This window comes from the organism of the source record quoted next, unplaced genomic scaffold, assembly GCF_019419815.1.
Source record: "Pyrus x bretschneideri cultivar Hongxiangsu unplaced genomic scaffold, Pyrus_bretschneideri_v1 Contig45, whole genome shotgun sequence".
Taxonomy (NCBI): domain Eukaryota; kingdom Viridiplantae; phylum Streptophyta; class Magnoliopsida; order Rosales; family Rosaceae; genus Pyrus; species Pyrus x bretschneideri.
The window spans coordinates 3025278-3146749 of record NW_025999779.1 but is presented as its reverse complement, the minus strand read 5'-3'; the positions used below and the strand labels follow the sequence as shown (position 1 = coordinate 3146749).

At 38.5% G+C, this 121472-nt stretch overlaps 15 protein-coding genes and 2 pseudogenes across 22 annotated transcripts; 10 read left to right on the top strand and 7 right to left on the bottom strand.

Annotated features, from left to right (window-relative positions):
- Positions 1-3656: 3656 nt before the first annotated feature.
- On the bottom strand, positions 3657-6404 carry LOC103934508 (mitochondrial import inner membrane translocase subunit TIM14-1). The gene is made up of 3 exons (XM_009344261.3): positions 6246-6404; positions 5434-5612; positions 3657-4041 (listed from the first exon to the last, which is right to left on the bottom strand). The coding sequence occupies exons 1-3, from the start codon at positions 6246-6248 to the stop codon at positions 3885-3887; spliced, it is 339 nt and encodes a 112-aa protein (XP_009342536.1). The 5' UTR covers positions 6249-6404; the 3' UTR covers positions 3657-3884.
- A 1230-nt stretch (positions 6405-7634) lies between these two features.
- Positions 7635-11474, bottom strand: LOC103934517 (protein IQ-DOMAIN 2-like). Its single transcript, XM_048567642.1, is given in 7 exon segments — positions 7635-8635; positions 9251-9295; positions 9297-9371; positions 9782-10003; positions 10134-10469; positions 10560-10657; positions 11244-11474. Coding segments are annotated over 6 exon segments (1449 nt in total). The 5' UTR covers positions 10632-10657; positions 11244-11474; the 3' UTR covers positions 7635-7936.
- Positions 11475-20078: 8604 nt separating this feature from the next.
- LOC103934527 (beta-1,4-xylosyltransferase IRX9) lies at positions 20079-23729 on the bottom strand. Its single transcript, XM_009344280.3, has 3 exons — positions 22186-23729; positions 21155-21383; positions 20079-20796 (listed from the first exon to the last, which is right to left on the bottom strand). Exons 1-3 carry the CDS (start codon positions 22908-22910, stop codon positions 20647-20649), a joined length of 1104 nt encoding a protein of 367 aa, XP_009342555.1. The 5' UTR covers positions 22911-23729; the 3' UTR covers positions 20079-20646.
- A 3135-nt stretch (positions 23730-26864) lies between these two features.
- On the top strand, positions 26865-30280 carry LOC103935119 (pentatricopeptide repeat-containing protein At3g53360, mitochondrial-like). Its single transcript, XM_009344878.3, is given in 3 exon segments — positions 26865-27593; positions 27596-29164; positions 29167-30280. Coding segments are annotated over 3 exon segments (2271 nt in total). The 5' UTR covers positions 26865-27058; the 3' UTR covers positions 29334-30280.
- LOC103934538 (DEAD-box ATP-dependent RNA helicase 57) lies at positions 30113-34202 on the bottom strand. Its single transcript, XM_009344290.3, has 12 exons — positions 34024-34202; positions 33797-33938; positions 33582-33703; positions 33396-33487; positions 33150-33246; positions 32904-32984; positions 32589-32821; positions 32184-32378; positions 31992-32082; positions 31477-31599; positions 30957-31107; positions 30113-30529 (listed from the first exon to the last, which is right to left on the bottom strand). Exons 1-12 carry the CDS (start codon positions 34102-34104, stop codon positions 30321-30323), a joined length of 1617 nt encoding a protein of 538 aa, XP_009342565.2. The 5' UTR covers positions 34105-34202; the 3' UTR covers positions 30113-30320.
- A 1187-nt stretch (positions 34203-35389) lies between these two features.
- LOC103934549 (importin subunit alpha-9) lies at positions 35390-39963 on the bottom strand. The gene is made up of 11 exons (XM_009344304.3): positions 39775-39963; positions 39159-39378; positions 38835-38988; positions 38393-38495; positions 37928-38112; positions 37556-37635; positions 37267-37417; positions 36531-36612; positions 36378-36436; positions 35981-36295; positions 35390-35707 (listed from the first exon to the last, which is right to left on the bottom strand). Exons 1-11 carry the CDS (start codon positions 39824-39826, stop codon positions 35543-35545), a joined length of 1566 nt encoding a protein of 521 aa, XP_009342579.1. The 5' UTR covers positions 39827-39963; the 3' UTR covers positions 35390-35542.
- A 1523-nt stretch (positions 39964-41486) lies between these two features.
- Positions 41487-42438, top strand: LOC108867177 (probable NAD(P)H dehydrogenase (quinone) FQR1-like 2). Its single transcript, XM_048567548.1, has 2 exons — positions 41487-41590; positions 42213-42438. The coding sequence occupies exons 1-2, from the start codon at positions 41487-41489 to the stop codon at positions 42436-42438; spliced, it is 330 nt and encodes a 109-aa protein (XP_048423505.1).
- Positions 42439-46169: 3731 nt separating this feature from the next.
- Positions 46170-48228, top strand: LOC103934560 (lipid phosphate phosphatase gamma). The gene is made up of 2 exons (XM_009344314.3): positions 46170-47167; positions 47947-48228. Exon 1 carries the CDS (start codon positions 46480-46482, stop codon positions 47146-47148), a length of 669 nt encoding a protein of 222 aa, XP_009342589.1. The 5' UTR covers positions 46170-46479; the 3' UTR covers positions 47149-47167; positions 47947-48228.
- Positions 48229-48311: 83 nt separating this feature from the next.
- LOC103934569 lies at positions 48312-50857 on the top strand (annotated as a pseudogene).
- Positions 50858-53261: 2404 nt separating this feature from the next.
- On the top strand, positions 53262-55369 carry LOC125469807 (anamorsin homolog 2-like). Of its 4 annotated transcripts, none has more exons than XM_048567706.1 (6): positions 53262-53599; positions 54198-54288; positions 54410-54633; positions 54716-54765; positions 54876-54950; positions 55035-55369. In XM_048567706.1, exons 3-6 carry the CDS (start codon positions 54457-54459, stop codon positions 55201-55203), a joined length of 471 nt encoding a protein of 156 aa, XP_048423663.1. In that variant the 5' UTR covers positions 53262-53599; positions 54198-54288; positions 54410-54456; the 3' UTR covers positions 55204-55369. The 4 variants fall into 4 exon arrangements, with proteins under 4 accessions (XP_048423663.1, XP_048423664.1, XP_048423666.1 ...); XM_048567707.1 differs by having other exon boundaries at positions 53262-54288; positions 54410-54459; positions 54559-54633; XM_048567709.1 differs by having other exon boundaries at positions 53262-54288; positions 54410-54459; positions 54559-54633; positions 54712-54765.
- Positions 55370-69827: 14458 nt separating this feature from the next.
- Positions 69828-72350, top strand: LOC103935148. 3 transcript variants are annotated; one of them, XR_007252065.1, is made up of 3 exons: positions 69833-70452; positions 71284-71529; positions 72092-72350. XR_007252065.1 is itself a non-coding variant. In XM_048567686.1 (2 exons), exons 1-2 carry the CDS (start codon positions 70008-70010, stop codon positions 70928-70930), a joined length of 495 nt encoding a protein of 164 aa, XP_048423643.1. In that variant the 5' UTR covers positions 69828-70007; the 3' UTR covers positions 70931-71277. The 3 variants fall into 3 exon arrangements, 2 of the variants coding, with proteins under 2 accessions (XP_048423643.1, XP_048423642.1); XM_048567686.1 differs by lacking the exons at positions 71284-71529; positions 72092-72350 and adding an exon at positions 70881-71277 and having other exon boundaries at positions 69828-70452; XM_048567685.1 differs by lacking the exon at positions 72092-72350 and having other exon boundaries at positions 71284-71675.
- A 1076-nt stretch (positions 72351-73426) lies between these two features.
- Positions 73427-75818, top strand: LOC103934583. Of its 2 annotated transcripts, XM_048567684.1 has the most exons (2): positions 73427-75447; positions 75481-75818. In XM_048567684.1, the coding sequence occupies exons 1-2, from the start codon at positions 74687-74689 to the stop codon at positions 75656-75658; spliced, it is 939 nt and encodes a 312-aa protein (XP_048423641.1). In that variant the 5' UTR covers positions 73427-74686; the 3' UTR covers positions 75659-75818. The 2 variants fall into 2 exon arrangements, with proteins under 2 accessions (XP_048423641.1, XP_009342617.1); XM_009344342.3 differs by having other exon boundaries at positions 73427-75818.
- A 2099-nt stretch (positions 75819-77917) lies between these two features.
- Positions 77918-82377, top strand: LOC103935156 (annotated as a pseudogene).
- An 11004-nt stretch (positions 82378-93381) lies between these two features.
- On the top strand, positions 93382-95585 carry LOC103934593. Of its 2 annotated transcripts, none has more exons than XM_048567525.1 (4): positions 93382-93565; positions 93659-93689; positions 93794-93978; positions 95032-95090. In XM_048567525.1, the coding sequence occupies exons 1-4, from the start codon at positions 93404-93406 to the stop codon at positions 95065-95067; spliced, it is 414 nt and encodes a 137-aa protein (XP_048423482.1). In that variant the 5' UTR covers positions 93382-93403; the 3' UTR covers positions 95068-95090. The 2 variants fall into 2 exon arrangements, with proteins under 2 accessions (XP_048423482.1, XP_048423483.1); XM_048567526.1 differs by lacking the exon at positions 95032-95090 and adding an exon at positions 95304-95585 and having other exon boundaries at positions 93389-93565.
- A 9586-nt stretch (positions 95586-105171) lies between these two features.
- LOC103934608 (cell number regulator 8) lies at positions 105172-107571 on the top strand. Its single transcript, XM_009344367.3, has 3 exons — positions 105172-105594; positions 106565-106767; positions 107052-107571. Exons 1-3 carry the CDS (start codon positions 105282-105284, stop codon positions 107289-107291), a joined length of 756 nt encoding a protein of 251 aa, XP_009342642.2. The 5' UTR covers positions 105172-105281; the 3' UTR covers positions 107292-107571.
- Positions 107572-108626: 1055 nt separating this feature from the next.
- On the bottom strand, positions 108627-111578 carry LOC103934617 (DNA-binding protein S1FA). The gene is made up of 2 exons (XM_009344378.3): positions 111417-111578; positions 108627-109264 (listed from the first exon to the last, which is right to left on the bottom strand). Exons 1-2 carry the CDS (start codon positions 111450-111452, stop codon positions 109070-109072), a joined length of 231 nt encoding a protein of 76 aa, XP_009342653.1. The 5' UTR covers positions 111453-111578; the 3' UTR covers positions 108627-109069.
- A 7146-nt stretch (positions 111579-118724) lies between these two features.
- On the bottom strand, positions 118725-121265 carry LOC103934627 (L-type lectin-domain containing receptor kinase VIII.1-like). The gene is given in 2 exon segments (XM_009344387.3): positions 118725-120010; positions 120012-121265. Coding segments are annotated over 2 exon segments (2133 nt in total). The 5' UTR covers positions 120996-121265; the 3' UTR covers positions 118725-118861.
- Between the last annotated feature and the right edge of the window lie 207 nt (positions 121266-121472).

Genomic DNA, 121472 nt, shown 5'->3' with positions numbered 1-121472 from the left:
TAGAAATTGGTTTGACATCCAAAAAATTTGTACGTTTCAGCAAATCCAATGCATACTTTGCTTGATTGAGATGCATTTGTTGACCAAAATAATTAACTTCGACCCCCAAAAAATAATGGAGAGGACCTAAGTCCTTCATTGAGAATAAAGTACCCAATTTCTTGATCAATCTCGACATATGGCAAGGACTATTTCCTGTCAACAGGATGTCATCCACATAAATCAATAAAATCAAATAGACCCCACGGTGATTGAAAACAAATAAACTGTAATCACAAGTTGACCCGTGAAACCCTAATTGAAGAAGAAACTCTGAAAATCGATGGAACCACGCTCTAGGGGCTTGTTTCAAGCCATAGATGCTGCGTTGTAATTTACACACATGATTAGGATACTGCTGATCAACAAAGCCAGTAGGTTGCCGCATATATACATCCTCCTGTAAAAAGCCATGCAAAAAAGCATTTTGTACATCCAGTTGTCTTATGTGCCACCTTTTTGAAACTGCTAAACTGAGAACAAGTCGAATAGTGCTGTGCTTGACCACAGGACTAAAGGTCTCTGTGTAATCAATACCAGACTGTTGATGAAATCCATTGGCAACTAACCTGGCCTTGTGCCTCTCCACCGAGCCATCTGCCCTTTTTTTGATCTTGAACACCCATTTATTTGGCAACAGATTCATATTAGGATGATAAGGAACAAGTTTCCACGTACCACAACGTTGCAATGCATTAAACTCTTGGACCATGGCATCTCGCCATGCTTTAGTCTTGACTACCTGACTATAGCACGTGGGTTCAACAAAAGAAAAATCAGTAGAAACATGCAATGCATATTTAGGATTAGGTTTTAGTATTCCTGACTGCGAACGAGTTGTCATGCATTGCAATGGCTCAGAGGTCTGACTTATCTGAGTATGGGCATGATCTGAAGATGGTATGGGCGGATGTAAGGGTGGTTCAAAAACTTCTGCTTGCTCATTTAAATTAGGATGAGTGGAGATAGGGTTAGGTGAAGATAAGGTAGTTGGCGGGTTTGTAGGTAGTGATAGGTTTGGACTTTGTGGAGGGTTGGTCAATGCAGTGGCAGCGGGAATTGATTGAGGCAAGGTCACTAAGTTATGGGATGAAGACAGTGAGTTGGTGGAAGATATTAAAATAGGAAAAGTGAACAAAAGATCAGGGGATGTAGCAATACCTATTTGATCAACGTTTTCCAGTGGAGATGTGAGTTCCTTAAATGGAAATGAGTCCTCATCGAATAGAACATGGCGAGACAAATATATTCGCCTCGTGGACAAGTCCAAACATTTGGACCCTTGATGGTTCAGTGAGTATCCTAGAAATACACACGGTTTTGACTTGGGTTGAAGTTTATTTTGGGAATAAGGCACAAGCCAAGGAAAACACTTACAACCAAATACCTTAAACGTCTCATATTTGGGAAATTTGCCAAATAATTTTTCATATGGTGATTTATAGGACAAAATCCGAGTTGGCAGCTTGTTGATTAAATAAGTTGCTGTTAAACAAGCATCAGGCCAATATTTGTTTGAAATATGAGAATGAGAAAGCATGACAATACCAGTTTCGACAATGTGTCGATGTTTTCTTTCTGCAATACCATTTTGCTCAGGATGTTTGGGACATGAAAATCTTTGAGAAATTCCATGTTGTGCAAGAAAATTTTGAAAAACACAACTCTTATACTCTCCTCCTTCATCACACTGAAAATTTTTAATGGAAGTATTGAACAGATTTTCCACTTTAGATTTAAATGTGACAAATATTTCAAACACTTCAGACTTATTTTTAATGGGAAAGATCCAAGAGTATCGAGAATAGTCATCCACAAACAAGACATAATATTTAAAACCTTCATGTGAAACAACTGGAGAACACCAAACATCCGAATGTAAAATTGCAAAGGAAATTGGGAAACAGACTCAGAAGCACTAAAGGGGAGTTTATTACTCTTTCCTAATGGACATGATTGACAAAACATTGCATCAGAAGTACCATGAATTGGTACTCGCTTATTTGAAATTAAATACTTAATAATAGACGACGAAGGGTGACCAAGGCGTGAATGCCATTTTTGGGCCGAGACTCGGATGCCTACACACACTGAAATAGGGTAATTGAACTGTCCACCGCCACCAGAAAATGGATATAAGCCATTCTCACATCTCCCGTGGAAAAGCGTCTTCCGGGTCATGAGGTCCTTAACAAGAAAAAAAATGAGGAAAGATGATTAAATAACAATTACTATCTAGGGTAAACCTATGGGCAGAAATAATATTGGTGGAGGCAGTGGGACATCTTAGAATATTTTGTAATTCAAATGAGCAAGACGGAGTTTGAATTGTATTTGAACCAAGATGAGAGATAGAGAGACCAGTATCATTACCTACACCACCAACATTTTCATTACCATTATACTCTTTTGGATTGATCAAATTTTGAAGATCTGGAGTGACATGTGCATTAGCACCCGTGTCAAGCAACCACTGTCCATTAGATTGCTTGTTGATGGTGACCGGTGATGTTGCCATAGCAGTAAGTCTCTTGGCTGGAATGCGCCCTTCATATGCTACATTCATTCTTTGATAACAATCTAGGGCAGGATGCCCTTGTTTTCCACATATTTGACAAGTAAGTCTTTCACCTGTAGCCGTGAACTTCTCACCATTGCAAGCCGAGTTTAGCCGTTGATTATTACTGCGAGGAAAGAAACCTCGCTGGTTGGCAGCACCACCACCACGTGCAAACGGAGACACACCACGTCCATTACCTCGAAGTCGTCCACCACGACCTCTGGTAGTCACAAATGCATTTTTTGGTGGCTCCCGTCTTTTCTAACACTTCTCGATTCATTCTCCTAATTGATTTTTCTTCGGTGCCTACCAACACAGATCGTAATTCACTGTTGAATTGTATTCAAAGGCTAAAAAACAAATGAACAGTGACCATTAAATTTGGTCTAACGGTTCAAAAACATCGGCTCTCAATGCCTGTAGGTAACGAAGAAAAATTGCAACGAAGGAGATTATCACGAACCTTATTTGGCTTTCACACACTTTTTCTTTATTTTTGACCTTTGGATTGCATAAAACAAACTGAAACAACATACTTAATAACAAAGATGTGTGGCAAGCTAAAAATGTGTTTATTAATTCCCAAATCACAAATCTCCAACACATCATCCACCATCCCCGAATCACTCAAATATTCTACCTCACTCTCTTTAAAATTGACTCCTAGGTGTGTAATCAACAAGAAATGATTTTTACGCCCAACTTTTCATTCTACACACAAGGAAAATGATTATAAATAAAAAAGTAACACACATTTATATTATCACTTGCACCATCTTTCTAGTAGATATGAGACTCATATGCATTAACGGATCCTAAAAGACAAGAAGGACCCCAAAATTACAAAGAAAAATAGTTAAAGAGTAGAAAGTATCCCAACGTTATGGTTGTTTGGCCTTTAGTGAAGACGAGGGTTTGTAGTCTTTTCCACAACTTATTTTCCGTATTAAATAGATTGTTTAGGAAAGAAAATTATATTGACAGGCGTGTCACAGCAAAAAAATACGTGTCGTATTGGGGAGTTCGAGTTTTGAGGAGCAAAGCAAACTAGCAAAGATCCCAGAAATATGACTTCACTACTACAGAATTTTCACACGAAATTAAACGTACAAGAGTTCCAATTAGAACCAACTACAGGATCCTCAAATTATAATTTCACTGCTACAAAATCGTTCATATACGCCGAAAATTATTGATCCGAAACAAAGATAACACTCCTAAAACTCACTATGTGAAACCTTCGCAAGAATGGCATTGATGCAACGGAAAGGACAAGTTAATACAATTAAAATGCAGAGCCGGTGCCCTTGGTTCTTCCAAGCATCATTTCTTTAGCTTCGTTAATTTTGGATGCAAGGTAATGACTACCCCCTGCATCCGGATGGTTAGCAACCATCACCCTCCGATGTGCTTCCCGGATTTTGTCATTAGGAGTAGTCTCCCTGAGAAAAATACAAAATATATATACACGAACATCACGTATAGAGGATATAAGCAAAAGGATAATAAAACAGTATCCCACAGCTTGCACTTTTTCTCGGTCTTACAGCTCAAGACTTGCTCTAATTGAGCAGGACCAAGTGTGCATGGGTTGAGCTCATGTCAGGCGTAAAAGTTTGAAATTTTGACGAAAATATGAACTTCTGAGCACAATATCAAGACTTGGAAAATTCGCTGTATAACACAGCTTAAGCTACTGAAAACCGACAATAGGAAACATGCCAGCACTAGTTGAGCTTCCTGTCATTTACGCCAATGAAGAAATCTCTTGTGAAAATCAAAGGACCTAGAACAGATAACCAATTTTGTACTAGGCACCCACAAGCTCTCCAAAATTATAATTGAGCAGAACCTAAAATATTGGATGCTACTCAGCTAACCTCAAGGCTCAGGTATATACAGGGTTAAAACCACGGCTACGGTTAAAAGATCAGTGACAGGACAAACATTTTGATACATATATGCCTAAAGAAAAAAAAAAAGTAACAAATTTCGCAATTCTAAATAACCCAACTTTGGCTGCAAAGAAGGGTAAAAGGAATGAACCACAGCCTGCTGGCACATATTTGCTGCTGATCTAAGGTTAATTTTGTAATTCTAAGTAACAGACGAAACATTACTGTAGGGCTTTGATTAGATTGGTAAGGAGGGCACCCCAGGTATGTTATAGAAAGGGAAGGCAGAGGTAGTACTTTGAATGGTGAAAGACTAGGCTTAAGGATAGAGTTCCCTTCTTGATCTGGGTCAGAGGTTCCTCTTCCTGAGCCTCTTTCTTTGCATGTTCCCAAAGGCTATACCGCAATTCTTGGGCCCCTTTTTCTTTGCTCTTCCGGAACTGGTGCAGAAATTGATGGGCTTCGGTCCTTTGCTACCCAATTGTTTGGTAAACAGGAGCAATTCAAACAATGTAAAGAAGCCAGGGCCAAGGTTCTGAAAGAAGCAAGGAATACCAATAGGTACAATATGAAATAAAAAGACCCGGCTTCCACAACTACAACTAAGGGAGGAACTGCTAATTACATAGTGGGTTCTAAAATAAGCAATAAGCTCCTTCGGACATGCTTAAGGATTAACCAGTCCAACTACCAAATAGACCTAGCCTCATCCATTTATTATTTTCTATATATGTAAGGCAGTAGAGCTGCAATTGCTTGAAAAACTCCACACCCGAATAATAGACTCATATTTGAGGAAACATTAGCAACAGGAACATTTCAAAGAAATTTTTATGCAATCATCGCCATAATGTACATTAACCTGTCGCAATATAGTTTCCATGACTCAAATACAACATAGATTCATATATATTTCAAGAAGGGGCCAGTTGGTGGTACCTCACTCCAAGTATGAGAGCAGCTTCCCTTTTGGTCATGGTAGATTGAAAACCACCCTCATAGAATTTCCGCAGTCTAGCTGTCGGTGGTCTTGCTTTGAACGCTTGCCAAGCCTGAATGCTATACCTACCAGCATATGCAGCAGCAGCTACAGCAATTCCTCCTACCAACGGCGTGACCTGTTGCAAATCTTATACATAAGCTTCACCGGTAGCGTGTGCAGCAATGTCACAAGAAAAATAAAAAATAAAAAAGAAAACTATTTTGCAACTAGGGGCGGTTAACTCATCCTCGAAAAACAGAGTACATAGCTGTGAAATCAAACATAAAGGCTCAACTGTACAATCTTCTGTTGTTATATTCCGAGTTACACAAAGCATAAAATTCCCTACTCAAATATGGACAGTACCACACCTAAATTCTAACAATCAAAACGAGAAAAAAAAAAAAAAAAAAAAAACAAGAGACAGTGTTCAATGATCAACACCCACGATCCATAAAGATTAAAATTCTTAAAACTCCTCGCTCATTAGGCAATAAAAAGCAAATAATCTGAAAAAATAACTTATTTTTCAAATGTAGACAAAAGATCTAAATTTTTCAGCTCCCAAGCTTTTTCATCTGAATCCGAAGGTGTGTGTAGCTAATTGAGCCCTAATTACATCTAGAACAGACGCCAAACCCTTGCTTGGAATCACCCAGATAATCCCAATCTACAAATTACTTCCCTTTCGGATATGAAGAAATTTAGATTCGCATATCGAAACAAATATATACACAGAAAGATTGAGGATATTGGGAAGAGGACTCACCATTTGTGCAGCTCTTTCGAGATCGGAGAAACAGTTCCGTTAGGGCTCGGCCAAGCGCTAGGGTTTATGGTCTTTTCCTTTCGCGAGGTATTTCTTCGCAAAAAAAAAAAAAAAAAAAAGTTTAATGTTTTCGTGTTCGTTTGGCGGTTAAATAAACGTAAATATCTAATTACAAAACGAGAAGGCCGCCGACAACCACAAACCGAGCACTTGTAGAAGAAGCCAAAGGAAACTACTCGCCGTAAAAGGAAAGGACTTTTGTTTTGTTTGTTTTGTTTTTTTTTTTTTTTTTCGTATTTTAATATTTTGATTGGGTGATTTTTATTTTAGTATCCTCAAGAATCGTAAAATTTGTATTTTAATATCTAAAAATTTTTTCGTCTTAATTTCATACTTAAAGTTTGATTTTTATGACATTTTAATACTTTCGTTAGGTTTTCAGTTAAGTTATTCGTTAAGTGATGACGTGACATAACTTTGGCCACCACAGTTTTCACATGAATGTGAAATTGTCCAGTAAATCCAAGCCATTGGGTGATACTTCTTATTAGCAAATATGATGGCCCAAGGTTATGTCACATTATCACTTAGCGAAAGATTTAGCAGAAAACCTAATAGATGTATAAAACCATCATAAAAATCAAAGTTATTGAGACGAAAAAAACTAAGGGCGACGAAGTGCAAATTTTCACATTATTTGAGGGTAATAAAGTAACAATAACTCATTTTTATTTCATAAACATGAAGGTTTTTTTTTATTATTAGTATAAATGCGAAGGTTATAGATAATAACTTGGGCTACAAAATCATTTTGTTATTTTGAATCTCTAATAATGCTATTAATTGTCGAATATTGAACGGTTATATAAGGCATGTACGAGATTGCTCGGAAAATTTTAAAATGTTTATGTTTCATAGAAGTGTTTTTGGTAAAGCACATATTGGATGCTGCTTCAAAAAGCTTTTTCGAGAAGCACACATGCTTTTCTTTTTCAATTCACTCTGTATCACCTCCTTAGGTTTACTGAGATATATGAAATAAAAAAAAACGCGAGTCTTCTTTTAAAGTTTGTCTTAAAATTAGGAAACTAATCAACTAGGGCCTAGGTGATCCGATTCCCATTCCATACTACCATCTTCGAGTTTTTCGATTCCTTCGCTCCCAATTTTATTGTCATATGCACGTGTCATCCAGATGTCATTTGGATATCTGGGTTGGGACGTGTCAATTTTCTTTTCCAACTCTAACCATCAGCATAAACATACGATCAAATACTTCACACCCAGTTGTCACTTATTAGTGGCATGAACTAGTCTAACAATAATCCATAAATTAAATACATAATATATAAATTTTAATTTTAATCACCAATTCGAGGAAACAAGAAATTCAACACAACAATATCAGTCTTTTAAGAAATGGGTTCTGACAATGGCAAGGACCCGGATAAGAGATGTAATTATATCAGATACAAATAAACAAATATGAATAAATAACAACAAATTGCCCCATTGCTTGCATCACAAGCAAACTCCTGGGACTCAATTTTACCCCACACCACCAACTTTTCAGGAATAACAAATTAAAGAAATTAAACAATTCACAGATGCAATAAACCTTTATTTCTTTCTTTACCTTTTGGTCCATGAAACAGCTTTTCTTCCACTCTTCTTCTCTGTGCTGGAAATAATTAGCTTTCCACTCCAATATTGGTCGTTTTGTTTTCTGTAATTATACTGCTGTCAACCCTTGGTGGACCAGAATGCCGCCTTGGTCGAGCGGGTGAGGCTGGGAATGACAGCCGTTTCTTAGCTGACTCAGGCGGCGAGTCCTTCTCGGTGATCCCATTCTTCTCTGCTGGGCTCTGCAGCCTGGACTTAGCTCTTGCGGATTTAGTTGGTACCATGTAACTCGGAACTGCTGGAGAACTATCTAGGCTTTCGTCATCCCTCACTGAGGAGCCAGCAATGCTGTGCCTCCTAAACTGAGTTGATTGCACACTCACCATGCTTTTTGTGTCATCATCCGGCCCCCTACTTCCCCTTGGGCTTGCTGCTGGCTTTAACTTTCGAGCTACTTTCGAAGCTGGCCTGGAAGGAGTTGAAGGGGACCGGAACCCAGGATGGCTTGGCTTTTCACTGGCTATTGGGGATTGCTTGTCGGAATTCAGGAGGTAGCGAGCATAGGACTTATTAATTTCTCCAGCAGACATGCCGCGACTTGCACTCTTTACAGATGCATGGTCGTCTTGCATGTCTTTATCCGTCATGCCACGACTCTCCCAAGGCCGGGCAGCCATCCACCTTTCCAACCAGCTCCATCCCCAGGTGGGATTGCTTGGATCCATGAACATAGGGTTTACAGATTTTGTAGTATTCTTCCCATTTTTCTGTAGAGTGATCAAGAGGTTAGACCAAGAATGAGGCCCATTCAAGATTCAGGAAAACAGAGACCATGTACTTTATATTCGCTACATGTATTTTTTACATGTTTTATATCACACACACAACAGGACACGACCAATCAAACCACCCGCAGAAAAGGAAACTATGCAAAAGGAAACCAAGTTACTTTTTTTTCTTTTTATCAAACCAAAACCTAACCGTTGATTTTACAGACCTTAATGTAGCTCGGGTAGCTGCATTTATAAACTACCTCTATGTCACCTAATTTTACATGCACCATAACACTGGTGACCAAGCTTACACCTTTTAACTCCAAGTATAGAAACCGTGTGATAAAAGTAAAATTGACAACCTTGTTAACAATTATGAAAAGAAACAAGAAGTCAACAGGAGCTAGAGTAACTTCTCCTGAATATCGGGGAATTGCTTAGAATGATATGTGCGGTACTAAGTTTCAGGCTTGGATGAAAAAACCTAAAGGATAGCAAGGCTCATAACAATTCAAATAGCATAGTAACAAAATTAGTTGAATACATAGGCTACTCCTCCCTCATCTTTTCAATTCATTTATGTTATGTAAAAGAATAGATTTAGGATACCTGATGAGAAAATGCATAAGCAAGTGCTCTTTCCCTTCTCATCGCTTGCCTCATGTTTGCTTAATAGGTTAGCTTCAACTTGCTCCTTCGACTGTATGCTATCATCCCATTCATCCCCGAGCTGTATCAATTTTCAAAATGCGTTAACTGCTGAGATTCATCTAGATGAAAAGTTCCCTCAATTAAACTACAAATATAGAGCTGTTTGGGAATCTTTGATTTGATTTCAACCTTTGTAACTGTCCCATTTGACTTGGATGGGTCAACAACGCAATAATTCTAACTTGCATTTCTCGCACCAGCTCAAGACAAAACTTTGAACCCATAGTGTTTAGTTTATTCACAAAAGAAAGGTTTGGAAATTGAGTTCAAATAAAAATCTAGCCAATATGACTTGTCTCTTAAACAGCTCGTAGGATTTACAAATAATATGGAAATGAATTGAGAAATCCAAAGGAAAACAGGTTAGACTTTGTAACACACTGTAATTAGTAGTAAAGATTATAACACACTAAGAGTGATAAAACAGACCCGCAAAGTTTCAAGCTCTTTTGCATGTTTCAGTAGGAGTTGCCTTTGCAGAGCCTGATTCTCTTCTAACATCCTAATCCTCCTTGAACGTATCTGAGATTGCACACGAGATAGAGTCTGCATGCATCGGAGGGTATTTGTGGCTTGCCGTTTCACAACAGACCCCTCTATCAATGATTTCAGCCTAACCAGCCCTCTTAAAGCCCTCAATGCCCTTCTTGCCTGATGAGTTCAGAAATTAACTCAGGTTAATTTCAAAATATCAGGTTAAATTTTAGCATCCATTTGTAAACTTATGAACGCTGGCATCAAAGATGTCAAAGACCAAAACATAAAGTTCTATAAGCAATACCAAGTATCCTCGAAATGCGGTTTGAATTTTGATAGCTGCCACTTCCTCCCTTGATTTTCCAGCATAATGAGTAACTGTGGGAAGTCTGACGACCTCCACAGCCGCTTGAGTCGGAGGAGCCAGAGAAACCACAGGCTCAGCCACTGCAGTGGTGGAGACTGTGGTGGTGACTGGAACAGAGTAAGCATCACTATTCTGCTCATTCTCCGCATTGGTTAATTTCACCTCTTCTTGTGGCGGAAGAGGTGGCAATATAGTGGATGGTTGATAAGAGGTAGACTCGAATTCTGGGTACTTTTGCTTCCCAAACCATTTCTTTTTCGATTTATCTGATCTCTGGAAAAAAAAGTTACAAAAAACATCAGAGACTGGTAATGGAATATACAATAAAATACAATGTTAAGAGGAATTCGAATATCATCAAACCTGTTCCTTCTTTTCCTTGGAATCAGGGCTCAGAGCTTTCTTTACTGAAGAAAACCAACCTTTCTTCCCCATCTCCTTAACATTCCTCGAACTAATCCCTGTGAAAAACAAGTCAAACTTCACTTCCAAATTTCAATTGCATAGAATTATGACTGCATCTAATTCTACATATTATAAAATGTACAAGGCACATCCTTCAAAATCAGCATTTTAATGACCGAAAAAGTTATCGAACGAAATATAGGGAAACAAAAAAGGAAAGACAAATCAGCTAGATAATTAACTTTCCATGGCAACTTATAAGTTTTCTGCTAAATGCCAGTAAATTTAAGCAATCAAAGATGAAAACTATTTACCATCATCCAGTTCAACTAGCAACTGGGTAGTTTCAAAAGAAAAAATGGAAGAACACCCAGATGCCAAGATTGCCTATTTTTATCCAAAAAGAAAATTCACCACAATTATAAAGTCCAACTAGTAACTGGGTTATCTTCCAAATCAAATTTGCACACCACCCAGATGTTAAAAATTGCTTCTTTATCCAAAATTAGTAACCCAAATGCCAACGCTACACAAATCACAATGAAAAATCAACATTCAACAGCACCACATAGTGAATTCAAAATAACAAAAAGCTACAATGGGGGTGGTGTTTCCAAATTAACGAGCAAATCAGAGCATTACCCTGTAAACAAAAGTGGCAGATCTCAAATGGTAACTTCAAAGAGATTGGCCCTCCTCTTTCTCCTCTCCTCACTATTTTCCCACCAAACAAACAGAAAGTATTGCAAGAGCTTGAAGGGTACGAGCAACAGCCAATAGGGCTCCACTTGCCCTCCTGTCTTTCCCTTTGTAAAGGGCAAAGAAAAGCGAAAAATTCAGATCTTGACAAGGAAAATTTGAAGGATGCGGAAGAAGAATATGATATGAGGAAGACCAGCTGGGTTCTGCTAGTGTGGGTCCCTTTTTTCTCGGGTTGGCCAATCTGGGCCCAAGGATTTAAGAAATGGATTTTAATCTTGGCGTGTGTATGGACTAGATGCTCTGCCCTCCGACACTTCTCTTTCATTGATTGGTCCCTCACGGTAACGTCCCTTGACGGGAAATAGATCTTCTTCAGATTCCTTCCATCAAATCCTTCTATCAATCAATTCGAGTTTTTAAAATTTGATCCAACGACTATAAATAGGAGTTTACATTAAAGTTATAATAACTTTAACCGTTGGATCAAATTTCAAAGATCCGAATTAATTGATATGAATGATTTGGTGGAAGAGATTCGAAGACGATCTCCTTCCCTTGACGGTAACATTTAAGGATCCTACTGTAGGTAAATTTGACTCCTCGTCACCGTTAGTTTAGTTCTCTCGCTTCTCTCGCAAACAATATTTATCACGTCATGGTCTATACAAAAATATAAACCATTGTCAATTACTCGTGATAAAAAAGAATGTTGGGTGAAAATTAATAAAAAGAAATATGAACCATTGTCCAGTGCTGATGGTAAAAACATAAGGGAATGTTGGGTGGAAATTAGTCGAACTTTCGTTGTGTATGTAAATGCTCCACCGCTAAGGTTACATGTTTTCGAATCGTATTATGGATGTAAGTATAACGTTAAGTGAGATAACAAAACTGATCATAATTCAAGATTTTTTTTTTAATTTTCACGATAAAATAAGCAAAAAGTACCTCAAACGTAAATTGTATAAATGCCTTGACGACCAGTCTTCAAATAAATAAAGATATGCGGATGATGGGATTTATAGGCGAGCTGTTAGCATAGAGAGAGCAGTTTCTTTTCCTCTTTTGACAGTTTGCCCATTGAAACTCTAATACGTTAATGCGCACTATTGTAGACAAAAGCGAGAACGATTTTTCAGTGTAATCCTAAATTAAAATGAAAACTACCTCTCTTGATTTGATTAATATGATAATACGTATAGAATGTCATTAAACTATTCTTTCAAGGAGAATATTGTCATTAAACTATCATTAGTAAAGTTAGAAGATTTAGGAACTTAAACTTAATTAAACATGTTACGTGCAAATGGATGCGTTTAATTTTATCAAGTTATAATTTTTTTTTTAATTAAATTTGATTGCTAACCTTTCACATTTTGTTGCCACATATAAAATAGGAAATAAGATTAACGTACGTAACAAATTGTGGTTGCATGGTGAACGTCTCATGTGTTATTAGCAAACGCTAATTAAGATTTGAGAATGTTAATTGTGTTTGGTTCGAGTTTTTTTTATTATTATTTTTTTATTTTTTACAAACGATGTTATCTACACTAATGGGAAGGATGTGGGCTTCGTCTTACAATAGGCTAGCAATAATGTGGTTCAAATTCACTTTAGCACTGGACCGTATTGATAAGTGGCTAGTTTGCATTTTAATTGTTAGGAATTGGTTTTTGATATTTCTTAATAATAGTAGGAGTGGGTATAGCGTACTTCTTTAAACAGATTTATAAGTTAAGAGTCCAAAACTCTTACCCTAAATGAGTAATCTTCGTGTTTAAAACTCATAACTAATCAATTATTGAAGCAGGTTTAAGATTGGACCCCCATTTGCTTTTGATTTAATTAATTTGACTTAAAAAGTGAACTGTTTGTTAGCAACCCAACATGTTCATCATGCTGTATAACGCGTTTAAGGAAGAGCATCCAAATGCCTTGCATGTCTACTTTCAATTAAGCTGAACTAAAGTTGTAGTTGATTAGTATTGCGCAATAATATTATTTCTTTTCATTTGTAAGTAGGATATTTTAGGTTTGACTTATTTAAACGAAGAGCTTGAAATTAATTTGTTATGCTAACTTATTATGTTGCTTATTTCAAATCACCCACCATTTTATGTAAAATGTTATTGTTATATCAAACATTCTTTGCTATCCCTAACAGTACCAGTAAATTGTTGGTTCGACTTGGGTTGTCGATATTTCGTCTATGTGGAATGGGGATTTCTGCTCAGGTGAGTGTGTTTGATCATTTTGCTCGACTACTATTTTGTGATCTTCAAATAGAGAATTGTAATCTAATTGGGACTTTGAGAACTGTTTTTTTTGTTTTTTTAATTGGAAATTGATCAAAATATTAACCAGAGAAACTCACATAGGGCAAAAAGCCAACAAAGGCAAACAAACAGATCAAGCAACTAGGAGAGAGACATGGGGTACAAACAAACACACAAGACCTTGGAGTCAACCCAATATCTCAACATCAAAAGACTAGTTCGGCAGGCAGGCAAGGTTGTCATTGTTGAGAATGCCCACAAGTGAAGATGGGGGTCTTTCGACCCAAACGGTATCGCACATCTCCGCGCCAGAATAAGATGCCACATAGTCTGCCTCACAGTTTGCTGATCTTGGGACCCAAGACCAGTCGCAAGCATGGAAGGAATTCCTCAACGCACGAATACAGGATAGGATGAAGAATGCCTCCCAGTTGCAATCATCAATTTGGCCATTGAGGCAAGACACCACCTCTAACGAGTCAAATTTGATGATAATATCAGAGAAACCCCGCTGCAAGGCCAACATGCACCCCTCGAGGACCGCCCAGGCTTCTGCCGAACACACATTTGGGGCCCAAACCTCTTTGCGACTAATCACAATGCAGCAACCCTCTGAGTTTCTTACTACAATACCTGCAAATCCACTGGTCCGACCACCCACAAGGCTCTCCATCAATGATACGTCAACATGAATCCTTAGCTTATTCACGGAAGGAGGAGTCCAATTAGATGGCGAACACGGAGACCTTTTGCAAGGTAGGAGAGGAAAGGCCAACTTGGAGTAGGCATCCAAGAAGGAGGCAATTGCAACTCCCGTTGCATGGATAATTTGAGAAGAGGATAGGGTTATGTTGTTGAACACCCCATTACAGCGAGCCTTCTAAATGTTCCAGCATGTAAAAGCAATTATGGACAGAGATTTCATCCGTTCCTCCACAGAGCCAAGATCCGAACCCAAAAAACCCATAAGCCAGGCCTGCAGAGATGTTATGGACCCCCGATCCACACGATAGCACAACGGCCCACCAAACCAAACCCTTTTAACAAACGGGCAAATTAACAGAAGGTGTTCCATTAACTCTTCATGGGAATTACACAACAAGCATAATGGCGAAAAGGCACACTGCTTAACAAATAGACCTAGTCTTATAGCAAGCCCCTTCCTAAGGGCCCTCCATATAAAATTTTGATTTTTCTTTTTTTAGGGGGAGGGAGGGGGGACCTTCATACTCCATATACATTTCCACACCCTTGATTCAACAACATTAACTGCCAATGGAAGATAAGATCGAGCTTTAGCATTACGATCATGCAGCCACCTGTAGCCAAACTTAACCGAGTACCTACCTCTACGATTAGCAGCCCACACGAGCATGTCACACCTAGTGGGGTCACCAATAAGTGTATCCAGAATGGTTGCATGCTCCTTCAGAGATAGTAGCTTAATAATAAGATACACATATTGGTGACCCCACTAGATGTGACAGGCTCGTGTGGGTTGCTGAAGTCCCCAACAATTGAAGAAACAACAAGTGTGTCATCTGTTAAAGTCCCCAACAAAGGAGTGAGGTGCCCCGTTGGTAAGGTAGGAATCCATTTATCCACCCACACCTTAGTTTGTGCCTCGACCATAATTTGCCAATAAGAACTTTGGAGCAACAAGTCCCAGCCTGCAATGATACTTGACCAGGCCTATGAAGCCCTCCCACCTCTCTTGGCCTCCCCAAAAGACCCATTAGGAAAGTACCAGCCCTTAATAACTCTAGCCCAAAGAGAATTAGACTCATGGATTAGACGCCAACACTGTTTGCCAAGAAGGGCCAGGTTAAATTCTTTCAAATTTCGAAAGCCTAAACCTCTATCAATCTTAGCGTTACCCATAGTTTCCCAGCTAACCCAATGAATCCACCACTCCCCCTCTTTTTGACCCCACCAGAACCTTGCAATAGCGGCATTAATATCATTGCATATAGAGTCCGGAAAGAGGAAAACATTCATTGGTTAGGCAGGGACGACATGGGCTACCGATTTAATAAGAACCTCCATATGGCAAACACTCATAGCAACCCTCTAAGTTTCTTACTACAATACCTTCTTCCCTACTTTCCTTCCTTTTTCTCCCCTTGATTCATCTGTGTCCCTCCCTTTTCTCCCCTTTCTTTTCCATCACAGCCATCCATTTCTTTATTCATTTTCATCTCAACCACACACGTGGCAAAGCTTTTGTTCTAGAAAATTTGGATTCTTCTAAATGAGGGCATAATTATAAAAATGTCCCTAACTTTAAACGTTAATAACTCTTTCGTTATAATTTCATTTCACGAACGGTTTGCAACTACTCGTTCATGAGATCGAGCTCTATTCAAATATATAAATTGTGACCTTGAATGGTCTACGGACTTTAAATAATTAACTTACAAACTCCAAACTTCGTAACCAGTTTAATTTAAAACTGATCTCAAATATATTAATATAATTTCTTGAAAAGTAACATGAAATCTCAATAATACAATTACGTGAATTATAATGATTTCCCAATTCCATCTTCATAACAGTAAATCGATTTATTTTCGATTTTCTCCACGTATTCATAATTATGAATATCCAATTCATATATTTAAATTTTCCAGGGTATTGCAAGTTTAATTTAAAACTCAATTCAAATAAATTAATATAAATCTCACCAATACAAATACGTAAATTATAATAATTTTAGTAACAAAATTTTATAATTCCTCAATTAAATTTTCATAACCATAAATCGATTTATTTTCAATTTTCTCCACATATTCATAATTATGAATATTCTATTTCATATATTTAAATTTTCAGAGTATTACATGCATGGCTGAACACATAGACAACTTAAGACCATTAGAAGTCTCCTTAAGCTCAGCAAGCTATTTTAGATCCAATTTTATGGTTATCTCTGCTAGAATCAAACTTGGACACATGGAAGCCAGTACTCCATCTTCTGGCGCCTCGGTGCTTTGCTTCACGAAATTATCAGGATTAGATGAGTGCCTCATCTTTCTCGCAAGTGTTGATATGTCATCATTGTGACATATAGAGTACCTTACTCACTCTGGAACGGATCGACGGAATTAGTTGGCGTATTCAATGTTCCGGAGAGGTAGAAAATATGATCTCACATTTGCCCTAACTATGTCTTCAGAATACCTTAGATGTGTAGTTAGAGAAGATCACATTATCTAGTCCGGAGTGAAGTTAGCATTATTGAGGCTGGTTGGGTTATTCAGGGGATATTGTTCCTACCCTATATGACCTAGTGATAGTTGAAGAATTTTCATTTTGACATTAAGTGCTTGGCGTAGAGTACATGTCGTGATGGCTCTAAGAGATGCTGTCTGGGCGTTAATTCGCAGTGAAAAACACTTGGTGTTGTAAACAAGAATGGTTGAGGCGACTATTAAGCGACCTAGACAAGTGGAGTCAATAGTTATGCTTGACATCAATATTGAGGCATGCACAGACTCGATAGCCATCATTTCCAATAGTTTGTTAGGTCGCTTTATTTCATGTGCTCACCATGATTAGTCTTGGTAACATGTTTGCTTGAAGTAGTGGAGCGTGCACCCAATCCAATCCATCAATTGTGGTTTGGAAAATGACATGTGCCCCACGATCTTTGTTCCTCAAACGATACTTGGCTTATGAACAAGTCTTTTTTGAAATCACACATAAAAGCCCTTTCCTTTCTTTCTTTTTCTCTTTCTCTTTCTGCTCTCAATCTCTAACTAGAACTTTTGTCATTTTTTCTTTCTCGATTTGCTTCCTAAAATTCCCAAAATTTTTCTTCATTCATCCAAATTTTTCTACCCTTAATCAGATTCGATTGAATCTCTAAACTCCAAAGCCTTGACTATTTCCAAATCTCCACCCAAAACTGTCATCGTCTCAAGCAACTATAAGTGAATCGCTCTCATGACACATATAATGGGGGATGAAGCGGCACTTCAAAGGTTCATGGAGGCACACAAGGAAGTTCTGGGTGGTTGAAGCATTCGATTAGAGCGTTAAGGCTCTAGTATTTATGACAAATTGCCAAAATCAGAAATTTCGGAGCAATCTTACATTAGGATTCACCAATGGTACTTGAGCCTTAGGTTGAAGTTCCTAATAAGCGGGTTTGTGAATAAGGTTTTGATTCACTACAACCTTGCCTCTTTAATCCTATGCCAATTGCATATAAGGTCCTGAGTGGGTTTGAGAGACTCAAATCAATTTTGGAAAACTAGCATAGGACTTTTATAATTTCCAGCTTTGTACTTCCTTAAGCCGATCCCTGCGAGCTTTAGGTATTTCTTCCAGAGTTGTACTGTGGGTAAATGGAATCGTTATTGGGTCAAGAATTTTCCCACTAAGGACAAGCCTTATGATTTGAATATCTTGGTGGTTTTTAGGGCATGGGAAAGAGATATCCCTGGCCATCGAGTCAAGTTGACCCTGACTAAGTCAGTAACCACTCAAGATTCGGTAGATAAAGTTAGAGTCATTTGGCCGTCACCTTATTGATAAGGCATATTTAGTGATCCAAAGGTGCACAATGAGTGGCAATGTATGGTCCACCCTCATAGGGATAGGCTCGGCGATTTGGTGGAGGTGACTAAGAAGTATTCTGAGGTAGAAGTGTTGGAGATGATCAGGGACTACTCTCGAGTGACAAAAATAAAACCTTTTGAGCCCAAGACAGGCAAAAGGAAAACCTTGAGTCTGTGCCAGTAAATTATAGGGTGGAGAAGAAGAAGGCCATATTGAAGATGGTGGAAATTTTCAAAGTTGCTAATGTTTTTGAGATATCAATGAAGTTAAAGTCAATTAAGCATGTTGAAAGACTTGAGCAAGTGGTTTCTACAACTAATGACGTCAAGGCTCAGGATGAGCCTACAGAGAAGGAAAGACCCATCATCAAGAAGAAGATTCGTCATTGAAGGGCTAGTTGAGTAGTGACTGCGGAAGTTGAGCTCGAGGCTAAGAAGCTATTTGTAGAGGAGATGAAGGGACTTCAGCGTGGTTCCACTCCACCTTCACAAAAAAAATTTGGATGTGGAGGACTTCGCAGAAGCTGCTAAAGATACTTCTAGAGATACAACCGAGGGTAATGTTAAAGATGTTCTAAATGATGCTAAGAGTGTTGATGTTGATGTAGATGTTGCTAAGAAAGATGTTGTGGATAGTGTTGAGGGTGGCATCGGCAAAATGGTTAAAGATGATGCCACTCCGTTAGAGCATAAGGGGATATAAGTGGTCGAAGAGGGCGAACGAAATGAGGAACCAACCAGAGAATCCCAAATTTGTGAATATAGCACAGAGTATTCTGGAGGTATCCACTTTGTGCCCCGCCAACATGCCTAACGACGAAGTTCATTGTTGTCACGCTACACTTGAAAAGGCTCCGAATTTGGTCTTGAGCCCATTTTTGGAAAAAAAAACGTGTTGGCAGTGGACGCGAGTGGGCTGGACAACTTCACATTGCCTTTACAGTGATTAAGGTAGCCTACCTTCCTGGAGATCTAGCTTTAGCAAGGGATTAGAGGACCTACCTTTCTTGGGCTACATGGGCCGTTACTTGGTAAGAGTGTGTGTCTGACAACTTTCCTGTGAAAATTCCTAGAATCAAAGTGCCTTGGCTTGTCTTAAATTTGTAGGGAAATCTGTTCACTAAAGCAAAAAATGAGGAACTACGAAGCAAGATTCGGGAGTTGAAACAAACTATCGCTAAGCTTGAGAAAAATAATTCCTCCCTTACTGCCAAACAAGATCGCATTGCAATGCCCTCTTGGCTAAGTAGTCTTGAGTTTGAGTGCTGGAGGCTCGCCTTGGGCATATCTAAGTTCAAAGCAAAGGTTGGAAATCGAAGGTGAGCTCGTTCGACTCTATTCCAGATGGAAGAATCAAAGTCGGATTCATGAAAAAGAGATGGAGCTGCTTGCTTCTACGAAGAGGATGAGAGAGTTGGAGAGTCTAGATGTTACAAATCTAATTTAAAATGGAACAATGATTCTAAAGGTTATGAATATATAAGAGGAAAAGTACTTATGAGAGCCTTCATAGGTTAGACACATTGCTAGGAGGAAGGTTGTTCCAACAATTTTTGGTAGATTATTGTGCAACACTTTGAGAAGATCAATTGGATTACATTAGAAAAAAGATAAAAAAAAAAATAAAAAAAAAATTGAGAAGTGAGGTTTATAAAAGTATATATGATACACTTTCAAGGGGAGCTAATGATGCCAATAATGTAGGATAAAAAGAGATATTGCCTAGCTCATATACTGGACGCCCTACATAAATTACAAATGTGATCGCTCCGCCTCCCACTAGGTTCAGAAAATCAAAAACGAAGATGACATGTTATAAGACTACCGTAAAGTGTGTATTATAGTGTGAAAATGTACCGCTAAGTTCGAAGTTTTGTTATTAATAGTAAAAAGCTTGAGCTAGGTATTCAGCTTGAATTTTTTTTTTAGCTTAATGGAGCTCAACTCGTTGAAGGTCGACTCGTATAGAAAGTAAACCAAGCCTAATTTGATCTCAAAAAATATTAAACAAGCCAATCTTAAATATTGATATATGATTTGGCTCGACTTATTTATGGACGATATAAGTGAGTCCACAATTATGTTTTTTTTTTCCCAATATACAGTATACTTTGGGTCTACTCACGTCTCTTTATCTACTTGATTGTAATTAAGATTACTCAATGAAAGACCTCGTGCAATTATAAATGTTGTTTATCAAACTCAAACAATATGGTTTTGGTAGTATAAATATAAACACGTAAAAATAAAAAAAAATAAAAAAATAAGTGCAACAACCCTATTTTATTGTAAGTTGGGAAAGTTGCTATAAAATGGGAGAAAGGTAATTCGTATGATATGATGATTTAAGCCACTAACTTAAGTATACTGTCGGTGTAAATCTACTCCAAAAAATATAAAAAAAGACAAAAAAAAAAACTAATAAAATTACAAAGAATTACATGATAAAAGGAAAAAAAAAAAGATATAGTAATTTGTCTTTTTGGTTTGCCGCCGATGGAATTAATTTCCGTTTGTTGGTTGATTGATTTGGTATGGTCCTGCGGCATGAAAACGAAGACACCAAAGCATGATCTTGGAGCAGTCTTCTGGGGGGATTCCTTTCAGTTTTGTTTCGTCTTCAAGAACCACTTGCTTTACAAATTTGATCGTCTGTTGCCAAAACAGCAATTGTTAAACTCAAGAAATATATAAACATATCTTTAAACGCCTGCGTTTGTCTGTACTAATGTATAGATGTCACTAATAAACATATATTCAAAAGGCAAACAAGCATCCACATGCTTTTATAATTCAAATAAAAATTGAGAGAGAGTTACCTAAATATAGATATGATTAGTTTTGATATCGTATCAATTCAATAATCTTATTATCTTTGTAATTTCGGGCATGGTTTTATTTTTATTAGATTTGAATCAAGACGTTACCCTTACAAACATGATTCTACATATTCAGCAGTCATAACTTAAACATTGACGTCACACTATATGATAGGAGAAAATTTATGTACCTGATAGGAGCTTTGAAGAGATGAAGTGCGCCCCCACCTCTCGGGGTCCCAAAGAATTGAACTATTGAAAGCAAAACTTGAGATATGAATAGGAGGCCTAGTCTCAGTTTCATTGTTCATTTGCTTCAAATGCCATCCTATGACTTGTGAAGAATCACATACAGGTCCTTCAATGATCACCTTCTTTCTGTTTGCTTCAAGTAGTGCCATTGGCCATGTCCCAAAAACCCTGCAAATTAATATACAATTGAAACATGCATGTTTAATTAATAACACACACAAAAAGCAGTAGAAACAAATACTACTTTACAGAAGATTCTTCTTCAATAGATTTCTGTTTAGATATTACAAGAATGTATCCATTTATGTATAGTAATATAAAAATCAATAGTAAATTATATGTAGTGGTTTTTATTCAGAAATTTCGAATGAAAAACTATACTTATATAATAGTCACACCACACACGTAAACATGTATCAATTATTGATGCACGTATATCCCACTGCGAGATCTATGGTTGGTTTCAAACCTTAGAATTAGGAATAAGAATAGTGAGAAACTAGACACATGCACATTAGAATATGGGTGGTGCTATCCACACATTTTTTTTTTTTTTTTTAACCTTTTACACACCTTTATTAATTTATGTTCTTTGATCATCTTCAATTCATTTGCTCCGATGACCAAAAATTTATAAGAGTGTGTTGATAGTACCACCCTAGAATATAAGTTCAACAAAATTCACTAATCACAACCTTTTTAGTCCTAATAAGGGACACTTCTTCTTTTCCCCTTCCGGCAATCACAAGTTTCTTGGACACTACTCGAACTTCGAAACCTCCATCCCTTCAGATAAAGAACCATAAGTTCTTGCGTTCAAAGAAAGAAAGAAAATGTTTGAAATTTTCAAGATATCAAGATCCATTTCTAACAACATAATACTAGGCAAAATTAATAATACAACATAATGTTCGAAGTAAAATTTTTTAATCGAATGAGAAAAATAAGGAATTAAGGAACATTGACGTACTCAATTTCTCTGAGCTGGTCGAAGAAGCCAAGATCGTAAACATTAGAAAGCCCGGCAAAGTGAACAATCCCACTAATCCTGTGCTTCTCAATGTGCTTAAGAGCAATGTTCCTCTGGCGATCCCTTTCAGCTTCTGCGTCTGTGAAATTCTTTCTCGAAACCAAATGCCTGTACATAATCCCCGTTCCCCTCAGCAATTCCGACACTTCATTCGTCTCCGTTTTCGGCGCTACCACAACCCAAAGCAACGGCTGAGGAACCAACCTTAAAGTATTGGCCAGTCTTCTCAAAAACACACTTTTAAACTTAATGTCTTTCGTGCTTGTTGCTGTTGCAGTGACTATGATTATGAACCTTCTCGGTGTCATCACCTCGGGTTCTTTCTCTTCTTCCACTTCTTCATGTTGTGACATGAACCTCGTGTTTTCGGAGTACTTTTTATGCCTTGCAGGTTCTGCTGCTGCCGCCATTGACACATTCTGTGCCTCTGTAGCTATCAAACTTCTATTAATAGCATCCGGTACTTCTTGCGGTGGTTCTACTGACTGCAACGGAAAGTGCTGTGGTTTATTGGAGGAAACCGCGGCAGCGGTTCTAGCGGAAAATGAAGCCTTACCCGTTGGAGCAAAGCCTGAGAAGAACCCTATAACAAAACACATAGCAAAATGGACCGCTGCTTTCTTCCATAATTGAGCCCTCTTCTTTGTTCTTTCTGTGGTCCCCATTTCTTTGAAAAAGCTATTAAATTTGGTATTAGGGTTACTGAGTTTCGGTGGGTTTTGGTCAGTATAATATATGATGTCGGAATTTATGTGTAAAATTTTATATCAGTTTTGTTTTTACGAACAAAAGGAGTAAATTTCTTATAAAAAAAGAGAAGGAGCTAGCTAACTTGGTTATGATTGGTACTGGCAAACTCAAAAGCGCATTTGCTTTTGCTTTGAGGTGTTTCTTTAGGTGAGGAATTTGCTTTTTTAGGTTGTTGCTTCAAGTAAAAACGAGTTGGAAAGAAATCGGAAACTTTAGTTGCTGTCTTTGCACCAAATTGTTGTTGGGATAGAAACCCATCAACTAATTGGCGTCAAAATTCAACCGATTGCTAGGGTTTGTTTTGTAATTTGGAGTCAACCAAATTATATATAAAGAAAGGAACCAAAAAAAAAAAAAAAAAAGAACAGAGAACATGAAAGGGGATCAAAGGGCAAGAATTTTCAGAGTCCCCAAGCTATTTAATTAAGGATAAATACACTCAAATAGAACATGTTTAAATTTTACTTAAAGATAGAATTAGTGGGTAAGTTATCTCCACTGTTTAATTAAAGATGGTAATCGGTTTTATTTGTGTACGTATTGTGAAGACATAAATTAATCACTTCAAATAGGAGGAGGACGCACAGACAATATGCTCACTACGACGGTTTTTACCTTGACGTCAGGAGTAGACCACATAATGACCTAAGGGAAAAGGACATAGTCTGGCCTAAGGTATTTGGGCTTTTATGCCACTAATGCACCATGGAGTTTCCGGGCCACCCATGGTGCGGGCCATGGGCTCTACGAGCTGCCCATGACATATATTATAGGTTCACTAACTCTCCACAGTCTTTTCTTAGATATCTGGAAATTGCACTTTTACCAACAGGGATATTCAGAACTGCTAGATGGCAGGATTGCAGAGATTGTCGTGTATTCTACTACTTTTTTGACTTAGGCATTGGAAGATTGTTGGCAGACACCCTCCCTTTTTTAATGGCGTTTGTCAATTAGGCTAATGGTGTTTGTTCTCTTATAAGTAGAATTTCTTCAAATTAGCCATGTACAAAATTTGCATCCACAAGTATCTCTAACGTAATTGTGTTATTTTCATCCTACTTTATTCTATTTGATGATCATCAACACGAAGGCACACTACTACGTACTTTAGCATTCTGTTAATGAAATAAAGATATATGAACAACAATTTACACATGTTTGTTTCATTAGCATGAGACACTACAATAAAACTGTAATTCATTCTATACAAGTGTTTCTTCCGCAAGATTAACAAGAACATATTGTACACACATAACAGCCAAAATAAACGTGATGTTATGAGTCGTAAGAATTTTGAGTTTCACCATAATGTTCAAAAATCATATGTAAAGCTGATGATTGTTGAATGAAAGCAAAACTCAATTGCTCAAGGGCCTCTGATTAAGCTTAAGATTAGATATGAAAATTCTACCACGTACCCCGTTCCTGATACTTGAAGTAGCCATTAAACTGACACATCATCTCATTCCTTATATTTTGATCCAAGGCAACAAACATTGATGTCACTACACATTGACTACCATTGAAAAGGCTTCAAACTGGAATTTTTTTATTTTTTTTATTTTTTTATTTTTTGTGGTTAATAAACTTTCGGAAGATATATTTAAAATTTGAAAGAGTGAATGTTTTTCTGAGTGAGATTTAAATTAAATTTCAGAAGGCATATGTCACATTCCGATCTGGGTCCCTATCACATTTCGGGTTTGACTCTACTGTAGCACGATATTGTCTGCTTTGGGCCCCTACCACACCCTTACGGTTTTGTTTCTGGGAACTCACTCGAGAACTTCTCAGTGGATCACCCATCATGGGAATGCTCTTGCCCAAACTTGCTTAACTTCGAAGTTCCGATGGAACCCAAAGCCAGTGAACTCCCAAAAGGCCTCGTGCTAGGTAGATATAGGAATATACATATAAGGCTTACATGATCCACTCCCCTAGACGATGTGGGATATTACACATAGATGTAATTGATTTTTTATTTAAATATTTTTAATGAAAAGGTGTTGAGAATACCTTGTACAAACAATTAAGAGTAAGTTAGGTTACTCTCCATATTGCTAATTTATTTTGTTGTAGAACGTCAACTTTCTTCAAAAGGGCTTCACAAAACTAATTTTTAGTGAAAAGCACTTAATTAAATTTTGTTAAATAATAAGGCCAAAAACAACGGGTGATTGCAATATCATAAATAAGTTAAAATTAATTTGGAGGTAATGACAGCATCATAAATAAGTTGAAGTTTAGAACAATGACAGTTTTATAAACAAGTTGAAATTTGATGACAGGTATTTATTCATAACTAATTGTTTCTTAAGAACCAGTCATCAGTGCCGCAAAACTTTAGAAAATGACAATATTGCAACCGTCTATTATCATTATTATTAATAAAAGTTCATCAAGAGTTTTCATTAAAAATTAGTTTTGTGATGAGGCCATTTTCATTAGTTTTCTCAATTTAGGAGTGGTCAATTTTAGCTTAAAATTATTTGGTTCTCCATTTTTTCTACCTAAAAATCGAACAGGACCATATATGATGAATCTAACACCAAAATCCTGGCCTCCTCATCTCTTTCAGCCTCCCTCCTACATCTCATCTCTCTTAGTCCTTGCAACCTCCGCTCACACCTATAACACCATCCACTTTCTTTTGTACTTGAGGCCAAAAATATTTATATGAAACCCAACCATATGACACTTACCCGTATGTATAGGAGGAGCTCGAACATGAAAAGGCTGAAGCCTTGACAAGAAATTCAACTCTAATTTGGCATTTCGGAAAGTCACGCAAGGGTAGTAAATCTCTTTTCTTTTCATTTTTTTTTTTTTTTTGAAATTTTACAAGACGGATAACAAATTACTTGCCCAACAGTCATCAATGTCGGCGAAGTGAATTCTGGAGCCATATCATTCTTCCAATCCTGATAGTTTTACATAATCACCACCATGATAATCCAGAACAATGGATTTTGTGCCTCATTCTCAGATAAACAGCTTGCCCGTATCTACGGAGTAAATATTGCCCAAAATGTATACCTGCACGACACATGGCATCATGAACATGAGCTTTTGTTTTGGGATGAACAAGATTCATGGAGAAGATATGATGACTCGAAAGAGCTTAAGTATCAATACTGACCTAACGATAGATTAGATGGAAACGTGTAGAAGCATAGTAGATTATGATAAGACTAGACAAAGATGAATCACTTAAGAGCAAGTCCACCTCTACCAAATGAGCTGACCCAAAGTCGACTTTTCCAGCCTAGCCCACCAAAAACCCACTCCACCCCACCTAATAGGCTGGCCAAAGTGGAGACCAGCTTTGAGCCAAACACGTAATGGATTAAGCAAGAAATCGGGCCATTTGACGTCTGGCTGACGTCAGCCACGCAAACTCCCTTCTTTTTTTTTTTCACATTAGACGCGTTGGAAAACATGCTCGTGTGGGTGCGCATTGCCAACAGCTCGCAGAGGGGGGGCCCGCCATACATGCCCACTACAGGATACTAGGTGCGGGGATGCATGGTGGTTGGATTTCCAAGGGTAAAAAAATTTTGAAATTCAAACCTAATGGCTAATGACGTGGCACAATTTGGACCGTTCGATTTTCAGGTTTTTCAACCAAAAAACTTAAAAAAAAATGTTAGAAAATAATAATATTTTTTTATAAATAAAGAAAATGTCAGAAATTAAAAATAGAATTATTATTTTATAACAAAAATTAATAACATTTTAATAGGAATTGACTAGGCTAATTAATTTAGGAGTGGAGATACACTTTGTCAATCACTATTCATTACAGTCTGCTATTTATATGGGTGGATTGAATAGACTCTTGCCCAACTTGGTTTTTTCGGATGGAGTTGCTCTAATAGTATTATGATGTAACATATGAGAAGGCATACTTGAATGGAAATAATTCCTTTATTCTAAAATCCTTCCTGAGTTTGAGTGCTGTGCGAAAATCATTGTTCTTTTAAACAAAAGAGCGGCAGATGAGAAGAACGAACATCATAAGCCAAAAACAAACGGGTGAAATCTCTCTCCTCTGACCACGATGAAAAGATTAAAATCCCCACTACCGTTGACATTCCATAAGAGTCAACCAAGTCAATCTCCATCTCATTTACCAAAATTCAACAACGAACAGTTTAGCAACAACTACATAATCTCCTTGTGCAAGCAAAAGCTTTACAGAGAAGCCATTGAAGCATTTGAGTTTTTACAAGGTCAAACGAACTTCCCAATATTTCCCAGCACTTACACAAATTTGGTTTATGCTTGCTCGTCTTTGAGGTCTCTCGAATACGGCCGGAGAATCCATGGCCATATTTTGGCATCCAATTACCAGCCGGACATTGTTTTTCAGAATCATGTTCTCAACATGTATGGAAAATGTGGGTCGTTCGCGGAAGCACGCAAGGTTTTCGATGCAATGCCTGAAAGAAATGTTGTTTCTTGGACTTCACTGATTTCTGGGTACTCTCAGAATAGTCAAGAGGATAAAGCCATTGAATTGTATTTCCAAATGCTGAGGGCAGGTTGTGTTCCTGATCACTTCACCTTTGGAAGTGTCCTAAAAGCTTGTTCAGGTTTGCGAATGAACTGCTGGGGAGACAGCTGCATGCCCATGTTGTTAAATCAGAAACTGGTTCTCACCCTATAGCACAGAATGCCCTTACTTCAATGTACGCGAAGTTCGGTCTGATTGCAGATGCTTTTGATGTCTTTTCTCGTGTTCCGACAAAGGATTTGATTTCTTGGGGTTCGATGATTGCAGGGTTTTCCCAGCTTGGTTATGAAAAAGAAGCTTTGGATCACTTCAAAGACATGCTCTTTCAGGGTGCTTACCGGCCGAACGAGTTTATATTTGGGAGTGCTTTCAGTGCGTGTGGCGGCCTTCTTCAACCTGAATATGGAAAGCAGATACATGGGATGTGCATAAAATTTGGTTTGGGGAGAGACATCTTTGCTGGATGCTCCCTTTGTGACATGTATGCAAAATGTGGGCAATTGGAATCTGCAAGAACAGTGTTTTATCAGATAGACAGGCCCGATTTAGTGTCCTGGAATGCAATTATATCCGGGTTTTCGAATGCTGGAGATTCTAATGAAGCATTATCGTTCTTTTCTCAGATGCGGCATAAGGGACTGATCCCCGACGAAGTTAGTGTTCTCCCCATACTAACTGCTTGCACAAGCCCTTCAACACTCTATCAGGGTGAGCAGATCCACTCCTACATTATAAAGAGGGCCTTTGATTTTACTGTTATTGTATGCAACAGTTTGCTAACCATGTATGCTAAGTGTTCAAATCTCTATGATGCATTTCTTGTGTTTGAAGATATAAGAAATGACGCTGATTTAGTTACTTGGAATGCTATTATTAGTGCGTGCATGCAGCACAACCAGGCCGGGGAGGTTTTCAGATTACTAAATTTAATGCGTATTTCTGAAACTACGCCTGATCATATTACTTTGGGTAATTTGATTGGAGCATGTGCAAATATATCATCTCTAGAGGTTGGGAATCAGATTCATTGCTTTACTGTAAAAAGTGGGATTGTGCTTGATGTTACTGTCAGCAATGGATTAATTGACATGTATACAAAGTGCGGATCAATTGGAAGTGCGCAAAAGCTCTTCGGCTGGATGGAGGATCCAGATGTTGTCTCGTGGAGTAGTTTAATTGTGGGTTATGCTCAGTTTGGATATGGAGAGGAAGCTCTTGACCTTTTCAAAAGAATGATGGAATTGGGCATAAAACCCAATGAAGTTACACTGGTGGGTGTCCTTACTGCTTGCAGTCATATTGGACTGGTAGAAGAAGGATGGAAAATATATAAAACCATGGAATCCGAGCATGGGATTGTACCGACGATAGAGCATTGTTCTTGTATGGTTGACTTACTTGCTCGTTCCGGATGCTTACATGAAGCAGAGGCATTCATCAAGCAAATGGCATTTGAACCTGACGTTCTGGTATGGATGACTCTACTTGCTGCCTGCAGAACCCGTGGGAATGTTGAGATTGGAAAACGGGCAGCAGAGAATATACTAAAATTAGATCCTTCCCATTCTGCTGCTCTCGTGCTGCTTTGCAACATCCATGCTTCTTCTGGCAATTGGGATGATGTTGCCAGGTTGAGGAACTTGATGAGAGAAGGGACGTCAGGAAAGTCCCAGGGCAGAGCTGGATTGAGGTTAAGGATAGGGCCCATGTATTTTTTGTTGAAGATTGCCTGCATCCTGAGAGAGGTAAAATATATGCAATGCTAGAGGAGTTGTGGCTGCAGATGCTGGATGATGGTTATGACCCACTTCAGGCATAGGCTTTAAGTAAGAACGTCGAATTATTGTTTCCGGAACAAGGGGAATTGGATACCAGGATCTTCTGAACGTTCCTAGTCTAAAAAAGATAGCATCAGTCAGTCGTGATCTAAGACCCCAAGAAATGCTAAACTGCATTTCGATTGAAAGGCAGGGCGGCACAGCCCTCACCTTAGGGACTGGTTAAGGCTGCACAGCAGTAGAGAGCGTTAAGACCCTTAACATTGACTGAAGCAGTTGGATAAGAAGGCAGCGGTCTGCAGGGTAGTACGCAGCGGCAGTTTCAAGTTTCAACCATACAATGTCTACTCTAAGTCTGCATATCAAGAGGAAAACTTTTCTCGTTTGCAAAGTTGAAGGCATAAAACTATGAACTGCAAAACGATACTTCATGAGGTGACCGCATTTGAATTCCAGCAGGTAAAGTTATCATTGGAGTTACAAGTCCACAAAGACTTGCATTCTTTTGCCCTGTTGAATCGATAATTTTCGCTTGTATTGGTTCTTCTACAGCTGTTGAATTGACAATTTTCGCTCGTGTTGGGTACTTGCACCCAAAGGACAAGCTACCTTCAAAGGAGGATGTTTTCTTGTCAAGTTTTAGACGGCAGGGGCATACATTTGACTACAAAAGATCACATTAGCTTGGACTTGTGAACAGTTATGGACTTCTGAAACTAACTTGGACCATTCAGATGGATGCAAGTCGTCATTTCCCTCACATTCCCAACGATCAAGCTGGGTTACTAAATTATAAACAGCTTATTGATGGCTAGATTCATGATAAAGGAGCTTTGAGTTGTTTCATAAATTGAATGAAATAGATGTTAATTTGTTTTCGACATCAATTTGTAAATATCTTGTACATTTCGATCCGTACAGCATCCCAAACTCTTCAATTTGTAAATATAATTGATCCATAACAAATGGTTGCTTTGAGGACTTCCAATTCAAAATTGCAAAATCCGGTTGACGATATGACAATTGCTTCACTCCTTCTCATCTTTCGGTTGGGTTGATATAGATTCTCTTCGGGGTCGGTGCTTTTTCCACTTCTGTTTGCGCAAGGCCATGATCCAAGACGGAACTTCACAACCTGATGTTGACATCACATTAGCTATATTCCGAAGATATGGAATATCTTCCTCTGTGTAGAAAGTAATAGCTTCTCCACTCCTCCCTGCTCGTCCGCACCGACCTTCACAGAAAAATTACAAACAGATTCAGTGGCACCGTAAAATAATTCCCCAAAAACAAATTCAAATAGTTGTAGCAATAACGTGAAGTAGCCTTGCACTGCTTGTCTCGGGAAAAAGTGATACAATCAAGTGACTACTACATAAAACAACAGAAGTACTTCAATTTGATAAATAAATTCTACAAATTATGAAGTGATGGTTGAACCAACAAATAAGTCTTACGGAACAAACCCAAAAAGTATCATATTTGTTCGATAGCTTTCCAAATTAATCATCTACCAAATTTTCTATTAATACATTCTCATAAACCATATATGATATGTCTTCTATAGAATTCTTTTCTGAAAGAAACTACTGACCGTTGTAAATTTAACACATTCCATATTTCATGTACAACGTTACAATCATAGGGATGAGGAGACATACCAATCCTGTGAATGTACGCAGCTGCAGAATCTGGAAAATCATAATTAATTACACAGTTGACACCTTTGAAATCCATACCCCGAGCAATAACATCAGTGGCAATTAAAACCCATGTTTTCCCAGCTCTGAAGTCATCTACAGCATTTTCTCGCTGTATTCCAATTTATAATTAGTATAAAGATGGAAAAATTGTTCAAGTATAACGTATGTAACATGAGAAATCGAGCATGATATACAGTTACAAGTGACTAAACATTACACAGGCCCAAGTACTAGTAGTGGAATTCCAATGTAAAATGAAAATGCTAGAAAGAAAATGTCAAAATTCCAGTTCTTTCTTATTTTCATGCAAACCTCCTCGGGATACACAGATATTCAGGCCCAGCCTTTTTCACGATACCATGAAAACAAGTGCATAATCAGGTCTTAACATCAGTTACGGTTTTTTTTCCTTAATTATACACTTATGCCGAGCCATAGGATTAAGGCTGATCCTCTGATAACAGTGGGAATAAATTACCTGTGCTTGGAACATATCAGAATGTATGGCACCAACTCTTATGTTCTCAAACAAGAGTTCTCCGTAGAGTTCCTTAGCTCGCTCCTTGCTTTGTACAAAGATCAACACTGGTGGATTCAGACTCTACTAACAATATAAAACAATAACAAGAAATTGGTCAGCAAATAAAACTGACCCAGGTGAAAGTCTGGAATGTTAAACTGACAAAAGATATATGTCAAGTACGTGGATTAAATGATCTAATAATTGGTGGTTATTCAGTAACATTTGGTTAACTTCTACACAAAATTCCTCGTTTGGTCGTTATCTAGATCTTGTAGCTTTTTCAAAATTGCAAGGACGTACACTAGATAATAGCCTTATTCAATTAAAACTAGGTACAAAACCATATGAAGTGCCCTTGGAATACTATTGGATACACAATGAGGACTTGTATTTCATATCATAATTGAACTGGATCCTAAAGCAGTTATTTAGAAGAGGTTCTTAAAAGTAAAATGTTGCCTCTATCATACCTCCTTAAAGCTTTGACGAAGTGCTAACAGCTTCCCCTCTTCACTTCCAGCAAAGACCAATTTTTGCTTGATAGTCTCAGAAGCAGTATTTCTGTATGAAAACATATGAAGAAAAGATGCAAATCAATGGAACCACTGATGCAAGTCAAGGGAGCCACTCCATGATTTTCAACAAGATAAAGTCAAACTCACTTCCTGCCAATGATAACTCGAACAGCATCATGCATTATAGTGCGGGCAAGCTCCTCAACGAAATCAGGTAAAGTAGCACTAAACAAGGAGCGAATAATTGAAGGGTTTGAACATGCTTTGACCACAGAGTCAATCTGCTTTAACAAGCCAAGCTCAAATAGCTTATCAGACTCATCCAACACCAGATACTCAACCCTGTATAACACAAAATATTTAAGAGGAAACATAATCAATGTATCTGAAGTTTGTGTAGTGCTTCAAAGACTAACTAGTCTTGTTATTCATCAAATTCACTTCTTGAGCCATTTTGAAAATGATCATTTTGCCCCAAAATCTCATTTGTACACATTGATTTCTTGTTTCTACCAGCCTCTTTGAGTTTCTATGAACAAAAGATGAACACACCTGCTTAAATCAACCTTCTTTTTCCGGATAGCCAACCGTAACCGAAGTGGAGTAGAAATGAGTATATCACAGCGTATTTTTGAAAAATCTGCATTTCTTGCCAGGTCTTTAGTCATTAATTTGATGTAGAATTTATTTCCTTTTGCCATCTTTTTGCACTCTCTGGTTGTCTGAGCAGCTAATTCTCGTGTAGGACACAGAATAACAGCTCGGATGCCATCCTTAGATGTATTCTGGTTATATGGGAAAATTTTCATCAGAAAAGCTCAGCCATCAACATTTGCAGACAGAAACAGTTGAATGCATGAGCAATACCTTAAGTTTCATTAGCAAGGGACAAACAAAAGCAAGGGTTTTTCCAGATCCAGTCGGAGCACAAGCAAAGCATTCCCGACCCTAAAATAAAAACGATGACAAAGTCGATGAGAACATCTTTCAAAACCACATGTCAACCCATGCTGAAGTACTGCTGAAACTGAAGCCTTATAATAACCAGGTGATCTCTTACAAAACAACATAAACTTTACAAGAGTAGCAGATAGCATAGGTAAGAGACCATACAGATAAGAGGACTGGAATAGCCTGCCTTTGGATTGGCGTTGGTTCTTTAAATCCAAGTTCCGCCAAATTCTGAAGTAAATATGGCTCGCACCCATATCTAAAAATAACCAAAGATTAGCTCTCATTTCAATCATATTATCATACGCAATAGCAAGCTTATAAGCGAGAAAGCTTAGAAAATCTATTCAGCATTCATAGATATCCTACCTAAGAAACACTAAAATAAAAAGAAAATAAGGAATATACCTAGAGGTTAAGTCCGCAAAACTATCAAGCGGCGAAGGGACGTTATTCCCGTTCACATGAATGTTATACTTCTTTCGCAGCAGCGAATCCCGCTGAATCACAATGAAAAGTATAAATCCTTGAACTTTAATTTAAGCACAAGGAAATTAACGAACACGAAAAAGATGAAGGAACTAGAAGCAAAACCTCAAGTTGCCTATTTAACTCCTTCTTCTGCTCGGATAGTTCATTTCCAGGCTTCTCTTTCTCCGCTTTCGCTGCCTTCGCCATTTTTGAGGTCTTAAAGACACTAATCCCCTCCACACCCTCTATTCCATCACAAAATCAAACAAATCATTAGCAAAAATAAATCTCAGGGTTTCAACTGCATACAAATTCAACACCGAGAGCAATGAAATTACCAGAAACCTCCCCCTTCCGCTTCCTCTTCTTAACTGGCACCGCTTGCACCTCCTCCTCCGCCGCCACTTGCTCCATTGCAGATTCCGTAATTCCGAACAAGCTAGAATCTTCTACCACTTTCTCGCTCTCTATGTTCTTGTTCTGAATCAAATTTGAAAATTTAATTCAACAAAATAATAGAAGAATCGACACTGTGATATGCTTTTCTGAGAAAAAAGAATCGGACCTGGAATCTGGAGAAGTCCCTGGAGAACTTTTTCCGGTTGAAGTTGACGCCGGCGAACAAAAATGAAGTGCCTTCTTCCATGATTGGCGGCGGGTGACAGGCGGCGAATTGGCCAAGGTGAAGTGAAAGCTCTGTTACAATTTGCGGGTTTATGAGTCGCTCGTTAAACCCTCGGCTTTGCTCTTCCCCGCGAGTGCTAACATTAATCGCTGTTTTTGTCAATTACACGGACATCCTTTAACTTTTTGAAAATGATATCTCTGCCCCTAAATTTACTTTAAATTGCATTAACGTAATTTTAATTAGGGGTAATTTATTTCAATTTTTTCGGCACATTGATATATTTTACACTAAAAGAAGCAGGAAGTTTGGCTAAGTTGTAAAATGGGTAACCTAATTTGCTATCGAATTCACCATCCATGAAATTCGAATCTAAAACTTCTCACTTACAAATGAAGAAGAATACTACTAGATAGTAGTACTGAGTAACATGAGTAGTTTATTTGAATATTAGAGTTGAGTCAAGCTATAAAGATATATATATATATATATATATATGTGTGTGTGTGTGTGTGTGTGTGTATTAAGAAGGGGTATTGACTTTAGTTGGAAAGAAAATTGTTTTGTTAACCTTAGTTGAAGGAAACAACCTTGGTTGAAGAGGATAATTATTTCAATTAGTCGTTTTCCGAAAAAAAATAAATAAATAAAAATTCAATTAGTCTATTCTGGAAAATAAAATGATCATTAACCTATGTTGAAATATGAAAATATTTATTGACTTAGACCAGAATTTTTAATTTTTTTGGTTGGAACGGTTATGTTGCACGGACACGAGATGGCAAGTATACGACAATTAAAATAATATATGAATTCAATATGTATATATGTGTGTGTAGGGATGGATTCGTGATATTATTTTTTTTTTTTTACATAATTTTTGAACTAAGTTATGTCTGGATGAGTGACTTTCAAGTCTTAGAAAATTTAGACTACATGACGAAGAAATAGACTACAAAATGGCATTAAAATGCAACATGTGCTCATTGCAAAACCATGCATAAGGATTTTGTAAATGACTTCGTCTAAGACCCATTTTTGCAAATACAACTCGAGTAATTCCAACTCGAGAGGATGCCAACATTTTTTTTATTTTTTTATTTTTTATTTTACTTAAAGAATACAAAAGACAGCATTGTTTTGTAATTCCTGAATTTTTAACATTTTAAACAAAGAAGGTAGTGTAAAAAGAGAAAAATGTGTGCGATTATCATTTTCTTTTGGAACAATAAGAATTTCTATGGACAAAATTGTAAGAATTTCTTCAATCGTGTGAGAAAATTTTGGAATCTCTAAAATCAAAGGATAAATCATAAATTGTAATCGTTTTCCTCATATTTAACGAGAAACCCCTTCATCATCAAAACTTTACATCTCTTACAACAATTCATCATCCATGGCATACAAGCATGGAAAGATGCAAGATAAGAATCGTTGGAAACCCCATGCATCAGTCTGCCTATTCATCTAGCCCATAGTCCTCCCCAAAGTACTTATCCATCAGACTATTCGCCATATTTCGCAAGTCCTCGTTTTCATGAAACTGAAATCTTTCCATCGCTTCGATCCCATTTTCTTTCTCAACAAGCTTTGGGCCCTCACCGTTCGGCATCCCTCTCAAAACCTGCATGAACTAGCAATATAAGAACCACCACTTGTCTTCTTTTCTAAGAGAGGATTTATATTGTGGTTAAGTTGTCGAGGATTTTCATTACTCACTCGGGAGTGGCAAACTTTCATTTACGGTACACCATTTCATACCAATTTATGAAAACAATTGTACCTACTGAATCATTCAGTAGTCACATAACCAATTTTACTCTGAACCACATTCTGTAAACTCCTCCAAAAGTGAATCGTATAGTGGGAAGCCAATGCTTCATAGATGTTTGCTTACCAGTTCCGTGAATTGTAGCCCAAGTCTTGCAGCTTCAATATCAGCAGAGTTAACCAAATCAATGAAACCAGCAAGGCATCCTCGACCAACAAGTGAAACCAAGTGCTCCAGAATAAAGTTCGGTTTTCCATCACATTCTGTAGGTGAAATAGGAAGAACACAGAGGTTGCCTAGTACATATGCTACTTCCTTTCTTATATCAAATGGGGCTGTGGAAAGGAGGCGTAATAGCACTGGCACCGCATCACTTGAATATATTAACTGCTTGTGCTCTACAGAACCAGCCGCTATATTAGATAGCACCCAAGCTGCTTCCTACATTAATGTAAGTTGAACTTTGAATAAGCATGGGTGAGTAAAAGATCTATCTCATAACATTAGCGACAAGCTTATATACCTTCTTCAGGACCCGGTGCTCACTATTCAAGCATTTCACCAGGACTTCAATTATGTTTCCTGAAAATTTCATCATTAACATATAAATGAACTTGTCTTATAAATATGTGTTCAGAACAGTTACAGTTTCCCATCAAAGGGGTAATGGACTAGCCTGTGATTTCATGCGCAGGAACGATAAGAGCTTGGGTTGTCTGTGAATCACCAGCTATAAGGTTACCTAAACTTCTTAGCACCTAGACGGAACCCAATTGTCAGTACGATCCATATACTAGAAATATTAAAGCATCTCAAATCCATGTTTTAAACTTTTACAATGCCATCTCCTCATAAATGGATCAACTTAAGATGGTACATCATATATCACATGAACTCTGAAGATATGATACACGATAACTAAAGGATCACAGTTTTTGCTCAACAATGGAACCATGACATACTTCTCTAAATTCCCTTGTCAATCTCACAATAAGAAAGATAGAAGGGTATATACAAACATGTAGTATTTGATGTTCACCTCGATTTCATCATCAGGATAAATGTAGAAGCATCTTATAGGTCAAGAAACACATAGAATCTGGTTTTTCTATTGGGTTAGGGCAGGGTAGGGGATATTGGCACTCGACATACAACTCGCATGTGGTACAAAATTTCAAGAGAAATAGCCAGAGGGTAGGTTTCTGCAGTGGGAACAAGTACATCCATACAGATAACAAATAAAGCATAGCAAATGATAACTGGAACTAGTACAGCCATTAATCAAATAAAACAATCAAAAAGGTAAATTGTTATAACCTTCAATTTGATACATATAGTTGCTCCATGAGCTCTTATTGAAAGGAAGAGAAGGTCAATAAAGAACTTATGTATACTTTTAAATTCCACCTTACCGGAATAAGCAACTGCAAACTATTGGATGTTGCCAATCTCTCCACAAGCAGTTGAAGGACATCACTCTTCACTAGGATACTGGTGGCAAGATTTGAAAGGGCTGAGAGATACACAACCACCCATGCTACTTCAGTTGCTAACTCATCATCTCTGAATTCAAGAACAAGTTTATGGTACACTATCATCATAAAGAAAGGCAGTCCAAAATTTTAATGACAAGAAATCAAGATGACCAGAATTAACTATAGTGTAAATGTAATCTACTTAGATTGAAGAACCACAACTTACGCTTTTCTCAAGTGTCGAATAAGTGCATCCAATACCCCATCAACTCTAATGAGCTCCGTTGCAGCCTTTGGATTAGGTCCCTGCATATTTAGCAACTGAGGTTATGTTATAAGTTCTTCTCAAAGATGATGTATAAGTCCACATTGATGGTGGTACGTTACCAAGAACCAAAAGAAAACAAAGTGAAAAACGAAAAGAAAAACACACAATATTGGTGCAAAAGCAAGGGGCCCTGAATGTCACACTAATTTCCAGGTAAGAATGGTTACTCAGAAATGGGGCAAAGAGGCCACAGAAGTCCAAAAAGAGCTCGAATTGTGAAGAAAATGGCATGGTGCTATAAAATTGTTCATGAGGTGAATATTTTAGCACCTTGATTAGGTTTGATAGTGCCCAAGCAGCTGTTCGCACAGTTGAACCCTTGTTTGGAAGCATCATTCTTGCAAGAGGTAGTAATGCACCTTGAGATAGCAAAATACTTCTCAGCTCTTCCCCTTCACCAGCAACGTTTCCCAATGCCCATGCACATTGCTCAGCAACAGGCAGGGAACTTTTTTCTGCAAAAGACGTGCAACTATAGATGCAATATCAAAAGCAGCCATCTGATCAGACAGCTTAAAATTCTGCACTAAGTATTGCATGCCAATGTCTCACTTTGAAGTGGTACTTCAAAAGGTTAGGTGGTACCTTAAGCACTACCGACACCAATATCACATTACATATGCAAAGTATAGAGCCAAAAATTTTGATATAACATATCAGCAAAGATAAAGAAAATTAAACAGGAGAAAGTAATTGTTATTGCGATCTAAAAGGAGCACACAAGACATTACCAACCTCCAAGATGAGCAATAAGCAATGGTAAAGCGGGCAACAAAGCTTTTGTTTCCTCAGGTTTCCCTGCTGCTATGTTCGTGAGGCACCAAGCCGCCTCAAGCAACTGCATTATATTAAAAAAAAAAAGGTGAACGAGGCAGAATATATCCTTAATTCTTACTCAACAAGTTTCTTAATTCCAAATGATTTCTGAAAACATTCCCTGGCGTATGATACTTTAGTGACCAAACTCCATAGGTGTGTCTGATGGGTTTTTAGAAACCAGAAGTTCTGAAAGCTGCTAATTACTATGGAACCTAACAGAAAATAACATAAAAGTTCCTTCTTTCCCCTTTTTCCTTGAAATAAAGTTCCATACAAGCACTACTTATCAAGTCTATGCTAAATATACAAATTAGAATAATACCAAATGAAACCATATTATACAAAAGGTTGGCTCAACCTGCTCGTCTTGAGAGCCAAATGAAAGACATTGCACTAATAAAGGTATTACTCCAGCTTTAAGGGCAGCTTCAACAGGAGGGAATTCTGATCTTGACAGTAAGCGTCTGAGTTCACGAAGGGCACTCACCCTCTTTTCCAATGCACCTTTTCCCCTACAAAGTACACAACGACAATGGTGTTTAATGGGGTTGCTTTGAAGAAACCATTGAACGGTTTCATGTTTCATATCTTTCGATGAAGTGTTTCATGTTTTCACAAAATTGAGCCTGATGTTCCTCTAAAATTCTCACAGTATTTATGCAGACAAATTAAATTCACATACTGATATGCAACCGCAGACTTCAACCCTTCCACTGCTGAAGAAGTTTGAGCCTCCAAGATGGATTGCTCTTCATCAATGATCATTTCACTCTCAACCGTATCATCACTATCTCCGCTAATCCCCACTCTGCACAAGCGCTTCGCACGCACTAGCAACTCTCTTCTTTCCTTTCCTATAGAAACTGCTTGCTGCCGCCTTCGCTGTCCCGCAACAGTGGCAACTAAATTTTCCACACAATCAGCATTGTACACAGAACAACTAAATACAGCTCCAACAAAATTAACAAAAATTACAAGTAGTCCGCTCGCTCGCAAGATCAATGATAAAAAGTTCAAAACTTATGTATCTAATTAATTGTTAAGAGGTTTAGGACCTCAAAGAACAGAACCCAATTTAACTAATCCCCTCTTTGTTCTTCCTTAACATTTAATTGCTTGATTTTCCGTTTGGATGCCGAGAAAAAAAGCTGGGAAAATTAAAGAATCAAACACTGAATTGAACCGAACCCACAAACCACAGAGACCCAATACAGAATTCAACATAAATTCCATGAAAGTTTGATTTTCCAATCTATTTCCTTAATTTATGAGCAACCCAATAGCGTTGAAGAACTTACCCGAGGACTTGATAGGGTCTCTTCTATGGGAAGCCATACTCTCATCCGCCATTAGAGAGATAGAGAGTTCCGAAACTAGCTTAAAGCCTAGTAGCAGAGAAATGTGCAAATAACGAAAGTGGGGGTGGAAGGGATGGGCGAGGAGAAATGTACAAATTACACTGCTCTTCTGTAATAGGAAGGTTTGAGATTATTAGTCAATTTTTTTTGCATTTTTAATTAACTTTTTATAGTTTTTTAATAATAGCTGACGTCACTGTGATGTCGCATCATGGCTAGAGGGGCTTTTTTTGGGGATGGGCGAGGAGAGTGGGGGTGGAAGGGATTTTGTGGCCCATTACCAGGGGATGGGAGTGGGCTAGAGTTGCTCTTAGGTGGGTAAGGGCAAGACATGAGAGTTGTCCTTACTATTTATTCTAAAGTCTAAATAGGTTTTCGTATTTGGTTTTTTTTTTTTTTTTTTTTGGTGCAAGTCCACACGTTTAGAAATGACAAGAGCAAGGGCTTGTGGGTTTTAGGCAATTGGGCCGCCCTTGCCTGCCTTTTGACAAACTGGTGGAGTTACTCTTAGAGCATAGTAATTTGTTGTTGCTCGTGTAAAAATACATATCCCCTTTTGGTCAGTTTCGGTTTTAGTTTCAGACATTGAATCCATTGCTAATTAAGAGCTCGTTTAGATTTGCTTTTAAAATAATTGAAAACGTTTTTGATAAAAATGTTTTTGCAATCAATCCTTAGTAAAATCAAGTAAATCCTGGAAAAGCACTTAAAATGCTTCTTGGAATAGCACATAACAGGTGCTTCTTGCATAAAGCACTTAAAGTGCTTTTGGAACACAAAAACATTTTCTCTAAAAGCACTTTCAGCTATTTTAAAAGCACATCCAAACGAGTCATAACCCTGTGTGTTAAGGCAAACCTATGGAAATACCCCTTTATCAATGAAAAATAGACACAATGTAACTTTATTGCATTGGAAAAAAAAAACTATGTTGTGGACCCTCTTTTTAGTGGATTATCTTGGGAAAAGAATTAATATTTGTTTAATTCTTTTCAATTACTTTTAGTAATAATGAAACTATTTTGTTCGTAGGAACAAAAAGAAGCAGATCTATTCTACACCCAATAAGTACCAATACGCAATGGTAAGGGAGTTGATACCATTTTATATGAGTGAGTGCATATATATATATATATTTGTGTATCATTCAAAAGACTTATTTGTAATAATTTTCCTTTATTCATTTTGTCTTCTTTATCTTTTTTTATGAACTTAATCAATCTATGGATAAAATATGATAAAGGCCAATATAGGGCCTGTTTTGGGATTAAGGTTGATTAAAAAAAAAGCTACTATGAAAAAAAGCTAGAAGTTTTGGTGTTGGTAAACTTTGAAAAACAGCGTTGTTTCAAAGTTGAGGGTGAAAAAAAGCCCAAATCAGGAGATGACAAGAGCCTGCAATTTTTCGCTTCCAAAAGCAGCGTATTTTTCACCCAACACACGGTGAACAGTGTACAAGTTTAATGAAATTTGAATAACCCAAAACTGCCCTCCCTTTCCCTCACCTACGCTCTCACCTTTCCAGAGCTCTCTCGCACGTCTTCACCTCAAGCTCTCTCGCATAACCCGAACCAGAGCGATCTCTCTCGTCTCTCGTTCTCTCGTTCTCCAGGAATCTTTCTCAGTTAGTTGTTGGATTTTTCAAATTAGGGATGGGGAGATTTAGGAAAGAGGGGTGGGAAGAGCAAAGGGATGAGGGTATGGGTGATGGGAAAACAATTGGGGATGGAGGGTGGGGAAAAATTAATTGGGGAAGGTGATATGGTCTGTGGAAAAAATTAATTGGGAAAAAATTAATTGGGGAAAAAATTAGGGTTTGTGGAGGAAACAAAAAAAAATTGAGAGAGAAGTTTGATTACTTATGTATTCGTTTTTTTGAAGACATGTGTTAATTATTTGTGATATTTGATTTGTTTCTGTCCATTGTTCCATGATTGCTTGGTTTTTGGTTTTTCTCAGTGTGTTCTTATGCTGTCTGCATTATCTTTTTTGTGGTATGGTCTAAATTCTGAGTAGAGTTTCCTACTTTCAGTAGTTTGTGCACTCCTGAAGGCCGTCTTTTGGTGCAATCAGATTTTAATAAACAAAGTGAACAACATAATGCTAATTGAAAAAAAAAAACATGAAAACAAGAAAGAAAGGAACGGATGCATAAAGAAAATGTTATGCTATAGGATGCATAAAGCTTGTTTCTTTGTATGGTTATTTTAGTTTTGGGCTATTTGTCACAAACAATCTGAAGCAGAGGCACCTTGTTACTAATTACCGTAGTTTTATGGTATCGGATCCATCCTTCGGTTAAAGTTACTGCTCAGCCTTGAAAGGTGTAAATTGATTAGAAATTTTATTGAGACTTGTGTTCTGCTCTTTTGTCGCAGATGGACGACAATCACCCAACTAGCACACCACGGAATCCTGTTTGTTCCCGTTGGGTATACTTTTGGAGCTGGCATGTTTAAGATGGACTCTGTAAGAGGGGGTTCTCCGTATGGCGCTGGTGTCTTTGCTGGTGACGGCACAAGAGGCGCAAGTGAAACTGAGTTGGCTCTTGCAGAGCATCAGGGGAAGTATATGGCATCAGTAGTCAAGAAACTTGCCGCTTGATAGTGATTTCCGGATTTTAGCATATTTCTTTGCCATCATTTTCCTGTTCTGTTTGTCGATCTAAATGTATTCCTTCTATGATCGTTCTTGGCATTCTCTTGTTACCTATATTGATGTCAGTTCTTTCTTATGGCTTCACTTCGAGTTGTTATATATGTTCAAAAAGATGTAAAGGTTTTTAATTTGTTCTTTCCCTAATTGTTGTTCAATAATTTGTGAATTTGTGGGGTGTGTCATATTGTATACTTTCGGTTTGAAAACATGTAATTCAATTAGCACTTGACATATCAATAAAATTCGCACATTTGTTACGATTGGGGTTGATGAATACTGGTTGATACAAGGGTTGATAAAATTCGCACTTGACATACTGGTTGATACGGATGGGAAGGCACTGCACATGATAATCTAATTAGACTACTTTCAAGTACATTAACAATATTGTACTAATGAATCCTAGCTATTCACTCTAAAATATTTCTATTAAAGTAGTTTGTCATACTAATTAATATTTAAGATAAAGTTTATAAATATTTTTCTTCTAAAAATAAAATATATTTAGTAATTCACATTTATTTGTTAAGAAAATTAAATTAATAGTACATCTAGTAATATACCCTTTTTGATCATTTCACACAGTCACAGCTGTTTTATAAAAAAAGTTTACCAAACACTATGATACTGCTTTTTTTTTTTCCAAAAGCACTTTTACAAAAAAGTTTACCAAACACTTTGCTGGCTTTATTTTACAGCCGCTTATTCTCACAGTACAGCCGCTTATTCTCACAGCAGCTTTTTTTCAAAGCACAGCAATACCAAACCAAGCCTTAGTAGGACACTAAAGGCCCGTTTGTTTTGCTTCACTAGGTTTCACTAGACTAGACTGGACTAGCTTTTTGTCTAGTCCTGTGTTTGTTATCATGCAGGGCTAAGATTAATGAGATTAGCCTGGACTCGCTGGTACTAGCAGCGTCACTAGAGGTTCTTAGCTAGAGTCCCCAAAAACCATGGGACTAGCTAAGACCTGCTTCATTCCTCTGTCGCTTGTTTGCTTCCCTTCGCCAACTCCACCGAAAAACAGGTTTGATTTTCCCAAAAAGATGCTCGATGACTCTACCTTTGAATCACCACGCGCTTATTGCACATACATTAGGAAAGCCTGAACTTTAGCACCTTATGTCGTTGAATCGTCTACTCAACACACCAACTCCCCTAACAGGTCTCAAATCGCGGGGCTTCAGCTCTAAGAAGAGTCTGGGTTAGCCGGATTTGGGGCCCGGGAAGATAATAGTGAATTGACAAAAAAGCAAAAAAAAAAAAAAAAAAAAAAAGAAAGGAAAAACAAAATAGCTCAAGACTTTAGGTTATTCTTGAAGCTCAAGTGCAGGAGAATTAGAGCAAGTTTCTTCTTTTTCTGTGACTTGAGATATGAGGCAGAGAGGGAGAGGGTAAAGAAAAAGGAATAAGGGGACTGAGAAAATTGAGGAAACAGAGAGGTTTCTAGAATTAGAATAAATATTAATAAATATGAATTGAATGATATAATATTAGCCAACAGGATCCTCTCCAGATCCTTTTGGTAAGGATCATGGGGATCTATGAATCATGTCCGTTTATCGTACATAGTGTGGAAAATTTTTGTCAAGTACTGTTTATATTTATTTTTAAATAAAAATATTTAAAATAATTTCTGACCGCACGATGTACGATGAACAAACATGATTCACGGATCCCTGGATCCTCACAAAGAGGATCTGGTAAGGATCCAGACTCTAATATTAGAAATTATTATTATTCTATTTTTTAGTCCAACACTATGCCAAACACTTTACTAAATCAATCCAGCTTAGTCTAGTCTAAACCAGTCTAGGTTAGCCTCGAAAGCTAGTCTAATTCGAAATAGTTCAGTGTAACAAACACACCCTAAATCCATTGCTACGCTTTCACATTAAAGTGAGATATAGTACTTAATTTTCTTTTATTTAATGCCTATTGGTGTTCCAAGAGTACATTTTCGAAGGTCTTGGAGAGGAAGGTGCATTGTGGATTAACGTATAGTGCAACTTATTAGATTTATTGAGTCATTCTAATCAAATAACGGATTCAAATCATTTTATCGACATGAGTGTTTTATATCGAAAAAAAATTCCAACTATTTGTTTTGAAACCATTTCTGTCTTAACTTATTAACTAACATAGTAGTAGAAAGAATACCATGCTGCATCTGAACTTCAAACGGTTTAGCTTTAACCCTGTTAATGGTTTACATTATTGGTTGATAGAGAATCAAAGTAGATTTACCAATGAATCGCGAAATGCTATGGTTCTTCAATTTTTTTTTTCAGAAGAAATTCGCGGAATCATGCACCTTTTTTTCCGAGTTATAACGAAAAAATGCAGTTGGTCGTATCCAGCCTATTCTTGAAATAAACAACTCGCACACACTCCCTTTCCAAAAAAAATCAACACACCAAGCACTACGCTTAGATTTATTGGATTTGTTGCATTCAAGTAGTGGTCATGATGGACAACTACGTTCAAGATGCCTTCAAAAAGCTTTCTTCTCATCCGAAATCGCCTCCAAAAATCATGAGAAGAATATCTTAGACGTTCGATGAAATAATCTTTCATCATCTGGTCATGACACTATTCTCTATCACGCTGCACAAATGAATACCCTGTGACAGAACCACGATAGCTAGATTAAGCGAGTTTGCAAATTCGGCTTCTTCGTTGTTCATTTCTACATCTGCAGTTGCACGGCTTGCTTGGTATTTTGCCATCTGCATTGCCAAGCTACGCCTTTTTCTATCACCCATTGATGAGATATTGATAATTTTTAGGAAACAAAAACACTTTGAAAGTTGGAAGATTGGTGAATATGTTTTGTGAGGGTTAGACATTCAACATATGCTTATATAGAGGATGATTGAAGGTTTGAGTTTCATGTGTGTAGGTTTGTATTCATGTGTTTCATGTGTTTTTTATGCATTTGGTATGTGTTTCGTGTGTGTCATGTGTTTCATATGTTTGGTGTGTTCTACATCTCTATCATGTGTTTTGTATGTCATTCACATGTGTTTTGTATATGCTTCACATGTGTTCTGTGTGTATTGTGTGTTTCATGTATTTTGTGTTTATACATCTCTATCATGATTTTCATATTCTTCCATAGTGTTTCATGAGTTTCATGTATTGATTTAGTGATTTTTCAATATTTATCGGAATTTAAATATTTTTAGATTAAAATGTTCATAAAATTAATTTACGATACTCTACTTAATTTTTTTGTAAAGTTAATTAAAAAAAATTAGCCTAAATTCATTATTTAATAATTTGGGACTAAAATTTTAGGCCTGAAGAATTGGAGCAAAAAAGTTGTTTCTAGGCTAAAAATTTTAGGTTTTAGGCTAAGGGTTGGATATGGTATAAGGGGGTGGTGTGGACTTAGACTCACAATGGGCTAGTAATAATGTGTTTCAAACTCGTTTTTGGCGTGAATCGAATCTAAGACCTTTCACTTACAAATGAAGAGGCATAGGATTCAAACTCAAAATTCTTTCACACACCCCAAATTACTTCCCCCAAACCATTTAATTTTTTAATATTTTTTCTATCAAGTATTAGTGGTGTGCAGAAAATATTAAAAAATTAAAAAAAAGTGAGAAAAGTAGTTTAGGGTGTGAATATAATTCATCTTTTGGGATGCCTAAAGCTTCGCCGAAATGGTTCCTCCTTTATATATCGAATCATAGATAAAAGAAAGAACTTTGAGCGTCAACGGTTTCTTCAGCTTTCTGGAGAAACAAGCACAACATATCCACAACAAAAGCCAATTATCTTCGGTCGTCAACAATTCTCCAATCCCCACTTTCCCAACTCAATTCCGATCCCATTTCTCAACTCCCCACATCTCCCGCTCAGATTCACTCCAATTCAGATCCGGCGAGCCGCCATTTCTCAATCCCCAACCCCCATAACCTCGGATTCAATCCGGAACCCAAAACCCAGAAATCCTCCGCCTCTCCCGGCGTCTCCGCCATGGCTGAGCCGTCTCTCAAAGCCGTGACGCTGACCCACGTCCGGTACCAGAGAGGCGACCCACTGGGTCACTTCCTCGCTTGGATTTCCCTAATCCCAGTATTCATCAGCCTCGGCGGCTTCGTCTGCCACTTCTTCTTCCGTCGTGAGCTCCAAGGCATGTTCTTTGCCGTCGGCCTCTTAATCTCCCAGGTCATCAACGAACTCATCAAGGATTTCTTCCAGCAAGCTCGGCCGGAAACCTGCGCCCTGCTCGAGATGTGCGACTCACACGGATGGCCCTCGAGTCACTCGCAGTACATGTTCTTCTTTGCCACCTACTTTACTCTTCTGACTTACAAAGGGATTGGGCTCTCGGACACGACGAACAAGTGGGCTGTGATTTTTCCGCCATGGGTTTTAGCTCTGCTGACCATGTATTCGAGGGTTTATTTGGGTTACCACACGGTAGCTCAGGTGTTCGCGGGCTCGGCCCTCGGAGTTTTTCTGGGGGCGGTGTGGTTCTGGGTTGTGAATTCTGTGCTTTACCCGAGCTTTCCGATGATCGAAGAGAGCTGGTTTGGGAGGTATTTTTATATTAAGGACACTTCTCACATACCCAATGTGTTGAAGTTTGAGTATGATAATGCGCGAGAGGCGAGGGGCAAACTGGCTGCCAAGAGTATCTGATTGATGAAAGCGCATTCGGGTACGTGCGATGCAAACATTTCTGTTTGTTTTTTATTCCTGAATTGAGCTGTTGAGTTATACTTGAGATGCTACTCATGTTCGTTTGGTATATGTTTCGGTGAGCTATGATCGAATGGAATGTCAATACTTTATCGTAGTTTAGTGTTGCTTTTTGATTGTCGAATGGAATGTCACTACTTTGTCGTAGTTTAGTGTTGCTTTTATGATTGATTAGTTGATTGAGCAGTGATCGAGTACATTAGGGAAGGAATATTCTTGTTGATTGTTGAATAGAGGAAAGGGAACAGGGATATTGTAGGCTTCTTTCATTTGGTTGTAGCTATGGAGTCATGGACTGAGCTTGGATTTGTGTGGCTTCGTTGTGCTGTTAAAATTTCAACTGTAAACTGAGTCGGTTTTGGTGTTATTCATGACGAAATAAGTCTCAAAGGAGATGTTAGAGTCCTGAGGAAGTTGGAAACAGAAGTGTATATGGGAGAGCGGTCTTTATGAAAGGAAGTTATGACAATACACTAAGTAATTATATGTAATCTCCTATAGAAATCGTAACATCATATCTCAGTGCATGCCGAACCTGGGTTTTTTTATAGATGAGCTTCAGAGAACACCCCTGATGATGGTTGATATGTCTTGTTGTATTGATTTGTTTATGTGCTTAATCCTTTAGCCCTTTAGTTCCGAGGGTGCCTAGCCGCAAAGCTGGCATGAAATGCATATTTAGAGCTTAAAATTATTTGTAACTTAGTATTTAAATGCTCTTCTTTTCTTGTTTTCCAGGTAGGTTGCTCAAGATTTCCATCCAATTATTTGGACTTTGCTTGTATGGACGAGATATTATTCGCTTGGTATCGCTCAATTCGAAAAATAATTATACTTGGTATCGCTCAATTCTAAAAATAATTATACTAGAAGCCAGTTGGACGGATCGTATTTACACTGCTCTTCTGTAATAGGAAAGTTTGAGATTATTAATTACTTTATATTGACAATTGTTTACATGTTTGTTCAGCACACATATTCAATATAATTTTGCGTAAATTGCCAAGCACACTTTTCCAATTGCGTGGCTCGTGAATTTGTGAATGCTTTATGGTAACTTGTAGGCTCAACTACATTATGTCACTAATCAGCGGTCCTATTTGCGTGGTTTGTTTTCTTTGCATAAATCTTTACATAACTGGTTGTCTGGTAGGCATGCCCTGTGCACGATCTACTGCCACAATTGCTCAGATAGGCACAATTGCCGACATAGACATTTGTTTTAGATGAACCATCATGTCGAATAGGCACAAACGTTTGCAAGTGTCGGGTTTTGCAAGTGAGCAGAAGCCACATTCTGAGGTTATGGACACGGGTCTGTTGAAAGCATAACTCCAATCCGAACTGCGAAAACTTCCATGGTGCGTCGCGGAGACTGCTTGCTCAGAGGGATTTGAGTAAATCTTGCTCAGGTCAGTCTTGAGGTCATTATATTCTCTTGGAATAGGTTGATTTACCTTGACATAGTTTGCGTCAAAGTTGGAATCCCACCAATATAAGGAGACGAAAAAAAGAAACCTTGTGTAACACGTCAAAGAAAAACAAGGGGGTAATCTAAGAAACTTGTAATTAGCGGTTTCCCTATAAATATTACCCTTCTGCGCAGCAGCTATCTTCATCCACGTACGTACCCATCGAATTCCAGCCGGCCCTATCTCATTAGGCATGGAGGAGACACCGAAGAAACTGCTCATACTCTACGCAACTCAAACTGGAAACGCTGTAGAGGCCGCTGAGCGGGTGGGTCGTGAAGCCGAGCGCAGAGGCTGCTGCCCGGTCCACCTCCTTTCCATGGACCAATACAACGCTGGTTGCTTAGCTCAAGAGAAGGAGGGGGGCAGCAGAACTGTAGTAATTTTTGTTGTTTCAACCACAGGCCAGGGGGTTATTCCTGACACCATGAAAGGATTTTGGAATTTTCTTCTGCGGCGAAGCCTAAGCGGGCAATGGCTTCAAGGACTTCACTATGCTGTTTTCGGATTGGGTGATTCCGGTTACCAGAAGTTTAATTATGTTGCAAAAAGGCTTGACAGAAGACTTTTGCAGCTTGGGGCAACCCCTATCGTCGAAAGAGGTTTAGGAGATGAGCAGCACCCGTCAGGGTACGAAGCTGTTTTGGATCCTTGGATGACATCTTTGTGGAATATGTTGAATGAAATCCATCCCAACTACTACTTCCCAAATGGCCCAGAATTTTCTATACCAGATGACAAGGTTAAGGAGGCTCGACCGAAAATTCGGATTCTGTATCATGAAATCGACAAATTGGATTCACAATTCTCCGCCACTTCAGACTTGAATCATCAGGCTGCGTTGTTGCACATTGAAGGGCTCGCAAAATGTCTCCAGGAAAGTTCTCATCTCATGACGAGAATAAGCCGGACTGCTTTCTCAACTTGGTGAAAAATGAACCACTGACTAAATCATCAGGCAGTAAAGATGATAAAGAGGTGCATCACTTGGAATTTGAATTTGTTTCACCTGCTATTGAATACGATGTCGGTGACCTCCTTGAGGTTGTTCCCTGTCAAAACCCTGCTGCAATAGACGATTTCATACTTCGTTGTAATGTGGACCCTGAATCATTCATCACCGTCCATCCTTTGGACGCGGAGAACCAGCTTCTTGGTACTTGTACTATTACCGCTATCAAATTGAAAGCCTTTGTTGAATTGACAATGGATGTTGCATCTGCTTCTCCTCGACCCTATTTCTTTGAGGTAATGCGTATGTTTGCAACAGATGAACATGAAAAGGGAATACTTGAACATTTAGTGTCACCTGAAGGGAGAAGCGTTCTACACAAATACATTCATAAGGAACGGATGACAGTAAACGATGTACTGAAGAAGTTTCCCTCCGTTCAAATCCCCTTTGAATGGCTGGTACAGGTGGTTCCTCCTTTGAAACGAAGAGCTTTCTCCATCTCTTCGTCCCCTTCAGCTCACCCGAATCAAGTTCACTTAACAGTGACTGTCGCGTCATGGAGATCACCCCTTGGACGCAATTGCGCAGGTCTTTGCTCAAACTGGCTAGCAAGGCTTGATGCCAAACAAGAAGTTTATGTACCAGTGTGGTTTCGAAAAGGTTCCCTTCCTCCCCCACTGCCATCTCTTCCTCTCATTCTCATCGGACCTGGAACGGGGTGTGCACCTTTTCGTGGATTTGTGGAAGAAAGAGCCATACAAAGTTTGAATAGTACAAGAACTGCTCCAGTGATGTTCTTCCTTGGCTGCAGAAATAAAGACAAGGATTTTTTATACAAAGACTTTTGGTTATCTCATTCCGAAAATGGTGGGATTCTTTCGGAAGCAAAGGGTGGAGGGTTTTATGTTGCCTTCTCAAGGGACGACCAGTCACATAACAAGGTCTATGTGCAACATAGGATGCGGGAACATAGCAAAAGGGTGTATGATTTGTTGAGGCATGGAGGAGCTGCTATCTACGTTGCCGGTTCGGCTACAAAAATGCCGGCAGATGTATTATCTACATTCGAGGAAATTATTGCTCAAGAGAGTGGGCTTCCACAGGAATCAGCAGTGAGATGTCTTAAAGATATACAAGCTGCTGGCAAATACCATGTCGAAGCATGGAGTTAGTTGAGCATCGCTGCCACTGTCACTAGCTTTGAATTTGGGGAATTTTAATGAAAAGCGCCAGGTAGTATTCACTTTAACGAAAAATCATATTTTTATCCTAAAAAGTCAATCATGGTACTATTCACTTTACCTTTATTTTGTCTTATTGTTAAAACTCAAAGTTTTCAAACCATTTAGTTTTCCTTTGAATGTGTCATCCGTTGGCGGGAGTGCTATAGTATCACATTTTCCTTACAACTATTGAATAAAGTTGTGATTTTCATTTTTTGGTTAAACGTTAACTTAATCCTTATGATTAACATGATTTATTATGAGTCGTATATTTATTTGTTACAGTTGATTAACTAAATGACTCTAATTTTAATTGATTTATAATATGAGTGCTAAACTATGAATAATTCGCTTGCTACAACTGATTGAATGAACCATGTTGAATCAAAAGATTACAATCTTAAAACGTATTAGATGGTTAAATAAAGATGAAAATGTTCTCTAAAGAAAAAAAGAAAAAAAAAGGTTAATCAAATGTATGGATTAAAGCTGGATATTAGTTTTACCAATACAACGGTAAATTAAAAAGTACGTACTAAGGTTTACTGATATTTTTTATTATTCGTAGTTGAGAAATCTTATAAATAGCAAGAACATTATACTTTTGAGCGTAGTGACCGTTGTATGACTTATTTATCTAATCACATTCCTCTAGCACAAGAATATGTTTTAAGTTGAAAAATTGATGGGCCCATTTACACACTCTCATTATTATTTCCTCACATACTTGTTTTTCCAATATTACCCCTTCTTTCTCCTTCCCACTCTAACCTTTTTTTTTTTTTTTTTAAATTGTAACGGTATTCCACTATAAAGAAATAACAAAAGATTGAGTTAGGTCATACAATGAGTCTGCCACAAAATATTGAATTCCACACACATATATATTGTTACCTTACACTAATACTTGTCTCCTGGATGAGCTTTCTAAAACCCATAAAATGCCCTCCCTTAACTAAATTCTAAAGGTTTGTCAAAATAAAAAAATAATTAAAAAGAATAAAATTTGAAGTGCAAAATTTTATATACTAAGGAAAAAATTGTAAAATAAATAAAATACATAATGTACCCACATGGGTAGCTCGCAAAACTGGAGTAATTTCTCAAATACACATAGAACGTTATGTGGCGATGTTACCTTTTACTAACACATGCACTTGTTTTTTCATTATTGTAGCTTAAGGTGAGGCATATCAACATTGTTGTTCACCATTATTATAAATTAGCTACAGTAAAATTTCTAAAGTAAATTAAGTTGGGGCCAAACCAATTTTATAACTCACAGAAAAGGTGTAGTTAAAAATATTATTTATACTCTTTTATCTTTACTGAATGTTGTAATTCTTAAATAGGATTCGTGAGGATAACAATATGGAAATAACAAAAGTTTCATGCCTGAAGTTGTAAGCATACTTGAGAAGTTAGAAACATTTTGGTTTCAACAAAAAGGTGTCAATGTTGATGAAGTATACGTACCCACAAACTCCCAGATGTGACATCAACTTTAAAAACTAAAGTATTGTCCCAAACAACTTTAGAGAAATATTTTAGTTCATCTTAAAATTTTATTTGTAATATTGCATATCTTTTTACTCATTGACACTTATTACCATTTGGGGGCGTGTTTCTTTAAAATGGGGGCATTTTGATATAGATGCTTCGTTTTTTATTTCGTTGATTAAACATCTGTTATTTTTAAGAATTTGATTAAACATTTTATATCTTCTATAACTTTATTGGAGGTACGTTTAATTATATTTGTACTTTTAATATGTGTATATTTGATTTTACGATACATTTGGATTTCTAGCATATTTTGTTTATTGGTACATTAGAATCTGAACGTAACAAAATGATCAGTACGTTTATTTTCAACTGTACCACAAGTGTTAAACGGATTTTTTTTGTATAACCATACATAAAATTTTAACACACTAATGAATTTTCTTATGAAAGCATTAATGACTTCATTACTCTTTTTTTTTTTTTTGAGATAATGAGGAATTAGTTAATAATATTTTTAATAAAGCCAAATTAATAATTTTAATAAAGACACAAAATTCTACTTAGTCATACGGTTTAGTCGTGTTCTTTTTTATTTGTAAGTAAGAGATCTTATGTTCAATTCTCGTCAAAGACGAATTTGATATATTAAATAAATAGAAAAATGCTGAGTTAACAATTGACCAAAGCATCTTAATCAAAATTTGTACAGGAACATATGATTCATTCGCCCTACTATCCTCCTACGGAGCAATTCAAACTCTTAGTAAGGGTAGGCTAGGGCTCAGGCGACTTATTCTAACTTCCTACCAGGCTTACCATCTTAGTGCTATGGTATCAAACCAATCTAATGAGAAAAACAGAAACTTGTAAGTGGCTAAAAATAGTGTGTGTTAGTATAAGGAATTAATCACTAATAAGTTGTCATCTGAATCTTACACATTCTTTGTTAATTGAAAACATTTGGAAATTTCTTTTCCATTTTTTCTTTGTTTTTGATTTTTTGATTTTATTTTGAATTTTTTAATTTTTTGATTTTTTTGATTTTTTTTCGTGCAGTTCATTTTAAAAAAGCATAAATAAATAATTGGGCGCCAAGCCGCCAAGTAATAACAAAAGCAGAAGCCCACACCGCAATTCACAAATCAGAGAGTCGGAACCGGAAAATAAATTCACGATAAAAAGTAGCTTGGAGAAGAGAGCTTGAAGTCATGGCGAATCCGGCTTCGATCAAACCTGTGAGTCCAGCTTCGTTTTCTTTCTTTTCTCTTTGATCTTTCCTTTTCGATATTTGCCGCTGAAATTGCGTTTCGGTTCTTGCGATCTTGAGTTGATTTGTCGCTGAAATTTGAGTTTCTGTACTTGCGATCTTGAATTGATTCGTCACTGAATTTGATCTGTGCTTTAAATGTGTGCTGCTGCTGTTGATTCATCGCTGACATTTGCGTTTCGTTGCTAAAATATGATGCTGCATTGTATTATTTTTGAGTTGTAGTGTCGCACTAGATTGCGGTAATCTTCGAAGTTTGCTTAGGGTTTTGCTCTTCTCTGTTCTTATCTTGCATTCTATAATATAATTACTCTAGTATCACCGATGTTTTCCGTCGATCTTGAGGTCTTTGTTTGAGATCTTTGATTCTTGCAAGTTCGTGGAACTACGACGGCTGTGTTCGATTGAATGCAATTTCACCAACACGAATTTGAGTTTGATTCTTAGAGATAATGCTTGAATTAATTTGTGCGTTAGCGTTGATCATGGATTTGTTGAACATGTCCAATCGTGGTAGCTGCTAATTAGTCGATTTCATTTTAATTTGGTCTCTTCTTTTTATGTAGGTGGATTTGTAAAAAATTGAGTTAGAAGATGATGGTCTGATTGATGAGGATAGTTTGTTGACAGAGGAGGATAGGAAGAGACCGGTTCTACGTAAGGAATCGTGGTTCACAAATTATTTTTCTCTTTTTTTTTTGTGAATTTTTTCCAGAGTTTGTCAAAAAGTGGAGTCAAGTGTGATTTTCGCTCTGTACTGAGTAATGTGATTTTGCAGCTGTTGCAGTTACAATCCCAAGTAAACCACCTTGCAAGAAAGTAGAGATGGTAGTCTCCCACCCCAGTAGATTTGAACATTTGCAGCTCGCAATGTGGCAGTGCATTTTAAGTATATCTGCTCTTTTGTTTAATTTGTACAATCTGCAGTGTGGACTTGGGGATGCTTTTCGATGCTCTGCATGTCCTGTTAAGGGTATTCCTCCATTCATACTAGACAAGAAGGTATGGTTGGATTCAAATCAATCATTTTCTCCCACTGTCTCTCTGCCGCTTCTCATGGTAAATGTTTCTCGTTTGGAGGCAGGCTGTGCTGTTGATTTCACCAATTTCGAGAGGCATTGTGACTTTGAAAGAGTATGCACTGTTATTTCTGATAAATCTGCTTTTTAAGGACGTCTTCCGCTATTCCTTCCCTTCTGTTTGCTCTTTGTATTTCCCTTAAAGGCATAATCTGCATTCTGCAGTGCAAAAAAGAGGATGCTTTTCGTTGCTCTGTGTGTCCTTTTAAGGGTCTCCCTAGTTTGGAAACAGGCAATAAGGTATTTGTTGGATCAAACTCAATCCTTCCCTCCCCTGTCCCTCTCTTTGCCTCCGGTTTCATGTTTAATGTTTCCCTTTTCCAGGTACATTTGTCGGCCAAGTTCAGTGAACCAGACAGCTAGACTTGTTGGTGCCGTCTGCGGAATGAAGTTTTGGTACAGAATGGTCAACTATGTGATGTTGAATGGTCCCAGATACTACTACTATGTTGTAAATTCACTTTCCCAAATCAACAATTTTTACCGTAGATAATTGGTAGAAACATATCGTACATGTACTCAGGCGATAGAGATGTGGGCATGTATATAAATAAGCAGGCTTTTCAGGAGCAGGTGGTGTTGGATTTGCCCAGTTACATCTGTCGAGAATGGCTTTTGTATATGGTTCATGAATCTGTGAACGCTTTAAGTTTCTCTGAAAATCGTATTGCTTCACAGTTATCCTGTGTGCTTGACTACACTATTTCACTAATAACCAGTCATATTTGCACGTGTTCTGTTTTGTTTGCATAAATATTTACTTAACTGGTAGGCGTTACTTGTGCACACGAGCTCATACAGAAGAAAGATTCTTAGCTGCTACCGGTTGTATGTAGGTACGAAAGCCCTTGCTTGGATCAAGTGGTTCCCAAAGAATAAATTGGGGCTTAATGTTTTATAATCCTCAGATTCAATGCTATTTAATTGGGTACTTAATGTCGGAATCATGTACATGATGTCTGCTAAAACAGCCATGGATGAGACTCTAAGAATTGGGCAGGAGTAAAAATCTGAGTTTAATGTTTGGTATCGCCGCTTTTAACTTACTCGTTAGATGATCATTGTTCAAGACTCCAACCAACAACATAATTTGGACTGCCACATCTACGACCATGTCATGACTCCAACAAAGAGGAGTTTATCATCAAGGACTTAAACTATTTGGCATCATCTGGTGTACCCTTATCTCACTGATCGACTACTTGTCTTCTTTTTTCACCATATCTGCATCATCATACTCGGAACAGATACACTAAACTTTCCTTTAATGCAGTCATCTCCTTCATATATTCTAAGTTTCCCAACCACCAACAGAAGAGGAAGAGGAGGGTTGTCGTGGAAACTGTTTCCGTTGCCAGGTGAAGGACATCCAGGGTTGTGCCTTCTTTCATTAATTTTACCGGCTTCTCCACAAGGCTAAAAGAAACCTTGTGTAACACGTTAAAGAAAAACAAAGGGGAAATCTAGGGAGCTTGTAATTAGCAGCTTCCGTATAAATATTACCCTTTTGTGCAGCAGCTACCCTCATTCACGTACCTACTCTCGAATTCAAGCCCGCCCTATCTCATTAGACATGGAGAAGGATAGACCGAAGAAACTGCTCATACTCTACGCAACTCAAACCGGAAACGCTGTAGAGGCTGCTGAGCAGGTGGGTCGTGAAGCCGAGCGGCAGAGGCTGCTGCCCGGTCCACCTCCTTTCCATGAACAAGTACGACGCTGGTTGCTTAGCTCAAGAGGAGGGCAGCGGAACTGTGGCGGCCGATGCTAATGTAACCATTCCTATTTTAACAATTTAATCTTTCTATCGTGTAACAAAAGGGAATCTTAATGTATAATACATTACTTGCTGAATAAGAAATTTAAGTAATGTCAGAAGAAATTGACTAAATTAAGACCAATCATCCTTGGCGAAGTATGTGATAGGATTTTTAGTACCTACAAAGAGAAGGTTAAAATCATACAAAATACTTTAACACTATGTTTGGATGAGGGAAATAAACATAGAATTTTGGTAAAAGTTAGAATTTATAAATTGACATGCACCAATTCTCTTGTTTGGATTCATAAATATAGAAATTTAGAATTTCCGCGTGGAAAAAAAACTTGGAATTTGGGACCTCTAAATCCCAAGTTCAAATTCCATGTAAATAGGTGTCATTTCTCAATTTCTATGATTGATAGTTTAAAAATAATAAATTCTGTATTCAATTCCATGTAAACAAGGAAATTTACAAATTCTAGAAAATAAAATCTCGTCATTTCAATTTCCGTCATTTTTAAATTCCTTAATAATTTTAAATTTCTTCACCCAAACATAGTGTAAAGAGTACAAGGACGTTGTAGTATAGATGCTATTGCAAGGTCGTTCTCCACAAGGACTATTTAAATAATTTATGTAAAAACAATTCCTAATTAACTACTTAAAACTAAAAATTAAGAAAGGAGATTTTGAATTTGGGTAATATTAAAAACGAATTTTAATTAAAAACAAATAGTAATTTCGCCCAAAATTAATACGATTAAAAAAAAAGTTTTTAAATACCAATTTATAAAAGCACTAGAGTTTCTCCAACACCTAGCAATCCTATGTATTTTTACCAATTACTCATGAACTACACATGCCACTTTGAAGGTTAGGTTTTCCTAATATATATTCTACTTGGAACCTCCAACATAGAACGTATATCTAACATGCAATCTGTCCGGACATTCTGATCAAATATGAACATGAGAGACTCATTATGTTTTGTGAAAACCCTTTGAAAAACCATGCAACCCTTAAGACGTGATGTTCATCTTAAGTGAAATTACAATTATCAACCACAAGAAGCTAGCATCAATTTCATTGAACATTTCGACCAAAATTGCATCAAATTACTTTTCTAAAGATCCTAATGGTGATCAAGTATTAAGACAATTAGATAGTTTAAAACGGTGATCAACAATTCAAAGCATGCATGCAATCAATCATAAGCAATTAAATAAAAATTACATATTCATGCTAAGGCTCAAGGCTTTGCCATAGCAAAACGGATTAGTTACACATATGCATAATTAAAATCATAGAAAATATCATTATGAAGAAAAAGAATGAAAACACCTTAAAGTAAAAGTATGAAAATCTCTACGCTTGGCCAATTTCCTCTCTCAAAGAACACACAGAGAAGAACCACCAATAATAGGGCCGGCCAAGCTTATTTAACCTAGTAAAAATTAAATCCCCCTACCAAAAGGTCTTCCAATCAAACTAGGAAACTAAAATAACTAAAATAAAATAGGAAACATAACCCTAAATTAAATGGTAAAATTCGCCTAAAATCTGCATAGCCACGTTTTGGACCCATATCTGCTCCATAACCAGTCCAAAATAGCTGGATTTAAAGTTTGAAATATTCTGAACACTTCTCCAGAAGGCCACAAATCCATCACATATCATCTTGAGCTCCAAAAACGCAATTGAAACCCAGAAACGTCACTTTCCAGCACCGCTCACTGCTCTTTCCATAACCAGAAAATAACCGCTTGGTAGAAAAACCCCAAACTTTGATACGAACAAGCCAAGAGACACACGAACGTCCTCCAATTTGAATCACTCTAAAATTCGCCCGTTTGATCATATTTTGCTCCTGATGAAGTCAAATGTCCTATATTGAAAATATAAAGCGAAGTATCAAAATTCTATCAAAATAATTATCTAAACATACTAAGAGTAAGGTGAAATATATAATATGAAATTGACTCATCAGTATACCATCCCTATCTTCAACACATCATCTTCGCATTCTTTAAAAGTTCTTTCAAGCTCAGCCCTAGTCACCGCCATCTCTTCCTCTCATTCTCATTGGACCTGGAATTGGGTGTGCACCTTTTCATGGATTTGTGGAAGAAAGAGCCATACAAATTTTGAATGGTTCAAGAACTGCTCCAATGATGTTCTTCTTTGGCTGCAGAAACAAAGACAAGGATTTTTTATACAAAGACTTTCGGTTATCTCATTCCGAAAATGGTGGGATTCTTTCGGGAAGCAAAGGGTGGAGGGTTTTATGTTGCCTTCTCAAGAGACGACTGGTCACATAAGAAGGTCTATGTGCAACATACAATGTAGGAATATAGCAAAAGAGTGTATGATTTGTTGAGGCATGGAGGAGCTGCTGTATACGTTGCCTGTTTGTCTACAAAAATACCGGCAGATGTATTGTCTACATTCAAGGAAATTATTGCTAAAGAGAGTGGGCTTCCACAAGAATCAGCAGTGAGATATCCTAAAGATTTACAAGATGCTGGCAAATACCATGTCGAAGCATGGAGCTAGTTGAGCATCGATACTTGTACTGTACAAACTAACTTTAAATCCGTTGGCGTTCGACAACTATGTATAGGATCAAATTTTTCCGTACAACTAGTTGTGATGTTTTTTTGGGTTAAAAGCTAATAAACTCATGTTTATTAACCTTCATAATTCACAAACATTTCTTCCAGCTCACAAATGATCCAACTATTATTTGTAAGATATATTCTGAAATCATAAGTGTGGAGTAAAAAATAATCAAGAGGCGACATGTGGATTTTTGGGCAAAAAAGACAAAATTACCCTTGAGGAACATCAAAATTTCTATGCGCGAACAGTGGGCAAACATCCCACAATCAAGTCAAAAGTGTCCAAAATAGGTATTTATTCAAAACCTATTTCATCCGTCTTCTCCACAAGGGTAAACCCCAAAACATTCCTTTTAAATTATGTTAATTGGCTAATTAATGGATTTATTACCTATTTAATCTATTAATGGCCAATTAAACTACCAATTACACCCAAAAAACACACAAGAGGCCGGTCACCTTCTCTCCCAAGGGAACCGGCCATGCCTTATATATTCTACCTCATTTTCTCTAAAAAGCTAAGTTTTCACTCTTGCTAAACACTCAAAAATTCTCCAAACACTTTTCCCTCAAAAATCTGACTTTGGCATCTGAGGTTCTTCGGCCAAAGCACCCCCCCACCAAATTCATCGTGAGCGCGTAAGGTTTTTGGCCTTGACTTAAGGTGTTATTTGTTTTGTAGGTGCAATTTTGTCCAAGAACAAGGAGGAAGAAATTTGCATCCACAAATTGGTGCTTTCATTGAGAGTTGAGTCCAACACTTGTAGAAGACTCTCACATCCAAGGTTTTCTATTTTCTTGTCCATTTGTAGATTTTTTGTACATTCTTATTTTTAGAATTTTTTTATTTGCAAAAATTCGTTGGTAAAACATAAAAGAAAAGTACAATGGCAAGGAATTTGGAAACTTCAACGAACAAAAATTCCAATGTTCAAGAGATGGGACCACGGCGATCCACGAGGCTAAACATGAAAATAAGTGGAGCACCACCACCACCACAAGGCTCTACCATGGCAACCACTGCGGTGGCCACCACGGTAGCCACCCACGGCGAGGTCCATGGCGCCACCACCACGGCCCAAGCCGTGTCATCCAAGCTTGCTGTGCCATCTAAAGCCTATGGCACCAAGGCCACGGCCCAAGCCGTGTCATTCTAAGCCCAAGGCAAACCGGCCCGTTCCGCCTAAACCACACGAACCTAATGCGTTGCCAAACCGAGCCTAGCTTTGCACCCACGTGCGCCACACGCTGAGCAGCCCACTCTCGTGGCCCAACCTGCTTCCGTGGCCTTCCAAGTAGCCCAATTCGACCCAAGATTATCTCAACCATCCGAACCTACCATCGAGCCTGGGGCATTTTCACCATATTTCCTAGCGGATTTGACATTTCCCAACTCAAATCTCGCGCCCAGAGTTTACCACCCATCCATTGCTCAAGGAGGCACATTCCTTCCAAGCTCTTCTAATTCGAATGGGGAACAAAACTTGTCCCGACAAGTCATAGAGTTGACAAACGCCTTTGCACAACAGACAATCTTGGTGAATCAGCTCTTGCAACACACCAAGATCCAACATGCCCCAGACGAGGTGTCCTGGACTAAGACAAAGGTAGATGAGGAACTTTTCCACTAGCGTCCCAACAAGCAGTCACTCAACTAGCCACGAACCAAGCATTTGGGCAGCGTACACTCCTGATTAGGCCCCCGAGATAGCGTATACTCCTATATTAGCACACGGATGAGGGTGCACTCTTAACTAGGTCCGCGGGCAAGTATACATTCACGGTTGGGACCACACACCGATGATCAACATGAGCAGCCTTCCAGGCAAAACGTTCATTCACGGCTAGGCTCGTAATAAGCAACTTCCACATCTCATCGGAGTAGGCAGCGCGAAGGATGGAGAGAAGCAGTCACTGAATCCAGCTTGAGTTCAACTTGCAGCCTGCAAAGAATTCCCTTGCCTGCTAGGAATGGACCACATGAACCGCCACCGCGACATAAACAAGTCGAGAACATAGAAGAGCAGCCTAGACCAGCAGGTCAAGACCGGGGGTAGCCGAGAGCTCTGTTACTCTAACAAAGGCAAATCCAAGAAGAGGTAGAAAGACTTCTCAACGAACGAATGCATGATTTCCAATGCAACAAAGTGGCCAATGAAGCACTATGGTGAGATATGACCCATATGAGTAGGTCACCCTTCATGGACGAGATCGAGCAGGTAGAGCCTCCATGAAAGTTTAGCATGCCACACGTCACATCTTTCAAAGGAGATGGAGATCCAGAGGGGCACTTGAAGCACTACCGAAGCACTACCGAAGCACGATGGTCCTTTATCGGAACAACAATGCCTTTATGTGCAAAATATTCGCCACCACTCTACAAGGTGAGGCCCAAGATTGGTTTCACACCTTACCATCATGATCCATCCAGAATTTTGATGATCTTTTCTCGATCAAGAAAAAGTCCGACCACTTGTTCAACATGAAGAAAAAACCAAAGGAGTTGCTCCACGACTACGTAAAGAGGTTCAAAGCAGAGAAGGCAAAGATCGTCGGATGCGATGACTCAATAGTATGTGTAGCCTTCCAAAAAGGACTCCTAGCAGACCACCCACTGTTTTGAGAAATGATCATGAAAAAAGACTTAACTCTAGCAAATTCCTTATTTTTTTCTTGCTAAGGACCTCAAGACCCAGAAGACGCTTTTCCGAGGGAGATATGAAAATAGATTATACCCATTTCCAGGTGGCGGTGGATTGTCTAAGTATCTTGTTTCAGTGTTCATAGGAGTTAGAGTCTTAGGCCCATAAATGGCATTCCCATCTTGGTCACCATGCGTCCTCAATTATTAAGTTTTTATTTTCCAATAATCAAGTACCAAGTCTGGGTACTACAGATGTAACGTTTTGTGATTCTTGTCCTTTGGGCAAGAGTACAAAACTTCCTTCACAAGTCAAAGTCTGTGTCGAAATTTCCTTTGGAACTGTTACATTCTGATGTGTGGTGTTCACTAGTTATGTCAATTGAAGGTTTTCGTTACTATTTATTATTTGTGGATGATTATTCTTGCTATTCGTGGATTTTGCCCATGAAAAACAAATCTGAAGTGTTTGGGATTTTTGTTACATTCAAGGCACATGTTGAAAAGAAGCCACATATCGATAAAAAAGTAGTGTTATTCACACATTCTTTTTTACTTATTACACATTCATCTTCGTTCGATTCAGCGGCAAAAAATTAAAAAAAAGTGTGTGAGAAGTAAAATAAGTATGTGGATAACACAGCAAAAAAAAAAACACACACACACACACACACACAAAGCCACATTGTATAACTAATCAGTCATTGTTATTTAAGATTAATAAAGAAGTTTCTTAATAAAGGAATGAAGCATAAAATTCTTAACTCAACCGAAATGATTTAGTGGGTCTCCTTGGAAAGTAGCTCTTATCCAACTAGGGTTTAACATTTGTGTAAAAGTGTTTAATGCATCAATCAAAACTCTTCAATGTGATGAGGGCGCTAAGTATATATGTCATGTTTTTAAACAATTTCTTGTAACTGAGGGAATATCCCAACGTTTTTAATGCCCCAAACTTCCTGAGCAAAACAGAATTGCAGAAAGAAAACATCGTCACATAGTCGAAACTAGTGTTGTCATGCTTTCTCATGCTCGTAAGCATGATAAATATTGGTTTGTTGCTTGTTTGACAGCCACTTATATAATAGATTACCAACTAGAGTTTGGTCAAATGTCTCCCTGTATGAAAAGTTGTTTCAAAGAAAACCAAATTTTGAATCTTTTAAAGTTTTTGGCTCTAGATGTTTTCCTTGGTTGACACCATACGCATGGATAAAACTTAAACCCAAATCTAAGTCATGTGTCTTCTTAGGATACTCGTTGAATCATCAAGGATACAAGTGTCTGGATTTATCCATGAGATGAATTTATTTGTCTCGACATGTTTTATTCGATGATGACTCTTTTCCATTCAAGGAGCTTACATCTGTCAAGGAAAACGTCCACGATACAGGTAACTCACATATACCTGACCTTATTGTAACCTTTCCAAACTCAAACACTTCTCCACTACCGACTCCTCAAACCTTAGCCTCACCCATAGTCAATCATAAGCTTTCCACTAGATTACATGTGTCCTCCACCACAAATAGTCTCGCTGCACCTATAATACAACCTGATCCTTTTCCCAACTTTAGTGTACCGCTGTCTCCCTCAAATGAGCAAGAATTAGTGCCTTTAATTAATGTGAACCAGTCTCAGTCAATACCATCTACAATAGTTGATGCTTTAAATCATCCTTCACCTCCAGTACACTCAATGACAACTCGGTCCAAAGCTGGGGCCAAAAAGCCAAATCCTAAATATACTTTGCATGTTATTACTAACAAGAAAGTTTTTGAACCAACGTGTTTTGGCCAAACAATAAAACAAGGAATGGAGGACTGTGATGGCCCAGGAATTCAGTGCCTTGCAGCGGTGTGGCACTTGGAATCTTGTCCCTTATCATAGTGGCATGAATCTATTGCCAAACAAGTGGGTGTTTAAGATCAAACGACGTGCAGCTGGCTCGATTGAGAGACATAAGGTAAGGCTTGTGGCAAATGGTTTTCATCAGAAACCAGGGATCAATTACAAGGAGACCTTCAGTCCTGTTGTCAAGCATAGCACCATTAGACTTGTTTTAAGTCTTGCAGTTTCAAAGAAGTGGCATGTTCGACAGTTGGACGTCCAAAATGCATTTTTGCATGGGTATCTGAATGAGGATGTATATGTGAGACAACCATCGGGTTTCATTGATAAACATTATCCTAATCATGTTTGCAAACTCTAGCGAAGTTTATATGGATTAAAACATGCACCGAGGGCCTGGTTTCAGAGGTTATCTGATTTTTTTACTTCAATTGGGGTTCCAAGAGTCCATGTGTGATTACTCTCTGTTTTTAATCAAAGAGGAGTCTATTTGATCTTGTTAATAAATGTTGATGACACATTGCTCACAGGGAACAACAACACTAAAATGTCATGGTTAATCAAGAAGCTCAGCACGTTATTTTCCATGAAAGACTTCGGTCCATTAAGTTATTTCTTGGGTGTTGAAGTCACATATTTTGGTGATCACATGCATCTGACACAATCAAAGTATGCTCTTGATTTGTTGGAACACACAAATTTTACAAATGCCAAGCCTATTGCGACTCCAGCTCCTGCAAGAAATAAACTCAGTGTCTATGATGGTGAACCCTACAAGGATGAAGAACAGTATCGAAGCGACGTTGGTGCTTTACAATAATTATCTAGGTATGCCAGTTTATGCATTCACCCAAGGATATCCATTGGATGGCAATTAAACGTATATTACGTTACTTGAAGGCCACGTATGATCATGGTCTTGTATACAAGGCTGGTGGTGTACAACTACATGCTTTTTCAGATGCAGATTATGCGGGCAACCCAGATACACGCCACTCCATTGACGGTTTTTGTGTTTATTTGGGATCAAATTTAGTGTCATGGTCTTTGAAGAAACAGAAAAATGTCTCCAGGTCTAGTACAGAAGCCGAGTATAGGCAGCTTGCATACACTACCTCTGAGTTATCTTGGTTACGCTCATTGTTCAGAGACCTGCATTTGAATCTTCTCAGGCCTCAAACATGGTGTGATAATGTTTCCTCCATAGCCTTAGCTTCAAACCCAGTGTTCCACTCGCGCACGAAACATTTAGCAGTAGATTATCACTATGTCTGGGAGAAGGTGGTCCGTGGAGAGCTTTTGGTAAATTTTATTTGTTCCCAAGATCAGATTGCTGACCTATTTACAAAGGGTCTGTCTTCATCACGTTTCAAGTTCTTAGTGTCCAAGCTTCATGTGGTTGCTCGACCAGTCAGCTTGCGGGGGGATGTTAGACCAAGTCAGACTTTTCAAGCATCAAACTCTAGTTCAAACTCTTCAGTTGGGTATTCTAAAGTTCAACCGTTATCCAAGGACAAGTCTGTTAGGTCTAAGTTTGATAGCTCTGTATCATTTGAAATTCAAACTGTGCGTGTAAATGGGGTTTTTCAAAACCCTTCTGTAATCTGTTGACTGATATAAATACAAGCAATCCATCATTGTGTGGATATGCAAATTCAGCTGAAAACCTAAGGTCTTCTAAGTTTAACAGTGTTCAGGTTGCTAGTGTTTGTTTTGGTTGTTTTGTTGGGCTCAAAAGTCTGCTTCTGTAGAAAAAGGTATGTAGGCTAAAAATATATTGATACGTGAATGTGGAAAAAATGGAAGATAATGTTTTTTTTCTCATTATCTTTCTCTACAAGATTACAAGGATATATATACATGATACAAGTGTGTAGATAGGACAAGGTAGCCGTCCTAGTGTGTAGGTAGGACAAGGTAGGACGGTTGTAGGACGACTTGACGGTTGTAGGACGGCTAGTGTGTAGGTAGGACAAGGTAGGACGGCTGTAGGACGGCTAGTGTGTAGGTAGGACAAGGTAGGACGGCTGTAGGATGGTAGGACGGCTGTAGGACGGCTAGTATATTCCTTATTTGTCTAACACTCCCCCTCAAGTTGGAGAGTGGATGTCAAGAACTCCCAACTTGCGTAACATACCCGAAAACTTTTCTTTCCCAAGAGGTTTGGTAAACAAGTCTGCCAACTGTTGTGCCGTACCCACATGCTTGGTCTCTATTGTGCCATCTACAATCTTATCTCGTATAAAGTGACAATCCATCTCAATGTGACGAGTTCGTTCATGGAAAACAGGATTGGCAGCTATATGTAACGCTGCTTGATTATCACAAAATAAAATGGAAGGACCATCCAAAGGAATGTTCAAATCCTTCAACAAAAAACGAAGCCAAACTATCTCGCAACAAGCACCTGCCATGGCCCTATATTCCGCCTTTGCTGAAGAGAGCGAAACGGTTTTCTGTCGTTTCGTCCGCCAAGAAATCAAAGAACCGCCCAAGAATACACAATACCCAGTAGTCAAACGACGAGTGATAGGGCAACCTGCCCAATCAGAATCACAAAACGCAGTTAACTTGGTCTGGTTGTCAGAACGAAATAATAAACCTTGACCTGGAGTAGCCTTCAAATAACGAACAATACGAAGCGCAGCATTCATATGAGATATCCTTGGCTCGTGCATAAAACGGCTTAGAACATGCACAGAATAGGTGATATCCGGCCGAGTGATAGTGAGATATATTAACCGACCTACTAATCGTCGATACTTTTCAGGATCCTTGAGAAGTTCTCCTTTATCAGATAATTTTGTGTCATCCATAGGAAAAGCAATGGGTCGTGCTCCCAAAAAACCATAGTCCTTGAGAATCTCTAATGCATACTTGCGTTGAGAAATATAAATCCCTTGTTTGGAACGAGAAACCTCAATACCCAAAAAATATTTTAAATCACCAAGGTCTTTTATCCGAAAATGATCATGGAGAAAAGACTTCAGAGAATTAATGGCACTAGCATCATTGCCTGTAATCACAATATCATCCACATAAATGAGCAAAGCTGTGAAAGAAATACCAGACTTTTTAGTGAACAATGAATAGTCAGCTTTGGATTGTTGAAAACCGGCAGAAATGATGGCACTAGTGAATTTGGCAAACCATTGGCGAGAAGCCTGCTTAAGACCATAAAGTGACTTGTGAAGGCGATACACAAGATTCTCCCCCTGTCGCCGAAGACCAGGAGGAGGAGACATATAGATTTCTTCATGTAAGTCACCATGTAAGAAAGCATTATTAACATCAAGCTGATGAAGAGACCAAGACTGACTAGCAGCAAGAGCAAGAAGACAACGCATCGTAATCATCTTAGCAGTAGGAGAAAAAGTGTCATGATAATCAATACCTTCAGCCTGAGTGAAGCCTTTAGCAACCAAACGAGCTTTGTAGCGGTCAATAGAGCCGTCGGAATTGTGCTTGAGTTTGTACACCCACTTACAACCAATGAGAATTTTGCCAGGGGGCAAGGAAGTTAAAGTCCAAGTAACATTAGCATGTAAAGCTTGAAGCTCCTCAGTCATAGCACGTTGCCAATTGGGGTCAGTGGCAGCCTCGGCAAAGGAGGAAGGCTCCACAGTCCGACTGACAGAGTTAATGTAAGAAAAATGCCTGGGAGAGTAACGGTGATAAGAGAGAAAATTACAAAGTGGATATCGCGTACCTTGTGTAGAACCGGGTTGCGAAGTCGAAGATGGGTGGGATGGCAGAATCACCTGCGAGCAAACGTAGTCTTTTAAATAGGATGGAGGTTTATGGGCACGGGAAGAGGTGCGGGGAAGGGAGGAGTGGTAGGTAGTGGGGGGGTAGGGATGTCCGTGGGTAAAGGGGCATGGGGAGGAACGGGTAATGAGGCAGCAAGGGAATCTGTGGGAGGCGTGGAAGGGGAGGAAGGTGGAGGATGGTGAGGCGTCGGGGCAGGAAGGGGTGGGTTATATGTAAAGTCCAGAGGGGGTGGGATGGGTAGGGTAGGCGAAGAGGATGGGATAGGAGGGTGAGAAACGGCATAAGGGAAAGTAGTTTCGTGAAAGATGACGTCTCGACTAGTGAAAATGCAGTGATTGTCGAGATCGTAAAGGGTATAGGCCTTTTGTCCATGAGGATAACCGAGAAAAATGCAACGATGAGCCCGAGGGGAAAATTTGGTGGTGGGAGTGACAGAGGTGGCATATGCCAGACAACCAAAGACGCGGAAGTGGTCATAAGATGGGGTTTTCGAAAAGAGAACCTCAAATGGGGATTTATGATGGAGAAGACGGGTAGGGAGACGATTGATGAGATAAGTAGCGGTAAGAACACATTCCCCCCAAAACTTGATAGGAAGATGGGATTGAAAACGAAGGGCGCGAGCGGTTTCAAAAAGATGACGATGTTTTCTTTCAACAACGCGGGGTATAAACACAAGAAGTTTGTAAAAGCACCCCATGATCAGAGAAAAAACTACGAAGAGATAAAAATTCACCACCATTGTCAGTACGAATGCATTGGATGGTAGTGCGGAATTGGGTAGTGACATAAGCAAAAAAATCCTTAATTAATTGTTGAGTGTTGGATTTATGTTTCATGAGGAAGATCCACGTAAAGCGAGAAAAATCATCCACAATGGTTAAGAAATAATGAGCACCAGAAAGAGAAGATTGACGATTCGGGCCCCAAATATCACAATGAATTAAAGCAAAAGGGAAAGTTGATGAAATTGAACTCAAAAGAAAAGGTTGACGAGTTTGTTTTGCCAACGGACAAACATCACAAATATGACTAGAATCAAAAGTACAATTAAGAGAGCTAGATGCTAAAGCTTGCAAACGAGTGGAGGAGGGGTGACCAAGACGCCTATGCCAGAGGGAGGAGGGGATGGTAATGAAGTTGCAGAGAGGTTGACGGGTGGGGAGAGAAGAGGTAAGGGCCACAAGGTAATACAGATCGCCACGTCGCTTACCCACACCAATCATCGCCTTCGAAACCAAGTCCTGCAAAACACACCAAGAAGGAAAGAAGGTTATGGAACACGATAATCCATCTGTAAGTTTACCAACCGATAAAAGGTCCACTCGGAAATTAGGGACACATAAAACATCCTTCAAAGTAACTGATGAATTTAAAGGAAGAGTGCCGGTAAAAGTAATGGGAGCGGAAGCACCACTAGGCAAAGAAATAGGCGGCAAATGTGAAGGAGAACGATTAACCAAACATGAGGCGGAAGAAGTAATATGATCCGTAGCACCACTGTCAAGAATCCATTGACCATGACGAGAGGTGACAGGTAACAAACCTTGGGCAAAATCAGTAGTAAGCACGGCATTGGCCTGAGGAGGGGTGGTGGTGTCACGTAGAGCAGCTAGAACACGGGAGTGCTGCTCGGCAGAGAGGTCAGGCATGGCAAGCTGCAAGTCATGCAAAGTGGGCTGGGCCCCGTGCATTTGGTGGGTCGCTGGAGTAGAAGAGGAGGCGGGGGCCTGGGTGCCTTGCACGTGATGGGCCTGGGTGAAATTATGGGGCCGGGAAGCAGAAAACCGTGGCTGCCGGGGAGGACTTGAAGGTGCATGGCTGCGGGAAGAACTGGAAGCAGTGGCACGGCGCGGTGGTCGCCACGGTTGGCCATGGAGGGGATGGCCAACGGGATAGCCATGAAGTTTATGGCAGGTGTCTCGGGTATGATAATCAAAATTGCAGTAGGTGCAGTGGAGGGGAGGACGAGCAGAGGAGGGACGGGACGGGCCACGAACAGCCATGGGAACGGCAGAGAAAGCTGCCGAGAAAAAAAAATTAGGGCTAGGGTTATAAACCTGCTCTGTATACCATGTAGAAAAAGGTATGTAGGCTAAAAATATATTGATACGTGAATGTGGAAAAAATGGAAGAGAATGCTTTTTTTCTCATTATCTTTCTCTACAAGATTACAAGGATATATATACATGATACAAGTGTGTAGATAGGACAAGGTAGCCGTCCTAGTGTGTAGGTAGGACAAGGTAGGACGGCTGTAGGACGACTTGACGGTTGTAGGACTGCTAATGTGTAGGTAGGACAAGGTAGGACGGCTGTAGGACGGCTTGACGGCTGTAGAACGGCTAGTGTGTAGGTAGGACAAGGTAGGACGGCTGTAGGACGGCTTGACGGCTGTAGGACGGCTAGTATATTCCTTATTTGTCTAACAGCTTCGGCTTTTGTTTTGTTTTGCCAAACTCGACAGCGGACAGCCCGTAAAAGCAGGAAGCAAGTGGAGTACCAAAAATGTCCCCAGACTGAAAGCCCAACGCTCCTCGCGGCCGACGTCGTGGGTAGGTGTGACGCTGGATAAATAGGAGATTATAATGTCTTGCACTTGCAGAGAGAGATGCCATTTCTTCAGTTCCAGTGAGGACTGAAGTGCTTTTTCAATGTGGCAATTATTTGCCGCAGCTGTTGCGGCCTCCACCGGACTCCTCGCCGGAAAACACATCTTCTTCAAGCCCACCGCCGTTCCCGATCACAATTCGGAGCCTCCCCATCCAGACCCCAATAACCCCTCCTCCGCCTCGCCATTTCAGTCTCAGCCGCCTCCGTGGGAGATCAACGACTTCGAGGAGCAGCGAGAAGGGACCATCTTTAGGTTTTCGAGCGAGGCGGCGTCGGGTCAGGGCAGGAGTGGGACCCAGTTTTTGATGAGGATGAAAACCGGTTCAACCGGGTCGAAGAAGAAGAAAGGGGTTGATGCTGAGGCTGAGAGATCTAATGGTGTGGAACAGAGGAGGACTGCTAGGAGAGGGGTTGGTGTTTGCTTGAAGAGGAGGAAGACTGGGAAGAATGTAGCTGCTGCCAAATGTGGATCGTCTTCTTCCAAAGGTTAGTTTCGCGCTTTTCCCTTTCTTACTCGTTTCTGTTTGGTTGTTAAGAAAATCACGAGGCAAAAAAAATGGGGGTTCTACTAATTGACGTTGATCATAGAAAATTATGAACTTTTATGAATTATAATGCTGCTGATTGCTGAATCCTGTAAAATTGTGAGTATTTCGCCAACTTTTCGGAATTTAAATCGAATTAGGCATGCAAGAAGTAAATTATTGATGGAATTCGGTCCCAATTCCCAATTGTTTATGATATTTCAACATCAGTGTGCACAATGTAGGCCCTGGGTTGCTTGCTGGGTTTTTTTTAATTTGGGATTTTATGAAAAGCTTTCCTTTCGAAAAGTTTTTCTTGTTATGCTGATTGTATGTTATTGCAATTCTGGTTGCCATGTTCAGATAAGCTAATTGTACATGTTTCAGTAGGTTACATTCTGCAGGCTGGCAGCGCGCAACCTTGTACAAATTCTTACTGATGGTGCTTAGTGGTTCCAAATGGATAAAAAGGAGATGACTCAATCCAAATGATTAAGTGATCATAATTGTCAAGTGATCCTTGAAATTTGCTCCTGAAATCCTAATTAAGTAGAAAATCATCAAAGCATTCGATCTCATTTGTTGCAATTTTGACTCAACACATCCTTTAAGAACAAAATTTCTATCCAAGTTTTGATCAGCATTATTTTAGTAGGCTTCTAAGCTTTTCCTTGGGCTTGAACCTTCGAGGATTTTGTTAGTTTGGTTTTTTCAGTGTCACAGTCTACAAACATAATATTCGAGATTCTATGAGTTTAACATTTCAATTTACTTCTTGTTTTATACTCTTCAGATTCGACGTTTTTTAGTTGGGGGCTTAATGTTGGGATCATGTACGTGATGTCTGCTGGAAAAGTCCAATTTTACTGTATCTGAGGATGCGGAATGTGCTAGTAGTGTCCTTACGGAGGAGCAGGACCCACATTCCGAAGTAATGGACATGGATTAATTAGAAGCAGAACTTGAGTCTGAATTGCAAAGACTTACATGGTGCGCTACAAATACTCCTCGCCATGAGGGATTGAGTAATCTGAGTCAGGTCAGTTTTTAAAGGTCATTATATTTTCTTTGAATAGGTTGATTTAACTTACAGAGATGTGCCTTTATGCTGGTGCTATAATCTACAGCTGATAATCAAGTGTAGAATATACAATTTAGTAGTGTTTTGAAAATGTTTGGAAGCCAGTTTTGCGTTCTTAGTTAAATATAATGGATGCTGAACCAACAACTTTGTCCTAGTTATTTACCAAGAACAAAAGAACTACATACCTGTTGGATCGCACTATCTCCAAAACTAATCGCCGCTAAGAGTTCAAGTTACAAACTTCATAAATGACTTGATCATTTCGAGATATACGGATTGTAATTTTATTTTTTTTTGGGTCGACCAATGAACAGGCAAATGCCACTGTAAATGCGTAAATGGGGAACTTCACGTTCAAACTCTCCATATTATGATTAGATTATTTTTAGATATGAGGATTGTAATTTTGTTCATTTTGTTGGTCGACAAATGAAATGGCAAATGCTATTGTAATGCCTAAATGATGAAATTCACGTTATGCTGGCCTAACTGATTTTTCCCTTCTAATACCATTCAGGACATTGTCTCTGAAGTTACAGCTCAAGGGTTTCATGACCTAGAGGGACAGTGTTTCATTACTCAGGAGTTCCATGGAGTATTGCCAGCTCAACTAGATCAGAAACTATGCCATGTGCTCATCGAACAGCAGGAAAGCCAAATTGTGGAGCTGGAATCTGAACTGCATTCAGCCCAATCAAAACTCCAACACAAAGAAACTGAACTGGAAACATTGAAGGACTGTGTTAGACGCTTAACCGAGTTATCGGTTGGAAATGTCTCAGGCAAGACTTCATAATCACCTTTTAAGACCTCTCTCATTTTCGTTAGTTAAATTTTCTTGCTCTATTTGGTTCCACAGCACTCTAACGCAACATTGTTTCCCAGATGACGAAAACGAAACTAGCATTGGACGAGCAGACCACCAATTGGAATCACAACATGGAGGGATGTGAGTCAACAAAACCAACGGTTGGGATGAAAAGACCTATTGATTCCGAATCTTGAAGTTACCATGCTTGATGAAATTGTTTCGTAATAGGACTTAACATCCCGTTGTAGGTAAGTATCTCTCGTCGCATAGTGTCACATCCCGGTCCGGGGTCCACCACATCCTGGGCCCGCTTCACCATCGTAGCATAATATTGTCCGTTTTGGGCCCCGACTACGTCCTCACGATTTTGTTTCTGGGAACTCACACGAGAACTTCTCAGTGGGTCACCCATCATGGGATTGCTCTCGCGAGCTACTCGCTTAACTTCAGAGTTCCTATGGAACATGAAGTCAGTGAGCTCTCAAAAGGTCTCGTGCTAGGTAGGGATGAGAATATACATATAAGAATCACTCCTCTGGACGATGTGAGATCTTACCCATTAGAGCATGAATTTAGTAATTCACTAATTTTTATCGTCACGAGTGAGCCCTTTCAATCTAAATCATAGCAGCCCTACATTTCTTGTGCTGTATAACATGGCAATTGTTATTAGTACAGCTTGTGGCACCCTACATTTCCTGTGTTAATAGTCTGAAAACTATGCAGTTGCTTTTCTTGCATTCTGAAGGCACAGGTAATATCAAATTCTCATATGCTTATATATTTACCAAGTGATTTCTAAAATTGCCAGTTGACTTTCTTGCCATGCCTGTTTCTGAAACCCAGGTTGACTTTTTGTTTTCTTGTTGGGGCAAGGCCATGTAATTTACTGATCTAGTAGCCCCCAGTCACATGTGAAATTACTATATTGCACCTGGGAACTGTGTAAGTTGGTACGAACTGGGTAGGGCAGAGATGGGAAAGTAAAAAGTGTAGTGTGAGAGTATTGAAAACTCTAGTGGCGGTGGTGGTTGGAGAGGGAATTGATAGGAAAGTAGTGGAGCCATTCAGTGGCGTGTTGGGAGAATTTTCCTTTGCCTTTGCCTTTCCCTTTCATATCAAGGATGATTTATTTTGTGTGCGTTTCAGAGTCTCTCGCTAAAAGAGTAGTGTGGGGTGGTCGCGTTCGACACAATAATTACAATAAGTTTATGAAGGAGAACAACTTACATCAAATAGGTTCATTGTTATGTAACGTCTTTGTCTAATAATATATTGTCATGTGAAAAAAAATTTGCACATAACAATACATCATTGGACAAGAGACACCACATGGCAGGGAACTCGTTTCATGTAAGTCATTCTTTCTATGAATAAGAGAAATCTTATGCAATTGGGATACTAAGATGATGGTATTTCAAGTTTATCGTGTATTGCTAGTCTGCCAAGTGTTTTAACTAACTCACATAACATCGAGGGATTCGTTTGATATAGATACAATTTTGGCCTAATTGGATTTCTTTCTTTGTTTCAAAAGTGTTTGAGGGAAGGAATTTAGAGGTACTTTTCAATTAAATGGTTTCGAATGAGCAATTTTCTTGTGTTATTAATCTAAATTACGTAAGTACAAACTATAAAGGATGTGGAAAGGTTAAATTGCACAAATCCACCACATGGTTTTGTCGTAGATCAATATTACTTGCTCATGTGTTGACCCTTTGTGGTTAAGCTCGTTGTCAATCTCAATCAACTTCGAGCTTCACATCTAAATTCTCTCTAATTCAAACAAATATGTGCATTATTTACACAGATAAAAGGATTCTAATGACACTTTCTTCGCTAATAACACGGAAATGGATAAATGATCACCTAAAATTAAGTACGGATACTTCGAAACACCATATAATTTGAACTGAGAGTTGGATTCAACTTGATATTGGTCGAGCTTTAACTGTAATGATTTCTGCCTTGAAAAGTAGGCATATTATCAATCACCATTCAATCAGGAGCCAGTCCAAAACACCAAGCACCACCCTACCAAACAAAGCCTACAACCTCCTCGATTCATACAAAAATCTTTACAGTCCATTCACCCATCCGTGCAAAGATTAAAATACCAAATTCACACTCCCCAAAACAAAAGAAGCAAACAAAAGGAATTGAAAGCTAACACAGAGCTCTCCACAGTCACCCATTTTCCAAGAGAGAAAGACAGAAAGCTGCTTTCGTTCTTCTGAAAAGCCTGAGGAAACCAGACCCAAATCTATCGTTGATTCGGATTGTTATTCGGGTTGGACGGAAATGAAGCTCTCTGCAAAACCCATGTCGAGTCCGGGTCGGACGGACAAGTTCCCGCCGCCGTTGGTGAGGTTTCTGAGGACCAATGTCGGGAGCAGAAGCAGAGGCCGGTTGCGTTCGAGCCCAATGTTCGTGAGGAAGAAGAACACACCCGCCGTTGAAACACAAGAGCCGTCGTCTCCTAAAGTCACGTGCATGGGGCAAGTCCGAGTCCGGAGGTCCTCCAAGCAAGGCGGTTCGCGGCCCCGGCGAGCTAGAGGAACTACCGGAGCTCCTTCCCGACGGCGATCCAAATGGATGCGAACCGCCCTGTTTTCCCGCCATTTTCCCGGGAAAATCAAGGCCAAGTCTTTTCGACCCGTGTGGCGCAAATGGGTACCTTTTTTTCAACTGGGTTTTTGCAGAAAGGGAGAAGTCAAAAAGGACCCACCAAAGATTGAATCGAAATTTGAAGACCCAATTGAAGGTTGTTCAGATGGGGAAGATTTTAGCGAAGAACAAGGAGACCAAGAATTCGAAAGAAAAGCGAAAGCTTTCGTCGTTTCTCCTTCTTTGTCCACGCCGCCGAAGAACGCCTTGCTGTTAACCCGATGCAGATCTGCGCCTCACAGGTCGTCGTCTCTGGCGAGCAGATTTTTGGGTTCGCCGGTGAGAGCCGAGAAAACAGAGGAAGAACAGAAACCCACGTCGGAAAGGCAGTCGATTTCGGATGAGGAAGCGAGATTGGAGTCGGAGAGCGAAGAAAAGTTTGAATTTTTCAGGGAATTGGAGGGCGAAATTCGAGAAAGAATGGCGAAATCGGCGAGCATCGAAGATAAAGACGGAGACTTCGGCGGGTCGGGTCGGCCGCTGATACTGACAAGGTGTAAATCGGAGCCGGCGAGAACGGCGGCGGAGAAGCTCGACCCGGAGTTGGGTTTCTGGAAAACGAGAAGGTTGGGAATTGTTGATTCATGCTCACCGAGTGTTCTGTGATTAATTATTAGTTGTTAATTAGTCTCATTAGTGTTTAATTCGTTTTTTAATTTTTTGGTGGCTGAATTAATGAAAATTTATTGATGATAGTTGTCTGATACCATATTTACAGTGATTAAATATTGGAAGTGTGTATATTCACATCTATGGTCGCACGGAATCTATCCCTCTCCTCTGTAATTAGTCCTTAGTAAATATAAAAACCGCCGTATAGTGGTAGCTGAAAGTTGAAACAGTGAAATTGCTTTTGCTCTGTGTTTGTTATACCTAGCTTTCCGTTGAAAAAGCGACTTATATATATGAAACGGACTTATTGAAAGAGCATTTCAAATTGGACTTACCAAGAGCAACATAGCTTACTTACCTCTCTATCCAACTTAACTTTTTAAGAAAAATTAATTAAAATAGTTTAAAAACTTTGAGTTTTAACGTTAAGGACAAAATAAAGGGTAAAGTGAATTGTACCAAGATTGATTTTTTAGTGTAAAAATATGATTTTTCGTTAAAATGAACAGTATCAGAAATTTTTCGATAAAATTCTTTATTGTTCATTTAATGTCAATCCGCTTAATTTCTGAAAAATTTTCCGTTACTTTAATTGTCTGTTTAGCGTTCTTCCAGTTTTACTTGGCATATATCTTCGTTATTAAGACTCAAGAGTCATGAGCAGCCCCTCATGGTTGTCGTCATGGACAGCTTTACTTAATACCGTCTTTGGTGCCATTGAATTGAAAATTGAGTTCAGTTTCTGTTCTCGAATTTCTGAAAAGCGCTCTCATGGAACTGTTTTCAGTGTTTTCTTTTCTTTTTGTTTTCTTTTGTGGTAATGTAGGGGGCTTGAGTACTGTAATGCGTACCCATTGGATACTCTGACCTACTTTTTTATTTGGTGACGAGTTAAGCTCATATACTATTATTAGTTTCAGAAGGTGACTACTTCTGCATTTAATACATGTTTGCTTGGAAGTTGTTTTGCTACACTAAAATACTATACTTGGCGGATATTTTATACTCTCGAAATTTTAACCGTTAAATTTTTAGTATAGTGATCAAAATCTACTTGTCTTATACTTTGAACCGCTATAAAATCTTTTATGCATGGGTTGAATTTGCTTGTTCAAAACAAAAACACATTGAGGAGATAATAAGGGCTCCAATATATAGCTCGACTCGTAAATGTATGTGTGAAACATGAATTCAAACTTTGTATGTGAGAATCCAATGCAATGCGCTTGGTGCGCACGAAAGTACATCTTCTCGACCCAATGCATTGCGTTGACTCTTGTAAAGAAAAACATGAATTTCAAACTTTATGAATAAGAATCTAACTTAATGAGCTTTACTCATACAATACATTTTTTTTCACCTCATAACTGCTCGACTCACGTGATGAGTGTTATTAAAAGAACATGCATATATCTACTGCATGCCCTATGCTATGCCAAGAAAGGGTATGTGCGCACACAAAATCAAATTTTTCAAGCTTCAATTGTAAAATTTATACAACCAAGTGGTCGGAATAATATATATTTATCACTAATGATTAATCTAAGCTTCACTATTGTATAAATGGAGTGGGATGCCACGTCACAATAAACCTGTTTTATGTAAGTTGATTTCCATTACGATTTGTATGGACATAATATTGAGTCTACCACTAGCTATAAACCTTATGAACATAACGCGTATGAACATAATGCATCAATCTAGGGTCTAATTGTTTTTAGCCGCAAACTTAATAGATTGAGTTTGAATGACCCGCTAAACCCATTCGCTGCCAACTCTAGACTGAGATGATAGATTAGTCGGAGGATCACCTCCAGGCGTTGAAAAAATGACATAAGCGACCAGAGAATTTTCACCTTTCTTGTTTCTTCACATGCATTGTATTGTATTAAGTTTCAACTGAAAGGGATCCTCTTCGGATCCCTTTCTCCTAATCCACCAAATCAGGGAATTCGTGCCATTGAAAAATGATCCAACGGCTGAAGTTATTATAACTTTTAAAGTGGACCTCTATTTGTAACTGTTGAATCAAATTTCAATGACACGGATTCCCTGATTTAGTAGATTAGGAGGAAGGGACCCATAGAGGATCGCTTTCTAGTTTCAACTACTCACTTATGACATTCATTTCCAAAGTGGACATTCTTTTTCTGACTGGTCAACAGTTGCCAATTTATAAGGTCCTAGGTAGCTCAACTTTGTACTTCGAAAATTTTTCCCGCTCGTCGACTAGAACTGGAGTCTGAACGGATCATGACAGCCTTCTCAGCCCTCATCTTCTTCTTCTTCTCTCCCATTTCCGCTCTCGACTTTCCTTTCAACTTCATCTCCAACATCACCAATGGCACCGACCTCATCCTCATCAACGATGCCCAATTGGACGCCGTCGCCATCTTCCTCACAAACTACACCAATATGTACACCTTCAGCAGCGTCTTCCACCCAACCAAAATCCCCATGAACCCACTTCTAACTCCGGATCCGTAGCTTCATTCTCCACCTCCTTCGTCTTCTCCATTCTCCCGTAGAACGCCTCCACTCGGAGTCACCCCCCCCGCCCCGCGGACGCTCGTGGCAACCAATTCTTCGGCCTCTTCGCCAATGCTGCCATTCCCTTCATTGGCCCTCTACTCGCTGTCGAGTTCGACACGGATAAAAACATAAAATTTAACGACCCAAATGCGAACCACATCGGAATCCAACTCAACGACATCAAATCTGTAGTCATGGCCCCGACCGGGTACTATAGCTCAACCGGAGGATTCGTCCCAATCCAAATGCGTTCGGACCAAAATGTCCGGGCATAGATTGAATTCGACAAAACTAATTTCGAATCCAACATCACCGTCGCCCTTGCAAACATGTTACGGCCTTCTCTGCCGACGCTTACTTACAAGGATCCGAAGATTGTGAGTTACGTATCGGCCGAGATGTTTGTTGGTTTTTCAGCTTCCAAAGCAGAGTCGATTGAAACCTAGAGGGTTTTAGCTTGGAGTTTTACTGACGTCAGCGTTGCAAGAGAGATTGCCTCGATGAATCTTCCTGTTTTTCAGCTGGGTTCGTCGTATTCTTCCTTGTCAAATGTGGTGCTTGCTGGGATTGCAATCGGCTGTATTGGTTTTGTGTTGATTTTAGCATCAAGATTTTACTTGTATCAGCGGAAGAACACGACGGAAGTTGAAGAAATCGATGAGATTGAAGATTGGGAGCTGGAGTATTGGCTGCATAGATTCTCGAACGAGGAACTGAGCTAGGCCACTGGCGAGTTTTCAAACAATCAGCTTTTGGGTTCCCGCAGATTTGGGAAGGTTTACAAGGGGACTTTATCAAATGCCGCCGCAATTGCCGTCAAGTGCGTCAACCACAACTCGACGCAAGGGGTGAGGGAGTTCATGGCGAAGATCGCAAGCATGGGGCAGCTGTTGCACAAGAACTTGGTCCAAATGCGGGGTTGGTGCAGGAATGGAAACGAGTTAATGTTGGTGTACAATTATATGCCCAATGGGAGCCTCGATGGGTGGATTTTCGACAAGCCAAAGACTGTTATGGGGTGGGAGAAACGGCAACGCGTGGTGGCGGATGTGGCGAAAGGGCTGAATTATCTCCACCACAGGTGAACCAGATGGTTGTTCACAGAGACATCAAGTCGAGCAATATTTTGCTAGACGTGGAGATAAGAGGGAGGCTTGGGGATTTTGTGTGATACCCTATCCTAAATTTGTTGTATTTTATTGTATCGAACATATGAAATTACCAATTTGCCCTTGAGGCATGAACGTTGACTTTCATAGACGGCCTCAACGTAATGCATATTACTAATTTTCTTAGTTTATTCTTATCGTACTCATCGCCATGAACGCGTAGGCACAGACAGATTTGAATTTGAAGTTATAACGAAAATTTTACGTTACGAAACGTCGAACGTTTTTCGAATATTTCGTGTTTCATTTTTAGTGACCTAATTTTGTGAGCCAATGGGACCCACTTTGGATTTTTTTCCCCTTTTCCTTCCCCCTACTCGTGAGTCCCATTTCCCTCTATTATTTCTAAAAATATCTCCCTCTCTCTCTCAGCTCTCTCTTATTTCTCTTCTCTTTCTCTAACCTTCCATCTCCGGGAAGGCAACACACAAACAACAACGACAACACTCCCACCACCAACCAAACCAAGAGCACCACGAGCTTCGTTTCATCCTCACGAGCCCAGAACACCCAACCTCACCTTGAACTTCCTTTTTGGTCGTCGGGATAAAACTCAAGTCGGGCAGTGACCTTTCAAGCCATTTTCTGGCCAAACCATGAAAAATTAGCCAATGAAAAGGTACCAATCTCTTCGTCTCGTTTAGAAGTATGATTTTCGTTTTTGAATCACTTGATTTCGTTGAGTATTGAAGAAGTTATAAACTTTTAAAGTTTACCCAGTTTCCGGCGACCTCTGAGGCTTTCGAGCCATTTTCCAACCAAACCACAGCTAGTTAGCCATCAAGGAGGGTACCAATCTGTTTGTCTCATCCCGAGGTATGATTTTTGTTTTTGAATCACTCAATTTTGTTGAGTATTGACAAAGTTATGAACGTTTAAAGTTTACCTAGAAATCCGGCGAGTTCCCCAGTTTTCCCGCGGACCAGTCATCTTTCAGGCCATTTTCCAGCCATCTCCGGCAACCATTATGGCTTCCAAATAGATATAATCTTGTTCTACACTTTTCTAGCTTTGTTTTGATATATTATGGGTCGCATTTGATTAAGAAATGAGTGAGTTATGAAGTTTTGAAAATTGTCCAGATTTCCAACCAAAAACCCAGTTTTCCAGTGACCGGCATGACCCGACCCATTGACAGTTGACCCACTTTCGTTGACCTTTTGACCTGTCAACGTTGACTTTTGGTTGACTTTTTTGGGTTTCGGCCAGGACCCCTCCTAGACTAATTTCGACATCCTAATTCCAAATCCATGCTCTGTTTTCCTAAATTCAATCGTTTTAGTAGAGTTTTATTAATTGGTCCTTTTATGTGCTTAGGTGTGTTTGTTAGTGGAGACCCAGTCCTCTCTAATTTGAGTGGCTCTTCGGCGACGGAGTATCTATAAGTGGACCCTTTCCAAAAATGCATTATTTTACTACTAGAAATGCATACATGAAAAACATGATTTTATGATTATGTTTTATGAAACGTTTATGAGTAAATTGGATTTATGCGGTATGAAATATCATGCTTTATCAGATTTACGTTCTTTGAAAGATTTATGATTTTATACTATGAACATGGTTTATGATGATAATTTGAGCTAGAACGCTCCTATGAATTATGATATGATGTTTGAGCTATTGAGCTTCAATGAGATATATTTTGGAAATATTATGTTTATGATTTGTTGTGCTTATATATGCCTACGGGCGAATTATACTTATATATGGCTTTGGTCAGGTGATGAAGGGCCTACGGGTGAATGATACTTATATATGGCTTCGGTCGGGTGATGTAGGGCCTTTGGGCGAATGAAGATTTATATGTCTACGGGCAGGTGATGAAAGGCCTTCAGGCGAATGAAGATTTATATATGCCTTTGTTATACCACTATTAAGCACATTATATATGATATATGTTTTATGAAAGTTTTATGGCATGCTAGGGTATTTGGAAAACCTATTACTTGTTATGCTATATGAGTTTTCTAAACTGGGGGTTAGTACGTTGAAGAATAATTGTTTTAGTATTACATATATATAAACTTGGTCCACTCATTTTTTTGTTTTGCACCCCCTCTGAACTTAGAATTGAGGCATACAATCCTGACGTCAAGGCACTCTCGCATTGGTATCTTTGAGTCCTTTCGGTGTAGGACCCATTCCTCTCATAATCGCACTTTCTAATATTCCTTTCGCTTGTATTTCGAATTAGTAATATGCTTTGAACATGTTCATGCATTATCACTTTTAAATTGTTGGCAGTTGAATATTCTCCTTTGGTCCAGTGACCCGTACCTTGTTACTATTATTTTGTTAAGGTTTGCATTTGGATATTATATTGCGAGGTTACGTGCTACAATTATATGCATGTTTCACATGTTCTTAGTATATGCATTCATTAAATAGCTTGCGTCACCCCTTGGGTGTCATGACCATCCTGTTGTTCTTCGAACACCGGGATCGGAGCGTGTCATTTTGGGTTGGCGAAGCTGTACCGGCACAGGGAATTACCCAACGTGACACATGTTGTTGGGACGTTGGGGTACTTGGCACCTGAGTTTGCAACTGGGGCGATGCCCGCGGCGGCAAGTGATGTTTACAGTTTTGGCATGGTGTTGTTGGAGGTGGCGTGTGGAAGGAAGCCGATTATGATGAAGGCCGAGGAAGATGAGGTGGTGTTGATTGATTGGGTGAGGGGGTTGTATGCTAGAGGGAGGGTGGGCGAGGCGGCGGACTCGAGAATACAAGGGCAGTATGAGGCGAAGGAGATGGAGACCACTTTGAAGCTTGGGCTGGCTTGTTGCCATCCTGATCCTATGAGGAGGCCTAACATGAATGAAGTTGTTTCAGTTTTGGTTGGTGAGGCGACGGCCTCCATCACACCCGCCGTAATAGTTGTCTAAATTGGCAAGGGGTGATAATAGTATTGGCGGCGGAGACGGCAATAGTGATGATCAGTCTATGGAAGTGAAATCAGTGTCGGAAGTGGCACCACTAGTGCAAGGAGCATGTTGTTTACAAATTTGAAGCTCCAGAATGCTTTCTTGTTGTATTATACCAGCCTTGTTGTCATAAATTTGAAGCTCTAGAATTTGACATTAAAATATGCAGATTGGAAGTTTGGAATTCCGCATTAGTTTACATGTCACTTAAAAATGCTTCTACTTGTTTTGGATGATGGAACTGTTCTTTTCTCTTTTTATTTTTATTTTCACAAAGGTTTGAAGGCTTGGTTTCACAAAGAAGGTGTGTGCTAAAGTTTGCAGACGAAATTTACATAGCATCCTCTGCTCTGCATGTAGAAGCAAAGGCTTTGTTTTGTGGTTGCAAGTTAACCTCAGAAGTTTCAGTGCAAAAACTCTATTGAATCTGCTTCTCGACAGCTTTCAAAGAGCAAAGTGGGAGTTATTCCCTACCCTTTCCAGGATTATGGCGGTAAGCAATGGTTTCCGGTCGGTGTCGTGGCGCAGGGTTCCAAGAACAGCAGATGCTTTGCACCGATGGCAAGTCAAAGGATGCGAGGTGTAGTCTGGTATGACAGTTGGGGATGACAATTCTAACCATTAAACCCGACAACCATGGATAACTGCCCGAATGGATTGGATTTGGGTGTGAAAAACCATCTTCTTTGGTCAATGTCATTCCCAGAGATGGGTTGCCTTGTCCTCTATCTTGATAGGAACCATGTAGACCTAGGGTTGACGTTCTATAGCTAGACATCTTCCTCTTGTACCCTAGTTTTCTTCCTTGGTGGCTTAATGAATTATCCTATCCCTTGGACCAAAAAAAAAATTCAAATCATATATTGTTACTTCATGTATTGAGCAATTAGACATTAGACGGAAAAGGCCACAGGATTGGGATTTTTTAACCCTAGAATATATGTTTGGTGATTCAAATAACGATTCTTGTTGAGATTGAAAACAAAAGAGCCAAGGCCTTCTACATGCATTCAAATAGTCTAGCATGCGATTGATGAACCATGCTATACAATTTAATGGCAAATAAAATATAATAGGCTCTAGTACCATACAAGGTAAATACACTTAATGGCAAGCATGATCACAAAATACATAAATAGGCTCTAGTACCATGCTATACAATTTATATGATTTTTCTTTATAGTTTCGAAGTATTTATAGAACAAATTGTTGAAAATAAACTGATGGACAAATAAAATATAACTATGAACATTATTTTATTAAAACAGATTGTCGAGACGGCTACAATCGAATAACTACATCTTGGAGGGTGTATTCAATTGGAAATTTGAGAGATTTTAATAGATTTATAAATTCATGGATTTTTATGGAGTTTAATTGATTTGTAGAGATTCCACATAAAATTTTAATTCACTAAGTTTTATAGTTATATTTTATTTCTGCAACAACAATATAGGGCTTAGAAGTTCACTAAGTTTTTGAATTCGATCTCTGTTTTACTTCTCGTTGAAAAGCAGAATCAACTGTTGATGAAGAATCATCAAGCTTGACCTATTGGGATGACTGCTGTGCCTGAAGCACACTATAACACAAACAAACGCCCAAAACGCCAAAATAGACACGGTAGGGGCTGCCAAAAGCCATTTTGTCAAGGTCAACGAGCCAAGGCCCATCTAAAAGAGGAAACAGAGCCCAAAAGCGCCCTAACCTCTCTCGCAAAGCCCCAAACTTCAAGAATAAAAGTAAAGCACCTGAAACCATGGATACGGATATATGTTATCGCTGTGGTTCAAAAGACCATTGATCCCGTGTTTGCCGAGCTTCCCAGAAGGTTGTAGCTGAATATCAATCTCATCGTAAGAAGTTTGAATCAAACTTTGTGCAAGTGGATGAACCAGAAAGTACCAAGATGGAGGTTTCTGACCTTCAAGAGGCTATTACCTCTATGGAAGATTAGAATCTTAGACATTAACTATCTTTCTAGTTGAAATTTAGACAATGGGGCCGAATTCCACCTAGTGGTTGAACTCCCTTTTGGTTTTTGGTTTAAATTTTGAACAATTTTCCTTTTATGTGTGGATTATTTGTTGGTGATTTATTTTTGGATATTAAGTTTTTGATTAATTACCATCCTTGAATACTTAAAATTATTTTGAATGGATATTTGTTTTTAGAACTTTTATGCATATGACCGATTCAAATTAATTTTCATTCTAGGTATGACTAGTGGGAAAGTTAATTGTCTGGCAGATAGTGCAACCACGCACATCGTTTTGCGTAAACACATCTGTTTCACTAACTTCATACCTAAGAATGCACCTCTGACAACCCTCTTAAGCCCATCCAACCTGATCGAAGGATACGGTAAGGCATGTACAATGTTGTCCAATGGTACTATTTTGACCATTGATGAGGAACTTTATTCTCCACGTTCCAGAAGAACGTTGTAGAAAATGGACATTTAAGATAATAATTATCACACTCAAACCTATGTAGAAAATGAAGTTGAATTTTTGTGCATAACTTCTTACGAATATGGCCAGAAGCGTATTATAGAGAAGATGAAGCGTATCCCAAGTGATTTGTATACTACAACCATACGCCCCCTAGAAAGCCACTGTGTGGCCAGCCTTACCTCTGGGACTGCGCATGAAATTACACTTTGGCATGATCATTTAGGATACACTGGACAAACAGCGATGTGTCGTATCCTCAAATCAACACACGAGCATCTACTAACCTGAAGTTTAGGTTCGATTCAAAGAATCACAATTAAACTTGTTCTATAGGAAATCTTATTATTAAGCCTTCTTAGGACAAGATTCGTTCGAATCCTCATACTTTTCTACAAAGGATTCAGGGGGACATTTATGGACTGATTCACCCTCAATGCGAACCATTTAGATATTTTATGGTTTTGGTTGACACTTCCACATATTGGTCACACGTGTGCTTGTTGTCCATAAGGAACGCTACATTCTCCAAACTATTGGCTCAGGTTATCAAGCTCAGGGCTCACTACCCTGATTATCCTATCAAATCTATTCGATTGGATAATGCTAAAGAATTCACATCTAAAACTTTTGATGACTATTGCATATCGGTTGGGGTTGAAGTTAAACATCTTGTACCCCATGTTTACACCCAGAACGACATGGCAGAGGCATTCATTAAGCGCTTACAAATTATTGCTTGATCTTTGGCCATATGTACGAAGCTTTCGATTGCTGCTTGGGGCTATGCAATATTGGACGCAGCCATGTTCGTCCGCTTGAGGCCTGTTGCGACCCAACCATATAACCCCCTTCAGTTGGTTACCGGATACGAACTCGACATATTACATCTTCTTGTTTTTTGTTGTGCAGTCTATGTGCTAATTTCACCGCCCTTACGTACAAAAATGGGACCTCAGCGAAGGATGGGAATATATGTCGGATATGATTCACCTTCGATTATTCGTTACTTAGAACCTTTGATAGGCGATTTGTTTACCGCTCGTTTTGCGGATTGTCACTTCTATGAAACAATCTTCCCGTCATTAAGGGGAGATAAGAACGTCGACGTTCCTGATGAACGACGTAAATTATCGTGGAAAACTCCCACTTTGTGTCATTTAGATCCCCACACCGTTCAGTCTGAAACTGAATGCAATGCATATTAGATCTCCAGAGCATAGTTTAGAGCATGCTAGATGCTTTCACCGATCTAGCGCGAGTGACAAGATCACATATTCCAGCTGCGAATGTGCCTGCAAAGATAGAAGTACCAAATGTACGACGAACTTCCTTCCTGGAGGCCCGAGACACCAACTTTGGAAATCCACGTAAATTAGCGGCTAGCCAATCATCTGCCCTTACACAAAATCATGGCAGACCTCTTGGTTCAAAGGATTCACACCCCCGAAAGAGGAAACCCACGACACAGGCACCTGAAGAGCCTACCGTGAATCCCACTGTCGCCTACTCATTCTATCCAACTCATGAGGAAATTCTAGACTAGGAAAGCGTCCTTGAAGAGATGCATCCACCTCCTGAGAATCATGAGATTTCGGTCTATTATGCTAGCTTAGATGATGTGTAGTGTAGAAATGAGATGATCGTCGACGATGCAGTAGCTACTGAGATCATGTTGAGCGATGACATTGAACCCCGTTATGTTGATGAATGTCGACGCATAACTGATTGGTCAAATTGGAAAGAAGCAATCCAAGTCAAACTTGATTCGCTTGCGAAACGTAAGGTGTTTGGACCTGTAGCTCTTATTCCTCCACATATGAAGCCCGTTGGTTACAAGTGGGTTTTTGTTCGGAAGCGTAATGAAAAGAACAAAATTATGCGTTACAAAGCTCGTCTTGTTGTGCAAGGCTTCTCACAATGTCCCGGGATTGACTATGATGAAACTTATTCACCCCTTATGGATGTGATTACTTTTCGGTACTTTATCAGTTTGGTAGTTTTCAAAAAACTGAATATTCAACTAATGGACATAGTACCAACGTATCTCTATAGGGATCTTGATACGGAAATTTATATGAAACTTCCCAAAGGACTTACATTGACTGGATCAAATATTTCCAAACCTCAAAACACGCTCTCAATTTGGTTGAAGCGTTCACTCTACGGTTTGAAGCAATCTAGAAAAATGTCGTATAATCGTCTGAGTGAGTATTTGACTAGTCAGGGATAATGAATTATGCCCTTGTGTGTTCATTAAGAAGTCACATTTTGGTTTTGCGATTGTTGCTAGTATATGTCAATGACATGAACCTCATCAGAACTCCTGAATAGCTCGCGAGAACTTCCGCGCACCTGAAGTCGGAATTTGAGATGAAAGATCTAGGAAAGACTCGATACTGTCTCGGTCTTGAGATATAGCACCGTTCACATAGAATCTTAGTACATCAAACAATCTACACCCAGAAGGTGTTGCGCCACTTTAACGAGGATAAAGTGAAGCCATCGAGTACTCATATGGTCGTTTGATCGCTAGATGCAAAATGAGATCCCTTTCGTCCAAAGGAAGATGATGAACAAATTTTAGAGCCTGAAGTTCCTTACCTAAGTGCGATAGACGCTTTATTGTACTTAGCTTAATGCACTAGACCTGACATCTCCTTTGATATTAATCTTTTGGCAAGATACAGTAATGCATTTACACGCAGACACTAGACTAGTGTTAAAAACATTTTCCGCTACCTTAAAGGTGCTACGGATTTGGGCTTGTTCTATTCATATGGATCCTCGAGTGATGCCGCACCCATTTTCTCTCGAGTCAATTCTCGTCTTGTTGGTTATGCCGACGCAGGATAGTTATCTGATCCGCACAAGCACGCTCTCAAACAGGTTATGTCTTTACCGTTGGAGGCACCACAATCTCTTGGAGGTCAATTAAGCAGATCTTAGTTGCCACTTCGTCTAACCATTTTGAAATTATCACCTTACATGAAGCAACTCAGGAATGATTTTGGTTGAGAGTAGCTGTGAATCATATTCAAAGCTCATGCGATCTTTACCCCATTGTTGACATCTTGATGACGATCTATGAAGACAATGCAACATGCATTGAACAGCTCAAGAAGGGTTACATTAAAGGAGACAACACCAAGCACATTAAGCCGAAGTTCTTCTTCTTACATCAACAACAAGAGCATCATAAGATTGAAGTAATGCAAATCCATTCACAAGACAATCTAACTAACCTCTTCACCAAGTCAATACCGAAGGCGATGTTTTTGAAGCTTGTTCAAGGAATTATTATGCGTAAACTTTCTAAGTTGTAACATTGCTAGTTCTCTTTGAAATTTTGTCAAACTCAGGGGGAGTATCCTGAAGTATAGTTGCTTGATCTTAATGTACTCTTTTTCCCTACGATTAGGAGTATTTTTCCCACTGGGTTTTTGCTACCTAACTAGGTTTTAACAAGGTACCCATCTTGGGTTGATCATATCCCTGATGACGTCCCGTAGACGTTTCATTTGACTTGCAGTACTCACACATTTTTCTTTAGACTATGGATTTTGTCCCTACTCGGGTTTTTGCTATAACCATAGGTTTTCTTGTGAGACTTAATTCCTTATGCAAGTTCCTACCTCATTGAGAATAGCATGTTCCTAGAATCAGTGTCGACGAATCGACTTCCTCAACTTTCTCAACTTCTACAGGATGCCGAATCTACTTGAGTATTTACACACTCAAGGGGGAGTGTTGTAAACTTCTAGCTTAATTGTGATTGTATAAATTCTAAATTATATTTAATTCTAGTTATTCTTTCATATATTGACTTGTATTTCTTGGAAGAGAGGGATTTCTTCTCTCTTTTATTACTATAAATAAAGGTACTGCGTAGGGGAATAATATATCCTCTACACAACCCTATGAACACATCTGTCTTTATTCTCTCTGTACCGTCGGCCCCCTTTCCCTGTCAATTAAATATAAGCCACAACAAATCGTTGTTTCTAGGGATATGTTACCATTTTTTATTTGTTAATTATTACTCCATTTTTGAACGATGTGCCTTTGATATTTGATTTGATTTGATATATGATATCTGACTTTTTGCCATTGTCTATCAAATATGAGAAAGTATATAATTTATTTATCTAAAAATCAAGGAAAACTTTACTAATCATTGAGCAATGGATAAAGAAGGTGATATGCATACGTTCGTGGCAAAACCTCGTCCCCATTGACCAATCCGAAAACAATCATTTGGTGGAGTGAAGTGAAGTGAAGTGAAATGATAGACTTTGACACAAACATGCAAAGTAAGACGGACGCCACAAATTGAAGTGCAGATCTCTTGACTTAAAAAGGGTACACGCACGCACATAGTCTCCATGCTAGCTAGATGATCAAAGAACGAAGATACATGGAAGACGATGATATATAAATAGGTTCATATTAAAATACTAGATTAGAGAAATTATGTTTGCACGACGTTTTGTCTTTGGTGATTTGGAAGAAACCTCATTATATTCAATTTTTTAAATGAAAACAATCAATTTGTGATATGCACGTTGAAAGTACTAACATTGAAAAGCCATTGATAGAGAGCAAAGATGAACCACAAACTGCAGCAACAAGCAAATATCTTCTCTCTGTGTACATGCCTTATGCACTCCTCTTTATGGGGTAGGGTTTTGTGGTAGAATAATGTGTATAAGAGTGGGGCCTAAGCCTTATTTTATTGGTCAAAGTATTAGGTTTCTTGCTCATAGGGAAAGTCATAATACATATTTTTAGCACCGTCAAAATCCATGACCTAATAGGATAGATATCTTGTTAATTATTGATTTACTTAACCGTTAAATAATCTAAGATAATCAAATATTACTTCTTATTTTATATTCTTAATCAATTAGGGTTCTTGAATAGAGGTAAGCCAAATAAAACTCTTAAATGAATTAACCTCTACTCCAAAAGTAATAACTAAAAAAATTAGTAAAATAAATGGTGTTGCATCCTCAATTTCTTTCCAAATTTAGGTGTGATATCTTTTGAACCGTAATTTTATTGGAAAAAAAATATATTGTTAAAAAAGAAAAAGTAAAAGTAAATTACATTGCATTTACATACTGTTAGTTCGTACATATTGGTTGCAAAAATGTTCCTACGTGCCCTAAAATTTTAAATTCGAAAATTTTAATGAATTACAATTGATAGCCAAAGGACCCAGTCCCTTCCAGCCATGCATATAAGCCTAGCTGTTGTTGAAATATTGGACCCAACAAAACCAACAAAACACCCAGATCATACAAAACCTAACTTTACATTGGCATGTGGACGTGGTCTTCATATCATAAACCCCAAATACAATATTCTATTGTTTAAATACAACAAAAAACAAAGTCCACACATTGTGGTATAAATATAAAATATTTAATATATATATATATATATATATACTATTATTAAAAAAATCCTCATTGTCAACTTTTTTCTCTTTTTTTTTCCTATTTTGCCCTCACTTTTGATACACATTATTGACAAAAGGAGAGCAAAATAGTAATTTTGTACCTTTTGACAAAATGACAATCATATCCTTATTTTTCCTATTTTACCCTTTTTTTAATACTTATTTTTTCAGTTTTACCCTCACTGTTGATATACAATATTTACATTACTGATCATGATTTTATTTTAAAATGAAAAACCAAATTGTTGTTTCGTCCTCTTTTGATTGACAAAGAGAGTTTTGTTATATATAAGTTATAAGAGGAAGATAACTCAAATGAATTGAATAAAAAGACCGTAACCACAAACAATCCACCACTTATTATTTCAGTTTTTTGTTGTCAATATGATTGGGTTTTTTTTTTATTTTTTATTTTTATTTTTATTTTGTAAACTTGTCCATTCGTTTATATATTTTTTTAACGTATTATGCCAACTAATTATTGATCATGCATGAGAGTGACTTGAGCTTTCGTTGGCCAAATTATTTTCCTTTGATTCATTTTAAGGGGGCAAAAAAAGGCAACAAATCTAGGACCATTGTGTCGATGTGAAAAGCCAAAAGATTGGCTCTGCTTGCATGCCATGCAAAAAGATACACAAATTATACTAGAAATTATGTGCAAAAGGGTTTCTTTAATTTACTTCACATTACCTTTTGACAAAATGACAATCATATCCCTATTTTTCCTATTTTACTCTCTTTTTATACTTATTTTTCCAATTTTACCTTGACTTTTGATACACAATATTTACATTACTGGTAATGATTTTATTTTAAAATAAAAGGCCAAATTGTTCTTTCATCATCTTTTGATTGACAAAGAGAGTTTTGTTACATGTAGGTTATAAGAGGAAGACAATTCAAATCCCAAAGACTAGATTGAATAAGAAGAACGTAACCACAAACAATCCACCACTTATTATTTCAGTTTTCTATTGTCAATATGATTGGGTTTTTTTTTTTTTTTTTTTTTTTTTTTTGGTTTTGTAAGTAAACTTGTCCATTCGTTTATATATACTTTTTAACGTATTATGCCAACTAATTATTGATCATGCATGAAAGTGACTTGAGCTTTCGTTGGCCAAATTATTTTCCTTTGATTCATTTTATGGGGGCAAAAAAAGGCAACAAATCTAGGACCATTGTGTCAATGTGAAAAGCCAAAAGATTGGCTCTGCTTGCATGCCATGTAAAAAGATACACAAATTATACAAGAAATTATATGCAAAAGGGTTTCTTTAATTTACTTCACATTCCCATACGAATTTTATACTTGAGAAATTACGAGCAATGTGAAGTCCAGCCAGGACTAAATCTAAATGGGGTGTCCCCCAAATGGACGTTTGAATTATAACAAGACTTGGATGCTGAAGAATCAGCAGCCCCTCCTGCTGAGAGCCAATCACGGTTGGATATGTGTCCAAATTGTAATTTTTTTAATCACAACTTGAACACGTGTCGCGCCGTGATAGGCTCTCAGCAGGAGGGACTGCTGATTCTTTCAACAGCGAAGTTAAATCCTTTGAATTATAGACACATGCAATTGTCCCATCACAAAATTCAATTCTGCAAATTTATAAAATTAAAAGAGAAAAAGAACCAAATTAATACCAAAGTCACTGAAAAAAGAAATACTTCATTTGGTGGTTGATGATACTAAAATTTGATTGCATTCATTTGTTGCTTCTTGTATCAGAGTCGTCTCTAAGGATTAGGGGGTCCTGTTAAATGGTGTCCTTCTTGTAGAATTATTAGAGAGACGGGTCAAAGGTTCACTTCCAACAATACTGATATTATCCTTAACTTGGTAATTATCACCTGCACAATCCGTCAGTTGTGGAGTTTTATCACAAAAGGTCTCGATGTTAGTTGGAGTGGGGTTGAGATATTTAAACTCTTTTTTCTTATTGATATGGTGGATATGGGACATTTCAACACGCCCCCTCACATGAGACCCAATTAGTGGGCCACACGTGGAAGATCCACACATCGACAACCATATGGGGTCAAGGGGACTCACCCTATACACAGGGCCAAGAAACCCACCATCATTGTGCGGGGCCAAGGGACCCATCCATCACGTGGTAATACAGTACGAGCCCGCTCCCTGACTCTGATACCATGTAGAATTATTAGAGAGACGATCAAAAGGCCCACTTCCAACAACACTGATACTATCCCTAACTTGGTAATTACCACCTGCATAATCTGTCAGGTGTGGGGTTTTATCACAAAATGCCTCAGTGTTAGTTGGAATAGGGTTATGATATTTAAACTCTTCTTTTCTTATTGATACGGTTGATGTAGGACATTTCAACACTTCTTAATATAATCTTTTAAAAAGTACTGATAAATTTTTGTTTTAGACATTAAACAAGAGAAATGAAAAACACACACTCTTTTAGTCATGTTTGAGAAGCTAAAAATTTGTGTGAAAATCAACTGCCAATAAACAAATCTATTATGAAAACTAACACATCCTTTAAAACAAAAACTCATGATCAATTAAGAAACACTCAAGTCAAATTAATAATAACAGTAAAAACATAAAACACCTAAATTTACTATGTCAACTCAATCAACAATCGTGTTATAATATTTTTTAAATGCTTTACATGAACCGAATTGTTAGCATTTCAGTCCAAGTAATTGAACGATCTCATTTATTTGAGGATTCACTTAAGATCAGTATTATGAGTTATGGACTTATGAGAGACAAATATTCCATATTATTTTCCCTCTTAGGCGATTTTCTGTTTATTTATTATTGAAGAAATTATTTATTGTATAATATATCTGTGGGGTGCAAAAATATCGGGGACCCCTGTTCAACTGGGGGCCTCTGCAATGGTTCCTATTGCTCTCCCTCAAAGTCGGCACTATCTCGTACTTATCACGTCCACAAATTGGTCAATATAATCACTATCGAAGTGGCTAATAAAACCGGTACTGTTTTATCTTGGAAAAAGTTATGCATATGTAGTAGTACTCGACCCACACTAACATTAATGTCCAACCCAACACACCGATATCGGTACCTCGCAACTTATTGCTGTGTGGGAATTGGGATGGTGATGGTTTCAATTGTGAAAAGCTGATAAATAAATTAATCATAAATAATAATAATAATAATAAAAACTAAATCATATATCATGCGTTGCTTCTTTCGTGAACTCATTCTTCCCTTATATAAGTGCTCATTTTATGTTCTGACAGCCATATATTGGCATGAAAAATGGAGAAGCTCAAGAACTCTACAATCTTCACCACCTGCCTTTTTCTCTTCCTCCTTGCCACACCTTGCTTTTCCAAAGGTTTGAATCAAAAGAAAATAGTTTCCGCATGTGTTTTTTCTCCGTACATTCTTGTTTATTTCTGTCTTTTGATTTGTTCAATCTAAATATCAGAAATCAACAAGATGTATAAACGGAGAAAATGGTGAGTGGAATCACTCTCCTAAATTAATTTGAATTGTGTGGTAAAATGCTCATATGTAATTAAGTCTACTAATTTGTAAATTTTTTTGGTGGTTTGTGTTCTAGTAGGTGAATCGGATTTGATGGATACTGAGGTTTATGAAATCGATTATAGAGGTCCGGAGACTCACTCATCAGTTCCACCACCTGGTCACTCTCATGGGAAGAAGCGTTTGCCTTTGATCCACAAAGAAAATGCGATGGCAACCCCAAAACCTAAGAGCATTGAAGGTGCTAACATGGGAAGAAAGGTAAGAGCTCATGCACTTACATAGATTAGTTGGATTAGCTCTTTTAATTTTTATATCAAGTTCTTTTTGGGGCGAGTGATATTTTAATTAATCTAAGATAAATTATAGAGAGGAGGATTCAAATTTGAGTGAAAATTCAGAGCGCTGATTTAGCCAACTTGATTGATACCTGTCTTGCAGCACTTTTTAATTTAGGAGGTTTTAGGAATTAGTTTTATGGGAAAACATAAATATTGGATCACTTTGATTTCACAAGCTCCTTATATACTTTTAAAGGTAAAGTACAAAAAATGACCTTAACTATTGGTGCCACGACACTTTCATACTTTATCTTTTAAAATTGACAATGTCATACCTCATCTGTAGAATTTGGTCCAATGTTATACCTTCCGTTACTTGGCCGTTTACTTTTCAGTTAAATGCTGACATGGCTTGATTCGGGGCCCACTTTCTATTAAAAAATTAATAAACTATTATTAAAAACTAAAAAAATTATTTAATATTTTTTAAAGATTAAAAGAAAAGTATTAAAAAAAAAAAAAAAAAAAAACCCTCAGTAACCCCCCCCCTCCCCCCCCCCCCCCCCGCGAAGAAGAAAAGGAAGAAGAAGGAGGAGGAAGAAGAAGGAGAAGAAGAAGAAGGTCACGAAGGTTCCTAATTCCACCTCATTGGGATCTGGGTTTTTTTTTATTTATTTTTTAATTTTCTTCTTCTTCTTCTTCCTCCTCCTTCTTCCTCTTTCTTCTTTTGCAGATTTGGGTTTTCTTTTTTTTGTTCTTCTTCTTATTCTTCCTTCTTCTTCCTCCTTCTTTTCTTTTTTTTTTGGGTTGCAGGAAGGGGACAGGAAGGGGACTGGAAGGGAGAAGAAGATGAAGATGGGGAGAAGAGAGAGAAGAGGGGCGGAGGGGGGGGGAAGGGGTACGAACATAAGGGTTATATATATATATATATATATATATATATAATTTTAACTTTTTTTTATTATTTTAATATTTAAAAATTATTAAATGATTTTTTTTTAGTTTTTAATAATATTTATTAATTTTTTAATAGAAAGTGGGATCCAGATCAAGCCACGTCAGCATTTAACTGAAAAGTTAACGGCCAAGTAACGAAAGGTATAACATTGGACCAAATTCTAAAGATGAGGTATGACATTGTCAATTTTAAAAGATGAGGAATGAAATTGTCGTGACACCAATAGTTGAGGTAGTTTTTTGTACTTTATCCTAAAACTTTTGATAACTTAATTTGCATGATATTTTATGTTTTTATATAATTTTTTTTGTTTGTTCTGGACTCTTATGTTGTAATTTGCTTTGCAGGTGAAGAAAGTACATGGATGAAGATACTGATCTGGACAGTGTGAGTAGTGATAGTTTTGGTTCTCAATTTGGTCCCTTTTAGTATACATATCAATTCTAAATATGTATTAATATATAGATAAATACATATAGCAATCTTTAATTTATTACATGTTTTTATTGCCTTGTGTAAATGAAGGGCTTCAAGATCTTATATATGTTCAGAACAATGAATATATATTATCCTTGTGATTATCATTTATCACGCCTAAGAATTAAAGAAGTCAATCTATAGTTTATCAATCACATGTACTGGAATAGAATTCCTTCACAAATTTAGCAGGTGGTTTTGAGAAACTTTTTATTGTGATCGTTACACCATCATAGATAGATTAAAGGTCATGAACTATTACTAATTTCTGAAGCAACCCCCGCTGCTTGGTCCGGTTGATGGACTGGAAAGCACAACATTACGATAGTTGAATTTGGCAACTCATGTGAGGACTAGCGTGACATGTTTATATTTAGTGGACCTTGCTAAGTTTAAGCGGTATGACAGTTTAGGGTTATGGTTTGAGAATGCCAGTGGGATCGACATATATTATTAGATTTCTCTTATTTCCTGGGTTGGATGAACATTAATTTGCGTTACGGTTTGGTGCATATACCTGTAGAGCAATATATGCATAATGCATGTTGTGAGACACTGGTAATTTGGTAGCATGACTGCATTGCATCTGCATGATAGTAACACATAATTAATTACTACGATTCAGCAGTTGGATGCCGCTTGGGGAACCACAGGACTTGCAGCTAGTTCCTCCAAATTTAATGCTTCCCAATTTTCTCAACCTAGCTATTTAGAGCATCTAAGCAGCGCTAGGATCCGAACATTTTCGAGAGCACTTCTCTCTCTTCGAGAGCTTTTTCCGCCGTCTATGCGAGTCTCACTTCCGTTTCCGGTCTCCCTCTTGTCGTCGGCCCTAGCTATGACTAGGGTTGGTGGCAACCCCCTGTTTTTTCTTTTTCTTTTCTTGTTTTTGTGTTTTTCGCTGCTTTCATTCCCGGTCTCTTGTCCTCCATCCCCTATTCCTGTCAATTTTACCAATCTGAGCTCCAAACTCCGATTCCCTTTCGATCCTTCCATCTTCTTCTCTTCTCACTTTGTTTCCTTCCATCCTTCTCAGAACACTTCGCTCCCTTCCCTCACGAAACCACGTTGTGCACTCCCATCTCTTTACCAGGGTGTGTCACAGGTTTATTGGAAGGTGAGTAGAGCTCTGACTCGGGTGTTCGCATCCACCTCCTTCCTCGTCTTTGCCTTTATTGGCTCTGTCTCCGGTGGGTTGTGTTTTCCCATTGGATTCCTTGGTTTTGTGGGAGTGGCTTTTGTGGTGTTGTTTGCAGGGCGCTAGAGCAATGGTTTCCTTCCTTCCAAGGGTTTTGGTTGGTTGGTTCGCTAGGCGGCTGGTGATGGTGGCTTTGGAGATTTCCGACGACGGCGGTGACTGCACGGTTCTAGGGTGTTCTGGATGTGTCTATGTTTGTACTGGGCCCCACTTGTTCTTGTTTTGAGCTCTTTGGTGTGTGCTTTTGAGGTCCGATGTTTTGTTTTGTACTAGTTAGTGGATCTCTTTGTATCTTTGCTTGGCCTTTGGTCCTGGAATAAAATGTCTAGTTTTCCAAAAAAAAAAAAAAAAAAAGCTATTTAGAGCATCTTCAAAGAAGGTGAGTTTTTCAATGTGTCGGCAAAATAGGCCAGCACACTAAGTGACATAATACAAGTAGTTGAATATTTGAAAAAAAAAAATTCAATCACTTGTGTATGTCATTTAGTGTACCAGGCTGTATACTTGGCATACTGAATAATTTCTCCCAAAGATGTCAAATTTAAAATAGAAAATTTAAATTTGAAAGCCTATGTGGCACTTTTATCATTTTAAAGTTCTTTTCTCCACCAGATATATCAATAAACTATTATTTATTGCATTATATATCTTTTATACTTGTAATAAATATTTTTAAAACAAAAAATAAATAAAAATGATTAAAAAACATTTATTAATCAATTAAAAATGAATTTGAAGTTGTTGTCAATACAGGCCATACTACATAAAAATTGGAATTTTAGTTAAAAAACACTAATATTGTCTTCTTTACTGTTATTACTAATATGAACTTTTTGACATCTCATTTGAAAATGCTCTTTTTGACATCTCATTTGAAAATGCTCTTATAAAACTAGTCCACATTATATCCAATAAATATAATTGTACAAAAAAATATGTTTATATATTAAAAGAATAAAAATGGTGAATCCTTTGGCCCTTCACCACCTTTTGATCCATTTTTTTAGTAAGCAAGCATGGCATGCAACTGTTGAGAAAGAAAGTGAGTAAGCGATGGATTTTTTGGAGAATGATTTAAATAGAACAAACTCATCATTATATGGCATATTGATTTAATCAGGGCAGTCCTTGAGTTTTTTGGTCTTCGGAGTGAATGCTTAAAATGTTTTTTTTTCTTTTTCAAAACACGAATATCTATTAAAAATATATATTTGAAGAGAGGAACCCAGTCGAAGGTTTTTTTTTTTCTTTGGGGTGGGGGGGGGGGGGGTGGTTAAGCCCTTTCACACATATTATATTACTTGAAGAAGAAAAAACATACAACAGGGTGGCATAGTACCTAAAGCCCGACGATCAAAAGCAAAATCATATACAGCGACTCCAAACTCCTTGAAATGTCAACCTTTAAGAAAATTATCTAGAGAGGTTATCTTTAGGATAAGTGAGATTACTTTCTCTAATTGGCTTGTTTTCTACAAGTATTTCTCTCATTTATGCATTAAGATGATCCCAAACTCTTAGATCATAAATGTTTAAAGGGAATACATGTTTTGAAGATTTAATCTTTTCCTCTATATTCAAAATGGTCACACCTGCATTTTTCTCTACATTACCATCATTTTCATGATCATCAGACTCATCACCAACATTTTGTAACTCTTCACCAATATCACTTTCTATCAAATTTTCAACCGACTCATTCTTTATAGAAAAAAGATTATTAAGAGATTCTTTTAAATTGTCGGCAATTTATTTATCCTTTTCTTTTCATATTACCAGACCAACATATCAATTATCAATTTATCACGCATTTCAATTGTAGAAACGGAAATTTACCTGATAACAAACCAAGTTAGCAAACCATGAAACCAATGGCCAATATGAGATTTAGAAGAGAGGGATTTTGTAGTCGGACTGTGAAGCCTTAGAAGAGAGGGGTTTTGGTTGACATAGAGGAGTTTTGCAATTGCCAGTTGGAGCCTCGAACTCAGATGAGAAGGGGTGGTTTTGCAGTTGGAGGAGAGGGGTTTTGCTGTTTGGTCGGAGGGATTGGGAGTCGGGACTCTCAGATTTGGACCATTTGGTCGGTGAGAATCCTTGGATTGGGCTTGGGACCATTGGGTAGGTCGACAAACGATGGTGGCCAAGTGGTGGTGTCGCGAAGAAGACTCAAAGGCTCTGTATTTTCTCTCTTTATCTCAGCTGTAAAGGAAAATTACGTACTTTTTTTATAGACCTATATATCTGCTACTCCAATCAAATTCGGGCTCTAAACAGAGATGTTGTTCGCACTGGGCCAGGATGAGCCTCGATCTAGTAATGTATTGTAATCATATGTAAGTTTTCTCTTTTGTGGCATCGATTTCATTAAGTTTTACCATGCACATCAACAAGAGCCATGAGTAAGAAAGCTTTGACAAGGGAGACCAATCAATAGCATTACCTCTTACTAAATACATACAAGACTGTCTCTTAATATGTATCAAGATTCAAGAGGTGTTGAAGTTGTTGAGTTTTCTAGCCGTTAACTGATAGGGTTTACTGCTAGGGTTCCTAGTTTTTGGGTTGTTAATCACGTAGGAGTCCAATAATCCTTATACTTGAGGGACAAGTTGCATTTTCTTGTTTTGACGTAGTCTTTACCACGATTATAGGACTTGTAAAATCTTGGGCAATTTCTTTCATTTATGATCAAGTGTAAGGCTATTTAATAGCCATGATAATTGCTTTCCATCTAATAAGAATTTTCCCTGGTTTTTGTTAAGCTTTTGAACTTTGCATTACAGATTCTTTGCAAGTTTCTGGTTCCAACATCTAGTACCAGAGCCAAGTTACGGGGCCTGATCGAAAGCTTGCAACCTAGGTGATCGAGTGAAGAAACAAAACCATGGCGTCTAAGAATAGTTTCGTGCAACCAGCTATTCTAAGGCTTGGTGGACACTACGACCATTGGAGTATGTTAATGGAGAATTTCCTTCGTTCCAAAGAGTATTGGAACTTGGTGGAGGTTGGGATCACTACTGCAGGAGGAGGATCGGATTCCGGTGTAGCACAGAAGAAGACTTTAGATGAACTGAAGCTGAAGGATTTGACGGCCAAGAACTATTTGTTCCAAGCCATAGATCGGTCAATATTGGAGGCCATTCTGAAGAAGGACACGGTAAAGGACATATAGGACTCCTTGCAACAGAAATATCAAGGAATTGCACGTGTAAAACGTGCTCAATTGCAGGCTCTTCGCAAGAAGTTTGAGGTGCTGCACATGAAGAATGGAGAAATAGTCAATGACTATTTTGGAAGAACACTTGTCATAGCTAACAAGATGAGAACTCACGGAGAGAAGATGGATGATGTGCTGATCATCGAGAAAATTTTGAGGTCTATGACTTCGAAATACGACTATGTTGTCTGTTTGATTGAGGAATCGAATGACCTAGATATCATATTTATAGACGAACTCCAAGGTAGTCTTTTGGTGCACGAGCAAAGGATAAGCCGACATATGAAGGATGAACAGGCATTCCAAGTTACTCATGGAGTCCAGCAAGGAGGACGAGGTCGAGGAAGTTATCGAAGAAGAGGAAGAGGACGAGGACGAGGAAAGCTAGGGTTCGACAAGTCAACCCTAGAATGCTATAACTGTCATGAACTAGGGCACTTTCAGTGGGAGTGCCCTAAGAAACCTAAGGAAGAGAAGGCGAATTATGCGGAGACAAAGGAAGAGATGCTGTTGATGTCACTTGTGGAGTTCAAGGAGGCAACAATGGAGCACATATGGTTTCTTAACTCTGGGTGCAGCAATCATATGTGTGGCAAGAAAGACCTGTTTAGTGAGTTTGACATCAGTTTCAGAGAATCGGTGAAGCTTGGAAATGATTCAAGTTTGGCTGTGAAAGGCACGGGAAACATGCGAATGGAGGTGAATGGCATTATACATGTGATCACATGTGTGTTCTACGTGCCAGATTTGAAGAATAATTTGTTCAGTATCGGTCAATTGCAAGAGAAGGGACTTATAGTACTTATCCAACATGGAAGGTGCAGGATCTTTCACTTTGAGAGAGGTCTAATCATGGAGACTAAAATGAGTTATAATATAATGTTTGCAGTGTTGGCTCGATGTCCACCAAAGGAACAAAAATGTCTTTCGTCTCAAACCACTGATTAAGCACGACTTTGGCATTGTCGCTATGGGCCTTTTAGTTGGAATGGGCTTCAAGTACTTTAACAGAAGCAAATGGTGGAGGGATTACCTCAGTTCGCAGCCTCTCAAAGGGTGTGTGAAGATTGTTTGGTAGGCAGACAACGCCGAGATCCATTTCCCAACGAAAGTCTATGGAAAGCCTCCAAGGTACTTCAATTGGTGCATGCTGACATATGCGGACCAATTAACCCTATCTCAAACAGCAATAAAAGGTATCTTATCACCTTTATAGACGATTTCAGCAGAAAAACATGGGTTTACTTCTTGGTGGAGAAGTCAGAAGCATTAGGTATGTTCAAATCCTACAAAGCACGGGTAGAGAAAGAAACTGGGGCATTTATAAAAAGCCTGATGACAGATCGAGGAGGAGAATTCACCTCGCATGAGTTTGCAAATTTTTGTCAAGAGAATGAGATTCGTAGGCAATTAACTGCAGCCTATACCCCTCAACAGAACGGTGTGGCAGAAAAGAAGAATCGCACCATCATGAACATGGTGCGAAGCATGTTGCTAGCTAAGCAAATCCCCAAAACCTTTTGGCCTGAATCAATAAATTGGGCAGTACATGTGTTAAATCGATGCCCTACTCTTGTCGTCAGGAACAAGACACCTAAGGAGGCATAGAACAGACGCAAACCATCTGTGGATCATTTCAAAATTTTTGGATGCATTGGTCATGCTCACGTACCTGATAACAAAAGGGTGAAGCTCGATGCCAGGAGTTGTAAATGCATATTGCTTGGGGTAAGTGAGGAATCTAAGGCTTATCGATTGTTTGATCTTGTCTTATAGAAAATAATTATAAGCCGAGATGTTGTGTTTGAAGATGATCAACAATGAAGTTGGGATGACAATCACAAGGAAGTTATAGTGGCAGATCTCGAGTGGGATACTGATGAAGAAAATAGCACTCTAAGGGTGGTAAGTGATCCCGAGTCTGAAAGTAATGAAGTTATAGAAGAAACTGAAACTGAGTCTGATTACAATGGCTTGATGGTTGAAGAGGACAGTCAAATTAACGAAATCTCACCTCGCATGGGACGAACTCAAAGACCACCAATTTGGATGAGGGATTATGAAACAGGTCAGGGCTTATCTGATGAAGAAAATGATGGCATGGCTCACTTGGCATTATTCATTGATCAAGATCCTACAACCTTCGAAGATGCGATGAAGTCTGAGAAATGGAGACAAGCTATGAATCAGGAGATTCAAGCCATCGAGAAGAACAATATGTGGGAATTAATGAAGCTGCCACCAGGAGGAAAAACTATTGGAGTAAAGTGGGTGGATAAGTATAAAGCTCGACTAGTTGCTAAAGGTTACTGTTAACAATATGGGATCGACTATGCAGAGGTATTCGCATAATTACTCGTCTAGACACCATTCGAATGGTAATTTCTCTTGATGCGCAAAAGAACTAGGTAATCTATCAGCTTAATGTCAAGTCTGCATTTCTGCATGGGGAGATAGATGAAGAAGTGTTTGTTGATCAGCCACTCGGATATGAACAAAAGGGGCAGGAGTCAAAGGTGTATCGACTCAAAAAGGCTTTATATGGACTTAAGCAGGCCCCCCGAGCCTGGTATAGTCGTATATAGTCATATTTGATCAAGGAAGGATTCAACAAATGCCCTTATGGGCATACTTTGTTCATCAAGATAGCGGGGGGAGGTAAGATCTTGATAGTGTGCCTTTATGTTGATGATCTTATTTTCACTAGTAATGATGAAATAATGTTTGAACAATTTAAGAAGTCTATGATGTTTGAGTTCGACATGACTGACCTTGGAAAAATGAGATATTTCCTTGGTATTGAAGTAATACAAGGTTCTGATGGGATCTTATCGGTCAAAGAAAGTATGCTCAAGAGGTCTTTGAGAGGTTCAACATGGATCAGTGCAACCCAGTACTATATCCTGTGGTTCCTGGTTTCAAACTCATAAAGAATGAAGGAGGAATAGAAGTGGATAACACTGTTTACAAATAGATGGTAGGAAGCCTCATGTATCTAACAGCCACACGTCCCGATTTAATGTTCATTGTGAGTTTGATCAGTCGATACATGGAGTGTCCAACTGAGGCTCACTTGCAGGAAGCAAAAAGAGCTAATGTACGTTAAATGGACTGTTGATTTAGGGATACTCTACAAGAAGGGAATAAATGAGGAACTTATTGGGTACACCGATAGTGACTATGCAAGTGATCAAGATGATAGGAAGATCACCTTAGGTTATGTATTTATGATGAGTTCGGGTGTTTTTTTTGGTCCTCAAAGAAGCAGCCAGTAGTTACTTTATCCACTACTAAAGCAGAGTTCATAGCAGCAGCATCGAGTGCACGCCAAGTTGTTTGGTTAAGAAGGATCGTGAAGAGTATTAATTAGGAGCAATATAGTTAAACCTTGGTGTATTGCGATAATGTTTTTACTATCAAACTTTCAAGGAATCCTGTGATGCATCGTAGAAGCAAACATATTGATGTAAGGTTTCATTTCCTTCAAGACTTGGTCAAGAATGGAGTTTTAGAGTTGGTGCAATGTTCATCTCAAGAACAAGTTGCAGATGTCTTAACAAAACCACTAAAAGTCGATATGTTTCTGAAGATGTGAGATTTGCTGGGTGTTTGCAAGTTTCCAGGAGTAAACTGAATATCTGTGGTTCAGTTTAAGGGAGGATGTTGAAGTTGTTGAGTTTTCTAGCCGTTAACTGATAAGGTTTACTGCTAGGGTTCCTAGTTTTTAGGGTTGTTAATCACGTAGGAGTCCAATAATCCCTATACTTGAGGGACAAGTTGCATTTTCCTGTTTTGACGTAGTCTTTACCACGATTATAGGACCTATAAAATCATGGGCAGTTGCTTTCATTTCTATTCAAGTGTAAGGTTATTTAATAGCCATGATAATTGCTTTCCATCTAATAAGAATTCTCCCTGGTTTTTTGTAAGCTTTTGAACTTTGCATTACAGAAATTCTTTGCAAGTTTCTGGTTCTAACAAGAGGGTCAGTTGACAAAACAAACCCTAGCTAATATGCAGATATATATCAATTGTACTGAATAACAAGAAAACTATATGATGGTGATGTATCAAGCTCAAATATTAAAGGAAATCACTTTATCGAACTCTCTAATGTCGTTAGATTATTCATTACTATGCGGGAGAAATAACAATACCAAAGAAAATTTCACGTTGAATGAGTTGTCTGAAGGAATGATTCCTTCGTTTATAAACATTCATCATACCACTTCTAGAGGATTGTACAAGATAAGAAGATCTGGGATTACTCCTTAAACTTCGGTCGATATTCTGTTGCAAGTGGCGATAGACTTGGAGAGATGTTGAATCAACAAATTAGGGTAATGCATCAACTTGTGCAGATGGGCTTCCAACCTAGAGAACAGTTATTGTATGTTTGTAGCCTTCTATTTTTTTTTTTTAATACAATTTACTATTTTCCATCTTAATCCAACTATAATTTAACTTAATTGGTAAAATGTGGCCACGGGCACAGTGAAATTTCCCATAGCCTCTCTAGGCACAGAAGGAGTGAATAACTGTGGCTTGCCACTAGTTGACCTTAAATAAAAAAAATAAAAATAAATAAAAATAAAAGAAGAAGAGAGATTAGGAATATGAAACCCACCTCTTGTTAAACTTTAACTTTGCAGATTTTGGATTATCTAAAAAAAAACCAATCAAACTCAAATTAAGTATTTGTCATTTAGTATTATAGTCTAGTGTTATTTCATTCTACTTATAAGTTGGGGGGGGGGGGTGTTAGATTTAGTTTTCGTAGATGATGAGTTGGTCACCAAATTATTATCGTCAACCAACCTATTGTGTTTTTGTAGATTCAATTTTCGTAGATGACAAGCTTAACACCAAATATACATAATTGGTACTAAAAGAAAAAAAAGAAAAAAAAACCTAATACTAGTAATTATGATCTTCCAATGTAGAAAATTCTTTCTTAAATGAATTTAAAAGATGTCAAACTAATTCTTTAATCTGGATTTCACTAAAACAAAACATCTATTTGGATGATTTCTTCTTCCTTAAGGTACCCAAAATTCTTAACGTATTCGTTAAAACATCTATTACATACGCCGTCCGCTAGTTCTTTGCCATGCAATAGGATGGTAGTTGGAGATGGTGTACGTGGCAAGAATTTAAAACTGCATAAGGTTTATGACTCTAGAAGCTACCACAGCAGATCAAAACCACGTAACGGCGTAGACTGTGGTGTGACGTGGACGAACGTAAATTACAATTACGCTGTTGACGCGGTTTGGTCGATGGCTGCCGACGGGTTTGAGACGTATTGAGACAACACGTTTTGTCCCCCTTTCATTCCGTCGATCCAATTTTAGGGTTCAAAATTCAATCTATCTCTCTCTTTCTCTGCGATTCGATTTCTAGGGTTTCTGATTCTCTCTGTGATCAATCATGGCGAGCAACAACAGGGAGAATAATGTCCAGGAGGAATCGAACCCGCTTCTGGGCAAGCAATTCGAGGAGACCCAGAATGATACTGAGAAGCCCGCCAAGGCCTTGCCGGAGACTCAGTCGCCGGAGAAATCTCCCACGGAGATGGGGCATGTGAATGGCGGTGGTAATGGGTGCGCGTGGACCGCCGATGGGCTGCCGTTGGGGCACGGGAGCGTGATGGGTGAGCCCATGGGCCGGGCCCAGTGGGACTCCAGCCTCCTTGCCTGTCTTGGCCGCAATGATGAATTCTGTAGCAGCGATCTTGAAGTTTGTAAGTTTTTTCTTTTAGTTTTCTCGAATTAACGGTTTGGAATTGTGCAATGTTTGGATTTCTGTGTTGTATTGTAACCTCAGTAGCTTTGATTTCTTCGATTTTCAATGACATATTGGTTTAATTAGCTTTGATTTCTTCAATTTTCGATGTCAGATTGGTTTAATTGCCGTTGTGTATACGAAATTATGCTAAATTAGCTCAATAATTATCGCATGACATCTTTTCGATTAATTCTGCATTGCTATTTCTGTTTATTGGATTAGATATATACTATAATTAATGAAAATTTTAGAATTCAGTGGCTAGGTTCCTTGTGTTGAACGGTTTAAGCCACGCCTTTCTTGCTTAATAAAGAAGAGGGGGTTTTGCAAACTTTCTGGAATAGTTATGCATCTTCTTGATTACTATACGGACCCCAAGCGGTAGCATGAACCTGAATGGCCAGAATGTGTTCTTGGATGTACCATTCTGCAATTTGGTATTTGTTCTTGATGGATTACACTAGGAAATAGCTTTTTTTTTGTTTATTGTCTTGATGATTTTTCATCGATCATATGTCGTTACCTTGTTTTTTCTTTTTCTGTAATGGATACTCTTCAATTCTTATAGCTTAAGGTTTGTTGCTTAGCATTATATCAAAAACTGAAATTAATCTAGTCCCTAAATTTCAGAAAACATGAGTGGTTAATTAAAAGAAAGTGCTTGTTCAATATCTTTTGTTTGGGCCAAGACATTTAATTGAAGCAGGTAATGTGAAGAAACCTGTTAGTCAAGAAATCTCCAACTTATTTTCCCACCGGAAAATATAAAAATTGTGTGCCCACATGAAACACTAGGATAAAGGGTTGCTAATACTTGATAATAAGGGTTTGGGGCCATAAGATCATAGTATTCATAAATAAACTTTTCAGTGACCTCCTACGTGCTATGGACAATTTGCATGCTAACATTGATGTCATTTTGGTAGGTCTTCTTGGAAGTGTGGCTCCTTGTGTGTTGTATGGAAGTAATGCTGAGAGACTCGGATCTACTCCTGGGACATTTGCAAATCACTGTTTGCCTTACTCTGGTCTATATCTGATTGGAAACACCTTTTTCGGTTGGAACTTCCTTGCACCGTGGTTTTCATATCCTAGCCGTACTGCCATCCGCCGCAAGTTCAACCTAGAGGCAAGTTATATTTTCCCTTGCAAAATGTGTATGTAATTGTAGGTTAACTTTTGCTTATAATATAAACTTTTGCAATGCGTATGGGTTTTTTTGATCCAGTTATACTCTATTACCTTTGTTTTGTTTATGGCTTCGCAACGAATCTGATAATCATAACACAAAGTACGTTAGTTGTCCATCTCAAAGCATTACATAGAGAACAAATATATTGTTTTTTATAATCTTACCAGAGAATTCAGGAGTTAGTAAATGTGTGATTTTTATGATATTTTGGTGATGAGCAGGGAAGTTGTGAGGCACTTAATAGGTCATGTGGCTGCTGCGGAAGCTTTGTGGATGATGAGCAACAACAGGAACAGTGTGAGACTGCCTGTGATTTTGCAACTCATGTGTTCTGCCATCCATGTGCTCTATGCCAGGAAGGTCGTGAGATCCGTCGCAGGCTGCCTCATCCTGGTTTCAATGCGCAGCCAGTTCTGGTTATGATTCCTCCTGAGGAGCAGGGCATGGGCCGTGGAGCTTGAGAATTGAAAGCTTGTCCTTCCGGGACATTGGATGTTCGTACTTTGTATACGTAAGCGTGTTTTGATATCTGGAACTGTTGTTAACTGCATCGAGTTATCTGAACCGAACCACATCTTTTACTTTGGTTTTCGTAATCAAGTTTAAATAAGATAAAGATGAAAGTATAGACTTTTGTGTATATGTAACGTGTGATATCTGTGGACGTGCTTGTTCGTTGGATGCAGACTTTGATTGGAACTCCTTTTTACTGTTTGGATTCTAAAGGAAGCTATTTTTTTTTTTACCTACCTTGTGTGGTGTGATAATTAGTAAACGAAAACTTGAGTCGCCTCCGTAGCAACTGTCTGAATGCATTTCTTGCTCGCGAATTCATGGCAAAAACTCAAATGGGTATCCGTAGAATCCAAATGACCACAAGATTAAAAAGGTTTTTAACCCTTTTAGACAACTGTAATTTCTTTTACCGTGTGTTTGGATGATGGGAAAAAAAAAACAAAACAAAAAGGAAATCTTTGGGAGAGCTACTGGAGGTTGTCGAATGGTGACGGGGAGTGATGGTGAGCTGAATTGTTGTCGTCGTCGCCCGAGAGATTAGTAGCATTAACGAGGAGCTTGGGACTCAGTAGGGTGAAGACGACAACAATTCACAAAAGATAAAGTCTGCCCTTTCTTCTTGGCTAGCTGAAAGATTTAATGAGGAGCTCATAAATCAACCAAATATGAGTGTTCAGAGCTGGCTCCTCAGGTGTGCAAAAGGTGCCACCGCGTAGGCCCCCAAATTTTTATTACATGTGCATAGATGCCTGTAATATATATTTAAATGTACATGATAATTACAGTTCCAGCGCAAGTGGTTAAGAACCCCTACATGTCAGGGCTGGCCATGTGAGTGAGTGTTGGTGATTTGATGAAACCTGTGAAGAAACAAAGTGGTATAGACATCACAGAAACCAAGTCAGCATTTGATTGGTTTGAGTATAAGTCGACTCCTCATTGGAGTGAATCGCATTTCAATACTCATACCAAATGTGATATAGTAACAAGTTAAATGCTGCTATCTTGGAAGCAAAAGATAAGCCCATTCGGAGTTTGCTACAAAGCAACTACTCATACTTGATGCTTAGGATGGGTAATTGGGTATGGTTAAGAGAAACAGTTTGGAATATGCTTCCAAGCTCAATCTCAAAAGCCAATCTCAATTTCAAGTTACAACTCATGATGTTTGCTGCTTCTACATCACAAGCAAAATCTCACTCGGTCACAAACAAATTAGTTTTGTGTCCTTGATTTTCCAGTGAAAATGTTTACGAGGGAAATTGGAAGCTAAGTGGAAGTTCAAGGGAAAAATCAACAATTTACTCTAACAAGATATGAAGGAAAAGTTTAGGAGCAAACAAGTCCAAGTTCTGGATTACATCCTATCGTACGAAGAATTCTGCAATACAACCAAGCATTTGGTGGTTCCTTCCAAACATTTGGTAACAGATATCTTTCCAAGTTCTAACTATTCCTTCAACAAAGGAAAGGCTCAGTACAAATGGGAAATTGAAGAGATAAAACTGTTTTCAGTAACAGCATCTCACTCCCTGGTCTCTACGATGATACAGGGTTAACGTAACTTCCAACGTTCCAACTAAAGTTCAATCCCCTCGAGTATTAACGTAAATAAAGAAAAATACTTCTGAATCCCAAACACGTAAGGCGCTTGGAGAAACTTCTCAACACAACACTTGAAGACATGATGGAGAGCTGCAATAAAAAACCAAGTCTTTCTTATTTACTCTCCTGGAGCAGAGACGCCTTGCTTCAGCCTCTCCTTTTTCAGCTTCTTCTTGGACACTGGCTTCTTCTTCTTCGGGGGAAGAGTTCTCTGAGCATACACGTAAAGCGCGTAGTTTCCAACCAAGAAAAGCAGCAGCAGCCCAACAACAACAATCAACACTATCAATCCAGGGTTAAACCCTTTTGCATCCTGCACAATCACCACTGCAATTATATTTCGTGACAGATACTCATGCACAAACAGAGAAGATAAAACAAAATAGAGGGAAAATGTATACTACTGGAATCCACTGCTCAACATTTGCCTCAAGTAATCAACAGTCCCTAGCGACCACTGTAATTACTATTCATTCTCTCATTCAACCGGATATTTATAATCGCTTACCATATATGCTATAGAAGATGCAATAGCATCCAAGTTCCAGAATTAGGTTCACTTGAATTGAATTGTGTGATTTTGCAGGACATATCAAAATATGGTTCTGGGAACTGAACTTATGGAACCGGCCTATAGGGTTTTATCATTTTTATCATTTATTCCCTAATAGAATGTGAGAGATTACATTTTTATTAACCAGAAGCAGAAGATGAATTATTAGCAGGTTATCAAACCGAATACTCAGGGTACAAAAATGGTTTATTTTATGTCTACATAAAAAACTAGTGAAGATCACACTGGCTTAGTCCTGGTATTCCTTAAAAAAATTAAAAAACAAAGCGGTGTGTAATAAAATAGCTCAAAGAAATATAACAATTTTAAGACAGAGGCTAATTAGTAATGACCATAATCTCTGCCTGCTAGGAACCCATATTTTTGTAAGTTACTCTCTCTATTCCTTACAAATCCATATTAAATGCATAAATATATTATGCCTACAAACAAATTATAAGTGATTTGCAGGGAAAAATTACAAGTGTGAAGCTTATTTCACAGTTTCTTCGCTAATAAACAAAATCCAAACTAGAACAGAGCTTGTTTAAAGGACAGAATGAGATTCAATCCCAATAGGGTCTTAAATATGTGTAAATCAATTGGAAGAATTATTGACAAGCATGCATATATGAACCCACACAGGCTTTTTAGCCAAAATGGTCCCTGAGATTTTCATAACACATAACTTTGGTCCCTGAGATTTAAAATCAATGGAAGTGGTCCCTTGTCCACCATCCATTATTTTGGTCGTTCAGTTAAAAAAACTCCGTTAAGTGGTCCATGAACTTTTTAACGGAACGACCAAAATGATGGATAGTGGACAATCTCAGCAACCAAAGTTATGTGTTACGCAAATCTCAAGGACCAAAATTATGTGTTATGCAAATCTCATGGACCAAAGTTATGTGTTATACCCTCAACTTAACGTAGTTTTTTAATGGAAGGACCAAAATAATGGATGGTGGACAATCTCAGGAACCATTTCTATGGATTTTAAATCTCAGGACCAAAGTTATGTGTTATGCAAATCTCAGAGACTATTTTGACTAAAAAGCCACCCACCCACCTACAAACTTCATAGTGAAATAGAAAGTGACTCATAAAGGCCATGAAACATTAGGTCATGGTAGAAACCCAATGGTCAAATGGACTGGTGAGAGCTGTGAGACTGAAACTCATGGTTTGAGTTCCGATGGAGGAGATCAATACAATACCACCAAACCCATCCTCTGGGTAGTTCGCCAAATATAAATATGATGGATCGACGATAGACCTATTAGGCTATTACAGTTACATTAACGGACCAAAAACCCATTCTATATGAGTCGAAATATCATGCACATTGGTTCCACATAATTACATGCATTTGAAGCAAAAACGATTACCATCATTCGCTTAGAAAGACCAACATTTTATCAGCAACTCAATCGAAATATAACTGAAGCCCCAAATAAATAACAAAATTCATCAACAAGGAAATCAATCAATAAATTAACAAAATTCCTACAAAATTAAGGTGGCATTTGATTTGGCGGTTCTTAATTTACACCTAACACAACAAATCCAATAAAAACAGGTTTGTTTCAGAACGGTAACAAAATGAAATTTTAAAATCAATTATGAAAAAAAAAACCCAAAATCTCGATTTCATCCAAGTTTTAGAATACCAATTCTCAGATCACAAAAATCTTTCATCAAGAAATGTATATCTCTGTCCAAATCGACCAAAACACAAGTCCCAGACATTTAATATTCCACAAAATCTAAGCATGCATGCATACAGAATTTTCGATTAGCAGGACCTGAAAACAGCTGAAAATTTGAGAAATCTAAATCCAAATTCCACAAATGAAAAATCAAAATCTCTGAATAAATTGCAGGCGATATTGGGGTTTCTGAGAAATCATACCGGAGGAGGGACCTTGTCCTCGAACTGGTCAGCCATGGCCGTCCTGCAGCTCCGAGCCTGATAAACTTTGAGAGATCCGGCTCACTGTATCAAAATGTGGACCAGAGAGAGGAATCCAGAAGAAGTAAATACGAAGGGTGAGATCTGGTAACGTATGGAAACGGGGTCTGTGTGTAAATTGGAAAAATATGAGGTGTTTGGACCTATCAGCTACGGACAATTAGATTGACTAATTGTCACTGTCATTGCCAAACTGCCATAAATGGGTTCGGTTCAATTTTGGGGTTGAATGGGCTTGGAATTGAAGATATCAATCCAATAAATAAAAAAAGGGTTAATTGGGCTTCTATGAATTTGTTTTAAAAGGCCTATAAATTCGCCCCAAACATTAATCTGAATCTCGATTTTTCTCTATAAGTCCTATTCTCTCACTTAACACCCTAAGGGGGCATTTGTTGCGCCGGACTATCTCGTACTGGATTAGCTTCAAGGACTAAGCTGGACTGGCTTAGACTAGACTAAACTGGACTAACTTAATGAAGCGTTTGGTGCAGTATTGAACTAAGAAGCTGGATAATAACAAATTCTAATATTATATTATTTAATATATAAATTATTAATATTTTATTATGATCTTATCTTTTTCTCCATCTTTTCCTACCATTTCCGTCCCACTCTTTTCCTCTTCTTTCATCGTCCCACCCTCTCCCTCTTTTTTTCCTCTTAGACCTCTCAATTCATGTCTCTTTCTTATTCCTGGTCAAACTCCTTATTGATTCCAGTCTCTATTTCTCTATCCTCCCTTCCTCTTTAGCTATGCGTTGTTCGAACGAAACCTCACGGCTTCAATTTTTCCGACGAGTTACAGGTTTCCTGATGTGTTTTCCAGCCAACCCTCGTTAAATTGGATGAAGTTAGCACCGCCAAAAATTTCATCACCATCCCTGGACCGAGATCTTAGCTAAGCCCAAACAGGCCGAGACTTCCAGGCTATTTTCCGACCACATTCGACCACATTTTAGCTTCGATTCAAGTAAAATCGTAAATCTTGTCACTCCCAGCTTCAATTTGGTATATTTTATATGAAAGTTGGTTGTGAAATGGATCTGAAAGAGAGTCGGAAAGTTAATGATTAATCTAGGTGACCGGAGATGACGAGGAGTCTGTCGGAAGTGGTCATTGAGCATGACAAGGATGAGAAAGAGAGGATAGTCTTAGCTAGTCCCATGATTATTGGGGGGGTCTCGCTAAGACCTCTTAGTGAAGGGTTTTGTCCATGCTAGTCCCCTTTAGTCTCATTAATGTTAGTCTCAGCATGGAACAAACACAGTATTGGACTAATAGCTAGTCCAGTCCAGTCCAGTCCAACTTAGTGAGGGCAAACAAACGCCCCCTAAAACTACAAATATGTGTCACATGACTGACATCACTCAATTTCTTTTACTCCATTCACAAAAATGTCAAAGTGTGTTGGCCATATGCCAAATAGTAACTTTGTCATTTTACTAAACCTAAGTCTCTCTTTCACTAGAGCCATCGATAATTAACCTCGTTTCGTATTCCCAATGTCTAGTTCGGTCGTAAGTCTCATTACATGAAACTTCTATAGCATGATGGTTTATTATATATTTGGTAAACAAGGATAAGATAAATAAGAAATAAGACTCAGATCAACTACCCTTAGTGAAACTCACATTACTTGTCTATAGAGTATTTGAATAGTGATCTTAAATGCAGGACACTTACTTCTAGTTCCTTAGGTTTTAGGGCTAGTTTGGTATTGCTGTGCTTTAAAAAAAAAAAAACTACTTCTGCTGTGCTGTGAGAATAAGTAGCTGTGAAATAAAGCAGCAGAGTGTTTGGTAAACTTTTTTGTAAAAGTGCTTTTGGAAAAAAAATAAATAAAAAATAAAGTAGTATTATAGTGTTTGGTAAACTCTATGTAAAACATATGTGAAAAAAAAGCTGGTTTTTCAAAGCTGGGTTTTGCAACTTCTTGTTTTTGGCTTTTTTTCACCCAAAATTGTGAAAAAAAGCTGAAGCTGAATGTTTACCAAACACAAAAACAGCTCCCAACTTTTTTCAGAATCACCTCAGTACCAAACCAGGCCTTAGTAAATGCCAAAACGTCGAGAATCACTATAATTTCTAACAAACAAAATATGGGGTTAATACAAAACCCTACTTCCACTCCAAAACCTTGCAGACTCCAACCCGTTGTATTTGCTTCGACAACTGAAACCATGTCAGGTAAAGGATTGCAATTTAGGTTGGCGGGTTAGCATGGATTGGCATGGATATGACTTGTAGTATTGGACTGGATTATTTGGATGAGGCTTGACTGGATTCATGTCCATTGATTGGTACTCACCAGCCAGCAGGATTGGACTGGCTATGGTTATTATTATTTTGTTAAATTTTAAACTTTCAATGTTTTCAATATAAAACAAAAACTTTTAATAAATTTACTCAGAAAAAAAAAATTAAGGAAACAAAACTAAAAATAAAAAATAAAAGATTAAAAACAACAAAGAGGCACAAGGCTGGTCTTCCTAAAAAAATTAAAAGATTGAAAACAACAAAGAGGCACAAGGCTAGTCTTCCTCTTTGCAACAACACCATCAACGACCCGTGACCCACATCTTAAAAATCAGACCTCTAATTCAACAGAAGAAAGGAGATGAGAGAATTGCATGAAACGAATAGGTGAGCTCGCCCGAGTTGTCACCGAAGTTGACAAAGAACATTGGAAATTGCTGCCATAATAGAGAAAGAAGAGACGACGCCCACGAAGGCTGAGGGGATCAGCTTCATAACCCAAGGTTGTGTTATTGTCTCAAATACCAAACTCTAAATCCAATAAGTGATACAATTTATCTCATCAAACATGGGCTAGGTTCCAAGTTCAATATGAAAAAAAGATAACTTGCCCTAGCCAACCCACCAAACGACCGCTTAGGGTTTGGCTAGGGTTTAATTTGTAACTTGGGCACCTTGTTGGGATCCAATATGTCATATTAAGACCATCTTCAACTTTTGGTCTAAAACCTAAAATTTTTAACCTAGAAACAGCTTTTCTGCTCTAATCCTTTTGGCCTAAAATTTTAGCCTCAGATTATTAAAGAATGAATTTAGACTATTGTTTTTTTCTTAAAGTAACTTTTTTAAAATAAAAAATTATGTAGACTATCCTAATTTAATTTAATGAACATTTTAACCTAAAAATATTTAGATTTTGACAAATACTAAAAAATTACTAACCGACACCATGAAACTCGTTAAACACTATAAAAAAAATATGAAACAAATGAAAGATTGATTTTTTTTAATTATTTTAGCTATTAGATTTAAATTTGGACAGGTATTTATTATTTTTTTTTTTTACTGTTGAATTTCATCAAATTAGATCTCAACTGTTTATAAATATAAAACCAAATAAAATATACGTATATGGTGGGTCAGCCCTACTAATCCTGGGCTAAATTTGGCTTCCATTTGAGTTTTAGGTTTTAGGCCACATTTTAGCCTTATGTTGGGTCGAGTATTTTTGTTTTGGGGAAGGGGGGTGGGTGTGGTGTGGGAATAGAAGTGGAAATCTGCCCAGGGTTGGAGAAGGCCTAAAGTCAACATACCTAAAAGCTCTTTAGAACCCCTCTTTACAAAGCAAGTTTTGTAAGGACCATGTTTTATCCATGAATTCTTAACATACCTTAAACTCTTGTAATTAATATAATATCTCAGTTGCATCCTGTATAATGAGATAAGTGTTATGGATTTAAACAGTGCAGAATCTGTTCGTTAGATAGTTGTCACGTAGTGTCAACGATTGTAAAAAAATCTCACCAAAAATTAGGCATGATGGCACGTGATTCATAGGTTGTATTATCCAAATCTTTCCCATCATCTACAAATCACTTACCAAACTCAATATATTCTTAAACCTTAAGGATGACAAACATAGTAGGGAATTAACGGGCCCAAATCCTTCCCATCATATTTACAATCACTCCTACTACCCCACGGAAATTTCAAATCAAGTGTCAAAGTGGTTAAGAATGCTATGTCCTCAAGGCGTCATAATGACTTATCTTTCTGGTAAGTCTGTCCTCTGTGTTAGGCCCATTTCAGTTGGCTGCCACAGGCCCACAAACCTACCTGGCATTTTGATTTTGCAATCTTCTCATTTAGACATTTATTCTGCTTTTTCGACTCTCCTTCTCACCATACAATATTAGACGATAATTCGATCCATTTATTTTCTAGGTCATCATTAAAAGATCATTTTTTTTTAAAATAAACTGAATCTGAAATCGATTGTATAACACTTATTCAATAAACAGACGAATCATATTTTTCATTTAAACTCTTAAATCTTAAAAATGCTAAATGAACTGTTAAGCGATTTTATACTTGATTATTTTTTTCAGATTTGATCCTTAAAAGGTGACTTAGAAATTAGATAACTCTAATCATCAAACAACATTACATGATGAAAATGGAAACCAAGAAAATAAAATAAAAAGATTTGAATGTGAAAGTTGCTAACACCCCTTTTCTCTTAAATCAATGTACCTAATTACGCACTTTTCAAGTATTTTAGTTCCATTATTTAGTGCAGACAAGATTCTAAATTACGCATGTCAATGAACCTTACGTAGAGTCCCCGTCCAAAAAGAAAATGGTCATATATATGAATGGTCGGTACAACCGTACAAGGCACACTTCACTTTATCTCAGATTTTGGGCTTTCTGAAAAAATAAGAGTTGTAACCATATGTATTGGCAAGTGGTTTTTTAATACAAATGGTTTTTTACTTCAATGATGAAAATGAGTTGAGTCTTACATAACGATAAGAGTTCGAATTCCTTCGGTAATTAATCTAACATCTAAGCTAATAAAATCTATTATTTTTGACCAAAAAAAAAAAAACTATTTGTATTTTTATCCAATTTGTGAATGCCACTTCAGCAAATAGGGTTTGGCATTGTCCTCCGTTCTGTAAATTCACAACAACCAAAATAATAATAGTAATAATAATAATAAAATCCATCACTTTGAGCTACAAATCTTAGTTATCTGCGTTTTCTGCATCTAAAGGCACTTGGTAATTGGTATATTCGTGAACAATTGAGGGAGTTTAAAAATAGAAAATAAAATAATAAATAAATAAATAAAAAGAGTATTCCTTGCAGTACTTTGAAAATTTGTATATAATTCCGATAAGGTTGAGTTGGATTTGGATTGGATTGGACAATTGCCATGCAATTTGCACGTCATGGTTTAGGACAGCGAGATTCGTAAAAGGTCCAACAATGCATTACGTATACGAAGAAAAAGTTTAGCAACGCCTTTTGGACTATAAGCCACTAAATTTCAATGTAAATTGCGTCACGTTGTTAATTTTGTCAATTGTTTCATCAAATTGAACGTTCTTCTCGTTTATTTTGTAGCAGCATTTGTGTTTGTTGCATGCGTGTTTAAATTTCAATTCCTCCTATAAGAATTTCAAGTATTTACTAATTATCATTGTCAGTATGGAATTTATTTTGAAATAAGAAAAAATTGAGACAGAATTCACGGTTGAGGGATATTGGCACCAACTGAAAGTTTAAAGGCTAAAAAATCAATTGAAATTTCAGAAAACAAAATAGTATAAGGTTTAATATTCAGGAGACATTTGCTAAAGCTTTCCCTTCATGCTAACTAGGAAGAGTATCTAACATTTTATTCTAAACAACCACACACCTCTATTTTTTTTATTAAATTTCAATTCATCCTATAAATTTGTAAGATAAATTTTTACTGATTTTATCATCATCCCATAATGTTCTTGCTAATAATGCTCAAAACTTGCAAGTTAACAAATTAAAACAATAACCATTGGTGGGCTTGGGATGTAGACTAATATGAGAAGGACTCAAGGTTTAAGTGGTTTAACCCTCAAAATTATACTATATCTACTGTGTCGAATGATTGATTTCAATACTACAAATTGTGATTGGCTAAGATATAGGCACCCAATGAACCCATGCAACCTTTCTCTCACCTTCCTAGCACTTAATACGCCTTGGCATACTGACAACTTTTTACCCACTAGCTGAACCTTCGGCGGTGAAGTGACATTTGCCCAGTCGTAATCGCACACCTTTTCTAGATGAGGCACGTTGAGAACCCTGCTCGGCCTTGGTTAATAACCCCACCTCCCCAAGTGTCGTCCTGAATATGGTACCTTTATGTCACACCCTAGGCCTCTGCATTCAATTGCTAGTCGCCATGTTCCTAATTGACGTCTGAGTAGGCCTTGTCTTGAAACCTTGTGCCATAAAGTTGTCAGTCTGCCCACGTACCCCTAACGGTCAGAAAATACTTTATTCAGACAATCAGGTTTGGCGCTCTGGAACATTTTCCTTTGAACCCCTTGGACCTTTGGCTTCTTAAGCTTGTTTGGTCCTTGATCTCACTTTGAGCTTTTGGTAGCCTCTCTTTTTAGCCTGCACCATTTTGTGCGCCCAAAAATAACCAGCATTACCACTTGCAATTAACATTTAGTTGATCAAATTAACCAAAAGCTTAAAGGAAAGAGGTAAAGTATGTAATCCACTTTAATATCTTATAAAGAGCAATCACGATACATTTCAAAGATAAGCGCCTTGAATTGAAGAACCAAAAAAAAAAAAAAAAAAACACAACTAATTTTAGAAACATTAAAAAGGAAACGCAAAGCTCAAAGTTGGGAACACAAAACAAAAGAAAAAAAAAAGAAAAAGAAAAAAAGAGTGCCTTTGAAGATTCAATCACACCCAGCCACCAGCAGCAGCAGTCTTGATGAAAAGAAGTTTCTAAAAAGCTACTAATAAATATGTTTTCATTTTCCTATGCTATACTTTACCAAGCCCCTACTCAAACTCGAATGTCCACTTTTGACAATAGGAATTGACATTGCTTGTGAAACAAAGCATTATATCCCAACCCCACCTCCCTCTCCACTCCATAATGCTAATCTTTCATCAACATTCACCAATCAAATTTAGACAATGACTCCCACTCATTCTTCAACCTCTCCTACCAATGTCACCCCGCTTCATGTTTTGTTTGAGGAGAAACCAACTCGGAAACTTTGATGCAAGAAGAGGAGGAACGAAACTCGGGACCTTCGATGCACGAGGGATTAGTCTTAATTACTAGCAAATATTCTTGGTCGTTTGAGTTACAAGTCATTTCGGATGTTGTAAGAAGTACTCTTAATCACTGACATCCAAACTCGAGAACTTAGATGCAAAATTGTTTGAGTTACAAGTCATTCTGCATTTCAAAAGGAAATTGGGAGAGTATAAATTATGTTTTTTTTATACAAATAATTCAACACCAAAATTTTGCTGCTAATTAAATACAAAAAACAAATGAAATATCACATTAAATCTACACCGTTAAATATTATAATTAATCAGACGATGTGATCGCCGCCGAAGCCGTGTTCGGAGGAGGAGGTTGAGATCGCGATCATGCCATTGCATTCAGAAACTGTGTCCTGCAAACTCATCAAAAGATGTGAGGTGCTGAAACTTGTTGAAGGCTTTGTTCTTGGCACGATTGGGACTTCAGCTTCACCCACCAGCATTTGGACCACACCTCTCATTGCCGGTCTACAATTTGGATCAGGATGTGAGCAAGCCAGCCCTACCAACAACACATTCCTCATCTCCCCCTCATCAAATTGCCCCTCCAGTCTCGGGTCCGCCGCCGTCAACAGCCGCCCATCTCGGTGCAATCCCCACACCCACTCCACCAAGTTATTACACGCACCAACTTTCCCAACCCCACTCACCTCCCTCTCAATTGGCCTCCTCCCACTCCCCACCTCCAGCACCACCGCCCCAAAGCTAAACACATCAGTCTTCTCAGTTGCCCTGCCTGTCAACAAATAATCCGGCGCCAGATACCCCATTGTCCCGGCCGCCACCGTGGCATCCGGGGACTTATTGTGCTCGATTTGCCTCGCCAAACCGAAATCCCCCAAACGGGCATTGAACCCTTCATCCAGCATTATATTGCTGGTCTTAATATCTCTATGGATGACCTGGTTTTCGCACTCTTGGTGCATATAGGCCAAAGCAGAGGCAACTCCCAGTAGAATTTTACGCCTGTGAGGCCATGGCAGCGGCGTTCTTGCCTCGAACAGTGCTTTGTCCAGACTGCCATTCGGCATCAATTCATACACCAACAAAATTTCGCCCTTCTCGTGGCACCAACCTTGGAGCCTCACCAAATTCCGGTGCCTGAGAGTTCCAATTGTCGACAATTCCGACAAGAACTCGTTCTTCCCCTGACTGTTGTGGCTGCACCTCTTCACCGCAACAATGTCGCCCGTGTCGGATAATATGCCCTTATAGACTGTTCCGAAAGCGCCGTGCCCGATGATTCTGTTGGCATTGAAGCACTTGGTAGCTGCCTTGAGCTCCCTGTAAGTGAACTCCTTCGGCATTTTAATGATATCCGAAGCGATATTCGAATCCGATTTCTTGACTAGTTTGACTTTCTTGGAGTAAACCCAGATCAAAACCCCGGCAAACAGAGCCAAAACGAAAGCGGAAGCAGGTGACAACTCCGGCGACGGCTCCCGGACCTTCTCTGCAGAGATGGTTATGGCAGGAAGAAGACGACTTGCTGTTCTTCTGATTAGTACTGGTAGCATTACTAGAAGAAGACCCACTTGGCGGAATTGACGGTGGTGGAGATTTGACTGAACTGGCAGTTGGATTCATCAGAGTGGTGGTCGGCGGCGGCGGAGACCCGGATGGCGAAACAGGGGAATCGAACGACGAGCTGAAGCTCCACCACTCGACGCTGTGAATCTCCGTGCTTCCCTGGGTCGACCCGGAAAACCCAACGTACATAAAATCGCTTACGTACTGGCCCAGATCGAGAGAGAATGATAGAACCGGGTCTGTGGGTTTCAGATTCGAGTACGAAACCGAGACGTTGATGACCCCACTAGAGCCGTCGTACTCGATCCACGAGTTCACCAGATCGCCGCTCTTGAGATCGATGTCGACGGAACCCAGATCGCTGACACGTGTCGACACCATGGAGTTCAGATCCAATCCAACGTGGTTCCCGTTGATGTCTTTGAACTCGACGTCCATGAGTGTGTCGAACTCGACGGCGACGAAATCCGACCCGGTATCGGGACCCGACTGTAGACCGAGGGACCCGCCCGCTTCGCCAAGGGCGGAGTCGTCGGAAGAAATGATGAAAGCGAGTCCGCCGCCGATGGAGGAGGGGTTAAGATTGGTGACGGAGAATGAGAAGAATGTGAAGAAGCTCGCCGGCAACGGGGAAGAGGGCTGGCGGAAGCGGATGGGTTTGGCGTATAAAACGCGGCCGGCGCCGGAGTTGGGAACGGTGAGGTCTCGGGTGAGCCGCACACTACCATTGTTCAGGTGAGCATCGCCGATGAGCTTCAAGCTGCTCAATGTCAAGGTGCCGAAGTCAAATTCAGTGGCGGCCACGAAGGCGAATACGGCGGCGTTCGGAATGCAAAGAACCAGAAAGTAAAGGAAGCAGTGACAATCCAACATTGTCAATGGCGACGAAGGAAACCCATCAGAAAATTTTCTGTGGTGTGTGTTGAGATGAAGAAGAAGAAGATTGAAATGGAATGTATGAATCACGGGTTTGGATTTCTAGACAGAGAAAGAGAGAGAGGAAAGAGGGGAGAGAGAGTGGATGATGGGGAGTCGTATTCTTTGCCTTAAAACAGAACAAAGCGGAGGAAGCAAACAAGGAATATGAAGGAGAGGATACAGAACAGAATCCAGAGGTGACAAGTGGAACAACAGTGCGCCACGTGTCCTTGTGCAACGGTTATTTTTTCGGTGGTGATAAGAGTAAGAGTAATAGATAAAGGGCGTTCTGGATAATCTTTAAATGTGATTATGCTAAATTATGTATTATTATATAAATGATGAAAATTTTAATTTTATTATAATATATATTTTATTATTTATATAATGATATGTAAGATATTATTTGGTATTCTCGTCGCGTTAAATAAA

What these genes read in the sequence shown, in the direction of transcription:
- LOC103934593 (XM_048567525.1), top strand. Translation starts at nt 93,404, where the DNA reads ATGCGTTGCTTCTTTCGTGAACTCATTCTTCCCTTATATAAGTGCTCA. An exon ending in ATGTATAAACGGAGAAAATG is followed by an intron (nt 93,690 to 93,793) that starts GTGAGTGGAATC and finishes TTTGTGTTCTAG; the next exon opens with TAGGTGAATCGGATTTGATG. An exon ending in GTGCTAACATGGGAAGAAAG is followed by an intron (nt 93,979 to 95,031) that starts GTAAGAGCTCAT and finishes ATTTTTTAATAG; the next exon opens with AAAGTGGGATCCAGATCAAG.
- LOC103934583 (XM_009344342.3), top strand. Translation starts at nt 74,687, where the DNA reads ATGAAGCTCTCTGCAAAACCCATGTCGAGTCCGGGTCGGACGGACAAG.
- LOC103934608 (XM_009344367.3), top strand. Translation starts at nt 105,282, where the DNA reads ATGGCGAGCAACAACAGGGAGAATAATGTCCAGGAGGAATCGAACCCG. An exon ending in TAGCAGCGATCTTGAAGTTT is followed by an intron (nt 105,595 to 106,564) that starts GTAAGTTTTTTC and finishes TCATTTTGGTAG; the next exon opens with GTCTTCTTGGAAGTGTGGCT. An exon ending in GCCGCAAGTTCAACCTAGAG is followed by an intron (nt 106,768 to 107,051) that starts GCAAGTTATATT and finishes GGTGATGAGCAG; the next exon opens with GGAAGTTGTGAGGCACTTAA.
- LOC103935148 (XM_048567685.1), top strand. Translation starts at nt 70,008, where the DNA reads ATGTGGCAATTATTTGCCGCAGCTGTTGCGGCCTCCACCGGACTCCTC. An exon ending in TGGATCGTCTTCTTCCAAAG is followed by an intron (nt 70,453 to 71,283) that starts GTTAGTTTCGCG and finishes TATACTCTTCAG; the next exon opens with ATTCGACGTTTTTTAGTTGG.
- LOC103934527 (XM_009344280.3), bottom strand. Translation starts at nt 22,910, where the DNA reads ATGGGGACCACAGAAAGAACAAAGAAGAGGGCTCAATTATGGAAGAAA. An exon ending in GACCAGCTCAGAGAAATTGA is followed by an intron (nt 21,384 to 22,185) that starts GTACGTCAATGT and finishes ATTAATTTGCAG; the next exon opens with GGTTTTTGGGACATGGCCAA. An exon ending in CTCTTCAAAGCTCCTATCAG is followed by an intron (nt 20,797 to 21,154) that starts GTACATAAATTT and finishes TTTTGGCAACAG; the next exon opens with ACGATCAAATTTGTAAAGCA.
- LOC108867177 (XM_048567548.1), top strand. Translation starts at nt 41,487, where the DNA reads ATGGGGAGATTTAGGAAAGAGGGGTGGGAAGAGCAAAGGGATGAGGGT. An exon ending in GGAAAAATTAATTGGGGAAG is followed by an intron (nt 41,591 to 42,212) that starts GTGATATGGTCT and finishes CTTTTGTCGCAG; the next exon opens with ATGGACGACAATCACCCAAC.
- LOC103934617 (XM_009344378.3), bottom strand. Translation starts at nt 111,452, where the DNA reads ATGGCTGACCAGTTCGAGGACAAGGTCCCTCCTCCG. An exon ending in AGGACAAGGTCCCTCCTCCG is followed by an intron (nt 109,265 to 111,416) that starts GTATGATTTCTC and finishes GTGATTGTGCAG; the next exon opens with GATGCAAAAGGGTTTAACCC.
- LOC103934560 (XM_009344314.3), top strand. Translation starts at nt 46,480, where the DNA reads ATGGCTGAGCCGTCTCTCAAAGCCGTGACGCTGACCCACGTCCGGTAC.
- LOC125469807 (XM_048567706.1), top strand. Translation starts at nt 54,457, where the DNA reads ATGGTAGTCTCCCACCCCAGTAGATTTGAACATTTGCAGCTCGCAATG. An exon ending in GGCATTGTGACTTTGAAAGA is followed by an intron (nt 54,766 to 54,875) that starts GTATGCACTGTT and finishes TGCATTCTGCAG; the next exon opens with TGCAAAAAAGAGGATGCTTT. An exon ending in GTTTGGAAACAGGCAATAAG is followed by an intron (nt 54,951 to 55,034) that starts GTATTTGTTGGA and finishes TCCCTTTTCCAG; the next exon opens with GTACATTTGTCGGCCAAGTT.
- LOC103934508 (XM_009344261.3), bottom strand. An exon ending in GCTCTCATACTTGGAGTGAG is followed by an intron (nt 4,042 to 5,433) that starts GTACCACCAACT and finishes TATTTTTCTCAG; the next exon opens with GGAGACTACTCCTAATGACA.
- LOC103934538 (XM_009344290.3), bottom strand. Translation starts at nt 34,104, where the DNA reads ATGGAAGAAGGCACTTCATTTTTGTTCGCCGGCGTCAACTTCAACCGG. An exon ending in CTGATATGTTCCAAGCACAG is followed by an intron (nt 31,108 to 31,476) that starts GTAATTTATTCC and finishes ATTGGAATACAG; the next exon opens with CGAGAAAATGCTGTAGATGA. An exon ending in TGCGTACATTCACAGGATTG is followed by an intron (nt 30,530 to 30,956) that starts GTATGTCTCCTC and finishes TTTTCTGTGAAG; the next exon opens with GTCGGTGCGGACGAGCAGGG.
- LOC103934549 (XM_009344304.3), bottom strand. Translation starts at nt 39,826, where the DNA reads ATGGCGGATGAGAGTATGGCTTCCCATAGAAGAGACCCTATCAAGTCC. An exon ending in TTGGCTCTCAAGACGAGCAG is followed by an intron (nt 38,496 to 38,834) that starts GTTGAGCCAACC and finishes AATATAATGCAG; the next exon opens with TTGCTTGAGGCGGCTTGGTG. An exon ending in ATTCGACACTTGAGAAAAGC is followed by an intron (nt 37,418 to 37,555) that starts GTAAGTTGTGGT and finishes TCTTGAATTCAG; the next exon opens with AGATGATGAGTTAGCAACTG.